The sequence below is a fragment of the Pelophylax lessonae genome (genome assembly GCF_965119305.1).
Source record: "Pelophylax lessonae genome assembly, chromosome: 3".
NCBI lineage: Eukaryota > Metazoa > Chordata > Amphibia > Anura > Ranidae > Pelophylax > Pelophylax lessonae.
The window spans coordinates 102,550,029-102,694,207 of NC_138770.1; the positions used below are offsets into that span (position 1 = coordinate 102,550,029).

At 43.2% G+C, this 144,179-nt stretch overlaps 2 protein-coding genes across 2 annotated transcripts in view; both read left to right on the forward strand.

The window, feature by feature from the left end:
• The window catches only part of SELENOI (selenoprotein I), a 78,703-nt gene extending 77,408 nt beyond the window's left edge, over positions 1-1,295 (forward strand). The window contains exon 10 of the mRNA XM_082252169.1: positions 1,009-1,295. Coding sequence (XP_082108295.1) covers positions 1,009-1,122 — 114 coding nt within the window. The 3' untranslated portion in view covers positions 1,123-1,295. The remainder of the gene's footprint in view (positions 1-1,008) is intronic.
• Positions 1,296-40,068: 38,773 nt separating this feature from the next.
• Positions 40,069-113,310, forward strand: DRC1 (dynein regulatory complex subunit 1). The gene is made up of 18 exons (XM_082249331.1): positions 40,069-40,133; positions 44,665-44,834; positions 54,192-54,279; positions 57,001-57,113; positions 60,871-61,054; positions 63,681-63,818; positions 65,801-65,887; positions 70,868-70,990; positions 73,531-73,670; positions 81,224-81,358; positions 84,152-84,390; positions 89,333-89,451; positions 91,605-91,694; positions 99,827-99,910; positions 100,817-100,926; positions 105,154-105,300; positions 110,164-110,266; positions 113,208-113,310. Exons 2-18 carry the CDS (start codon positions 44,701-44,703, stop codon positions 113,268-113,270), a joined length of 2,097 nt encoding a protein of 698 aa, XP_082105457.1. The 5' UTR covers positions 40,069-40,133; positions 44,665-44,700; the 3' UTR covers positions 113,271-113,310.
• Positions 113,311-144,179: the final 30,869 nt, after the last annotated feature.

Here is a 144,179-nt window from a genome sequence, read left to right on the forward strand (position 1 = left end):
GAACACTTACAAACACTACCTTCTACCTTACTCTTCTGTGTTGATGCTTTATAAGTCATGGCACAGATTTCCTGAATTGCACTTATTTCGGTCCATTTGCACAGAAGCTTATGGCTGAAAGACGGGTCGGCTGAAGCTACCTGTAAAAGGCACCTCACTCATATGCCCTTTGAAGGAGGAGGTCTCTTTGATAATACTTTATGAACTTGTCACAGGAGTAAAGGTCCTCCTTCCACAGCAGGAGGCTCAAAAACCCTCTTCAGGGGCATCTTCAAAGCAAAAATTCAACGACTTATGCACTTAGTATTTTTTACAAGTCACCAGGTATAGGCTCTACTCTAGCATGTTTTTTGTACTACCGTCAGCACAGGTTATTCAATGGAAGTAAATCAATTGTCTGTTGCTTCACTTTGTAAGGCCTCCACTTGGTTTTCAATTCATGCCTTCTCCAGGTTCTACCAGGTGGATGTCTGGTCTCTGCGGATGCAGCCTTCAGCACTGAGTTGGGTCCTTGACCCTTGTCTGTTTTTTTTTCTTTTTTTTTCGGCCCATTGGCTCAGTTTCGTTTGTCTTGTTGCTGCCCATCTCTCTAATTCATTGCTTGGGGATGTCCCAGGATCTATGCATCTATAGCCTGGGCCTTTTACTGTACAATTAAGATAAAGGGAATTTTAACTTGCATTTACGTTCCATGCTTTAGAGTACAGTTCAGGACACAGGCCACCCTCCCCTCTGTACTATGTTCTGCATTGCTTGTTAAAAAACTGAGATGTTAAAAAACTGAGATATCGCAGAGTAAGATTAGGGGTATGAAGGTACGCCCAAGAGGGCTTGTCCGAAAGCTTTGCCAGGATCAAATCAGCCTATAACCAAGGTTCTGTGAATATCCAGTCTGTGTTCTGGATACACACCAATGCAAAACTGAAATCCTGTAAATCTTTCTGATGGTTTTACAAGCTGTGACTGAATTTGCTCGTAGCTCACCAGTTTTTTTTCCTTCTCTTACAGGTTAACCAGCTAAGTAAACACTTCAACATCTTACCGTTTTCACTCAGAAAACCCAACACGGACTGACTAGAGGAGGAAGAGAAAATTGGCTTGCAGTCTACAGAAGTTGTGTAAGAAGCACCTTCTGGAACTTTGTCCATCACCACCCAGAACAGCATTGGCCCGCTGGGTCTCTAGAAACCAACAGTCCGCTTTTTTCTTCTCACGGGCCGCTGGAGAACACGACAGGACTGCTTTATTGTAAATATTAGACCAATTGAATGTTCCCGGACCAGCCTGCCCCTTTCCCTTCTTCTCCATTTTATGTTCAGATTAATTTTTATTTTATTTGTTTTACCTGCTCTTATGCACATGAGATGTGACTGGAGTCAGGCTGTGTCTAATATCCAGATGAAGGTCATGGCACAGGAGCCAAATGAGTGAGTTTTCAGCACATCGAAGCACATTGTGATATTTGTATCATGCTATAGTCAGGAAGTCTAGATTTTTTTGTTTTATTACTCAGGTTGCGCCCCCTAGGGGCAGAATGAAGGAGTGGTTCCCTTCTCTGCCACGTGATGGTATACAAGTGTCTATCTATACTATCAGAAACGAGATCTAGAAAAAGGGTGTGCTTTATGACCAAGAGTGACAGGACAGCAGTTTAAGTGATGCCTAAACAACCCCAACTATAGGAGTTATCTGCCGGAAGTCCAGCTTGTCTTTTAGGGCTTGTCCCCACTTCACTTATTTACATGAGCTCTTGTACCTTTGTAGTGATCTGCCTACCTGTACACTCGGAACGCTGAGAGTAGCTTATCAGGACTTGTTTTTAACAAACCTTACTGACTACAATATAATCAGGACATTTTCCCTTTCATCACAGTTCAGTTACTGCCAGACTTTTATATAGGATGATTTGTTTTGTCAATGGTTAAAGCAGAACTATTCTTTACAGTCAAGGAAGCTGCCATCTTAGGGATTGATCTGCAGTTTGCATGGGGCCATGCTGCACATGTGATCAGATAACAGAATTAACAGAAGACACAACCTTTTGATTTTTAAGAAGTATATTTGTCTGACCCCCTGTGCTTGTAAAATTCAACCACTACCTAGAAACAAGTTTTTTTTCAAATATTCACATATAATATTATTTACATCAAGCCAATCACAGTTGAAGACACAAGTGCAATCTTATAAGTTTCCTGTGGATATAGGCAGGTGCGATCATCTGAAAGTTCAAAAGAACCCCTTTCACTGTTGTGTGAACTTTGAGTGCATCACAAAGGTAGTTTGACACAAAAAGCCCAAAAGGGGGAGTCTGTGTAATTGTGGGGTAGGGGAAGTGGATAACTGGATACAGCAGGCTATATATGATACTGAGTGCTCTAGCCTGATCTGTTAGTGTATTGGCTACCCCTGCTGACAGGCAAAGTAAACTTTCATACCTGTCTGCTGTATTATAAAGGCCACCACATGCCTCAAATTTCTTTTCTAGCCAAAATGAGAAAAAAACAGTTGATTTCCCAATCCACAATAATAGCATAGATGGAAGAATCTCCGCTATTGGCTGTTGTGTTCGGGTGGTCTGAGCGTAGTAGCGTTGCTGTACAGTGACTGCATCTGGCAGGATTTAGTCCCTCTCTTGGCTGACCAGTTTCCACCTGGCTCAATCGAATTTTACATCTGTTTGTCAAGTTAATGCTTGCAGGACATCGTCAATTTGAATTTGATCCAATTCAGCAGGGGTTGGCTAAAATTCAACCCGTCAAGGGGGACCTTAAGTGGCAGAAAGATGTAAGATTACTTAGTTTTCTTGTCTGGCAGACGTGGCATTGAAGTAATCCACTTTTTAATACCACGTATTTTTTTTTCCATTCAAGTTCTTACGCAATTTGCATTCAGTGAGAAATAGAACTTCTCACCATAATGGTGGCACTATGCTCTACTTTGGTACATGTCTCCATGTTTGTGTTACCAAAAATCGAATTCTCGCTAGTGTTCAGGGCAAGCTATGAGCGTTGGCATGGAAGTCTGCTTGTTAGTCAGATATTTCCCACTATGCTGTTATGTGCGCCAGCCAAAACCAATGTTTTCTGGTTTTGGATGGAATGGTTCAGGATTCGAACTGGCGTCATGTTTTTTTCTGCTATCTGGAGCCCCGTTATAGAAGATTTCCCTTAATTCCTGTTCTGCTAATAATGGTTTATAGAAGTTCCCCCTCACTTCCTGTCCTGCTAATAATTGTTTATAGAAGTTTCCCCTCACTTCCTGCCCTGCAAATAATTGTTTATAGAAGTTTCCCCTCACTTCCTGCCCTGCTAATAATTGTTTATAGAAGTTTCCCCTCACTTCCTGCCCTGCAAATAATTGTTTATAGAAGTTTCCCCTCACTTCCTGCCCTGCTAATAATTGTTTATAGAAGTTTCCCCTCACTTCCTGCCCTGCTAATAATGGTTTTATCAGGCAGGAAGTGAAGCAAAATATAAAATCTGACTGAGGTTCTATCCTCATACTCATTATTTTATTTCTGCCTGTGTTGGAGATTTCCCCTCACTTCCGGTCTGGTAAAATGTTACCTGGGAAGTAAATCTATCTCAATGGACCCTGGATACTTGGATAGCAGTAAAAATTGACAGGGAATCAAATTTTTCCTCATTCTGTCCAAGACTGGACATAACTTTTCAAACAAGTGTGACCCCCCCCCCCCCCCCCCTGAGAATGAAAAGAAGAATTCTTTAGAGTCCTGGGACAGATTCAGCCACCTCCTTGACATACAGAGCTTTAATCTTGCAGCAGAAGTGACAAAATGCATGCCTATGTATGGCCAAAGGTATTCACATTGGTCCTTATAGTCGCTTAAAAGCGTATAATCAGTTTGTCAGAACAAATTTAGTAAAATAGGTCAAAAGGTTAGAAATCTAAAAAGGACCTTTGCGGGGGGTCTGTAGATAACTGTAGGAAGTTCTGAGATCAGTGAGCAGAAAAAGATTCAGAAAAATCACTTGACTATTTCACTGCATTATTTTATTATGTCAAACATGCCAGAAAAGTGGACAGACACTTTTAAGGCTGCAAAAAGCAGAACTAAACTGTGCATCTGATCACCACAAACTGAAAACACGGTTTAAAACTTCCCCATCCATGTCTCCATTCTTTATTTTGCTGGGAAATCACTTTGAATACACCCCTCTTGCATTCGTGGACGTGGCCATTTTGAGTAATGGCAGATAAACCTTGTAGCATTTACTTATGTGCTTAGCTGAGAGAGCCTCTCCTTCCAAAAAAAAAGTGTCCCTGAAGACTCCTGGTATGAATGACATGACATAATTTGGGCCTAGGCCAGAAACCAGGAAGCAACTGAAGAAATGTAAAAAACAAATGTTTAAAACAAGTAAATAGAATATATTGTCCTATCAATTTACTATTGCTAGCAGCATAAGGATTAAAAATAGTTCATGTTGATTGAGAGTTTAGTTCCGCTTTAACCAGCTGAGATGCCCTTTTTGTGTCCCTTTTTAGCCTAATGGTAACCAGTTACAAACATAAATTGGTTTTGGGTGGTGCATTAAAATTATAATTCAGTCTTCCCGTATCTGTACAAAGTAGGTTGCTTGTACCTGCGGAGTCAAGAGTGTACTGCACCTTCTAAAGCTAATTTCTGTAACCTACTAAGACAGCTTGGACTTCCTGATCTGCTGATCATGTGATGTCACCAATCCTTTGTCCTCTAAAGAAATGACCAGAAGCTGGGAGAGGAGTATGATTTGGGAATTCGTTTTCTATATGGGGCTCTATTGGTTTACATTTGTAATACAGGTTATTGCATGAAAAGCTAGATGCAAATAATGGTGTTATTGCATAATGCTATTCAAAGCCACCAGTACTCTGTGTACCATTGCCATTTGTGCCATGGTATGCCATTGTAAACCATGGCACAAATCTCAAGCTGAATTTTCCACACCATTTTGCATATATTTATGTGAATTGTGCCCAGGTCTTGCAGTGCAGCCTTAGACTACAAAACACTGGGGTAAATCCAGAATATCCTAGAACACAGCAAATGCAAGGCATGTGTTAGATAGCAACTTTATTATGTGAATAAGCAGTACCATTTTTTTAATGCTTAGTTTTATTTAAATCTGTGTTTGAAAACATGATTTCTTCTGTCAATCAGGGACACGCCTGTCCCCCCTCCTCCTCCCCTCCCCCCCGCTTTTTTTTCTCCAATATGTTCCCCCTTTTTGCCATTTTCTCTTTGTCTGGTGCTAATTTTTCTACTCTAAGTTGGTTCGCCCAGATTTGGTGGTGGGAAAGCGTAGCATGCCGGTTTTCTTTTTTCTTTTTTTTATTTGGTAGGTTATTCTTTATATTTAAAACCTTCTTCCCCGTGCTTGAATGAAGGGTGTATCTAAACCCATTGTTTTATTTTGGACAGGGTACACTTGGAGGTACCAAGTGCGGTCAAGTGGTATTATATGTAATTTAATAGTGTTGCTCAGTGTGGGATCCGCAGATACATTTTTCTTTTTCTTTTATGAACTGTGTCTGTGGGTGGATTCTGATATCAACCACGAGAAATAGTTGCCAATAACTTATTTTCTTTTTTTTTAAATATGTACATGTACAATATACCGTATGTTTCATGTTGTGACCGTCATTTTTATTTAATGTTTAACAATGAATACTTGAGTTTGGGTGAGGACATACTGGGGTTCCAGTGTAGCTAAAATATTAGAAAAGCAAATTTATAAATGGATGCCTTTTTTGTTTTTTTATTTATTTATGAAGAAAATGGTAAATGAACATTGTATCTTAAACCTGTTCTATTGCTGCATTATTTATAGATAAAGCGTATATATGTGCTAAGGCAGTGAGCAAAATAATAGCAAGAATCTTCTGAATGCTGTACTTTGTGATGACTCTTCTAACATTAGAGCGGAAGTCTGCTTGCCAAAAAAACAAGAAAATCCTTTAGAGCTCCATGTTGTGTAAAAATTCCATTTCTTCTCCCTGCCTATTGTAAGAATGAAAACCAAAGGAGCTCAAAGTCTAAAGCACTTTTTTTTCTTTGCTTTTGTTACTTGTTAGGATGGTTAAAGCTAAAAATCTGCTTATATTTTGCCTTCCCTGATTCCTCCCTCCCCCCATCACCCACAAAGTAATGACATTTTCAAATAAAATCTTACTGTTTTTTTTTAATCTTATTTTAGTCCCATTGATGCCATCACTGGGTCCTTGTGCTTCTCTTTGTAAAGCAGGCAGATCGTGGCTGGTGGGAGGGGCCTGCAGGGTTCTGTACATAGATTCCTGAAAATATCCAGGGGTTAAGTGTATCCCTAGGGGCGTGCTTCTAACTGTAAAGGGGCGTGGCTTTTGATGTAACCACAGAGACATACGATCCTACATAGCAGGATCGTATGATCTCTGCTGTTACACCAGGGAGAATGACAGGTGGCTTTGTTTACATTAGACGCCTGCCTTTCTCCCTCCACCGGGAGATCGCGAGTGACCGGCGGACATCGGAGCTGCCTGTCACTCGCGCGGGGATGGCAGTGAACGAGCAGGGGCGGGAGCGAGCCTCTGGCGGGGCGCGCTCGCTCCCTATTGGCTCGCAGGCGAGTGACGTACCTATACGGCACTTTGCCCGGGGGGGGGGGGCTGACCGCCGCAGTATATGTAAAGCAGAGGGAGAAAAGCAGGGCTTTTCACCCACAGAGGTAAGTACAGCGGGGACCAGGGGTGTGTACAGAGTTCACCTTTTTTAATTTTTTTCCAAAAGGTGAACTAACCCTTTAATGTGTAAAGGGAAGGTTTTCCTTAATCTAATGACTCCTAGGGGTTGATTTACTAAAACTGGAGAGTGCGAAATCTGCTGCAGCTGTGCATGGTACCCAATCTGCTTCCAACATTCAATTAAAGTGTTCCTAAACCCAGGAGCCTGCATTCACTATATCTGGTTTCCTACAGAACATGGGACTACAATCTTTTTAGTAAACATATTTCTAAATACCTTTTCTCATCAGCAGCACAGGTGGTCCCTGGGTTGCAAACAAGATGGGGTTTGTAGGTTTGTTCTTAACTTGAATTTGTTTGCAAGTCAGAACAGGTACATTTTTTTTTTTAAGTCTAGCTCCAGCCAAAAAATCATTTTTTACCTTTTTTTTTTTTTTTTGGATAGCATAGCGAAGGGTTAACACCCCTGTAACATTTGTGTTGCTGTCTGTACCCCTGTTCAGAAGATTTTACTTCACTTTCTGTCCCTATGAGAATTGGATTTTGAAAACGTTGGATTGTTGTGGAAACAAGGATTGGTGATAAAGCTTCAGTGACACCTTTTTCCCCATGATATAACTTTCAGGAGTGAATTTCCCTTCCTAGGGGGAAATTTCTCACTTCCTGTTGTCTCCCTCCGCTTGTAAGTCAGATGTTTGTAACCCGGGGACTGCCTGTATATAGCAGTCTTGTGACTTCTATCAGTGTCTGGTTAAAGCTTGTAGGAGGAGTTTTCATTCTGCTCTGACTGCCCTATGAGGCTGAATGACCCCTGACCCTGTGTCTGGACAGTGCTGACCGGGCCTGTGCTGATCACATGATACCTTCCCAAGAAAAGAAAAAAAACATACCAAACTGAGCATGTACAGAGTGACTCCAAAGGCTCTGTACCATCTAGATCAGGAGATGAATTGGGGAGAGTGGAAGAAGGGGAGGATCAGAGAAGACTGGATCAAACAGCCTTTTTACACAATGCAGAGGATTAACCCATTGGGTTCCACAGTGAGTATAACAAGCGTGCTTTACTGCAGTGGTCCTCAACCCTGGCCCACAGGGCCCACTAACAGGCCAGATTTGCAAGATAACTGAAATACATCCCAGGTGATATAATTTGCTGCTCAGTGTTCGCAGTATTCTAGTCTGCATCTCCCCAAGGTAATACTTAAAATCTGGCCTATTAGTGGGCCCTGAGGACCGGAGTTGAGGACCACTGCTTTACTGCAAATAAAGACTGATTTTACTGTTGCTTAAGTAACACTTTAAGCTTTGACAAAAAAAAAAATCTGGAAGCTGATCGGTTTCTATGGAGATCTGCACCAGGTTGTGCACTCAAAGTTTTAATAAATCAACCCCCTAATGTCTTTGAAGATGAGTGCTTAGGCTGAGTAAAACTCAAGGACAGCAATAGGATGGGATGAGGTGAAATGTTCATTTCCAACTCGCTTTTCCTGCAGGACAGCGTTGTGATTTGTGATCAGCTTTGGAATTTCATGACATGTAATCAATTAAAAATAAAAACCGCACACGGTACGCTAGTGTGTCCTCACCCCAACAATACTTTTTTTGTTTTAAAGGGAATCTGTCAGAATAGAAGTATGGGAGTGGGACTGCTCATCGCCTCTTATCCTTCAGTATGGAGTCTTTGACCTGGAACATGCATAGGCATATTGGGTGTCGTTCTGGGCTAGTGACTAAGTAAGAAAGTAAGGATAAGAGCAATGCCAAAAAAAATACATACATAGAATACCAAAAGAAGAGTCAATGGATTGTCCATTTAATTGATTAATGGGATATTTCCAATGCGTTTTGGTGGTCAGATGCCCCTTTCATCTGGGCTATAGTAAATCTCTACAAATGAGAGAATATAATAATAGTATCTATAACATCTGATAATGCATTAAAACGAAAATGTATTCAAAATATTGCTTAGGTATGAACCGAGAAGCCTTTACAAATACGTCCTAGGTGGCTATCCCTCTATTTTTGTTTTATCCTGACAGATTCCCAGCAACTACTGGTACATGTTGGCTTAGCCTTTCTATGACTGGAACCATATTGGGAATCCGCTCCCAGCTGTATGCTGACCTGTGAATACTATTGCTAGCTGCAGAAATGGACTCTGTTTAGTATTTTAGCTTTTTAAAGGAGAATGTTAAATGTGAACTTTCTATGTTTTTTTTTTTTTTTTTTTTAACCGAAGAAGCCAGTAACTCATCTGTGTAAATATATTTCTAGTACATATCTAAAACAAGACATATCTTTCCAGAGTTGTCAGTTTTTTTTTTTTCATTTTTAGTATGGCTTCAGCTTTTCTTTTATCCGACCAAAATCCTACTGAGCATTTTTAAAGTGCATATTCACCTCAAGGGTAAAAAAATTATGTTCAACTAATATGTTTGTTTTTTGACCCTTTTCCTGATTAATTTTTATTGCGGTTTCCGTCTGGCCCTGCCTACTTTTTCTGTTTTTTGGGGGATCCCATGTGCATACATGTCCAAGTGGCTTTTGGAATCACTACAACCTCTTTGTAGCTGCTACCCATGCACATTGCAATGTACATGAGAAGCAATGGAGTACACAAAGATATTATATATATATCAAATTTGCATAGCTATTCAGTAGGGTTGCACCAATACCGGCAAGTACGAGTACTGATATTTTAGGTAAAGTACTCCCTAATGGGGAGTAGCGATATCTATGCAGTGCAATTTGAGCTCATACAAAATGAATGGACTCAAATGGCACTGCAAAGAATTGCATGTGATGTAACAGGAATGCAGTGTGATTTCTGTGTGCATCGCATGTGGTTTCCCACCCAGCTCCTGTATAAACCCAGGCTAAAGTCACTGACAAGCCTGTGTTCACAGGAGTGGTGCGGGAAACAACACGTGATTTGGACAGGAATCACACTGAATTCCTGTTAAAGCACATGTGATTCTTTGCAGTGCAATTTGAGCCCATTCATTTTGTTTTAGGGATTGGTGAATGAGTAATTGTGCAAATGCTTTGTACTGGTGTCCGTACAACCCTACTATTCATCGCAAAACCGCTGGTACGTTTATTTTGTGCGAATGTTTCTTGAACAGAAAATACCACGATATAGCCACTAGATGGAGCTGAGGATTACTTTTTTTAATTCCTGTAATCCCCAACTCCATCTAGTGGCTGTAATATGGTATTTTCCCATATTTTTTATGAATTAATAAATTCAGCTTGTTCAGGAAATAGGACTCGATTTTGCCCTATTCGCACAGCAGTTTTTCTGGACACATAGCTATGCAATTGTTTTCTTTTATAAATACACCACAAAGCCTTGTCCCCTTTAAAAGCGATTTAAGGGCATTTGGGCAATTTTAAAGGGAAACTATGGTTTACTTGAAGTGAGCACATATGTTATTTTTGTACCATTTCCTTACTGTTTTTATATTTCTATTATTGTATAACATGTACATGTTTGTAAATTATTTGCAAGAGACAGGCAGCTCATGTATCCCAATACAGAGTTCATCTCTCCTCTTCCCCTGCAGCTCCATCTAGTGGTGGGGGAAGCAGCTACTGCAGGATGAGATGATTTAAACAAACTGCTTGCGGGTTTGAGGTCCCTAAGTGGCTGCTCTATAACGCAGCTGATGGTAAGATGAGATAGGGCTGCTCATTTTATCCCAGTACAAAGTGTACTTCTTTCTCTTTCCCTCCAGTTTGCAATAGTGGTGGAGGGAGCAGCTGCCGTAGGAAGAGAATACATAAAAAAAAACTGCTTCCAGGCTGGGGACCTGGTGGGGAATATTCCAGAACACCGCTACAGGGATCTGAAGCAAGAAGAGCGAGGCTGCTCCCAATACAAAGTGTATCTCTCATCTTCCTTTCTGTTTCCTCTAGTGGTGGATTAGATCAGTGGTTCTCAAATCCGGTCCTCGGGACCCACCAACAGGCCAGGTTTGCAAGATAACTAAATTACATCACAGGTGATCTCATTTGCTTCTCAGTGATTGCAGTATTCTAGTCTGCATCCCCCAAGGTAATACTTAAAATCTGGCCTGTTAGTGGGTCCCGAGGACCGGATTTGAGAACCACTGGATTAGATCAGTGTTGCTGTACACCATTGGAAGCATTTATGTGCAACTAATGCTATCTAGTAAGCACACCAAATGTGACAAAGTCAGAAAGTTAAATTTTCCATAATCTTAGCTATAAAGTATACAAACTGGTACTTTTACAGCAGGTGCGGTAGGACTGCGTTGGTTGACTATTCCAACGTCGTCCCATCGTAACACATCTGTTTCCTACCTCACCAGTACACAGCACGTAATGATGGAGTGCAGTAAAAAAGTATGGCAGGCTGTACTTTTTTCCAGCACAGTGCAGGGCAATCCACCACCGTCCACTGCGTTGTGGCCAATAAAGCCTAAAGAGGTTCTTTAGCCCCTCTCCAAAAAATAAAAAAAAAATAAAAGTCAGCAGCTAAAACTACTGTAGTTGCTGACTTTTAATAAAAGGACATTTACCTGTCAAGGGATCCAGGGATGTCCTCACCGACCCGATTCTACGCCATTCTTCAGTTCCCCAGCACCACCATGCTGACTGTGGGAAGCCGGCTGTGATTCTTTGTAGCTTCTCAGTCATTACACACTGCACATGCACAAGCCTCCTGGGATCTGTGATGTTTACGAAGAGGCTACAGGCCGAATCGCCTAGGTGAACTGGATGGAAGGCGGAGCTGGTACCTGTCAAAACCAGTTTCCTGCCCCCCCCCCCCCCCCCCCCACACCCAAAAAAAAAAATTGAATGTGGGTGAGAAGGCAGAAAAGTGGAATTTCTCTTTAGGGATGAATTTCTGCTATAATGAAATGTCACTGTTTGAACATTTCAATAAAGTTCATAAAAAAAATAACGAACTGTGTGATAAACATTGATTGGCGGATTGGAAGTGCTGCCATCCCACAGCATACCAGATGCTATGGTGAATGTCCCCGTATACATTGTAGTAGTGTGATCCTGGAACCTGTTCTGTAAAACCTCACATTCTACTTCCTGCTTCACCAATCACATTAAAACTTATCGGCACCTTCTGATTGGTGTCTGGTAACGGTGAAGAAACCTTTTAGTACTGGCAGAAGGTGTTCCATTGTTACTACCAGGTGTGTTCCAGGATCACTGGATTAGACGGGAGTGAGGTGTATTAGTGCAGTCTAGCAATGTGTGGAATGAAAATGTTACTGCTCAGGAGGATGGCTCTGCTTTCTCAATGTAGCATAAGGTTTAATCATTAATTTCTGCCTAATGTTGTATTTTTAATTTTAAGACCATAGTTTCCCTTTTTTTCCCCTCTATATCGGGGTGAACATGTACTTTATTCATGCGTGAAGTGATTTCTGTAAGGTATACGGGTAGTAATTAATTTATCCATCCACCCCGTGTGCTATACCGATTCAATGTATGTTGTGCCATGTACATGTATGTAGTGTAATTGTGTGAATAGAAGTATCATATTTTATCCTTTTCATATGAAGTCTTGTCTCTTACTTTTCATACCAAAGTCTGCCTTTAGTAGGTTGTGAAACACTTTCCTGGAGGATCCTCAAAACTGAAAGAATTCCAGACGGCATATAATTCAACAGGAAATATTTATACTTTAGGAATGTTACACCAACATTTCATATTCCTGATATGTGCCTGCTGTACTGTGTACTTGTATGAAGGAATATCCTGTTTTGTTTTGTTTTTTTAATTATTGCTTCCTTTCTGTAAAATCCCTGGTGTTGCTGCCAGTCCCTTTTGGTTTCCTATTAAAAACTGACCACACTGGGCACGAGAGCACAGTGCAGTCAGTTCTTTTAGCTGTGCTGGGAACTCAGCCTGCTCTCCTCCAATGATCAGAATTGTCCTGACATGCCATTTACTGGGATGACGATTGTGCTGCTGTTTCTCCTCCCGCCGCTCTTTATGCAGCTGAGAACAGAGGGTATATGATCACCTAAAAAAAAAAAAGGGGGGGGGGGGACAAAACGGTATGTATAATGTATATACAAAAGTTTTCAGTCTTTTTATTTCAGTTTGATACTGAATGGGTTATTTTACAAAGTGATGGTTGCCATATACCTTAAAGATGGCCATAGGTGGAATTTCAAAATTCTTAGGAAAAGAAGGTTCTAAGAAAGTTTGTTAATTTTTCTAATCATTAGTGAGTCAAATCGACATTTGTGACAAGAAAATTTGAAGAAGCTGGACAGAAACTAACACATTTCTAACAGTGTATGTGGTTTTCATTTCGTACAGTCCATTCATTGCAAAATCAAATGTTAAAAGCACACTAAATCGTTCGAACAACAAATGAATGTTCTGATAGTTTTCATACAAATTTTCCTAAACTTTTCCTAAGGATTTTTATGCAGATTCTATCTATGATATTTCTATCTTTAGAAATAGGTTCATGACCCTTTACAGCTTGTTCCCACAAGCAACTGTGCAGATCACATGGCCCCTTATGTGTACTGAGAGGAAACTGTGCTGAAACCACGCATTGCATCCTATTTTTTTCTTAAGAACGTCATTAACCACTTCAGCCCCGGAAGGATTTGCCCCCTTTCTGACCAGGCCCTATTTTGCAATTCGCCACTGCGTTACTTTAGTGGACAATTGCGTGGTCGTGTGACGCTGTACCAAAATGAAATTGACGTCCTTTTTTTTCCCCCACAAATAGAGCTTTCTTTTGGTGGTATTTAATCACCTTTGAAAAAAGAAAAACAATATTTCTCACATTCTGCTGTATGACATTCTCAGAAAAAATATATATTTTTTAACATTTTAGGCCAATTTGTTTTCTGCTACATATTTTTGGTAAAAAAAAATCGCAATAAGCGTATTTTGATTGGTTTACGCAAAAGTTATCGCGTTTATACTAACTACGGTAAAGATTTGTCATTTCTATTTTTACTAGTAATGGCGGCGATCTGCAATTTTTTTGCGGGACCCCGACATTGCGGCGGACAGATTGGACCCCTAACTGACATTTTTGACACTTGGGGGGGGGGGGGGGGGGGACCAGTGACATTGCTACAGTAATCAGTGCTAAAAATATGCACTGTTACTGTACTAATGACACTGGCAGGGAAGGGGTTAACATTGTGGGTGATCAAGGGGTTAAAAATATGCCTAATGCTTACTGACGTGTGTGTGTGGGGGGGGGGGGGGGGGGTTGGTTCTGTGACAGCTATGCTGAATCTGCTGATCTCTGTCTGAGAAGATCCGCCTGCTTTGTTTACATAAGCAGGCGGGTCTTCTCACAATTTCCCTGACGATCGGGGGAGGAAGGCGGCAATCGCCGCCTCTCCTCCCCCGGCCCGACTCACGCTGTGTATAAACACAGCAGGAGCGCTCCGCCCAAACCACTTCCTCTCCAGTAACGTAGATCTACGTAGCTGGACCCAGGGGAGCCGCAGTGATATTACTGTGGGCAGTCGGCAAGTGGTTAAAATGTCACAAGTGAGACTTCTTTAACCACTTGCCGACCAGCCGCGGCAGGTCGGCTCTATTACGCGAAACAATGTATCTGTACGTCACTTCTTTAACAGATAGTGGGGGGGGGGGGGGGGGGGCACGCACACCCGCTGATTGGCCATGTTTTATAGCAGAAAGTAAAAAATATTGATTTTTTTTTTTTATTTATTTATAGCGCAAAAAATAAAAACAGCAGAGGTGATCAAACACCACCAAAAGAAAGCTCTAGTTGTGGGGGAAAAAAAGGACATCAATTTTATTTGGGTACAGTGTGGCACTACAGTGCAATTGTCAGTTAAAATAACGCAGTGCCGTATCGCAAAAAATGGCCTGGTCATTAGGGGGGGTGGGGGGGGTAAAACCTTCCGCTCCTTAAGTGGTTAAGCATGAGTCACCCAGCGACATTATAATGGGGTTGTTTGTCACAACCTGTTGCACTGTACTGCGCAGGAAACAAGGCAAAATGTCTTATCTTTGTGTTGAGACTGCGCTAAGCAAAGCTGTCTGGCCTAGCCCAATGCAAATGATGTGAAAAAGTCTGTGGCGGAACTACTAGGGTCGCAGCACATTTGCGACTGGGCCCTGGAGTTCTGCCACTGTGGGGGGTGCGCCCACCCGTTTTATCACTGCGAGGGGAGGGGGCCAACGCCTGTCTGTTTCAGTGGTTTAGAGCCTGCACTGATGGTCCCTCCTCCCTCGGACAGATAGAAGACAGCTGTTCTGCTCCCGCCCCTCTCCTGTGTGCACTGCGGGAAGTGTGAATGATCAAATTCAGCTGCTTACCTTCACCCTTCCCGCTGTGCACACAGGAGAGGGGTGGGAGGAGGAGGAGTATATCGGCTGTCTTCTATCTGTGCAAGGGAGGAGGCACTGTTGGTACAGGCTTTGAGTCTGAGCTGTATGAGAGCGAGACACTCAGCTCAGAGTACTGCTGATGGGCACTGATAGGCAGCATTGATGAGCACTGATAGGTTGCATTCATGAGCACTGATGGGCAGCACTAATGGGGCTGCACTAATAATCAGGACACTGTAGATCAGAGCCCTGGTTATCAGTGTAAATAATGTACTGACAGTGTTGCTGGTTAATGGCTCTCCCTTCCTTACACAGAGACAACGTGGGAAGAAAGGAGTGCTGATAATTGACAAGTCTGTTTGCATGTGATCAGCTGATTGCATGGTAAAGGGCCACTGATTGTCCGAAGGACACAGCAGTCAGAGCATGCTGGATGCGCGCCCCGGGGGGCAAGTGGGAGGCAGGATTTTGGATGCCCTCCCAGAAATAGAAGCCTGGAGCTCGGATGGAAAGGGGGGGGGGGGCACTTCATGGTTTCTTGCATTGGGGCTCTGAAGATTCTAGTTATGCTGCTGGAAAAAGTCTAGGTATTCAACAACTCCTAAAGCCAGCAGCTATAAAGGTTCTGCACTTTGACCACAGTTGAATTTTCTGATTCAATGGTGGACAGTCACTGACTTGGAGCTGAATTTTAAAATTTCCATATGGAGGTGTTTTGTGGTGTTGAAGCACATTTCGTGTATTGGCACTGCATAAGGCCTCCTTCACACGGACATACTTAAAGAGGAGCTCCAGGCTCTCCCCAAAAATTAAAAATCAGCTACAAATACTGTAGCTGCTGACTTTTAGTATAAGAACACGTATCTGTTCAGGGATCAAGCAATGTCCTCGCCCGAAATGATCTTCAATCAGCTTTGGGAGCAGGCGCCGGCATCTCAAATAAGGGAAACAGGAAGTGAAGCCTTGCAGCTTCACAGCTGGTTTCCTACCTGCGCCTTGTGTATTGTCCTGTAGTCTTCTGGGACCTGTGATGTGTCCCAGAAAACTGTGGAGGAAGGAGGGGGGCTGAAAGTCTGGTTCCGATCGCAGTGATGATCTAAGCTGAAAGTGGGGAGCAGGTACCTATCAAAATCAGATTACCCCCCCCAAAAAAAAAGTGCCACAGTGCATGTGGAAGGGTGCAAACAAGTGGAACTTTATTGAACTTAAAAGCAAACATTTGTTATATTTTAGCTTAACAATTGTTAGATGTGATGGCTACATTAGTTTTCTTTTTAAGGATTTCCTTTCTTTGTCATCTGGTGATCTAGCCAGCAAGTCTGTTGGTTTTCAAAAGAACAAGCTCTCTTGCAGATAGAGGGCAGAGGCAAACCGATGAACTCTGATAGGGGTGCCATCAAAGATCAGCTTTCATTTATTGATGTAAAACCTTTATCCCAAAAGAAAAAAAGCTGCTTCTAAAGTTAGTTTAGTGTATCTAAATCTGTTAGTAATCTAACACTCCCCTCCCTGCCCCCCGACTGACAGTGCTGCTGTTTGCTGTGCCCCCTGTGCTCCTTTATCCACAGTGGACAAACTCAAATACAGGAGGTGTGTTACAGGCCAGATCACGAAGTGAAATAGAGGGAATAAGGCTGAAAAAAAAAAAAGAAAACAAATGCAGCCACCACCTCTGGTTTAGGGTATGATAGGGTTTTAAATGTACACCCTTGTGAGGCCTGTGTTTTGCCTGCATGAGTTTCACAGATGTTCCATGAATTCACGTGTATGCAGCCCAGGACCCGGTGCCTGCATAGACACAGCCGTTGCTCCCAATTTGACATCCTTGTCTCAATAATGAGCACTAAATGTAATTTATGTCCGCTGCTTTATTCCTTGATCAAGTTTCCCTGGCACAAAGAGAAAAAACTGGATTTTTGACTTACCGTAAAATCCTTTTCTCTGCAGTTCATTAACAGACGCAACTCCATATTCTTCTTTACCGTTGGGTTATGCTGCCCCCTACAAGAGTAGGACACTAGGCAGGAAAAAACTTTATCACGCCTATGGGGCAGTCCCTGCAGACATACACCCACACACTCTGCTTTAGGCTTCAGTTTTGTTGCAAGCAATGTTTAGAAGAAAAAAACCCCCATCCCACGTATAATTAGAGGGGCAGGTGCTGTGTCTGTCAATGAACTTCAGAGAAAAGGATTTTACGGTAAGTCAAAAATACAGTTTTCGCTATCGTTCATTGACAGACACAGCTCCATATTCTTCTTGACCATTGGGACGTCCCAAAGCAGTATTTGCATGAGGGGAGGGAAAAACAACGCAGACAATAACGTAATTCCCCAAAAGGCTAAACCTAGCCAACCAGGTAACACGGAGCTCAACCGAGAACAACTGGAGCCCATCTAGAAACATAAACCCTCAAAGAGAAAAAAATGCTCTTTTATCCACCTGCCATCTGCTTACGTTGACACTACTGCGGCAAAGTGGTCTGTTATCGTCTGAAGACGTAAACCTACGTCGTCAGACACTCCCCTTTCTCGGCGGCACGCGCGCGCCGCTGGAGGCTCGCTCCTGCTGTATTCAGTCACAGCGGGAGTCGGGCCAGGGGAGGAGCAGCGGCGATCGCCGCTGCTCTTCCCCGATCGTCGGGGATCTAGTGTGGAGATCCGCCTGCTAGTGTAAACACAAGCGGGCGGATCTCCTAAGTGACAGGCAGGGTTCAGCATAGCTGAAGCCTGGATCTGTCCTTGTGTCACACAGTCACCTCCCCCCACACACGTCAGTAAGCACCAGGCATACATTAACCCCTCCCTCTCCAATAAAATTAACCCCTTCCCTGCCAGTGTCATTTTTACAGTAACAGTGCATATATATTGCACTGATTACTGCAGTAATGTCACTGGTACCCTCAAAAGTGTCAAAAATGTCAGTCAAGGGTCCGATCTGTCCGCCGCAATGTCGCAGTCCCGCAAAAAAAATCGCAGATCGCCGCCATTACTCGTTAAAAAAAAAAAACACCAAAAATGACAGAAATCTTTCCCTTAGTTAGTAAACGCAATAACTTTTGCGCAAACCAATCAAAATACGCTTATTGTGATTTTTTTTTTTACCAAACCTAGGTAGCAGAAAACAAATTGGCCAAAAATTTTAAAATATTTAGATTTTTACATTTTCATATAAAAAATGTGAAAAATATTGTTGTTTTTTCAAAATTTACGCTTTTTTGTTTTATAGCGCAAAAAGTTTGTTTGTTTGGGTATGGCGTCGCATGACCGCGCAATTGTCAGTTAAATTTGCACAGCGCCAAATCGCAAAAAGTGGCCCAGACGTAAGAAAGCAAAATCCTCTAGTGGTAAAGTGGTTAAACAGCAGCCTGCAAAACCTTGCGGCCAAAAGAAGCATCTGAGGATGACAACACATCTACTTTGTAGAATTTTGTGAACGAGTGCACAGGCGACCAGTTACCGCCTTGCAAACTTGCATTACTGACGCCTGAGGGCAAAAAGCCCAAGAGGCACTCAGCGCCCTAGTAGAATGTGCCTTCACAGGTAAAGGAGGGAACCTAACCTTTCTGTGAATAAGCCTGTACCACCGTCTGCCTGATACATCTGCATATGGTTGCAGCAGATACAGCCAATCCCTTTCAAGGTCCTTCTATGAGGACAAAGAGAGTCTGATTTCCTGAAGGTAAACTCTAATTGCACGAACCATATCCAAAGAATGCAAAGCAATTTCCTTGGGATGCTTGGGCTTAGTACAGAGGGAAGGCAGCACAATGTCTTCATTCAGATGGAAACCAGAAACCACCTTCGGAAGAAACCACTGGTTAGGTCTAAGTACCACTTTATCTCCGGGGACTATCAGATAAGATGAAAGGCAGGACAGTGCCGCCAATTCAGATACTCTGCGGGCAGAAGTAATAGCCACCAAAAAGGCAACCTTCTGAGACAGTGTAAGCAGAGAATTCTCCCTAATCTTCTCGAAAGGAGGTTTTTGAAAAACAGACTATACCAAATAAGGATCCCATGGAGGTAGCAGGGATCGCCTCGCAGGAGCCATATGGTGAACCCCTTGAATAAAAGTGTGAATCAAGGCATGTGTAGCTAAAGGACGTTGTAAAAACAGCCAAAGCCGAAACTTGGTCTTAGATAGTGCCCAAAGCCAACCGCTGTTGAACCCCTTTTTGAAGAAAGGTCAAAATCCTAGCCACCGAGAAAAGGCGAGGATACCCCTTCAGTGATTCACACCATGAGATGTACTATTTCCACATACGATGATAGATCTTCCTAGAAGTAGACTTTCTGGCCTTCAACAGTGCTGGAATTACTGAATCAGAAAGGCCTCTATCCTTCAATACCTGGCTTTCAACAGCCACGCTGTTAAAGCCAGCGACTGTAAAGCAGGATGGAAGATCGGCCCTTGAGACCGCAGATCCTTCCTGAGAGGAAGTCTTTATCGCTCTGAGTTCCAGAATATTGATCGGAAGTTTGGGCTCATCTACTGTCCAGGACCCCTGGACACACAGCTTCCCCAGCACCCCCCCCCCCCCCAGCCAGACAGGCTGGCGTCTGTGGTTACCACAGTCCAATATAAGGGGAGGATGGACTTGCCCTGGCAGTAGTGCTAACGAGCAAATCCACCATAAAAGAGCAGTCTTTGTGTTGTGACTCAACCGAATCATAGTGTCCAAGGACTTTGGATCTTTGTTCCATTTGACAAGAATTTCCCTTTTGTAAGAGTCTCGTGTGCAACTGAGCAAATGGAACCACCTCAAAGGTTGACACCATCAGACCCAAGGCTCGCATGCAAGTCCGCAGAGAGGACAGATTGCTGGATAGCAGCAAACTAATTGTCTCCTGCAACTTTTGCAGCTTGTCCGGGGGAAAGAAAACCCTTGCCGAAGCGGAGTCCAGAGTAAGGCATGGATAATCCAGTTTTAAGGATGGTACCAGGGTAGATTTTTTTAAAATTGATGTTTCAACTGAACTCTTGCAGTGTCCGTACAGTGATTGTCAAGTTGCTCAACAGGGCTGAATGTGAGTCTTAAGAGGAGATCATCCAGGTACCGCAGTCTCCCCTTGTTGCAGTAATGCCAATACCGGAGCCAACACTTTGGTGAAGACTGGGCGCGGAGGCGAGACCAAAAGGTAACGCCACAAATTGATAATGCTCCTCTCCTACAGCGAAGCGAAGGAAACCCTGGTGTCCAGAGTAAAAAGGGATGTGTAGATATGCGTCCTTGATATTGATGGAGGCCAAAAAGTCTCCTTGGTGTAGAGACGCCACTACCGTGCGAATGGACTCCATTCGAAACTTCTGTACCCGCACAAAGCGGTTCAGAGCCTTGAGGTCCATGATTGGACGTACTTTGTCTTCTTTCCTGGACACAGTAAACAGGTTAGAAAAGAACCCCTGAAAGCGTTCTCGAGAAGTAACAGGCACAATCGCCCCTTGCGACAAGCAGATCTTGTACCACCTTAATAACAGATACCTTAACCAGTCTGGAGAAAAGCGTAGATTGGGCGGGAAGAACCTGTCTGACGGTCGAGACCGGAATTCGATCTTGTAACCCGATCGGATGAATTCGTGGACCCATTTGTCCTGAATCAAGGAAGTCCATGGTTCCAGAAGGAAGCGAAGACCTCCCCCCAGACCCCAGATATGGGTGAGCGAGTCCCTTCACGCTGACGGGGATTTGTCTGCAGGTCTGGATTGGCCTGTTCTCAGCTTAGCCGACCATGTCTCCTTGGAACCCCCAGAAGACCTAAATAACTTAGATCCTTTCTCCTGTGTGCCAGAGGCATGAAAGGGCCACCTGTGGGCTGTGAAATAAGGCCCCTGTCTATAATGCAGTGGCTTGCCTTTGGCGGATTGCGGAAGAAGAATACTCTTACCGCCTGTGAGTCCTTTGATTAACTCATCCAATGAGGAACCAAACGGTCTTCCAAAAAGGGGAGATCTGATAAAGACTTTTTTGAGGCCTGATCCGCAGACCAGCTTTTTAGCCACACCATGCGTCTAATAGCTACCCCCACCGCGGCCACTCTGGCTACAAGGGGGGCCGCATCTAGCGACGCATCACATGGACCATCTGGTCGATTAGCTCAGTCAGGCCTGGAGAGAGCTGTTCCTTTTCTAAGTCACTTTTTAGTAACTTTGCCCATTCTATTTATGGTCTTGGACACCAGAGTGGTCACGAAGATCGGTTTAGGTATTGAGCCCGCTATCACGTGCAAATGGCGAGACAGAGACTCACTCCGTCTATCCGCAGGGTCTGTAAAGACTGGGGACTCCTCGACCAGGGCCACAGTAGATTTGTTCAGTCTGGAAACTGGATGGTCAACCTTCGGTGGTATGGTCCATCTTGCGGACACTGCGTCCGCGAATGGGTAGCACCTTTTAAAACGCTTTGGTACCACTAACATCTGTTTGATGTGCCACCACTGTTCGTTGACAATTTTGTCAAAAATTTTCGGACAAGGGAAAACCTTGCCCGACTTCTGGGATTTGCGGGTACCAAAAGACACCTGCGTCCTTGATGCTGCAGAATCATCTGTCATTCTTGGGGCTCTTTCACACGGGCGTTCCTTTTTTTTGCCCGATCAGGTCCTTTTTTTTTTTCTTGTAACGGACACGGATGACACTTGTGTCATCCGGTCCGTATGTCCGTTTTTCATCCCATCCGTTTGCGGATGAAAAACTGACATAATGCATGTCTATGTAAATACGGATGTCTGCGGATGACACCACTGACATCCGTTTTTGCTTCAGTTCCGTTTTTTGAAAGGAAGAAAAAATAGGGTTCTCCTCCGTTCAAAAAAACTGAACTGAACTGAACTGACAAAAAACGGATGTCAGAGGATGATCATCCGATGATATCCGTATTTACATAGAGATACATTATGTCCGTTTTTCATCCGCAAACGGATGGGATGAAAAACGGACATACGGAACGCCCGTGTGAAAGAGCCCTTAGAGTTTCCGCACTGACACTAGAAGGGCCTTCACCAGCGCGTTTTCCCGCATGGTTGCAGACGAGGATATATCATCCTCGCCATCCCAGTGCGATGACACAGAACCCTCAGGGTAACCTGCGTCCGCGGCAGCCATATCTACCTCAGAATCTGAGGAAGCAGGGGAGGGCATAGGGCGCTTTTTACTAGTGGTATTTTTGATAACCATATCCACTTTGACACCAGGTTTTTCAAAACTGCCATTAAGGCAGACAGGGGTTGTGACCCGGAGGTCCCCGCAACGGCAAGGAGAGGATCAGTAGGTGAAATTTGTTCCTGAGACTCCATTATGAATCCTGGAAAAACACAGTGTCACTTTAAGAAAACTGCAAAAGAATGGGCTGCACCAGCAGTACTACATGTCCAAGCCTCTAGCGCTGCCGATTAGCAGGGTGAGCGAGGAAGACCTACAGGGACCCTAATGTACATACCATCAATCGATAGGAGAACATGATCGTTCTGCTATGTAGAAAAAATGATCTTCACAGGAAGAGGAAATACCTGGGTTATTCACTAGAGTAAAGGCCTAGCTGCTCCCTGCTGTCCAGCAATCGCGGACTCCAAGAAAATGGCCGCCCAATGCATTCCTAGGGGGAAATCACAAAAACATGGCTGCCAATGCATTCCAATGGGGAAGTCTGCAAAATGATGCTGAACAATTCTACAGCATTTGGTGACCTCCCCCCTCCCCCCCCACGGCATGCCATGCGGTCTCCAGGACCCCCTATGGAGTCCCAAAAGATAAGTGACATTGAGGGTCCCCGGCAGGGACTCCCACCAGGATTAAACCCCCCCAGAGGATTCGCTATAGCTGCCTCGGTGCGTCCACCCCCCCGAGGACCCCATCGCTGACTGAGATAGGAACCTCCATGACTGGTAGGGGAGGAGGCCTTGGGGGAGCCTGGTACCTACAGAGAGGCCAGGGAAAATGAGGGGTACCCGAGGGTCCAACTTTCCCAGGGAGGGGCCCATGTCCACCCCGAGACCGCCAGAGTTATGGAGCAACACTTACTCACCATACCAATGATATTGGGTCTGTACCACTCCAGACAGACTGCCTCTCCACTCGGAGTGGGGGTGCTGATGGCCAAGGGGTACACTGCGACTCAGTCCAAACCAGGTCGTGTACGTCCCGGCGAGGGGTTTCACTCGTGGGCCAGCCCCCGTTCATTGGGGCTCTGTCGTGGCGAGGCCTAGCACTGGGCTATAACCTGCACACGCTCGCTGACTGGGCTGGGAGACCTTAAGGATCTAGAATATCCAGTCCGAAAACCCAGTCCGGCTGTTGATTGCAGTTCTCTCAGGAACCTAACTAGCTAAAAAATTAAAATTTTTAACAAAGGTTCCCTTGAAAATAAAAAAGCAAGCTAAGACCGAAGTCCCAGCCAGGAACTAGGTCCTACAACTAAACTAGGCAGAACAAAAACAAACTGAAGCCTATAGAAGAGTGTGTGAGTGTATGTCTGCAGGGACTGCCCCATAGGCGTGGTAACGTTTTTTTCCTGCCTAGCGTCCTACTCCTGTAGGGGGCAGCATAACCCAATGGTCAAGAAGAATAAGGAGCTGCGTCTGTCAATACAAAGAGAAAAAGGGGACAGAGGCGGGAGCTACAGCCCACAGCCTGTGACTGACAGCCTCAGCACTGTTCCTGTGTGTCTCTTCCCTCCCCTCCAATCAGCTCTCAGAACTCTCCTCCCTGAGCTCTGCGGTGTGTAACTTAAGTCCTCTGCCCCTTGTTTTCTGAAAGCTCAGACAAGCTTTATAAATTCTGGACTTTGAAGAGATATAGAGAAGAAGACTGCTGATGAACAGGTACAACTTATGTAGGGGGGATTTGATTTATCCCTGTGTATAACCTCTGAGGCCAGTCACTTCAATGTAAACTTCAGCATAAACAAGGCCTAAAAATGCAAGATACCTGCAATTTTCCTCAAGGTTATTTATTTATTTATTTTTTTACATTTATTACATTAGATATTTATAGAATGCCATCATTCCATCACTTACTGTACATTCACATTAGTTTCTGCCCTCAAAGAGCTTACAATCTAATGTCCCTATCCTGCATAACACACAAACCCATGCTGGTATTTGATCCCCTGCTGATTTTGTACATTTGCCTATTGACAAATGATCAGTCTATAGGTTTTTTTATTTTAACAGAGTGAGGCAGTATAACTAAAAAAAATCCAGAAAAATGCATTTCAAATAAGTTCTAAATTGATTTGCATTTTAATGAATGACTTAGTACTTCTTGGCAAAACCCTTGTTGGCAATTGCAGAGGTCAGACGTTTCATGTAGTTGGCCACCAGGTTTGCACACATCTTAGAAAGGATTTTGTCCCACTACTCTTTGCAGATCCTCTCCGAGTCATTAAGGTTTTGAGGCCGATGTTTGATAACTCGAACCTTCAGCTCCTGCCACATGTTTTCTATGGGATTAAGGGCTGGAGACTGGCTAGGCCACTCCAGGACCTTAATGTGCTTCTTTTTGAGCCACTCCTTTGTTGCCTTGGCCCTGTGTTTTGGGTCATTGTCATGCTGGAATACCCATCCACGACCCATTTTCAATACCCTGGCTGAGGGAAGATTTGACGGTACATGGACCCCGTCTATCGTCCTTTTGGTGTGGTGAAGTTGTCCTGTCCCCATTAGCAGAAAAACACCCCCAAAGCATAATGTTTCCACCTCCATGTTTGTCAGTGGGGACGGTGTTATTGGGGTCATAGGCAGCATTCCTCCTCCTCCATACGCAGTGAGTTGAGTTGATGCCAAAGAGCTCGATTTTGGTCTCATCTGACCACAGCACTTTCACCCAGGTTCTCCTCTGAATCATTCAGATCTTCATTAGCAAACTTCAGATGGATCTGTACATGCGCTTTCTTGAACAGGAGGACCTTGCAAGCGCTGCAGGATTTCAGTCCTTCATGTTACCAATTGTTTTCTTGGTGACTATGCTCCCAGCTGCCTTGAGATCATTGACAAAATGTTCCCGTGTATTTCTCAGCTGATTCCTCATAGTTCTCATGATCAATGAAACTCCACAGGGTGAGATCTTGCATGGAGCCCAAGACCAAGGGAAATTGACAGTTATTTGTAGAGCTGCATGATTCTGGATAAAATGAGAATCACTATTTTTTTGCTTTGAGTAAAGATCACGATTCTCGGCATAACATCTTTTACCTTATACAAAAAAATGTACTGTTTCGTTTTTTTAAAATTCATTAAAAGTGTATGTTTTCCTAAAAAGAAAAAAAAAATGCGTTTGAAAGAATTTGGCGCAAATATAGTGAGACATAAATGTTGCAACGATCGCCATTTTATTGCCTAGGGTCTCTGCTAAAAATATATATATATATATATATATATATATATATATATATATATATATGTTTGGTGCTTCTAAGTAATTTTTTAGCAAAAAATACTGCTTTTAAAGCAGTGTTCCAACCTTTTTTGTGTTTATTAAAAGTCAGCAGGCACAAAAAGTGTAACTGCTGACACATACTTACCCGTTCCATGATCCAGCAATGCGGTCCTATCTCTCTCTTGTCTTGGCGTTGCCGGCATCACTAGTGTGGGCATTCGGCTGTGACAGCCTGCAGCTTCACAGCCGGGGGCGCACCTTGATTGGCCGGCAATCTTCTGGGACCTCTAACGTGTCCCAGAAGATTGAAGGAAGGGAGGGGGAGAGGAGAACTTCCACTCGGGGCACCGCGGTGCTCCGGGCAGGAGTGGGAGCTGGGTAACTGTCAAAACTAGATACCTTCTCCCCCTCCCCCCCCCCCCCCACAAAAAAAATTACATGCCAAATGTGACATGTCAGGGGAGTTAGGACTACTTAAAGCGGAAGTTCCACCTGTGGGAGTCAGAAAAAGACTTTATCTTTAAGGGCCGGTTCACATTAGTGCGATCACTAATGTGATGCAGGAGCGCACTACTCCTAAATTACATGCGATCTCTGTGCGGTGCAAATTTCAGCCATACAGTTTGTATGGCTAAATTTGCACCGCAATCGCACTAAACACGCACATGACCCTTTTTTTTTTATCCGCAGCAGAATCGGATCGCATGGTGGTTCACACTAGTGCGATCCCATTCTGTGCGAACTGGCAAATCGCACTGCGATATGCGATCTCAACTGGGGGTGTTGTTAACTTTTAATTGACACCCCCTGCGTATCGCATATCGCAGTGTGAACTGCCAGGGGTGTGGATCCGATGCGGGAACACGCTGCATATTCGCAGCATTCCCACATCGCAGAAGTGTGAACCGGGACTAACTGCCCTCCATTACAGACTTCATTCCTTTGATCTAAAAGAAAAAAAATGATACATTGTCAAACATTGTGTTTATGGTTATCTAGCAGCCTTAACAATGTTGATAAACATTTACCGGAGGCTTTTTTTTTTTGACAGCTGTGAGTGAGCAGAGAACAGTAGTGATGGACAAACATCGGCCGAGGCGGTTTGCGAACATCAGCCGCATATTTTCTCAAATGTCCGCAAGTTTGCGACGGGCCCCATTGACTTTAATGGGAGGCGAACTTTAAAAACCTTTAGGTCATATTTGCAGCCACAAAAGACTTACTAGCTATGCACAAATAGTCCCAGCACATGGACAATGTCATAACAGAGGTATTGCAATTGGAAAAGTTGCCCTAAACATTTTTTTTTTTCCTAAATCGGCCAGAACTGAGCGCAGCCGGTAAATACATGTCAAATACATATAGGGTCCATTCACACATCTGTAAAATGGGTCCGCATCCATTCCACAATTTGGCGGAACATTTACAGACCCATTGATTTTCAATTCCAGTCTGAAAAATTAGGCATTCACAGGATAAAGAAGTAAGTGTCGGCCATTGCAGGCCCCAAAAATTAGCCCAAATGCGTTTGTTTACCTGACAGCTAAGAACGTTGTATTCTGTGGCTGAATATACATTAGGCATTCACAGGATACAGAAGTCTCGCTCGGCCATTACAGGTCCCCAAAATTAGCCCACATGTGTTCACCTGACAGGTATGCTGCTGTATTTACCGAAGGACCATGAATTGTTGTGGGTGGATGGCGGTCTGGCGGATATTTGTGGCCTGTCATGAGGAATTTAAATGAAACCTGGTCTACTGGTCACATGTGTTGAATTCCTCAGAGATCCATGCCTCATTCATTTTTATAAATGTGAGGTAGTCAACACTGTCATAAGCTAGGCGAGTGCTCATATCGGTCACTATCCCCCCTGCTGCGCTGAACGTCCTTTCGGACAGGACACTGTCAAGCCAACAGTTCCATTGCAAACTGTGCAAGCTCTGGCCAGAGGTCAAGCCTGCCCACCGCTAGTCCAGGGGTTCATCACTCCTCAGAGCGTCCATATCGGCCCTTAACCCGATGTAGTTGGACACCTTTCGGTCTAGGCATTCCCTGATGCTGGATCCGGAGTACAGCTGTCGATGGGTCAGCTGAAAGAAGGATCTCATAACTGAAGTGACCAACACATCTTCAAACTGCCCTCTTCTTCCAGGCGCTGTTGGATTGCTACCCACAACTGTTTCTCTGTGAGTGGAAATTCCTCTGCCAGCGCACGCAAAAGCAGCATGCAGCATTTCTCGCAGAAAGGCCTGGAAGTGCTGCATTCTGACCGCCCTCTGTGATGGTGGTAACATTTCCGCCATTTTTTGTTTGTACGGTGGGGGTCTAAGTACATTGCCACCCAGTACTAGTCCTTGCCCTTAATGCTTTTTATACGGGGGTCCCCCTTAAAACATTGGAGCATGAAGGCCCCCATTCGCACTAAACTGGATGCGGTGTAGTGGCCTGGCTCCAGCTCATCATCCAAGATAATGTCATCCTCGTTCTCCTCCCCCCATCCACGGACAACACCAGGGATCCCAGACAGGTTTAAAGCATGCTCTTCTTGCTCCTCCTCATCTGCCCGGGCACCATCCTCCGGCTTGATCAATGACACAACGCAATGCACGCTCCAAAAAGAAGGCGTAAGGTACGATGTCACTGATGGCGCCCTGGCCGTGATTGACCAGTTAGGTGATCTCATCAAATGGCTGAAGAAGTCTGCATGCGTCGTGCATGAGCAGCCACTGGCGAGTTGAAAAAAACCCAAGCTCCCCAGAACCTATCAAGCATATGCAACGTTGAGTTCCATCGCGTCGGGCAGTCACAAATAAGACGCCTGATGGGCAGGTTGTGTCACTGCGGAATGTCAGCAAGGCAAGCCATGGCTGTGTAAGATCTTCTGAAATGGCCCAAGATTTTCCTGGCCTGCTGCAAGATGTCCTGGACCCCAGGGTATTTGGCAACGAATCGCTGCATGACCAAGTTCAGGACGTGTGCCATGCATGGCACGTGTGTAATTTTGCCCTGTTTCAGCGCGCTCAGCAGATTGGTGCCGTTGTCGCACACCACTTTACCAACTGTCAAATTGAGCGATGTCTGCCTGTGAACGCAAAGCTGAAAGGAGTGCAGGACCAGTGTGGCTCTTGGCTTCCAGGCACAACAGACGCAGCACAGCATGGCAACGTCTCACCTGGCATGTGGAATAGGTTCTGGGCATCTTGGGCGACGCAGCAGAAGAGACGGTAGCAGCAGAAAAGGAGGAGTCAGCTGAGGAGGAGAGGGAGGATGGAGTAGTAGGAGGAGGAGAAGAAGAGGCAGGCCTGCATGCAATCCGTGGCGGTAAAACCAAATCTACACGGGTGCCACGGTTTACATGCTTGACGGCCGTCAGAAGGTTCACCCAGTGGGCAGTAAAAGTTTAATACCTTCCCTGCCTGTGTTTGCTAGACCATGTGTCTGTGGTCAGATGTATCTTGGCACCGACACTGTGTGCCAGAGATACATTCACTTGCTGCTGAACATGGCCATACAGCTCTGGAATGCCCTTCTGCAAGAAATATTTGCTGCCTAGAACCTTCAATTGTGGTGTTCCATTGGCCACAAATTTCTGAAAGGCCTCCGAGTCCACCAGTTGATATGGCAGTAGTTGGCGGGCTATCAGTTCTGACAAGCCAGCAGTCAAACGTTGGGCAAGAGGGTTAACTGGCGTCATCATTTTTTTAGGCTCCAACATTTGGGCCACGGAAGCCTGCCTTTTTCCAGAACAATGTGAGGATGGCATGATGGAAGGTGGAGTGGAGGACAATTGTGAGGAGAAGGAGAAGAGGCTGGACGGTGAGAGCCTGGAGTGTGGCTTTGTGGGTTCTGACAGTGTTGCTCCCACTGGGGTCGGTGATGGGAGTCCAGGTGCCTTCTTAAGGCGGTCATCCCTAAGTGAGTGTTGGGCTTACAGCGACTTATGCGTTGACTGCAAAGGCTGCAGATGGCAACACTGTTGTCAGCAGCCGAGACACATTAAAAAAAGCCCACACTGCAGAGCCATGTGCCGGTGTCCTGTGAGCGCCAGATGTGATTGTACATGGTTGATGGCTCGCTCCTGATACATTTGCAGTCTGCTTTCTCCCTCCTGTGCAATGCAAGTTCCGCCTGCTTCTCCTCCCTATCTGCTGGTCCATCTCTCCCTCTGAACTCCCCTCCTTTTCCTCTCTTGTGGCCACCCATGTGACGTCCATAGACACGTCATCATCCACGTCACCTTCCCCACCACTAACATTCGAGATCTCGAAGTAGGCAGCAACAGCGGGGACCAACCTCCTTGAACTGATCTGGGTACTGTCGTCAGACTGCTGAGTGGCGGCTGTTGCTACCTCCTCTTCCTGATCCGATGACAACAATGGCTGCGCATCGCAAATGTCTTGTGATGGATCGGAAAATAATTCCAGTGACTCAAGCGGAGGATATATGGTGGTGGTGTTTGTGGTGGTATCTTTGGGGGTGCACACAGCAGAGAGTGAAGAGGGTGCAGATAGAGAGGATGAGGAGGGTGCAGAAGAGGAAGGCTGAGTGAGCCACTCAACCAAGTCTGGTGCGTCCTTTGACGTAATCGAACGCACCTTCTGAAACTTCACACTTTGGCTCTGGCCTACTGCTCCTGCCCTACCCCTACCACCCCTGCGTAAGGGCCTGCCTCTTCCTCTGCCTGTCATTTTTTAAATTACCCTGTGACAAAAGTCTCTAGAGAAGCGCAGTATATGTGGAACAAGGTATATAACACCCCGCTTCAATCTGTGGTATTGGGGGGGCCACTGGTTTATCACACCAGTTCTACAAAAAATTGGCCAGTAACTGTTGTCACTGTGTGTAGCACAGTTAACGCAGCAAAAGAGGCCACATTTTTGCAGGACTAAAATACATGGTTATAAAAGTATACTGTTAAATAACACCCCGCTTCAATATGTGGTATTGGGGGGCCACTGGTCTATCACACCAGTTGTACAAAAAATTGGCCAGCAAGTTTGGTACTGTGTGTAGCAGAGTTAATGCAGCAAAAGAGGCAATATTGTTGCAGGACACAAATACACTTATAAAAGTATACTCAGATAACACCCCACTTCAATATGTGATATTGGGGGGGGGGGGGGGGGGCACTGGTCTATCACACCAGTTATAATACTTTTTTAAAAGTGCTTTTGTCACTGTTTGTAGTATTGCTGCAGAAACGCTCAACACACAGTGCACAATACAAATCCACTATAATATGCTTTCTATAATAGAAAGTATAAGTGTATTACACCCCTAAATAGTGCACTGCACACCAAAGAATAGTACACCTATACCAAATACCAGTCCTTAAAAGGACTTTTGTGGATCTTAACAGAGCGATCTGTGTCACTGACGATCTGTCCCTGGTGCACACAGCAAACCTCTCCCTACACTGACAAAAAGCAGAATGTGAAATGGCCGCCAGGTCAGGTCTATTTATAAGGTAGGGGGTATGTCCATGTGCTGAAATGTCTCAATTGGCTGTCCCGTTCCACCTGATGGCTGTGTCATGGGTCAAAGTTCTCCCCAATGTAAACTAATATGGCCGCCGCGAACAACGCCATATGTTCGCAAAATCGGCGGGCTGCAAACAAGCAAAGTTCGCAGCGAACTGACCACCGGGCGAACTGCAAGGCCATCTCTAGAGAACAGCCCTGCTCTGTATGAATTGAGGAAATGCCATTTTAACCACATAATGACCGCCCACCGCAGTTTTACTGCGGCAGGCAGCCGCTCCTGGGCAAAGCACTGTTATACTACGTCACTAACTCAGGAGACTCTAGGGGGCAAACACGTTCCCGCCCTGCTCGTTAGCTGAGGAGCCAGTGCCTGTGACCGGCGGCTCCGATGGCCGCCAGCCACTCGCGATTTCCCGCAGCTGAGAGAGAACAGATGGCTGATGTAAACACAGCCGTCTGTCATTCTCCCTGAAGTGATCACAGAGGCTATGTGATCCTGCTATATAGAATCGCATGTCTCTGTGATTATTTCACTAGCCACGCCCCCAAAAATTAGAATCACGCCCCTAGGGACACATTTAACCCCTTGATCACACATACTGTTAACCCCTTCCCTGCCAGTGTCATTTTTACAGTAACAGTGCATATTTTTAGCACTGATTACTGTAGTAATGTCACTGGTACCCCCAAAAGTGTCAAAAATGCCAGTTAGGGGTCTGATCTATCCGCCGCAATGTCGCAGTCCCGCAAAAAGAAATTGCGGATCGCCGCCATTACTAGTAAAAAAAAAAAACATAAAAATTACATAAATCTTTCCTGTAGTTAGTAAATGCAATAACTTTTGCGCAAACCAATAAAAATACGCTTATTACGATTTTTTTTTACCAAAAATATGTAGCAGAAAACAAATTGGCCTAAAATGTTAAAAAAATTCGATTTTTACAATTTTTTTTTTTTTTTTTATATGAAAGAATGTGAAAAATATTGTAATTTTTTCAAAATTGTCGCTCTTTTTTTGTTTCTAGCGCAAAAAATAAAAATCGCACAGGTGATCAAATACCGCCAAAAGAAAGCTCTATTTGTGGGAAAAAAAGGACATCAATTTTATTTAGGCACAGCGTCACATACCTGCGCAATTGTCTGTTAAAAGTAAGGCAGTGCCGAATCGCAAAATAGGGCCTGGTCATTGAGCAGTCAAATCCTCCAGGGCTAATGTGGTTAACCGATTCCGGACCACCCACCGCTGATTTACTGCGGCATGGTGGCCCTCCTCCGCGAAATGACGTAGACCTACATTGGTCGTGTGCCTCCTGCAGCTAGGGGGCGAGCGTTCGCCGCCAGTGGCAAACTCCCGCCCCCCACTCGGGACTCCAATGCACCGGGCAGGCGGCTTCAATTGCCACCCACGATCGCTCCCCGCTGAGAGAGAAGGACAGTCAGGTATTGTAAACACAGCAGACCGTTCTTCTCCCTGGAATGATCACAGAGCGCCTGTGATCCTTCTATATAGGATCACAGGTCTCTCTGATCATTTCACAAGCCCCTCCCCCACAGTTAGAGACACTCCCCTAGGCTCACATTTAACCCCTTGATCACCCACAGTGTTAACCCCTTTCCTGCCAGTGTCATTATTACAGTAACAGTGCATATTTTTAGCACTGATTATTGTAGTAATATCACTTGTCCTCCGAAAAGTGTCACAAATGTCAGTTAGGGGTCCGATCTGTCCGATGCAATGTCGCAGTCCCGCTAAAAATTGTAGATTGCCGCCATTACTAGTAAAAAAAAAAAAAAAAACAATAAAAATGACAAATCTTTCCTGTAGTTTGTAGACGCGATAACTTTTGTGCAAACCAATCAAAATATGTTTATTGCGATTTTTTTTTTTTACACAAATATGTAGCAGAAAACAAATTGGCCTAAAATGTTTTTTTTTTTTTTTTGGAATATTATATAGCAGAAAGTGAAAAATATTGTTTTGTTTTTTTTTTTGAATTTTTGCTATTTTTTTGTTTATAGCGCAAAAAAACGGAAAATTGTATCATACTTACCGTAATTTTCCTTTCCTGGTGCCTATCCATGGCAGCATACTAGTGATAGAGCTCCGCCTCGACTCCACCTACAGGATCAGTGAATAGCATAAATTAAAAGGTATAGCCCCCCCCATCATTCTCCGTAAATAGGAAAACCGAGGGAGGGATAGTATGCTGCCATGGATAGGCACCAGGAAAGGAAAATTACGGTAAGTATGATACAATTTTCCGTTTTCCTGGTGCCTCCATGGCAGCATACTAGTGATAAATAACTAGCTTACACGGGTGGGATAATGCTTAATCAAAAAATAAAGTTTAATTAGACAAAGACATTGCTGCTTGAACAACTCGTCTTCCAAATTCAACCGTCGTTAGGGCCCCTGGATCAACTCTATAGTGTCTGAGAAACGTGTGCTGTGACGACCAAGATGCCGCCCTGCATATTGTCTCCAATGAGACGTTTGCTCTCGTTGCCCATGAAGTTGACACTGCCCTTGTTGAGTGTGCGTTCACTCTGGAAGGAACATCCATGTTTTGTGCAGTATAGGCCTTTTGAATGGTCTTGACTACCCAGGATGCCAAGGTCCTTTTTGAGGCTTCCTTTCCTCTGTTTTTACCCCAAGGAATCACGAAAAGCTTTTCCGAGTTCCTGAAGGCTGCTGTCATTTCCAGATAGGCTTTTAATATCTTGGGAACATCTAGTTCCTGACACGAATCTGAGAAGACTGGTAATGCCCATGGTTCACTTAAGTTGTCTGGTGTAGTCACTTTCGGAGTAAAACCTCGAAGAGGCCGTAGCTCCACTCTGTCAGGAAAAAACGATATATGCTCCTCCCCTATTCCTAGGGAGTGCAAGTCTGAAATTCTTTTGCCGGAAGTGATCGCCACTAGAAAAACTGTCTTCAAAGTCAGGTTCCATAGCGAAATTTGCTCCACCGGCACAAAAGGGTGTTTGGACAGCATCTCCAGAATCAGAGGAAGGTCCCACTGAGGAAAGGGACTTCTACTTGGAGGACGAATCTTAAGAACTCCTCTGAGAAAGGTGATTACCAGCGGATTATCTGCCCATCTGATGCTGGTTGCCGCTGAAATCGCTGACACCTGAACTTTAAGTGTACTCAAGCCGAGACCCCTGTCTAGGCCAGACTGAAGGAAGGCCAATACATTTGAAACAGAAGGCGTGATGGGATCAAATTCTTCTGTTTCCGCGTAGGACACAAACCTATTCCAGATCTTAGCATATACGGAATTGGTTGCTGGCTTTCTGGCTTTGAGGAGAGTATTGATGACTTGCTGGGAGCATCCTAAGGATTCAAACCGCCTCCTCTCAACAGCCATATTCGAAGGTTCAGAGTCTGTGGTCTTGGATGGAACCTCCCCCCCTGTGATAGTAGGTGAGGAAAGGGGGGAATCTTGATCGGGGAGCATACGCTCATGCGTAGGGCCAATGGAAACCAAGGCCTCTTCGGCCAATACGGAAGGATTGCCAGTATCTGTACTGGTTCCCTCGTCAATCTCAGTAAGAACCTGTGAATTAGGGGACGTGGTGGAAAGGCGTAGCCTGTCGTGAACCGCCATGGGCAGGACAGAGCATCCACTTCCTCCGCTTGCGGGTAAGGGAGACGTGAGAAGAAACTCGGGAGCTTGGAGTTCTCTGGAGTTGCAAATAGATCCACTTGTGGGAGATCCCATAGGCTGAGGATCTGCTGAAAAATGTGCGGATGTATTGCCCATTCGTTGGTGTCCTCGAAGTCTCTTGATAAATGATCCGCCACTGTGTTCAATCTGCCTGGTAGATAGGCTGCTCTGAGGGCCACCAGATTCCTTTCTGCCCAGATCATAATGGGCTCTACTTCCCTCAGGAGGGTCCTGCTGCGGGTTCCTCCCTGCTTCTGGATGTATGAAACCGCTGCCCTGTTGTCTAGGCGTAGTAGGACCCTCTGCGCCCTCACCTGAGGAGCTAGTGAGGTTAGTGCCATGAACGCCGCCCTCAGCTCCAGAATGTTGGAAACCAAGCCTTTCACCGGAAAGGACCATCTCCCCTGAATCTGTATTGTTTTGCAATGCGCTCCCCATCCCTGGCTGCTCGCATCCGATGTGATCATGGTCCAGGAATGAGAACCCAGATGGTGAGGTTTGGCGAGATTCTCCGGATCTGTCCACCAATGAAGGCCTCTGCGCATTATCGATGTTATCTGGATCGTTTGCGAGAGTTGACGTGTGCGCCACTGGGACAGGAATCCCGACTGAAAGAACCTCAGGTGCCAATGTGACCATGGCACTAGAGGGATGCAGGAAGACATTGAGCCGATCAGACTCATACATTGTGAAGCTGACATGTAGTCCCTTCCTATGGCATGAAGTGTCTTTTAAATTATTGCTGTTGCCTTCATTTGGGGTAGAGAGACCGTGCCTCTGGCCGTGTTGAATTCTGCCCCTAAGTATACCATCACCTGGGTTGGAGATAGTTGACTCTTCTGCCGATTTACTAACCACCCTAGATCCTTCAGGGTTTGTAGTAGAATGTCCCTGTGGAGAATCAATTTCCGTGGACAGTCGGCTAGGAGGAGGATATCGTCCAGGTAATGATATACTCTTAATCCTTTCTCCCTTAGGGGGGCAAGGGCCGATATCAAGACCTTTGTGAAGACTCTTGGGGATGTGCACAGGCCGAAAGGCAGAGCTTGAAATTGTAGGTGGACATGACCTACTGCGAACCTTAGATATTTTTGGAAGGCGGGAAGTATAGGAATGTGTAGGTAGGCATCTTGCAGATCCACAGATATCAACCAATCCATAGGCTGTACTGTTTGGATTATTGTCTGTAAAGACTCCATCTTGAATCTTTCCAGATGAATATAGCGGTTTAGACCTTTCAAATCTATAACCGGCCTCCAACCCCCTGTCTTCTTCTCCACCAGGAACAGGGTTGAATAGAAACCTGTGAAGCGTTCCCCATAGGGTACCGGTACCGCCGCTTGTTGAAGTTGAAGTGAAACTAGAAAGTCCTTTAAGGCCTGTGCCTTCTGTGGGGATGATGGTAGTGTCGTCTTTTTGTAAGTCGCCCGAGGTGGTTGCTGTTGGAATGTCCAGAAGTGACCGTAACGGATGGTAGAAAGGACCCAAGGGTCCTGGCATTTTGTCATCCAATTTGGTAAGAAGTGGCGAAGTCGGGCTCCCACTGGATCGGTCACTTCTTTTCTGGCGTCAAAAGGACTTTGTCTCCCCTTGTGGGGTAGTGAGATTTTTATTTTTTCTGGATGCAAGAAAGGAAGACTGGGTACCTTTCCAGGGCCTCTTATTGTCCCTGAATGGACGGGTCTGTCTGTAGCCTCTAGAATTTGACTGGCGGAACCTTGAGAGGAAACCCCTTGTTCTGCGTTCCTTCCTATCTTGTGGAAGAATACCAGTCTTTCCTCCAGTGACCCTGGAAATGGCCTTCTCCAATCTTTCACCAAATAGCGATTTACCATCAAAAGGTATTTTGCACCAGCTCTGCTTTGATGCCAAGTCAGCCGTCCAAGGCCTCAACCATAGTGCCCTCTTAGCCATCACTGAGTGGAGCATTGAACGAGAGGCGCACCTAATTGTGTCAATGGCGGCTTCTCCCACGAAGTCTGCCGCTAACTTCAATTCCTCAAGTGACTTGATAATATCCTCTTTAGGGACATCCTGTCGCAGAGCTGTCTCAACGTTGTCAGTCCAGGAATGAATGGCACTTGAGACTGAAGTCAGCGCAATAGCGGGCTTACAAGCTGCCCCTGCGGCCAGATAGCCTCTTTTTAGGTCAAGATCAATGCGCCTATCCAATGGATCTTTAAATGAAGTTGAATCTTCCATTGGAAGGGTCATGTTCTTCGCTAGACGCACCACCGCTGCATCCACTACTGGCATGGAGGATAAGGCTTGTATTCCTTCTTCCGGCAACGGATAAAATTTATTCACTCTGTTGAAGGAGAATTTTTTATCTGTCTTACTCCATTCATTCTCAATCACTTCCCTTATTTCTCCCATTAAAGGGAAAGCGACTTGTTTCCTCTTGAGGAAAGGGAAATATGACTTTGACTTAGGCCGGGGTTCCGCTGGTTCATCCCAGGCGATGGCCTGCTTAACCGCCTGAATAAACGGCTGAACTAAAGCAAAGTTGAAACCTGAAGGCTCTTCTTCATCTGAAGATTTGTCCGAATGTTCCTCCGAGGAAGGATCTCTAGTGGCTGGAACTGCGCTAACAGTGATAGCGGAAGGACCTGCGATCACCGGATCCGATTCCTGTGGCTGAGAAGCCTGTGGTATAGGACGAGCTGGGATGGTGGACATCAGCTCTGAAATTGAGTCCTTCATTGTTTGTTTAAGTAGATCAACTACTTGGCGGCTCTCCGTGTCACAACTGGCCGCATAATCCCTGAGACAGTCTTTACAGACCAGCTTTCTCGGGAGGGGTTCCGCGCCACAAGACCAGCACTTTTTTCTCGAAGAATAATGTGGTGAAGGAGAGCGATAACGGCTTCTGGATCTTGATCTCTCTGGGTATCTTGAGGAATGTGACCTGCGATCAGGACTGTGGTCATCCCGTCTTCCCGATGACTTTTGAGATCTCTTCGATGGTACTGGACTATGACAAACCAAAAATAATGGATGTCAATGGCGCACTCTTTTTTTTTTTTTTTTTAATACTCACGAAAAGTTGGTCCCATACCTATTACGGTCAGGTGGATCTTGGTTTCGTGAGGAATGACTCATGGTAAGGGCAAAAGGATCAGCTGAAAAAGGAAAAATTATAAAAGAAAAACATGTATACAAATATATATATACATATATATATAAAGGAAAGGTAAGAACGACAGCCTGAAATTACCTACCGAGCGAGAGCAAACAAAAGAGGTCTGCAGGGCAAGGCTAGCTGAAACCGAAGACACTACCACTCTAAACTTCCTGCCTTAAATACCTCAAGCTCCACCTCCACCTGAACCAAGGTACCAATAGGATACAGGAAAGCCTTTAATCGGATCCCCCCCTTTTCTTTTTTTTTTTTTTTTTTAGTACCGCCTCTTTAAGGGAACAGCCAAGTATGCTGTCCCTAATCCATTGCCAAATTTAACCTCCCCAGTCTGTTTCCTGATATAATCATTTGTAAAAATGTACTTGTTTTAAATTATCATTAATCTATATTTTATTTGTCCTTTTCCCCTTTTTTTTTTTTTTTTTCAAGACCACGGCAAAATGGCCGCCGTGATCTCTACCGCGCATGCGCCGCCGCGAAGTTACTGCGCATGCGCAGCCGCCGCCGCAACCCGACGTGTCGCCGCACCGCTGCTCCCACCGAAAAAATGGCCGCATCGGGAGTCAGTGCGCATGCGCCGACCGTCGCGTCATCACAGCGCGACCGGCGCGAACGAGACACGAGGACGCCACGGCCCCAGGACCTGACATGGAAACCCTCGGCAGAAAGGAAAATAAATGCTAACAAAGGATACAAGGCACAAACCCCAGGTACAGCTTAAATAAAAGCAGGCATATTAAAATGAATAAATAGTGGGAAAATTCTACCTAAAGGGGAGCCAGTACAGGAAACAAACACACCATAGTAGACAAAACAGAAAAGCCAGGACAGACTGCTGATCCTTCTGCCACCATAACTTCCACCTCATATGTAATGATTTCTATATACATACGTATCAACACAAATGTATTTATATATGCATATAAATATATCTTTAGAAAAGACGGCATATTTGTTCCACGTTAGGAAACGCCGTTACTCACAGACCCCGGAAGATCCACAGAAGGGGTTCCCAGTCTTATTAGCGCGTTTAGCGGCCCAAGAACAGGGACTGCACACGGGAGAGGCTGAACCCGGTGGAAGCTGCCTGTTTTCACAGGCAGAGGTAGGGACATACTGCTGCCATCTTCACTGCTCAAGAGGTATGAGGAAAAAAAGGAGAATGATGGGGGGGGCTATACCTTTTAATTTATGCTATTCACTGATCCTGAAGGTGGAGTCGAGGCGGAGCTCTATCACTAGTATGCTGCCATGGAGGCACCAGGAAATAAAAATCTCAGAGGTGAGCAAATACCACCAAAAGAAAGCTCTATTTGTGGGAAAAAAAGGACATCAATTCAATTTGGGTACAGCGTTGCATGACCGTGCAATTGTCCGTAAAATAACGCAGTGCCGAATCGCAAAATATGGCCTGGTCATTAAGGGGGAAAATATTCCGGTCCAGAAGTGGTTACGATCGTTGGGGGGGTGAATGGAAATCAAGATTTATTTATTTTTTTTAATGATTAATCGTGTAAATTTACTGACAGTTGGCAACCCTGCTGGGTACCATGTATCGGTGTTCATAGTTGCCAACATTTGAAAAGAATTTCCAGGGACACTTTACAGCACAACTATCAATTACTTACCACACCCACTTCCCTGAAGTTCCGCCCACTCCACATAACTAAACTCTCAATATAGAGAGAGTTACAGGAAATTATTAAGGGAATTTCAAATTTAAGGCCACAGTAGCAGAGTTGGAATAATTCTCCCATTCAGCTGCACTACTTCTGCGTAACATTTACAGGCAGCCCGATTAACGGGCGCTTCCAGGGACAATATAAATTACCAGGGACAGGCTCCTATTTGCTAGGACTGTCCCAGGAAAAAAGGGACAGTTGGTAAATATGGGTGTTCTCTGTCCCTGAAGCCCCCTGTATTCCTTGTGCCAATATGGTGCAGCATATACATCTACCATTGTCATGTCTATATTCTGCAGCTCCTCAAACACACATGTAGGAGAGGAGGGAGGGAGGGGGGGGGGGGAGGCGCTGATTGGATGTACAAGAAATAGAGAGGGACACATAGGACAGGGAGGGAGGAAGCATTGGGCTCCATACTCGGTGCATGCTGTCAGACTTACACCGTGCGGTGGATGCGCGCTGCTGGGACTTGTAGTTCTGCAATATCGCCCCTCCTGGTGACTGTACGGGAAAACCCAGCCTGAGTCTGTCCCGGAACTACAACTCCCATAATCCTCCGGAGTATCCTCCATACACATCACCACCGGGCACAGCGCCTATCGGAGCAGGCACAGAATGATGGGGGCGGGCACTGGGAGGTGCGGAAGAAGAGCAACAAGGTGATTGGTTGGATACTGGGCCGAGTATCCTAGCAACAGAAGGTAACAGCGCAGAGAGAGCAGGTGAGAGGAGAGCTGAGATATTTTATATATATATACCGACCTTCATTATTAGACTGTGTGTGTGCACCCCTTAACTGTGCCCCCCCCACTACATACATGACCGATACCTGACCCTGATACATACTGTGTGCACCCCTAAACTGTGCCCCCCACTACATACCTGACCCTTATATACTGTGTGCACCCCTAAACTGGGCCCCCCACTACATACTTGACCGATACCTGACCCTGATACATACTGTGTGCACCCCTAAACTGTGCCCCCCATTACATACATGACCCATACCTGACCCTTATATACTGTGTGCACCCCTAAACTGTGCCCCCCACTACATATGTGACCGATACCTGACCCTGATACATACTGTGTGCACCCCTAAACTGTACCCCCATTACATACATGACCGATACCTGACCCTGATACATACTGTGTGCACCCCTAAACTGTACCCCCATTACATACATGACCGATACCTGACCCTGATACATACTGTGTGCACCCCTAAACTGTGTCCCCCACTACATACTTGACCGATACCTGACCCTTATATACTGTGTGCACCTCTAAACTGTGCCCCCCACTACATACATGACCGATACCTGACCCTGATATATACTGTGTGCACCCCTAATCTGTGCCCCCCACTACATACATGACCCATTCCTGACCCTGATATATAATGTGTGCACCCCTACCTAAATTTCCCCCCACTACATATGTAACCGATACCTGACCCTTATATACTATGTACCCCCACTACATAACCAATACCCGACCCTGATATACTGTGTGCACCCTTAAACTGTGCCCCCCACTACATGACCAATACCTGACCCCGATTTACTGTGCGATTCCTAAATTGTGTCCCCCACTACATGACCGATACCTGACCCTGATATACTGTGTGCACCCTTAAACTGTGCCCCCAATTACATGACCTATACCTGACCCTAATTTACTGTGTGCCCCCTAAACTGTGCCCCCAATACATTCATGACCTATAGCTGACCTTGATATACTGTGTGCACCCCCAAAAGGCCCCAACTAGATTCATGACCCATACCTGACCCTGATATATTGAGTGCACTCCTAAACTGCGCTCCCCACTACATTACCAATACTGTGTGCATCCCCACACCACTGCTGTCTTCTACTACCCACAATTTGACTGTTCTCTATTGCTTCTCTATAACCCCCCCCCCCCTCTCCAGTATTTACTGTATATCCCATTATTACTCCACCACTACCCCATGCTATTGCTGTCCTTCCCATTAATACTCCCCCAATATTACTGTCCTTCCCATTATTACTCCCCAGTACCCCTATCATTACCATCTTTCCCATTATTACTCCCCAGTACCCCTATCATTACCGTCTTTCCCATTATTACTCCCCAGTACCCCTATCATTACCGTCTTTCCCATTATTACTCCCTTAGTACCCCTAGTTTTACTGTCCTTCCCATTTTTATTTTCTCAGTACTCCCAGTCTATCCCATTGTTGCTCCCCTGTTAACTCCCAATATTATAGTTTGCCCCATTTTTACTACCTCAGTATTCCCAGTATTGCTGTCCCTGCTAATAGTTCTCCCCCAGTACCCCCATTATGACTGTCCATTCCATTATTACTTCCAATATTATGTCCTTTACCATTATTATTCTCCAGCACTGCTAGTATTACTCATAAGTAGCCCCTACTATAACTATTCTTATCATTATAACTTCCCAAGTACTCCTAATAATACTGTCCTTTCTTAATTGCCCCCTGGTACCCCCAGCAATACCATCCTTCCTGTTACTGTCCTTCCTGTTATTACTCCCCACTACTCTCAATATTACTACCCTTACCACCGTTGCCCCACACTACTCCCACTGTTACTGTCCTTACCATAGTTACATCCTAGTACCTACAATGTTACTCTCCTGCCTATTATTGCTCCCAAGTACCCCCAGTGTTACTCCCCTGCCTATTATTGCTCCCAAGTACCCCCAGTGTTATTCTCCTGCCTATTATTACTCCCAAGTACCCCCAGTGTTATTCTCCTGCCTATTATTGCTCCCATGTATCCCCAGTGTTACTCCCCTGCCTATTATTGCTCCCAAGTATCCCCAGTGTTACTCCCCTGCCTATTATTGCTCCCAAGTATCCCCAGTGTTACTCCCCTGCCTATTATTGCTCCCAAGTACCCCCAGTGTTACTCCCCTGCCTATTATTGCTCCCAAGTACCCCCAGTGTTACTCCACTGCCTATTATTGCTCCCAAGTACCCCCAGTGTTATTCTCCTGCCTATTATTGCTCCCAAGTACCCCCAGTGTTACTCCACTGCCTATTATTGCTCCCAAGTACCCCCAGTGTTACTCCCCTGCCTATTTTTGCTCTCAAATAACCCCAGTGTTACTCCCCTGCCTATTATTGCTCCCAAGTACTCCCAGTGATACTGTCATTACCTTTCTTCCCGGCAACCCCCAATGTTACCTTCTTTGCTACTATTACTCTCCAGTACTCCCATTATTACTGTCATTACTCTCAATATTGGTGTCTTTGCCATTATTACTCTCAATATTATGGTCCTTGTTATTATTACTCTCCAGCACTAATATTACTATCCTCATAATTATCCTCATAATGCTGCTTGCTATGGGGGTATTCGTGCATGCTCCCTCCTGAGCCCCGCCCCTGCTCCCTCGCCACTGGCTGTGATTGACAGCAGCAGGAACCATTAACTCCCACTGCTTGTTTGTTTGCCATATTTTTCAAAAACGCACCTTTCATTGTAAGTCAATAGGAACGCCTCAGAAGCACATTACATCTGTGTTTTTGGTGCATTTTTTTGAGTCATGTGTCCATGTTTCCCAGATGCAGGCTGGGAGTCAGGAAACCAGAAAGAACAGCAAAAACACGTTACAAGTGCTCAACAAGAAAAGACAGCCAAACACTCCTAGCGCTCAGTGGTCCTCATCAGAGGGATGGTCAAACCAGTGTTACATCACATACAGGGTCCCATGCCCGGTGGATGCAGCCCTCCTTGGATAGGGGTATCCAGTGTGGAACTACAAAAACAAAAAAGGGAAGGTGCAAACCCCTGGTGCATTACCCGAGTAAAAAAATGGTGTTTAGTAAAATGAAAAACAACCAATAAAATGCATATTCACAGAAGTACAGAGGTGTATAGCATATACATGGAAGGATACCTTGAGGTAGAAATTTCAAGTGCTTCTAAAACCTCACAAAAGCATGCTGACGTGTTACGGGAGGGGGGGGGGGTGATTTACTAAAACTGGAGAGTGCAAAATCTGGTGCAGCTGTGCATGGTTGCCAAATAGCTTCCAGGATAGCACATGTGGAGGAAGAGGAGGGACAAAGAAGTTATAGGGAGGGTGAGGGCGGAAGGGAAATAAGGGATAAAACCAAATATAGCCCAAAGGAAAAAATAATTTACTAACAGTATAAAAGAACATGGAAATATACTAATCAGGGCATTGCATCTTGTCCAGGGGGGAAAGCATCTCCCCCCCATAGAGCCCCAAACATCTATCAAGCCCGACCAGATTTTATCAAATTTTTTCAGACAGTTTAGGTTAAGACAAGTAATCTTATACAGAGATTGAACTGAGTTCAAAACAGTGCGCCAAGTGGATACTGTAGGTGGAGCAGCGCCCTTCCAACAAAGAAATAACTCCCTCTCCATGTAAAAGGTGGCATAACATACGAATAACATAGTATATCGACCCATACACTGATCATCAAAGACATTTAACAACAGTAACTTGGGATCTGACTCAAGGGTTAGATTGGCAGCTCGATTACAAATCAGTTTTTGGCATCCTCAGCAACATACATTTAATGTTTGGTGAGATACTTCAAAGGGGTTAATCACATCTAAAGAGATGCAGACACTGTCAATTTCCTTATTAGATCTCTACAGGTGCATCAGCTAATTAATACTGAAAAATTCACTCGCACAGATTGTTGGCCATAAATTGTTGGCCAACGTCCGATCTGCCGATTGTCGGCTTGTTAGTATGATGCTTCTGACAACCAACTGCGAATTTTCGGCCGAAAAAAATCTGGTGTGCATGCTATAAAATTTTTGTTGGCCAACAAAAAACGGCCGATTGTTCCTCAGTCAGTACAGATTTCGGCAGACAAAAATCAGATGAGCAAGACTGGGCATGCTCAGAGAGGAAAAAAAACACTGAAAGTCAACCATCACATGACATCACTTCTGAAGTTGTTTTTTGTTGGCCAACAAAAGTCCAGTGCAAGTCTAGAGCACATTTCAACCAACAAACAACACTGGACAAAAGACGGCCGATCGGTTGGCCAACAATCTGTGTGTGTGTACGGGGCTTAACTCAGATTCACTCTGCAGACAACAAACTGCTTTTTCTTCAGGGCAGAAATGGGTAGGAATCTGTAGCAAAATTTGTTAAAATCCTTGTAATGTACATAGATCATCCAGAGGGTATAGCTTTTTCTTTTCTTAAAGATGGAGTTTCTCTTTAAGTATTAATGACTCTCCATCTTCAGAATTTCTGCAATCGCTGTCACTGTCACATACACATCATGAGCTGGGACTCTGGAGCTGTGGACAGCGAGGAAATGGCAAACAGCGGTCCCTCCCTGGACTCCGAAGACCAGCAGGAGAGGATCCAGGCAAGAAGGCTGCGCATCAATGCCAGGATCGAAGCCAAGAGACGGTGAGACACTACACACATCCAGATATCATAGACACATTCCCAGGTGATATTTATGATTGGCACAAAATCTTCACTGCAGTTTGAGATGCCCCACATACTGTCAGTACCTTACCATTCAATTTGTCCTCTTCCTGCACTGTGGTGGAGGTAGGGGAGGACTGGAGCCTTTTGGGAGGCAAACACAACCAACCAGTCCTTTAACGGTGGGGACAGATTCCAGTGGGCTGCACCGCTGTGATGTGTGATCGTAATTTTATTGTAACATGTTTTCACATATATGCTAAACAGAGGGATTGTTAGGGATGGATTGTAAATGATAAAGTATGTTATGAGCTGAATAAGAACGCGGCTGAAAACTATATAGACTTACATTACCTGCTTCCAGCCCCGTCCCTTTAAAGTAAAACTAAAAGCAAAACTTTTCTCTTTTTTTTGTTAGAGTAAGGGAGGTTTCATCTGCATCCCATTGGGGAGATTTCCCTTTACTTCTTGTCCCATAGCCACCATGGGAAGTGAGAAAAAATCCCTCCAAAGTGAGGCAATCCCTGGTTGCCACCAGAACTAGTGTCCCATTGGAAGACTTTTTCTCTATTCCTGTTCTGGTGACAACCCTAGATTTAATATTTTCTTTTACTTTTATTGATAATGGTAAAGGGGACAAATAGAGATGGAAAATCTCTCTAACGGGAGGGCACAGACAGCTATAAAACCTGACCGGGGTTCTAATCTCTCTCCAGGCTATCCAAAACATACAAAAAAAATTGCCTAAGTGATATTAAAGGCTATAATTTTTAAAAATGAAAATACAAAAGATGTTATACCTACCGGCTTTTTGCAATGATATTGCACAGAGTGGTCCTTTACTTTCTGTTTAGTGCTATCCACTCCTTCTTTCTCCGAGTGCCTTCTTAGCAAGTCATGTACTTTGAGGTACCCATGTGGACGTGCTTCAGAACCGGGCTGCGTGCTTCCATAGATACACACAGCATCAGTAAGCCATGCCCCTGCACCCTCCTCACAGGAGTTTGACTGAGAGTAGTGGGAGTTTATGGCCCCTGCTGCTCTCAGTGTCTCCTGTGAGACCAGGAAGTGAGTAGAGCGGTGCTGCAGCAAGGACAGCAGTGGATCGGTGACAGGAGCCAGATAAATGCCTATGGGGGGGGGGGGGGTGTAGAATAGGTAGTGGGGAGTTTTTTTTTTTTTTTACCTTACTGCAGGGAATGCCTTTTGAGTTTACAACAGCTTTAGGTGGCTCTTTATGCTCTGGTTGCGGGGCAGATTTCCCAAACACGTGACACAGTGATTGGCTGTCACAATAGTCATATGATCAAGAGCCTATCCCACCAGCTTGCGAGCATAACTAGAGATCGAGATCAGTTTATGACAGCTTGGTCACTATACTGGGAGCGTGCAGTAAGTATTCCCTCTAACACAGAGACCTTGGCCGTCCATGGAAGCATATGTGTGGCGTGTTGGCGTTGAGGCCCACTCTTTTTGCTGCACACACATGCACTATATTGTCAAAAGCAGGGCTTGACAAATTTGCTTGAAATCTAGGAGCTAGCTAAAAAAGTTAGGAGCCAGTTTTTTTTTAACTAACAACAAAGTTTTATTTTCAACAACAATCTCTCTGCTGATCCCCGCTGAGCAGGCAGATGACAGGTCTGTGTCTGCTCCTCTATGCAGAGGGAACACGGACACAGTCCCACTCTCCTCTATGGGGCAATCGGAGGGAAAATAGGACCACCATCCATATGTTTTTAGCAGACAGGATCAGATCAGATTGCGGCGGGTGTCAGCGTACATGTGCCCGCTGACATTCGCCGCTCCACAGAGAAGACTGGAGGGTCCAATCAGGTTCCCCTGAAAAACTGACAGGTGAACCTGATGGGAAGACCCTTTTGAAAGTGGCCTTCAGCTGTATGGCTGTGGCATGACAAGGAGAGAGTGCAAAACTGAAGAGAATGAAAAAAGAATAAAAATTTATTTTAATGAAAAAAAAAAATTAATTAATAGAAAACTGTTTCCATCTTTGTGGGGGTGTAAATGGAACTGAGGACATTCCAACCAGCTGCCATGCACTCCCTGTCCACTCATAGTTAAGCAGAGGGTGCCAGATCAAGCCCGAAACACCTCCAACCTTTTCCCTCCTGGGAAGGAGATGTCAGAGGTGGGCGGGCAGTGAGAGCAAGCAGGAGAAGCCCTCAGCACTGTCAGTGACTGCTTGTCCCAGCACCGGCTACCAGAAGAGGGCGCCAGTTCCCCAGCTAATGTAAGAATCCATCAGGCCGCAAAGCCGCGGCCTCAATTACCGGCCGGCGCAGCATCTTAGTCCACTCACCTGCGGGGGGGGGTCGACATGGGGACAAGACACTTGCCGCAGTGTAGCCCAAACGTCAGGCCGCTAATTCTAATGCGACCTGACGTCTGGGGTTTGTCGAGCCTTGTTTAAAAGTACAGTAGTTTCATACATCAAAGTTGCAGTCTTTTGGACAACGATCGCTATTTCTATCCCCTGCCAGATCACACCAGTCAGCGCTCTCAGCCATTAGCTGAGAGTGCTGATCAGGTGCCGATCGGCAGACTTTTTTTGCTCATGCCCCTTCGTAAGAGGCAGGCCAATGCCGCCTGATTTTCAGCCCATCTGTACGGCCTTTTAGAGAGGGACCCGCAGTCAGTGACAGCTTCTGAGTGTTCTCGTCAGGCGTCGTGATTAGTGATGGATTTATATTGAGGGACACTATTGTTTTTTTTTCTTTTTAATAAAGGACTTGTCAAAAACTGTCTTATGTGGTTTTTCCTTTTTTACATTTTTATGGTTAATGGGTAGGGGTACGATGTACCCGATACCCATTCACATGGGGGGGGCCTGGGATAAGACGGCTTCCAGATTCCGATAAGCCCCTTACCCGCAGACCCCCACAACCACAACCCAGGGTTGTCGGGAAGAGGGGGACAAGGTGCAGCCTGGTATGGTTCAGGAGGGGGGGGGGGGTGCTCGCTTGGTCCCCCCATCCTTGCCTGCCAGGATTCATGCTCAGATAAGGGTCTGGTATGGATTTTGGGGGGGGGACCCCACACTGTTTTTTTTTTTTTTAATTTTGGTGTGGAGTTCCCCTTAAAATCTGTACCAGACCCTAAGGGCCTAATAAGGATTTTATTTGGGGGGGGGGGGACGCCATTTTTTTAAAAAATGTTGGCGTGGAGTTCCCCTTAAAATCTGGTATAGATTTTGGGGGGACCCCATGCCATTTCTTTTTTTTTTTTAAATTCTATCATAGGGTTCGCCTTAATCACTTAAATACAGGGTACTTTCACCCCCTTCCTGCCTAGACCAACTTTCAGCTTTCAGTAATCATTGGCATCTATGGGAAATATTGGTCAGCTTGGCATGACACTGCTCCTTGTCTTTAACATTGGCGTCTATGAGAAATCTTGGTCAGCTTGGCATGGCACTGCTCACGAACTATAAGTGACAGGGACACAAAACTTGAGGAGCACCGAGAGGGCACCCAGGACTACAACATATCTATACATTTTAAAAGTATGCCTGTACACTACACTGACTGCACTAAACTAACTCAACACACTATCCACTAACTACCTGCCTAATCTCTATTGTCACACACTATACCCGGCTGCCGTGTAAGCAGCAGCCTTATATAGTGTGGGGCTCCCTGCCTTTGGCCAATCATGGTTCTGACAGGACATTGTGCTGTGATTGGCCAAAGCATACAGGTCAGGTGCATGCTTTGGCTAATCACAAGCACTTAATGCACTGCAATTGCGCAGGGCGTTATGGGGCGCTCATCGGCGGGTGAACTTGCTGCCGAGCACCCCGGGTGTTCGACTCGTTTGACCCGAACATCAAGCCCATCTCTACCGCCCACATAAACTATATTGTCAAAAGTGTTGGGACACCTGCCTTTACATGTACATGAACTTTAACGGTATTCCAGTCTTAGTCTGTATGGTTCAATATTGAGTTGTCCCACCCTTTGCAGCTATACCAGCTTTAACTCTTCTGGGAAGGCTGCGCACAAGGTTTAGGAGAGTGTCTATGGGATCCTTCCTAAATCACATAGCGTCTCAGAGCTGCAAAGGAATGGGAATATTGGAAGATCACAAGTCCGATAAGGGAGCAGGTAGATATAAAACACTCAGCAGCTGTCACTGACTGCGGGTCCCATTCTAAAGGGCCGTACACACGGGCCGAATTTCTGTCGAAGGGGCATTGCCAAAAAAGGTCTGCTGATCGGTACCTAATCAGCACTCAGCCAATGGCTGAGAACGGTGACTGGTGTGTTCTGGTGGGGATGCCCCCCTGTCAGAGCGCAAAAGCTCAACAGGGGAGTTTGCTGCACTAAGATCGGATTGTTAGTACAGTGGCTTCTCCTGAGCCCTGCGGGCTGAATGAAAAAAAGCTACTGGTGTGTACCAGGCTTTATTGAGGTCTTAATAATAACACAATGTGTAGCGCTAACATCAGCACTGATCATTCAAATTGAAAATATTTGTGAACATAGATGTGATCAAAATATTCATATAAATGGAAAATCATATCAGGGAAATGTCCATATCCAAAAAAAGGTGAAGATAAATAGTAAAAATAAAGTTCATAGAAAAATAAAGCTTGTGCAATGAAAAAAATGTGGACAACAAGTCCCAGCATAGGTGATGGTAGATAGGAGACCTTGATCCCAAAGAAGATGTAAGCCAGAGATGCACCCATGGGAGGTATATAAAAAATGGCTGCTTACCAGAAACAGAGGCCCCCAAATGAATGGATAGGCCACATGCGCTTAGGGTATAAGAGTGGAAAAACTGCAGTAGTTTGTCTTCCCCTCGGGTGTCAATGGATCATATGGTGGTATGGAAGGTATGGATACAATGGTGTATCAAAGATGATATCTCATAACCAAATCCAGGGATAACAGTTGGCAGATGTGCAGCAGAGAAATAAGAGAGCACATAGTGTAATCCTGCAAGATATAATTAAAAAGAACTTTAATAATTGCACTTACAAAACATCCGAAGTAGATAGGCAGAGAATGTATGCAAGCAAGCAAGCAGTAAAACCGCAGCATCCCGCGTTCACAATCAAAGCTGGCGTCTCAGGGGGCGTGGTTGCATCACGTCTGGTACCACCCGACCGGTTTCGTCATAGGTTGAGGTCTTAATGGGGGTGTATGTCTGCTCGGGTCCCACAGCCCAATATATACTGTATATTATTTGTATTGACCCAGGGTAAAAATGCTTTCCTAGCCAAGTCCTTCCCTGGTGGAGGTCCATTTCTGTCATTGTTATATTTGGGTAGGATAGAAGGAGCGTTCGGTGTCCAAAAGACTGCAACTTTGATCTATGAAACAACCTTACTTTTAAACAAGGCTCGACAAACCCCAGACACCAGGTCACACTAGCATTAGCGGCCTGACGCCTGGGCTACACTGCCGCAGGTTAGTACCTTGAGCCTCTAAGAGGGTCCACCACCACCATTCACTGTTGGGCATGAGCAACTGGAAGGGATTTCTTCCTCTTTGCCAGCAAATTTACCCACCCACGACCATCAACTGATCCAGTCAGTCCAGCGTGGTCACCAGCACACACCCAGCCATTGGTATATAGTCTGGTGACAGTGTAGAAAAATGTACATATACAATAAATAGTGCAGGGCTCATACTAATACTAATGATATAAAATGAATGAATGAATTGAAAGTCCCAATGTGAATTGATTGTGGTCATGCACGAGACAGACAAGGATGTGCTCCGCTTAGTGAATCCTCCACCCGGTCACACTATCTCCTCACCTCAACTTCAGCCCCTGTGTCACCAGACGGGCTAATAGAGCTGGATGCTGTCTCCAAAATCAGCATGGTTCTGATCCCAAGGACCCAACACAAATGACTGCAAATCCTCCAACAGAGCACTTTCCAGACTGTACCAGACTTAGTATTGGTAAGCACTCTCCCATCCAAGGAACTCCGCTCAGCCAAACATAACAAAAAGTCCGAACATAGTGCTTTATCCCTTAAAACTTTATTTATTAAGATATGTGCATAAAATTACCTCAAAAGGCACTGTGAACTTTTAGCAGCTTTGGATTTTAGGGGTCAGGTGCGCTGATTTATCCATTTTTGTATTTCTAGTGTAGAAAAATGGCAGCCAAATTCCTCCTTCTGGTGTCACCATAAGGAAGAGCAAACTCTGAAGACTCCTGAACTGACTGTATATGAATATTGAACCACTCTCCCTGCAGATGGAATTATATATTATGCAGTTATAGAAATATGTACAGTATAAAAACTGCAAGGTGCAGAATTAAAGCAGACCTAGTATCAGATACATTTTTTTTACATGCAATGCAATGTGGAACACCAACATATATGCATTACCTTTCAAAGAGATCATTACTAGATTGAGATACCCAGAGTTTTCCTAGATGTCACAGTCATGTAAATAAGGCAATATACAGTATCTCACAAAAGTGAGTACACCCCTCACATTTTTGCAAATATTTTATTTTATCTTTTAATGTGACAACACTGAAGGAATTACACTACAATGTGAAGTGGTGAAGTAGTGAGTGTACAGCTTGTATAACAGTGTTAATTTGCTGTCCCATAAAAATAATTCAACGCACAACCATTAATGTCTAAACCACTGGCAACAAAAGTGAGTACATCCCTAAGTGAACATCTCCAAATTGGGCCCAATTAGCCATTTTCCTTCCCCCGTGTCATGTGACTCATTAGTGTTACAAGGTCTCATGTGTGAATGGGGAGCAGGTGTGTTAAATTTGGTGTTATCACTCTCATACTGGTCACTGGAAGTTCAACATGACACCTCATGGCAAAGAACTCTCTGAGGATCTGAAAAAAATACATAAGGATGGACTAAGCTGTAAGAAGATTGGCAAGACCTGAAACTGAGCTGCAGCACGGTGGCCAAGACCATACAGAGGTTTAACAGAACAGGTTCCACTCAAAATAGGCCTTGCCATGGTCGACCAAAGAAGTTGAGTGCACGTGCTCAGCGTCATATCCAGAGGTTGTCTTTGGGAAATGGACATATGAGTGCTGCCAGCATTGCTACAGAGGTTGAAGGGGTGGGGGGGTCAGCCTGTCAGTGCATAGACCATATGCCACACACTGCATCAAATTGGTCTGCATTGCTGTCGCCCAAGTAGGAAGCCTCTTCTAAAGATGCACAAGAAAGCCTGTAAACAATTTGCTGAAGACAAGCAGACTAAGGACATGGATTACTGGAACCATGTCCTGAGGTCTGATGAGACCAAGATAAACCTTTTTGGTTCAGTTAGTGTCAAGCGTGTGTGGGGCAGCAACTAGGTGAGCAGTACTAAGACAAGTGTGTCTTACCTACTGTTAAGCATGGTGGTGGGAGTGTCATGGTCTGGGGCTGCATGAGTACTGCCTGCACTGGGGAGCTACAGTTCATTGAGGGAACCATGAACACCTACATGTACTGTGACATACTGAAGCAGAGCATGATCCCCCTCCCTTCAGAGACTGGGCCGCAGGGCAGTATTCCAACATAATGACCCCAAACACACCTCCAAGACGACCACTGCCTTGCTAAAGAAGCTGAGGGTAAAGGTGATGAGCTGGCCAAGCATGTCTCCAGACCTAAACCCTATTGAGCATCTGTGGGGCATCCTCCAACGGAAGTTGGAGGAGTGCAAGGTCTCCAACATCCACCAGCTCTGTGATGTCATCATGGAGGAGTGGAAGAGGACTCCAGTGGAAATCTGTGAAGCTCTGGTGAACTCCATCCCCAAGAGGGTTAAGGCAGTGCTAGAAAATAGTGGTGGCCACACAAAATTTTTAAACTTTGGGCCCAATTTGGACATTGTCACTTAGGGGTGTACTCACTTGTTGCCAGCAGTTTAGACATTATTGGCTGTGTGTTGAGTTATTTTGAGGAGACAGCAAATTTACACCTTTATACAAGCTGTACACTCACTACTTTACATAGCAGCAAAGTGTCTTTTCTTCAGTGTTGACATGAAAAGATTTAATAAAATATTTACAAAAATTTGAGGGGTGTACTCACTTTTGTGAGATACTGTAAATATTAAGTGCAGTGCTTATTTTGCTTATGCAAAATAAACTGCAGAAACAATTTTAACCCCCAACACAAGTGTGGTGGCAAAAAGGGTGGGCTTTACTGCACACATGCCGCACATATGCATCACTGGGCAGGCGATGTTTATGTGCTGAGTGCACCCTCACTGCACGCTTCAAGCACAAAGTTAGCTCTCGCCTTAAACAAAAGATCAGTATCTGGTGGGACTGGCTTCTGATCATGTGACCACAGTTACAACCATGCCTGCACCACTCTGCGTAAAGCGAACCAGTGCCACATAGCGTTGCATGTGTAAACGAGTCCTTGGATACGATCACTCAATAGAGCAGAACGTAAAGCAATAGAATATGCTTTCCGTGTCACTAACTTTATTAAAACTTAAAAAAATGTTAAAAACGTATAAAAAGTGTTCTTGCACTACATCCATGCACTGGAACTCTCTGTTAATTGGTAATAGGAACTGTTCCTGAAACGTCACCGCTTCCAGTCCTCTGGCGTGCGTACTTACCAACTTGTGGCTGTGAGATAGACTTTATGTTGTGGGCTGTGTATAAACAGGATTTGTTTCCCAAAGCTGGCCATAGATGGATCGAAACTCTGAGAGATCTTCCCAATTTGAATCCATCTGTGGCCATTCCCACCTAATAGAAGTTGATCTAATGATTGACTTTTGTCGAAAGGGATGTTGGAAAAACTTAATTTGATCAGCGACTGCAGGGCTTTTTAGTGTATTCTGACAGTGGAGGAATCCTTGCTGTCAGAATACAATAATGCAATGAGGAGTATTCCTCCGCTCACGTTTGCGTGGATGAGGGAATCCGTCTTTTTTGCCTATCCCGCGGACTGATCGACAAAAGACGATCTTTCTATGGCCAGCTTTAGATCAGCCTGGATTGCACCCTCTCATCTTTTGACTTACTACAAAGTTATTGTAATGACCAGGAGAGCAGACCAGGGAAATGCTTCCTCTTGGCTGCAGCAAACCAATGACATCATTCTCCCAGACTGCATTTCTAAGCCTCAGTTATCTGATTGGACTACTTTTTAATGATAAAAGGTGGAGTTTTGTTTTTAAAATGCCAATGTTGCTGTATGTTGTATAGTGTTATGCCAGAATGTATCAATGCAGACCTGTTGCTTGCTGATTTGTCCGCTTTAAAAGCATCCCCTTTGTCCTCAGCCATTTTAAAATCTGCTTGTTTACAGTCAGTGTAAGTAGCCATTCAATTCTCTTTTCTCTTCTGGCATTCAGGGAGGCACTTGGCGAGGACCCGGCTTCCATATTGGATCAGCATGAAGAACAACGCAAGAGCTACAAGCAGATTGAGGACAGCAGACAGGTCAGAGTCTGCTAAAAGAAGGAAATGTTCACATAGGTTGCATGTCTAAGGATTTATCTATACTGATAATCAAGCATTCCATACATTTCTACAACTGGAGTAGCCTGTTAGTGGCCCCTTCAGTCTAATATAGGCCGCTCTCAGACATTCCTCACACACCTTCTTTGTATGTTTTTAGGCTGAGTTTCTTTTTTATGATGGAAGAAATTCACAGTTATGGCAGTTCTTAAAGTGACACTAAACAATACTCCTAGGCTCGGTTCACACTACAGCAATGCCATTTTGACCCAATTTGCAGTGTGATCACCTAGTGTGACTTTGATTGTGTTTTGGATGTGGTTTGCATATTCTATGGGGCAAAACTGTGCTGCAAGTCACACCAAAGTAGCTCAGGCCCCTTTACCAAATCACATTACAGCTGTGCTGCGTTGATGTATACGATGAAAAAATGAATGTAAAGTGAACCTTTTGCAGAAAAAGATCAGGTCTCCTCCTTTTCAGTTGCATTAATCATCATCACCAAAGAGTTTCAGGTCTGACCACTTCCCAGTGATTGGCCGCTTTCCATTCTGGTGACAGAATAGTCAAGTTGAAGCAGATGTATTCTTGATAGAGTCCCCCGAAGACATATTGTACCATTGGGTGACAGCCCACCTTGCTCCAGTTATAACTCAAATATAACTATCGTGAACATAAATTGTTCCCAAACTCAAAAACTAAATCTTTTCTAGAAATGTTCCTTATGCCTAAGTAGTGCCCTGAAAGCTTTATCTTTTGCCTCCTGGAAGATAGCACTGCAATTTCTGTGTCTAGGCACTCCTGTGTTTTCAACCTCATCGCTTTAAATTCGCAGTGTGCTATCATCTAAGGCACCACTGCCTCGGACTGCTAGTCTCAGGATATTTGGAGTGAGATTTGGTAATAAAACTTCTGTGCTGCTTAATGTTCTCCTTGCTGGATTGGAAGCTGTACTTAAACACTTGTAGTGCAAGGAATGCAGTTCATTCTGCAGTTTTTAGCTCAGCCTGTCCAGGCTTGTAAAAGATCCTCACTTAAGGCTACGTTCACATGTGGGCGCAGCGGATCGCGGGCAGAATCGCCGCGATTCTGCCCGCGATCCGGAATCATTGCAAATCGCGGGACGCCTGTGCGATGCCCGTGATTTGCAATGGCACCCCAAACGCTATGCGATGTTGCCGCGATTTCTGCCTGCCGAATCGCGGTAACATCGCGCAAACAGAATTGCGGGACGCCTGACGCCCAAAAGAAGCTCTTGTACCTTTTTTGGGGCGACAGGCGTCTCGCGATTCTGTTTGCGTGATGTTACCGCGATTTGGCAGGCGGAAATCGCGGGAACATCGCACAGCGTTTGGGGTGCCATTGCAAATCATGGGCATCGCACAGGCGTCCCGAGATTTGCAATGATTCCGGATCGCGGGCAAAATCGCGGTGATTCTGCCCGTGATCCGCTATGCCCACATGTGAACGTAGCCTTACAGTCAGGATCCACCCAGAAGCCTGGACCAGCAGCTGGCTCAGCCTCCCAGTGAGCCGCTGGAAAACTGGGCCAGCCGCTCCCACCCCCTCCATAGCCCAGCGCTCCAGTGAGCACTGGAGGGGCAGAGCAGAGTGTCTGGGACTGACAGTCACCACTCTCTGCTCAGAGTAGAGGAGAACTGTCGTTTGATCACTCATTTCCTGGGATAGACCCAGCAGGGGGCAGCTACAGCTAGGTTTGGTTCTGCAGCCATCTAGTTCAGTATGATTTTTTATCTTTCTGTAATCCCACACGTCTTTTAATTCAGTAGTTTGTGCTTTTTCCACTTCTCCTGCTCCTTCCTGATCAATACCCCTCCAGCCAGCCAGATCTCCAGTCATGGGAGTGAGCAGCTCTGACATTAGGAAACAAGGACTTGCCTCCACCAAAACGAATACCTCCACAGAGATCTAAAGTGCAAAACAAGTAAAGGGTGGTATAACTTGGTAATGGGGAAAAATCATCTGCAGATAGCTAACAGAAAGTACTGGTGGCTAGTCTTTTGTCCCCTGCTTGTCTTTTTTGGGCCCAGTTCAAATATTTCTTATAATTGTATTTTAAGTACTACTCTTGGCTACCCTACCTGTACAGCAACCAGTGGTGGAATCAAAGAGTAAGGAATCTCACTGTCAAGTTAAAGGGATTTTAAAGTCAGAAGGTTTTTTATCTTAATACATTCTATACATTAAGATAAAAAGCCTTCTGTGTGCAGCAGCCCCCTTCAGCCTCCCTAATACTTACCTGAGCCCCTTCACTATCCAGCGATGTCCAGGAGTGCATCCAGTGATGTCCAGGAGTGCCTCAGCCTTCTCTCTCTTGATTGGCTGAGACAAAGCAGTGGCGCCATTGGCTCCCACTGCTGTTAATTAAACTCAGCCAATCAGGAGATCGAGGGAGCGGGGCCGAATGGCAGCTTTGTGTCTGGATACACAGAGCTGCAGCTTGGCTCGGGGTGCAGGTTGCATGCTGCTTGCTGTGGGGGCACTCAATGGGAGGGAGGAGCCGGTGGTGCCGAAGAGGGACCTGAGAAGAGGGGGATCTGGGCTGCTCTGTGCAAAACCATTACACAGAGCAGGTAAGTATTGTTATTTATTATTGTTATTGTTATGTGTTATTTTAATAGAAAAAAAAAACTAGACTTCACAATCACTTTAAAAGCTATGCTAATTATCTTTTTACCACAGAGGCTCAGTAAACTGGTGAGCGATGGCACACAGCTGGTGACAAATATACAGATTGCTGCAGATGCCAGAGAAACCCAGCGGCGGGCCACAGAGGAAGAGCTGAAGAGGTTGAGGTATAGGATGAGCTCATTTCTGCATGTTACGTTTTTTAATCCTCTGATACTAGCCAATTTTGTTGTGATTTTACCCACCTTCAACCAGCCCATATACAAAGATTGCCTAGTATGTGGGCAGCAGAACTGTGTTTGAAATTAAAGTGGTTTTAAACCCTTACTTATACTCAGTGAAGGGACTATCCTCAGATGATACACAGAGATGAAACCTATCCTGTTATTGCAGACTGTCTATCTGTAGTCTCCTTTTCTACATCAGTTCAAAGTGCAGAATTTATAAAGCTTGTCTGAGAGTTCAGAAAAAGGGGATGGAGAGCTGAAGTTACACTCTGCAGAGCTCAGTAAAGTGGGGTACACACTAGTAGAAAATCTGCCAAAAATTCCCGTCCGAGGTAAAATCGTATGATTTTCGGCTAGTGTATACACAACTTTCAGCAGCCGATGCCGACATTTTCAATGAAAAAAAAACAGAGGGACAAACACCGAAATTTTTATCGTCCGTCCCCAGACGACCAATTTTCGTTTAATGTGTATGCAGTACGTCCGTGAAAAATCGGATACGAAAGACCGTACATGATCTGAAGTTGCTGACAACCTGGAAGTCTGGGAACAAATGTCCCAAAAAAAAAAAAAAAAATCAGACGAGAAATTTCGTGAACATTTATGCACTGTCAACTAAAAACGGTAATGAACGCTGAGCAAGAGAGAGAAAAATCGGAGGATATTTTGTCCTAATTCCGTCAAGTGTGTACGGGCCTTAAGGAGAGGTCTGAGAGCTGATTGGAGGGAAGAGACACATCTCCCTCCACACAGCTCACAGGAACAGAGCAGAGGCTGTCAACCACAAGCTGCGTGCCGGAGTTCCCTCCCCCTGTCATTTCTTTTGGTGTAGGGAAAACTTGTCAGAAGTGATTAATGCGTATAGCAGAGGAATGAAGCAGCAGACAGAAATTACACGTTGTGTCTTTAATTGAGACAAGTACACACTGTAGAAGGATATATGTTGTTCATATTTCATGTGCGAGGTTTACAACAATTTAAATGGAGATAGGTAGCAAATATCAGTCAAACATATGCGTTTATCCTATGTCTTGTGGACGCACACAGCATACGTTATTCAACTTATGTAAATATTTTTAGGCAATGTCTTTATATTGACTTTTTGCTATATGCATGTAACCTCATTTTTGTTTTGTATATCAGTCTGTTCAGATAGAGAATACCGAATACTTTATTATTCCCAAAGGGAAATTGTTGCAACACAGACGCACTTAACAAAGATCACAACAATAAACTGAACAAGATACAAAAACACATCAAAATTACCAAAGCAGCCAGTAGCCCGAAACAAAACAAATTAAAACTACACTACAAATAAACATCCATACAATTAAAATACAAAGTAGAATAAATAAGGGCTCTTTCACACGGAGCGGACCGTATTGCGATCCGCTCCGGCACTTTTTTTTTTCACGGACACGGATGACATTTGTGTCATCCGCTCCGTATGTCCGCATATCATCCCATCCGTTTGCGGATGATATACAGACATAATGTAGGTCTATGGGATTGCGGATGTCAGCGGATGACACTGCTGACATCCGATTTTGCATCCGTTCCGTTTTTTAAAAATAGGGTTCTGTTCCGTTCCAAAAAATGGAACAGAACTGAAAGGACGAAAATCGGATGTCAGCGGATGGTCATTCGCTGACATCCGCAATCCCATAGACATTCATTATGTCCGTATATCACCCGCAAACGGATGGGGTGATTTACGGACATACGGAACGTCCGTGTGAAAGAGCCCTAACACAGATTAAATAACCAGACAATCAAACTACCAAATGTAAAGATATACAGTATGTATATGTATGTGTTTATCTGATAATATAAAGCCAAACAGGCCAATAACAACAAGATATAGCAACTTTACAGGAAGACCTACTTAAAACAGAGAAGTGGGCAGCTATATGGCAAATGAGGTTTAATATTGAAAAATGTAAAGTTATGCACTTGGGAGCTAAAATATGAATGTAAGTTACATGCTAGGGGGAGAATCTCTGGGGAATTTGAGGATGGAAAAAAATCTGGGGGTCCTAGTAGATGACAGATGCAATGCCAAGCTGCAGCAGGCTATTATGCATTAACAAGGGTTTTTACTCAAGACGTAAAACTATAATTCTATCGCTTTACAAAACTCTGGTTTTGCCACATCTTGAGTATGTCATCCAGTTTTGGTTACCGTTCCCCAGGAAGGATGTGCTGGAACTTGAGCGAGGCCAGAAAAGAGCCACAAAGCTAATAAGGGGGTTGGAGGACCTCAGTTATGAGGAATGACTGCATAAATTAAACCTATTTTCTCTAAAAAACATACACTTTATAGGGAATATGTTTGCAATATACAGATCTCTAAATGGTGACTCTAGCACTAGGAGGAAACTATTTACAGGCATACCCCACGTTTAAGTACACAATGGGACCAGAGCATGTATGTAAAATGAAAATGTACTTAAAGTGAAGCAATACCTTTTTTCATTTCTCAATGCATGAAAATACACTAGCTCCATAGGAAATCTTGGTCAGCTTGACATGGCATTGCTCCCAAACCATGTGACAAGGACACCAAGGTTCGGGAGCATGTTAAGGGGATCCAGGACTATGACATAGTAGATTTCCTAGGCAAGCTGGCCAGCCACAAAAAGGATATGTTGTAGTCCTGGGTCCCCTCTCGGTGCTCCCTAAGTTTGGTATCCCTGTCACTTATGGTTTGGGAGCAGTGCCATGTCAAGCTGACCAAGATTTCCTATAGACGCCAATGTTAAAAACCGGGAGTAGTGTCATGCCAAGCTGAACAAGCTGTGTCCTTACTCGCGAGTGTACGTAAAGTGAGTGTACTTAAAGCGGGGTATGCCTGTAATCCATGGTCTCTAAAGAAGACACATGGCTATACAATGACGTTGGATGAGAAGTGGTTCAATCTTAAACTGTGTAAGTGGTTCTTTACTGTATGAGTGGTAAGGATGCGTAACTCCCTTCCACAGTTGGTGGTGCCAGTGGAGAGTGTAAGTAAATTATTAAAAAACTTTTAGCCATATTCCTAAGCAAACAGAATGTACAAGGATATCGAAATTGGTAATGCCATAAACACTCACACACAGGTTAAACTGGATGAATTGGTGTCTTTATTCAACCTTACCCACTATGTATCATCAGATAAAGAAAGGAAAACCGCTCACTGACCCAGTGCATGAGTATGTGAATGAGTGTGGCCTCAACCAGTGCCGCTCCAGCCACGCCCTCTGACATGTTTCGGCCTGCACACCAGGGATTGTGACTAAGCCCATGTGCGGGGTGAAACATGTCAGAGGGCCTGGTTGAAGCAGCACTGGCTGAGGCCACACTCATTCACATATTTATGCACTGGGTCAGAGGGCGGTGCTCTTTATTTTCTCTGATGATGCTTCAACACCCCTAAATGTGGATAGGCGCCTGCCCCCTTCACTGCAACCAACATGGTGGTCTTTGTCTCAGCTTAGATTGGCACTGCAAGTTATACCTTACCAACTATGTAACTTTGTATACTGGCAGTGCAGAGTTTGATTTTCTAAATGTCAGTGTGAATGATTTGAAGGTAGATAGTCCTCTGTTATTACAATGATAACCCAGACGTTTTCTGTAGATTCAAGTGCGGGCTTCTGTGGCTTTCAACTGGATTGTGGGCTTGATGTGTCCTGTGTCCTCTGTGTTCCTCCTCCAGGGTTGAGAAGATAGACAATGAAGCCAAGAGCAGTTATGAGAAGTTTCAGACGATCACCAAGAAGTGGCTGCTGAGCCGGGAGAAGCAGATTCCCCAGGATCTCTGGGCTCTACTGAACTCTCAGCAAAAACAATGTGCACAACTGATTGAGGTCAAGAACAAGCTGATCGGGGAGCTGCAGCAGGTGGGCACAACTGACATTGGAATTAGGTTTTCTACACAATTACCAGACCATGCTCTGCAATAGTTTATACAATTTCTTTGAAAGAAAGGTTTGTCTCTTTATAATAAATATCACAAAATCTACCCTTCTCCCTCCATCCCTTTCTTGCCAGCTGCCTATTGAAAGGCAGTGCCAGCTGTCAATCAGGCACCAGGGTTGATCCTGGCAATATTGTCAGAATATTTCTTGAGCTTGGAGCAGCTCTGCCCTACCAGCTAATAGTGGGCAATAGCCCGCTATAAACTGACTCTGGGTCACAGGAGAACAAAAGTAATTGTACTACTGTGACCCACAAACGAAGTATGGCCGTACTTCTCATTTTTTTTTTTTCTTTTTTTTTTTATATATTCAGAGAAACTAATAAACATTGCAGATATGCCATTCACTATATTACCAAAAATATTGGGACGCCTGCCTTTACATGCACATGAATTTTAATGGCATCCCAGTCTTAGTCCGAATTTGAGTTGGCTCACCCTTTGCAGCTATAACAGCTTAAACTGTTCTGGGAAGGCTGTCCACAAGGTTTAGGAGTGTGTCTATGGGAATATTTGAGCATTCTTCCAGAAGTGTATTTGGGAAGTCAGGCACTGATGTGGACAAGAAGGCCTGGCTCACAGTCTCTGCTCTAATTCATCCCAAAGGTGTTCTATGGGGTTGAGGTCAGGACTCTGTGCAGGCCAGACAGGTTCCCCCACCCCAAACTCGCTTATCCGTGTCTTTATGGACCTTGCTTTGTGCACTGGTGCGCAGTCATGTTGGAACAGGAAGGGGCCATCCCCAAACTGTTCCCACAAAGTTGGGAGAAGGAAATTGTCGAAAATGTCTTGGTATGCTGACTCCTTAGGAGTTCCCTTCACTTAAACTAAGGGGCCAAGCCCAACCCTAGAAAAACAACCCCACACCATAATCCTCCCTCCACCAAATGATTTGGACCAATGCACTTAGCAAGGTTCATAAAGACATGGATGAGCGAGTTTAGGGTGGAGGAACTTGACTGGCCTGCACAGAATCCTGACTTCAACCCGATAGAACACCTTTGGGATGAATTAGAGCAGAGACTGCGAGCCAGGCCTTCCTGTCCACATCACATCAGTGCCTGACTTCACAAATGCGCTTCTGGAAGAAGACACGCAGAGTGGGGCTTGGGAGCGAGCACACACTGATGCCCCCAGAGGAAGTGGCTTGCTATGGGGGTCCCTGGAATGGGGGAGGAGCTCCAGCAGGGGACCCCAGAAGAGAAGAATCAAGAATCAGGGCTGCTTTGTGCCAAACCATTGCAAAGAGCAGGTAAGTATTATGTGTTTTTTATTCTTACAAAAGTAATTTGCGTATAGAAAAACTTTAAAGCGGTGTTTCAGTCTCCAGCCCCCCCACTCCAAAAATTAAAAGTCAGCAGCTACACATACTGTAGCTTCTAACTTTTAATATTAGGACACTTACCTGTCCTGGAGTCCAGCGATGTCGGCACCGCAGCCGATGTTTACATTGGCTGTCGGGTGCTTCTGCCGCCATTGCCGGTCAGGCAACCTGGCAGTGAAGCCTTGCGGCTTCATGGGCGTGTCCCTACTGCGCATGTGCGAAGCGCGCTGCGCATTTGGATCTGCTCGGCGGAGGAGGAGCTGTCAAAAACAGGGACCCGTTACCCCCTCCCCCTTGAAAGGTGCCAAATGTGGCACCGGGGGGGGGGGGGACAAATGAGCGGAGGTTCCACATTTGGGTGGAACTCTGCTTTAAGTTGGTACAGTTGATTTATTATAGAGTAGAAGCTGTTCACTTAGCAAAGTGTATGATAACTTAGTAAAAGTAAATAAGTTGAAAATAAATAAGTGTGATTCTCTTTTTTAATTTTCTACACACATGATTGGGTGTTCAAGGTGAACACAGGTTCACCATATGTATTAACATTCACCTTGCAATGTATAAATTCACTTTGGTAGGTGAACAGCCTCTACTCATTTAATAAACCAACTCCAATGTCTTCAATGCCAACAGCCATTAAAGATGATTAATCTACCGTAGTGCGCTGATGCAATCATTGGAGAAACAGAGCACAAACTGAATAAGGCAGGCAGTCCCTGCATAGGTGTCGCTAAGCACTGCCCATCCCCAAATGCATGTGAGTCCAGTCAAGCAATGTGCAAAGCAGAATGCACATCTAGAGGATCTCTGATACTGTTTTGTTTTTGATCCTGGTTTGGAAACATATATTCATCTTACTGATATGGGCTTGTGATTATAGCTCTCAGAGTGCTGGGAAATAAAAGTCAGACCTTCTATTTGCAGAGTTTTTTTGTTGCCCCTGGATGTACTAAAAGAGCAGTTTTACGTTTATTGATATTCATTTGTCCAGGGCAATGTTCGAATTTTAGAAAAACGTAGGAAAACGAGGTATGAACAAGCTAAAGAGCACTAATACAAAAATAATGTGTCAGTCATAAATAAGCCTCTAAGATGGAAGGGTTGTAAGAGAAAATCACTTCAGACTACTTTACACGACTGAGGTGAGGATTCTGATGATATCTTTGTGCAGCGGTTGGATCCAAGAGGTTCAAATATTAGTATATGGACTCCTGAACTTTTCTAGGAGCTGAAGAGGAAAGATGACCAGTATGTGAAAGATCTCAAGAAACAGGGCGAAGACATTGACCTGCAGATCGAGAGGATGGAGGACCAGGTGAAGAGCCTCATCAAGACCTATCGGGAAGAACTCCTGCTCATCGAGGTACAGCCTACCTTGTCCTTATCTTTATTAGTAATACTTACTTCATTTGCTGCTGCTTGTACCAGACTTAAGGATAAGTTCACCTTTTGGAGCATGTTACACATTACACGCTTATCTAGGACATAACCTCTAACTTGCTCCAGCCGCAGCCACCGATTGCCTCCCCTGTTACAGCAGGCTTGGTTCTTCTCCTCCCACCCTCTGTCACGTTTTAACCACTTGCCGTCTGCTCACTAGAGCTGTACTGCGGCAAAGTGGCTCTTGTAGGTCTGACGACGTAGTACTACGTCGGCAGACACTCCCCCTTCTAGGAGGCTCGCTCCCGCTGTATTCAGTCACAGCGGGAGACGGGCCAGGGGAGGAGCGGGCGGATCTCCTAAGTGACAGGCAGGGTCAGATTGCAGATAGCATAGCTGAACCCTCGATCTGTCCTTGTGTCACACAGTCACCTCCCCCCACACACGTCAGTAAGCACCAGGCATACATTAACCCCTCCCTCTCCAATAAAATTAACCCCTTCCCTGCCAGTGTCATTTTTACAGTAACAGTGCATATTTATAGCACTGATTACTGCAGTAATGTCACTGGTACCCCCAAAAGTGTCAAAAATGTCAGTCAAGGGTCCGATCTGTCCGCCGCAATGTCGCAGTCCCGCAAAAAAAATCGCAGATTGCCGCCATTACTCGTTAAAAAAAAACACCAAAAATGACATAAATCTTTCCCTTAGTTAGTAAACGCAATAACTTTTGCACAAACCAATCAAAATACGCTTATTGCGATTTTTTTTTACCAAACATGGGTAGCAGAAAACAAATTGGCGAAAAAATTAAAAAAATTTTTGATTTTTACATTTTTTTGGGGGGGAATTTCATATAAAAAAATGTGAAAAATATTGTTGTTTTTTCAAGATTTACGCTATTTTTTTGTTTATAGCGCAAAAAGTAAAAATCGCACAGGTGATCAAATACCACCAAAAAAAAAGCTCTGTTTGTGGGAAAAAAGGACGTAAATTTCGTTTGGATACGGTGTCGCACGACCGCACAATTGTCAGTTAAAGTCGCACAGTGCCGAATCGCAAAAAGTGGCCCAGACGTAAGACAGCAAAATCCTCCGGTGGTAAAGTGGTTAAAAACAGCACGGCTGTGTGGGGCTCTGCCTGCACAGCTACGCCATTGATTCACAGTAATCTGTAAAATTATGAACTACAAGTACTGTCTTCCACTGCAACAGGTGACTTGTAGTTCTCAATGGTCTGTGAGGGTGCTAATGAGCATTCTTGTAGTTCATTGACAATTCCTCTAGCTTTGAAACAGCCTGTACACAGGTACCGGCAGAAAGCTGCAGGTAGTGTCTGCAGAAGCTTGACATTGCACCTGTGATCTGCTCATCCCAGGCACAGTGCTCTACAGGCTTCTGAGAAAGCAAATCATAATTGCACATATTATACCTGCAAAAACATGTGCATGTATTATTTTTAGATGAAAGGTTAACTTAGCCTTTAACTTGGTCGTACACTATTAGATCTTAATTTGAAATTTTTTGTTTTGAGAAGGGTTCATTCAATTGTTCAATTTTTACTTGGGTCAAACCGATTTTCATTTTCAAACATAGTAAGGAGGAAGCAGGATGGAAGATTTTTTATGAAATTAATGAATTTCTAACTGGGTATGTGGCTTTTGTCCAGGAAATTGCATTTGTTCCAAATGTGAATGTTAAAAGCAAAAACAACATTTTGAGAATTTGCACTGAGAATTTTCATACAAACCTTTGTACTAAAATCTACTAGTATTTGCCCAGTTTTAGACAACCTGAATGATTTGAGCATTCATGTGGTGTAACTCTTGAAATATCATTTTAGGGTGAACTCTTAAATAACTACAAGCCACTGCTCATTGGCATTGTACCACTTTGATATATAACCCCCAACTGTTTCATTTCCCGTCCTAACCTGTACACTAAACCTCAGTTCCCATGTCTTGTAGAAATCATTTGAACAGGAACGCAGAGAGTTGTTAGACAAGAATCGAAAGAAGTGGGAGCAGGGCATGCAGAGTCGCCAGGACAAGGAGGTAATGGCTGCATTTCTATATTTCTGAGTAAGCATTTAAAAATATATAGTGTTATTAAATCCTCTTGATAAAAAAAATAAATAGGGCTGCAGACTAGGGATGAGCTCAGATGTGTTCAGATCGTAGTCTTAACCCACCTGACCAAGCCCTTATGGAAGCTGTTACACTACTGGGTCAATTATAAGTGCATGAGGCATTCCCTACCATGCAGTCACATGTATACACATTACTTGTGTACAACGCCCAGAAATGCCCAGGCTGGAGATGATTGGCACAGTACAGATGACAGCTTCTTGGCAAGCTCACTCATGTAGGATTGGACTAGGATCCAAATACACCTGAGCTAATCCTTACTGAACACAATTTTCCATGTGTTCTGTGTGCTTTCCTGACAGGAACTACCATGTATGCTTGTTCCTGACAAGGAACTATATCCCAACCTCTAAATTCTGCATGTACTGACATGCACAGACAAACCCAAAGCCCATGACATCAAGGCTCTATTCTGTGCCCCCCCCCCCCCCAGGCAGTTGTTGGAGTGGCTCCTGAGACTCTACAAGTCTGTAAAAGGACAGGGCGCTCATGCTCTTTGTCTAGATGGCTCTAGGGACGATGTGACATGGTCCCGATAAGGTCATGTGACATTTCTGTGAGGCTTTTTTGTGCTCACTCCCCAACCAGAAATTTAGGGAAGTGACCCTGAGCAATCCAGGACTAGTGCCTTTTTAAATAGTATAAAATATAAGTGCTAGGCCATATATTAAAGCTGAACTAAAGTCATGCTGTTAAAAACTATAAGCAGGCAGGCTTTTATTGCAGAAGCAACATGCACTGTCTCTTCTTCAATAAAATGCCCGAACCTGCCTGCTCGCCATCTCTTCCAGCACTGTAAACTGAGCTACACATGCTTCAGCACTGGTCTTCAGGCCTCTTTATTGGTCGACGGGGGATGAAGGCACTCCTGCGCATGCATTCAGAGACTGGCCCGGCACTGTAAGCTGAGCTACGCATGTGTATCTCAGTTTACAATGCTGTAAATATAAAATGCAGTTTTTAAATGATGAGTTTATTTATTAAGGGAAAAAGTCTGTCCAAACCTGCCTGGCCCTATGTGAAAAAGTAATTGCACCCTAAGCCTAATAATTGGTTGTGCCACCCTTGGTGGCAACAACTGCAATTAAATTTTTGCGATAACTGGCAATGAATCTTTAACATCGCTGTGGAAGAATTTTGGCCCACTCTTCTTTGCAGAATTGTTTTCATTCAGCCACATTGGAGGGTTTTCCAGCATGAACAGCCTGTTTAAAGTCATGGCACAGCATCTCAATCGGATTTACTGTGCCTTGAAAAAGTATTTATACCCCTTGAAATATTCGACATTTTGTCATGTTACAACCAAAAACATAAATGTATTATATTGGGATTTTATGTGATAGACCAACATAAAGTGGCACATAATTGTGAAGTGGAAGGAAAATGATAAATGGTTTTCAAAATGTTTTACAAATAAATATGTGAAAAGTGTGGCGTGCATTTGTATTCAGCCCCCCTGAGTCAATACTTTATAAAACCACCTTTCCCTGTAATTACAGCTGCAAGTCTTTTTGGTTATATCTTTACCAGCTTTACACATCCAGAGAGTGACATTTTTGCCCATTCTCTGCAAAATAGCTCAAGCTCTGTCAGATTGGATGGAAAGCGTATGTGAAGAGCAATTTTCAAGTCTTGCCACAGATTCTCAATCGGATTTAGTCTGGACTTTGACTCGGCCATTCTAACACATGAATGTCCTTTATTCTAAACCATTCCATTGCAGTTCTGGCTGTATGGTTTATGGTCGTTGTCCTAGTAAAATGCAAACTTTCGCCCCAGTCTCAAGTCTTGTAGACTCTTACAGGTTTTCTTCTAAGATTGCCCTATATTTGGCTCCATCCATCTTTCCATCAACTCTGACCAGCTTTCCTGTGCCTGCTGAAGAAAAGCATCCCCACAACATGATGCTGCCACCACCATGTTTCACGGTGGGGATGGTGTGTTAAGGGTGATGTGCAGTGTTAGTTTTCTGCCACACATAGTGTTTTGTTTTTAGGCCAAAAATTTCAATTATGGTCTCATTTGACCAGAGCACCTTCTTCCATGTGTCCCCCTCAAGGCTTCTTGCAAACAGGACTTCTGGCTTTTTTTCAACATTGGCTTTCTTCTTGCCACTCTTCTGTAAAAGCCAGATTGGTGGCGTGCCTGACTAATACAGTAGTTGTCCTGTGGACAGATTCTCCCACCTGAGCTTTGGATCTCTGCAACTCTTCCAGAGTTACCATGGGCCTAGTGGCTGCTTCTCTGATTAATGCTCTCCTTGCCCGGCCTGTCAGTTTAGGTGGACGGCCATGTCTTGGTAGGTTTGCAGTTGTGCCATACTCTTTCCATTATTTGGATGATGGATTGAACAGTGCTCCATGAGATGTTCAAAGCTTGGGATATTTTTTTTAACCTAACCTGTCTGGTGTGTTCCTTGGCCTTCATGTTTGTTCACTAAAATCTTCTAACAAACCTCTAAGGGCTTCACGGAACTGCTGTATACTGAGATTAAATTACACACAGGTGGACTCTATTTACTAGCTAGGTGACTTCTGAAAGCAACTTTTTCCACTAGATTTAAGTTAGGGGAATCAGAGGTGGTTCTACAAAGTATTGACTCAGGGGGTCTGAATACAAATGCACACCACAGTTTTCAGATATTTATTTTTAAAACAAAATTGAAAACCATTTATAATTTTCCTTCCACTTCACAATTATGTGCCTCTTTGTGTCTGACTATCACTTAAAATCCCAATAAAATACATTTACATTTTTGGTTGTAACATGAAAATGTGGAAAATCTCAAGGGGTATGAATACTTTTTCAAAGTACTGTAAGTCAAAACTTTGACTTGGCCACTCCAAAACCCTAATTTTGTTTTTTGTTTTTTTTGAGCCATTCAGAGGTTTACTTGCTGGTGTGTTTCGGATCATTGTCCTGTTGCATAATCCAAGTGTGCTTGAGCTTGAGATCACAAACACGAATATTCTCCTTCAGGATTTTCTGGTAGAGCGCAGAATTCATGGTTCCATCAATTATGGCGAGTTGTCCAGGTCCTGAAGCTAAGCCAAAGCAGCCTCAGACCATCACACTACCACCACCATGTTTGACTGTTGCTATGATGTTCTTTTCATGAAATGCTGTGTTAGTTTTACACCAGATGTAACGGGATGCACACCTTCCAAAAAGTTCAGTCCACAGAATATTTGCCTAAAAGTCTTGGGGATAATCAGGATTTTTTGGCAAATTTGAGACTAGCCTTTGTGTTCTTTTTGGTCAGCAGGGGCTTTCGCCTTGGAACTCCCCATGGATGCCATTTTTGCCCAGTCTCTTTCTTACTATTAAACTATGAACCTTAACTGAGGCAAGTGAGGTCTGCAGTTCTTTAGATGTTGTTCTGAGTTTTTTATGACTTCCTGGATGAGTCGTTGTTGTGCTCTTGGAGTAATTTTGGTAGGCCGGTGTTCTGTCAGAATACCATACCCTATCAGAATTCCATACCTACGTCATTTCCGGTTGCGGATCAGGTGTGGCTTCGTCATGAATCAGCTGTAGCCACGTCACAAGTCATACTGCGCATGCGCAGAATAGGTAGAGCATTTTGATAACATCGTAAGCGTCAGGCAAAAGTCCTAGTGTGCATGCGCCGGCGCATGCGCACCAACGGGTCAGGCAGCGGGATCTCTGATAAGAAACATCCATCCGATCTCCATGGCCAACACTGCGCCGAGCCAACACTGTAGCGACCCGACAATCCGATCTCCATGCCCCACACTGCGCCGACCCGACAATTAGACAGTGGGCGTGCGCGTGTGGGTAGGGAAAAGGATTGTCCCATTGTCGGCTCGGCGCAGTGTATGCCATGGAGATCGGATAGATGTTTGTTATAAGAGATGCCACTACCCGATCCGTTGGTGCGCATGCGCCCACTCATGCGCAGAAGAACTTTTGCCTCACCCCCTTACGATGTTATCAAAATTCCCTACCTATTCCGCGCATGCGCAGTAGAACGTGTGACGCGGCTACAGCTGGTGCATGACGAGCCTGCACCGGAAATGACGTAGGTAGGGAAATCTGATGGGGTAGGGTTTTCTGATAGAATACCAGCCACTCCAGGGAAGGTTCACCACTTTTCTTTGTTTTCTCCATTTGTGGATAATGGCTCTCACCATGGCTCGCTGGAGTCCCAAAGCCTTAGAAATGGCTTTGTAACCCTTTCCATGTCAGTCACCTTGTTTCTCATCTGTTCTTGAATTTCTTTAGATTTAGATGATGTGTTGCTTTTTGAGATATTTTAGCCTGCTTCACTGGGTTTTTAAAGTGTATCCAAATCTTTTTTTTTTTTTTTTTTCATTTTTTGTTTTGGATATATGTGATAATGTGGATTAGAACTACCGTCCACTGGGGAAATTCAGCATCCTATATTTGTCCTGGTGCTCATTGTCAGCTGGACAGAAAGTGATGAAAAACCCAGAATTTAGGGTTGTCACCAGAACACGAATAGAGAGGAAAACTTTTGTTAGGGACAGCTGTTGAAGATTTTCATTCACTTTCCAGAGATTTCATCTAACTTTCGTTTTAACTTTTGTTTCCAGCACAGAAAAAAAATATAAATGTCCCCAATGGGACATGAAAAAAAAATTTGACAGCGGTTCTAACCATTCTGTACTCAATTCAAATCTAAATAAAATGTTTTTGCCTTTTAATATATTTTAGGAGAGAACATATAGAATACAAATATAGAATATAGACTAAGTTGGGTTTGTGTTATTTAAAACATAACAATTTGAAATCCAGAGACCCACATGACTAATACAAATGTACAGCAGTGTGTTAATCAGATTGGTGATTATATTACTGTAAATGAATAAGGTGCCCTCTAATTGGATGTATTGTATATGGCAGCTGGAGAATCTATTAACTCGTATGAAAAAGGTGGAGGAGTATCAGAAACAGCTAAACCAGCTCCGGGTGCAGGATGGTGAGGAATACAACATTATCAAGATCAAACTGGAGAACGATGTGCAGGTCAGTGTTACATTTTCTGTTCATGTTCACACGATACCCACATGCAGAATTGTTTATTGCTGTAACAAGTTTAAAAATTGAGAACGTTAAAAAAGCATATTCATTTTTACCTATAGGTCCCATAAATCACTAATATTATCTAATTCCAATATAGATGTTTAATACTAGTTCCTGTGCCTGAGGTCAGTGTGCCCCCCTTTTTTAAAGGAACAAAGATTTTTTTTGTAGAAGTGTTTAATGGCATACCCCCAATCTTCCTAGGTCCATTATTAATTTAACAAAGTAGAATCTAAGACTAACAAGGTACAAGACTATTACTGCTATAACATAACAACGAAAGAGGCTTAGTGGTTCCAGAGAACATACTTGATCATAGGATTTACAATTCATGGGACCCAGTATTCCTCCTGTAACAGCTGGATAAGTATCCCCCTTTTTCTGCGCTATATGGCCAAAAGTTTGTGGAAATCGGACTGTCACACTTTCTGGCCAAAAATATGTAGAAGCCCCTCCAAATTATTGAGGTCAGATGTTTCCAGTGAAGGGTTCTGTTAACCCTACACTACACAAAGACATTTTAGACAAATGGCCAGTTCCAACCTTGTGGGAACACTTTGGGGGAAGGTTCTTTTCTGTTTCAGCATGACTGTGCCCCTGTAGACAAAGCCAGCTCTCTAAAGTCATGGTTTGATGCATTTGGTGTAGAGGAAGTCAAATGGCCTCTACAGAGTCCTGATCTCAACTCGACTGATCACCTTTGGCATGAATTGGAACACTGATTGTGAGCCAGGTTTTCTCAACTAACTCAGCACCAGACTATGCTGATGGTCTTTTTCCTAAATGGGCACAAATTCCCACGGACCCACTTCAAAATATTGTAGCAAGGCTTCCCATAAGAGTGTAGCCTGGTTATATCCATAAAGGCGGGTCAACCTAATATTAATGCCCATAGTTTTGGAGGGTCCAACAAGCTCATATACTGTAGGTGCGATTGTCAGGTGAGTGTTCCCAGTGAAAAATTCCTTAACTTTCCACCTGCTACCATCAGGGAGTCCTAATTACAACCGGCTTGGTAAATTTTTGTAAAAACAGTTGCATATGTTTGTCAAAGTGCCTATGGAAAGTGTGGTTCCATTCTAATGTTAAAGTGCCTATAGAAAGTATTATCCCACTTATAATGTAAAAGTACCTGTATAAAGTGCAGTTCCCAATCATAATTGAGGTATCTATGTAAAGTATAGTCCCACTCCAATGTCAAAGTGCCTGTATAAAGTGTGGTCCTATTCTAATGTCAAAGTGCCTGTATAAAGTGTGGTCCTATTCTAATGTCAAAGTGCCTGTATAAAGTGTGGTCCTATTCTAATGTCAAAGTGCCTGTATAAAGTGTGGTCCTATTCTAATGTCAAAGTGCCTGTATAAAGTGCAGTTCCCAATCATAATTGAGGTATCTATGTAAAGTATAGTCCCACTCCAATGTCAAAGTGCCTGTATAAAGTGTAGTCCTATTCTAATGTAAAAGTACCTGTATAAAGTGCAGTTCCCAATCATAATTGAGGTATCTATGTAAAGTATAGTCCCACTCCAATGTCAAAGTGCCTGTATAAAGTGTGGTCCTATTCTAATGTCAAAGTGCCTGTATAAAGAGTGGTCATATTCTAATGTCAAAGTGCCTGTATAAAGTGCAGTTCCCAATCATAATTGAGGTATCTATGTAAAGTATAGTCCCACTCCAATGTCAAAGTGCCTGTATAAAGTGTGGTCCTATTCTAATCTCAAAGTGCCTGTATTAAGTGTGGTCCTATTCTAATGTCAAAGTGCCTGTATAAAGTGCAGTTCCCAATCATAATTGAGGTATCTATGTAAAGTATAGTCCCACTCCAATGTCAAAGTGCCTGTATAAAGTGTGGTCCTATTCTAATGTCAAAGTGCCTGTATAAAGTGTGGTCCTATTCTAATGTCAAAGTGCCTGTATAAAGTGTGGTCCTATTCTAATGTCAAAGTGCCTGTATAAAGTGCAGTTCCCAATCATAATTGAGGTATCTATGTAAAGTATAGTCCCACTCCAATGTCAAAGTGCCTGTATAAAGTGTGGTCCTATTCTAATGTCAAAGTGCCTATATACTGCACAGTCCCACTATATTGTTGAGAGCAAAGATAGTAGGAAACACTCAGTTTATAACATTTGTATCATGTGTTCTTTCTGGATTTTTGGTTGATATTCTGTCTGTATGATTTTAAATACACCTTTGATAAAAATTATAGACCCCTCTTATTCATTGTAAGGGTACAAACTTACAAAATCTGCAGGCAATCAAATAACTATTTTCCCCACTGTATATAAAGTGTGGTCGTACTATATTGTTGAAGTGCCTATAGAAAGTGTGTCCCTCTTTAAAGTCTAAGTGTCTATATAAATTGTGGTCCCACTTTAATCTACGGGAGAGCCGTCACAGGTGCAGGAATACCAATAAGTAAATTGAGGTCTGGAGGTCCCACTCAGATACCATATCTAACCATTTTCCTCTCTCTGATGGGCACAGATCCTGCAACAGCAGCTTCAGTACATAAAAGCCACCTTTCAACTGAATCAAGAAAAATTGGAGTACAACTTCCAAGTGCTGAGGAAGAGGGATGAGGAGAACACTATCACTAAATCCCAGCAGAAGAGAAAGATCACAAGGTAACTTCACCAACCTCCACTCCTAGGGGAAGGGAAAAGAGCAATCCAACACATCCAAAGGAACCTCATTAACCCTGTTCAGGTCTGCCCTATAGCAGTTTTACTTCTACAGGGTGCACCTGTGCACTGGATCACATATATACAGCGGGGAAAAATAAGTATTGAACACGTCACCATTTTTCTAGGTAAATATATTTCTGAAGGTGCTATTGACATGACATTTTCTCCACATGTCGGTAACAACCCATGCAATCCATACATTCAAATAAACCAAAAAAAAAAATAAGTTCAGCGAGTAAGTTATGAATAATATAATGGAATGACACAGGAAAAAAGTATTGAACACGTTAACTGAAATGTATTTAATACTCTGCACAAAATCCTTTTCTGGTAATGACAGCTTTAACCACTTACCGCAAAGTGACGTATGGGTACGTCGGCAGACTTTGCGGTGTTATACCAGGTTGATGCCTCTAGCTAGAGGCATCACCCCGATACCATTGTTTAGAGCCGGCGGTCGGCTTTCCGGCGGTAATGACCGATGCGGCTCGGGAGCCGCTCGGTCATTACCCCGGCGAGCGGGAGGGGACGCCCCCCCTCCCGCGGCTTTGTCCGGGTCTCCCGTCCCACCGGGAGACCCGAGCACCCAGCCGGCACGTCTGCCGGCTGGATGGAGTCCCGATAAAAGCCAGAAACGGCTTCGATCGGATCTCCGATGACATAACCCGGAGGCGGCGTCCATGACGTCACGTCCGGGTTACTCTGCTGCTAAAGGCGGCAAATTCAAAAAACTAGTGTATTCAAAAATGCCGTTTGCGGCGTTTTGAATACATGGAAGTGTAGTGGACGGGGTCTAGGGTCTTTTAGACCCTCGATCCCTCCATAAAGAGTACCTGTCACTGCCTATTACTGTCACAAGGGATGTTTACATTGCTTGTGACAGCAATAAAAGTGATCAGATTTTTATTTATTTTTTTTAAAAACCTGTGATAAATTAAAAAATAAAATAAATAGGAAAAAAAATTTTTAGCCGCCCCCGTCACCTCGCGCACAAAAGAAAACGCATATGGAAGTCGAGCCACAAATGAAATTACTGTTCAAACCACACATGTGAGGTATCGCCGCGATCGCCAGAGTGTGAGCAATAATTAAAAAACAAAGAGCTACACTCTAACTCTAAACTGGTAACCGTTAAAAATTTTTAAAGCGTCGCCTATTGAGATTTTTATTGACCGTAGTTTGTCGCCATTCCACGGGTGTGCGCAATTTTAAACCGTAACATGTTGGGTATCTATTTACTCGGTGTAACATCATTTTTCACAATATACAAAAAAAATGGGCTAACTTTACTGTTTAGTTTTTTAAATGCAGTGAAATGTGATTTTTTTATAATGTTTCCAAAAAAATGGCGTTTTAAAGACCGCTGCCCAAATACCGCGTGACAAAAAATATTGCAATGGCCGCCATTTTATTCTCCAGAGTCTTTGCTAAAAAAATATATATAATGTTTGGGGGTTCTAAGTAGTTTTCTAGAAAAAAATACTGATTTTAACTTGTAAACAAAAAGTGTCAGAAATAGGCCTGGGGCTTAAGTGGTTAAGACACCTCCTGAATGGAGAAACCAGTTGCATGCATTGATCAGGTGTGATTTTAGCCCATTCTTCAAAACAAGCAGTCTTCAAATCTTGAACGTTCCGTTGGCCTCTTCTAACAACTCTGATATTTATTTATTTTCATAGATTTTCTGTTGGATTCAAGTCAGGTGATTGACTGAGCCATTCTAGCAGCTTTATTTTCTTACTTTGAAACCAATTGAGAGTTTCCTTGGCTTCGTGTTTGGGATCATTGTCTTGCTGAAATGTCCATCCTCATTTCATCTTCATTATCCTAGTAGATGGTAGCAGATTTTTTATCAAGGCAGGATTGCTTTCTAATTACTAATAGATTTTAGCTAGTGTCTTTTTTTTCCTTGCCATTTTGCACCTCCCTTTCTTCATGTGTCCAATACTTTTTGCCTGTGTCCTTCCATTTTATTACACACTACTAAATCCCTGAACTTATTTGTTTTGGTTTCTGTGTATGTATGAATTGCATGGGTTGTTACCGACATGTGGTAAATATTTCATGTCAATAGCACCTTTAGAAATATATTTACCTAGAAAAATGGTGATGTGTTTAATACTTATTTTATCTGCTGTATACATGATCTGGCTTTTCTGGGTAGGGAGCGCGCATGTGCGCCGCCGGCAGGTCGCTCTAGCTGTGGTCACACACGGGGAGCCTAGGGGCAGGTACCACGGACTCAATGTCCTGTCAATGATCGGGAAGAGAGGCAGAACAATGGTCTGCCTATGTAAGCAAAGCAGATCACCGTCCTGTCAGTAGGGAAGGCATCGATCTTGTGTTCCTGCAAAGCAGGAACATGGATCAATGCCTTCCCTTAGTAAAAGCACCTCCCCGACAGTACACAAACACAGGCTAGGCACACATTTTGACAACCCTCTGATATTAACCCCTTCCCAGCCAGTGTAATTAGTACAGTTACAGTGCATATTTTTTAGCACTGATCACAGTACTAATGTCACTGGTCCCCAAAAAGGGTCAAAAGTGTCAGTTAGTGTCCAAATTGCCTGCTGCAATTTCACAGGTCCGCTATAAGTCGCTGATCGCTGCCATAAATAAAAATATCCCATAGTTTGTAGACGCTATAATTTTTGCGCAAACCAATCAATATACGCTTATTGGGATTTTTTTTTTTACCAAAAATGTGTAGCAGAGAACAAATCGGCCTAAATTTATGAAGAAATTTGATTTTTTTATATTTTTTAATTGAACCTTTTTTATGGCAGAAAGTAAAACATTTTCTTTTTGTTTGTTTTTTTCAAAATTGTCAGTCTTTGGTGGTGTCTACCACCAAAAGAAAGTTCTATTTATGAGAAAAAAAGGGGCATCAATTTTGATTGGGTACAACGTTGCACGATCGTGCAATTGTCAGTTAAAGTAGCGCATTGCCGTACCGGAAAAAATGGCCTGGTCGTAAAAGGGGGTAAATCTAGTAAATCAAGTGTTTAAAGAAACATGGAGGCTGCCAAAGTTTAAATTCTTCTGAAAATGTTTACTGTCTGCTTTCATACTGGCAATCAACTGACTTGGAGTATGCAGAGAAGGACTTGATTTGCATATTTATTTCAAATCAGTTACAAAGAGAGAATTGAAGCCAGGCAATTAGCTTTTTTAGAAGAAGGTGATAGTATTTCTGTTGTGTTCTTTTTTCTTTTTGTGTATGTTTTTTATTTGAGAAGGTTTCCCTTTATGCCCTGTCATGAGAACACAACAGGGGATTAGAAGACCTAGATTTATTCTCCCTGGAGAAGAGATGCCTAAGAGGGGACATGATAGCGATTTACAAATACCTCAACGCTGATCTGAGCATAGAAAAAAAACGATTCAATCGCAAGGAATGCGTGAGGACACAAGGTCATACAATGCGATTAGAGGAGAAGAGATTTAACCTCAGGCTACGCAGGGGGTTCTTTACTGTAAGGGCCTCAAGACTGTGGAATTCCCTGCCACAAATGGTAGTAACTGCGGAGAGTATGGCTACTTTTAAAAGACTCTTGGACGTACATCTCAAGGATCTAAACATTCAGGGGTATGAGAAATGAATAGGTCCACACACACCTACACAGGTTGAACTGGTTGGACAATTGTTTTTATTCAACCTCACCTACTATGTAACTATGTATGTAAATGTTTCCAAAGTGAGGGAAATCTCTTCCTAGACAGTTGTCACCAGTACAGGTGTCCCTGTCCCTGCTTGTTCTGGTGACAGCTGTAAACATTTGGACCTGATTCAATTTTGGTGACAAAGGTTTTTGCATTTAAGGAGGGTTAATGTCCCCAGCAAAAATGCTTATCTATTAGCTAAAAAATGTTTTTCTGTACACTCAACTTTACGTCTTCCAAAATTTTGTACTATGAGGACCTACCTAAACTATCCAATTAATGTGTATTCAATCAGGCAGGTCCTTGCACTACATTCTTGTTGGTAGGCCTAATGGAGATTAGACAATTCGATTCTAACATGTGTAATGAGTTTACTTAAAGCGGGGTTCCACTCATTTTTGTGTTTATTAAAAGTCAGCAGCTACAAAAAGTGTAGCTGCTGACTTTTAACCACTTGCCGACTGCCTAACGACGATTTACATCGGCAGTCAGCCCCTCACAGGCAAAGTGACGTAGGTCTACGTCGCTAGCCTGTGAGGCTCTAGGGAGCGAGCGCGCGCCCGCTCGCTCACAGACCCCCTCCCCCCCCCCCCCGCAAGTGACCAGCGAACCCGATGTCCGCCGGTCACTGGCGATCGCCGCTTACACCGGGAGAAAGGCAGGCAGCTAATGTAAACAAAGCCGCCTGTCATTCTCCCCTGTGTAACAGCACAGATCATACAGTGCTGCTATGTAGGACCGTAGATCTCTGCTGTTACACACACAGCCACATCCAATCACAGTTAGAATCACGCCCCTAGGGACACACTTAACCCCTCTCTCTCTCAAATAAAGTTAACCCCTTCCCTGCCAGTGTCATTTTTACAGTAACAGTGGATATGCATAGCACTGATTACTGTAGTAATGTCACTGGTACCCCCAAAAGTGTCAAAAATGTCAGTCAAGGGTCCGATCTGTCCGCCGCAATTTCGCTGTCCCGCAAAAAAAAATTGCAGATCGCCGCCATTACTCGTTAAAAAAAAAAAAAAAACAATAAAAATGACATAAATCTTTCCCTTAGTTAGTAAACGCAATAACTTTTGCGCAAACCAATCAAAATACGCTTTTTGCGATTTTTTTTTTTTTACCAAACATATGTAGCAGAAAACAAATTGACCTAAAATGTTAAAAAAATTTTGATTTTTACATTTTTTGGGGGGAATTTCATATAAAAAAATGTGAAAAATATTGTTATTTTTGCAAAATTGTCGCTCTTTTTCTGTTTATAGCGCATGATCAAAAAATCGCACAGGTGATCAAATACCACCAAAAGAAAGCTCTGTTTGTGGGAAAAAAAGGACGTCAATTTTATTTGGGTACAGTGTCGCACGACCGCGCAATTGTCCGTTAAAATCATGCAGTGTCTAATCGCAAAATAGGCCCTGGTCAGGAAGGGGGTAAAATCTTCCGAGGCTTAAGTGGTTAATAAACACACTCACCTGTCCCAGGATCCAGCGATGCGGCTGCCCGAAACCTCTTTTTTCAAATGCAATCACTGTAAGTACCTGAATTTGACTTGGTATCATACACTTATGCTTGGCAGAAACTGGTCAGTTTGGCGGGAATCGGCCGACTTTTGGTCCATGGGTACAGCTCCCTGTCCAACAGAAACTGGCTTCTGTTGAACGGGCATGCTGGAAAACCAGCATTCGATCAGCAATGGCAGAAATGGCTGTGAGTGCTGACCAACCAGTGTGTGTTCTGGTGAGGGGGGGGGGGGTAGTAGTCCCCCTGTCAGAACACAAAAGCACAGCAGGGGATGTCGATGGGTTAAACGGAAAAAAAAACGTATAGTGTGTACCAGGCTTTACAGTCTACTGTATAGAAGAACTTGGACTGGGAAATGAGGAAGGACCATCACAATAAGCCAATCGGGTGCACTGCAATTAGGTGATATGAAAAGGTGAATCAGCGCTAATCAAAAAAAAACAGCAGCTAGCAAAGAAAGTGTAAAGTATACATACACAAGAATATAACCATAAAGAATAATGCAGCGCTGAAAATATATCAACAGATGAAAAAGGTGTTCTCAAATAAATGGTATGAATAATATGACATTTCTTGTAACAAAAGTTCATATAAATGATGTGTCAATATTCATTGGGTATGATCCAGTGAACCAATAGAATCAAACGATGAGAAGGAAAAAGATAATTTCCAACATCAAAAACGAATGAAGTGCCAACTCACCAGAACCAAATGCTGTCTAGGTTATAGGACAGCAAACGAGTGTTGTGCGACCAGTCACAGGCTTTCCAGGACATCAATACAGTCAGCAACCTGCGGCCTCATGGATGACCTCCAGTGTGATGATAAACTCAGCACATCATGCAAGGGTTAAATTTGCAAAAAAATGGAAGAGACTCATGGTGCAGTTTGAAATAAAATCAATTTAATAAAAAAATCTATATATAGTGTATCACTGGTACAAATTGCAGTGTACATATGATATAAAACAAATAACGGTAAAAATGAACTCACATATAGAGCCACCACTAGAAGGAAAAGTGATGGCTAGGGACCTTAAGTGTTTGAGATAATAAGCTGGTGCACTGCAATGATCACGTACTGACATGGAGCATTCTAATAGCAGGAGAGATCAAAGTGACAAAGAGATGAGCTCATAAGTTTGCTGATTCTCCTTTCACTGTCCAGTCACAGGCTGGTGGAGGAACAAGACGTCTGAGTGAAAATAAAACCGCAGCAGATAAAAATCAGGTCTCCTGGTCTGCCAGACAGAGCTGCGTAAATCTCAGGACTGGATGGACAGAAATATAATTTGTTTTGTGGGTAAAACAGCTTCCGTGTATGTATTTAATCTGTACTTCACTGTTTGTCTGGAGTTCAGTTTTCACCATCAGTTTACTTTTAACAATCCCTGTTTCCAGGGGCGTAACTACAGGGGTTGCGAGGGTTGCAATTGCAACCGGGCCCCATGGTCAGGGGGCCTGTGCGGCTCCCCTGTACACCTGGATAGGAGGGGCGGCGGGGGCAGCATGTAGAGAAATCACTGTCCTCCTTTTTCCTCCTGTAGCTGCATGGAAAATGTAGGAGATTGGTTCCTCTGCATGCTGCCCCCACCACTACCACTCCTCCTATCCAGTTCACTTGTGTTCTGCTGTCTCTGGGCCCCTGTGTGCTCCCCCGCCCCCCCCACTGTGCCCCCTCCCCTCTCCTGCCAGCTGCTGCAGGGGATGTGTCACAATAGAGAAACAGGAAGGGGTCAGTAAATATGTAATTTACCAGCTCCTTCCTTTTCTGAATGGACAGAGTCATAGTCAGTGACATTGTAAAAAAAATAAAATAAAATAATAAAATACAATTAAAATACCAAAAATAAAAACTACTGACTCCAGTGGGTGAACTTCCAGGATCGCAAAGGTCACACTTGCGACCGGGCCCTGGCATTCCACCACTGTGGGGAGGCCCCAAGATGGTAGGAAGGGGGCCCATTGCAGAACTTGTAAAAGAGTCCCGCTTCGGGACCATAATAAAGGGCCCCACAATGAGATTAAACGGCCCCAGGATCAGTGGGAAGAGCACCAGGCTTGAAGAGAAGGGCCCTGGCCAGGGGTCCAAGGGGCCCTTCATGGTTTCTTGCACTGGGGCCCTGAAGGTTCTAGTTACGCCTCTGCCTGTTTCCAATGTGATAAGTTTATATTTTAGGTGTAACAGTTGTGTAACACATATGGAAAAACCTGTACTAAACATCTGTGGGACAAAAACAACCAAGTCAATTATCAGAAACCGATAACAAGCGTATGCACAATCTCACTTACCTTCGCCAGGTTGCACGATGTTTTGAACAATCTGAGAATAAAACTGGACAAACAGATCAAGCAATACAAGGAGGAAAACCAGTCGTTGACTGATGACTTTAAGAGGATTGTGGAGCAATACAAGGAACTGCAGAAGAAGATGAGGTCAGTTATTTTCTATTAATTGAATGCTGGAATACTTTCCATTAAGCCAATGCTGAGAGAGAGGTCTTGGCTGCATTTAGCTAGTTTCGGGTGAGTGTTGAGATATCTTCTAAAATATAACTGACAAACCCAGGGCTGGAACAAGGGGTGGGCAGGAGGGGAACCTGCCCTGGGTGCAGTGAAGCAAAGGGGCAAAAAGTAGACACAGGGCGGTACACCTATTCTACAACATGTATTAACAGTGGGGGAGGGGGACACAATTCTGGATCCTTGTCCTGGGCACTGGATGAGCCTGTCCCAGTACTGGACAAACCCCATAAAGACACCAATATCACTCAGACTGACATCTTATTTCATGTCGCATAAATTCTCAGAGTGTCTTCCATCATCACGCCCCCCCCCCCCCCCCCCCCCCATTAGCATATCCAGCTAATGCAATTGAGCAAATGCTAGATGCCTGTTCAGTGAGTGTTGTATGCTTTATGCCGGTCATAGACAGATCAAAATTCATCCGGTTCAGCAGGACCTAGCCAAAGTTTGATCCAATTTCCGGCACAAGCTAGTTGTACTGATGTAGAATCTCCCCTGTGGGCTGGGGCAAAACGCATCATTAGGTGTAGGAAGTGAAGCAACACTGGCTGAGGATGTCATATACACTCTACATGGATCAGGCTGGGTGAGCGGCATCTTCTAACTGGCACCTCAGGATGTGTGAGATTTGACACCAGCACCCCTATTCCTGAGCACCAGCAGGGAAGAAAACTGCACTCTTGCTGGGAGCGGCACTTCAAGGTCTGACCAGTCTTAGTTTAACACACTTTTTGCTTCTTGCCTGCATTTTCAATGTCCAGAAATGTAGATATGTGTAACCATAGAGAGAAAATAATCTCTATCCTTTCCACCAGGGTAGGTATAGGCCCTTCCTCCTTGCCATAGCATGTGCAGCAAAACTTTGGGCCTAATATAAAGTCCATATTTTGTAAAATTCACAACTTGCTTTTGTTTTCACTATATGGTCAAAAGTATTAAAGGGACCCCTTGAAAAAAAATTTCCAGTAAAGGGTACTGTTTCCCTATTAAGGATAGAGCATACAAAGACTTTGTAGACAATTGTGCCCTCTCAGACCATTGGTAATCATGACTGGGCAGCTCCGTAAAGACATGGTTTGATGAGTTTGGTGTGGAGGACTTGAGTGACTCAAGCCCTGACCTCTTCCCTTACTGAAGACAGATGAGCGTGGTGTGGAAGAACGTGAGTGGTCTGCACAGGGTCCTGATCTCAACCCTACTTAACTCCTTTGGGAACTCCTTTAGGATTAGGGAATTGGAATTTCGATTGTGCAAGCCAATTCTGCTCATCCAACATCAGTACCTGACCACACAAAGGCTCTTTTGAGCAAAAGGCACACTCCAAAATCTTGTGGAAAGCCTTCCCAGAATAGTGAAGGCTGTTATATCCACAAATAAGGGAAATTCTATATTGATACCTATGGTTTTGGAATGGATGAATGAATCCAGCAAGCCCATATACTGTAGAATAGTCATCTGAAGAGGACTTTTTCTTTTGCATGGACCCTCCTTTTTATAAAAAACAGTTTCCTGCCCAGAATCACTTAAAGTAAACTTGTGATGAAAAGGAAATGATTTGTTTGAGGGTGCAGGAACCCAGCAATAATTGGAGACACCTTAGCTCACTTCTCTGAAACGTCAAACCCTTATACACAGTGCATGTAGTTTTTATTACTTGAGAATGCGGTGTTCTGCCAAAAACTCCAAGTTGCCGAGATCTCCGACTAAGTTATTTCCGGTGACTGTACATTTTGGCCACTTGGTGTTTTCACACCACACCGGCAGCCTTTACAGTCCTGTAGATGCTATAATTTGTGCAGATTGTTAGTCTGCCTGCTAGTTGTCTCCGCCTTGGAGGCGGCCATGTTTTTGGTCACTAGCGGGCGGACTAACAATCTGAACTAGTTATAACATCTACCGGAGTGTAAAGGCTGCCGGTGTTCTGTGAAAACACCAAATGGTTGAAATCTCCAATTAGTCCTGGTGTACACTCACCGGAAATATCGTCATTGGAGATCTCGGCAAGTTGGAGTTTTCGGCAGAATATCGGCTCTTTTTTCTGGCCATTATACATACCAACAGAGCTTTATTGACCTCCTTGAAGCAGACCTATACCTATGAATTTCTGGAATGAGTAAATAAAGATTGACAACAGAACTGAACTGAAAAGTACTTACCTGGTGAAAACACTGATCCAAGATCCCGTTAGTACTGGTCACATGTATGCAAAACGTTTCACCCCTAGTTGCCCCCAGGAAAATGTACCTGTCTCCTCTCACAACCCAGTGCTGTCCCGGCTGCAGCTCTTCTTCCCACTCTTCCTACTCTCATAGGAGACTCTGAGAGCAGTGGGAGCCATTTTCTCCTGCTGCTGTCAGTCAAATCTTGTAAGGAGGGAGCAGGGGCGAAGCTGAGCTGCACTGTGTGCGTCTATTGACACACACAGCCCAGCTTGGGAGTGCGCCCGCATGGGTAACCCTTCAGCACTTGGCTTGCTGACGGGGCACCCAGAGAAGAGCGAACAGTGCCAATGGGGGATTCCAGAAAAGGAGGTAAGAGACCACTCTGTGCAATACTATTCCACAGAGGAAATAGGTATACCCTTTTTTTTTTTTTTTTTAAGTAAAAAAAAAAAAAATAGGCTTAAAAATCACTTAAACACTGTTACTATATCTAAGGTTGCAGATAGTGGGCAGTGTACTGAACATGTATCTTTCTTGGTAGACATTTTGCCTCTGTGGATGCTAAGAAGTTCCATGACATCTGGGTAATGAATGAGGAGGAGATCAAACAGCTGGTGCACCGCGCACTAGAGGCCGATCGAATCATCCAAGAGCAGCAGCTTGGCCTGCCATGGATTGCTCCAGATCTCCAGTTTATGGACAATGTCGGGCCTCTGGTACCTCAACCCAAGCAGCAAAAGACTGCCAGCAAGCTGGCACAGGAAGTCATGGCTACTGCAGGTGAGAGTTGTGTCTTTTATTAGATTACCCGACCACACTGATATTGTGGGAAACACAAATATGGAGCTACATGAAGTTTTCCTGAAAGGTCAGGTTTCTTAATCAAACAATTGTACTGTGATATTTAAAGTAAATGTGTAATAAAAAGTACTTATTGATTTTACTTTAATTATTGATATCAGAGATTCTGAAATAACTGTAGAAAATCCCCCTCACTCCTGGAGGACTCACAAACCCTGATACCCAGTGTATGTATTTGGAGTTATATTATGGGGGTTATACTATGTGGCCATTATACATACAAACGGTACTTAGTTGTGTTCCTTAAAGGCGAACTCCACTTTTACGACAATGTTACACCCATATTTAGGTTGTAGCTTAATACGGTGCCAAGCAGATCTGTGAATGAATAAACTACTAGTCCTGTCTTCAACCACAGGTGAAGAACTTGTAGTTTTCAATAGATAACTGTATCGGTATTACCATAAAGCTGAAGGAAGCGTGCAGGAGTCTGGCTTTGCACCCGCCATCCACTGATCACAGTTGCAATGCTTTGCAGGCACATTTGCAAAACAAACTAATAAATGCACATTTTTATTTCTGCTCATATACACTATATTGTCAAAAGTATAGGGACGCCTGCCTTTACACGCACATGAACTTTAACGGCATCCCAGTCTTAGTCCGTAGGGTTCATTATTGAGTTCGCCCACTCTTTGCAGCTATAACAGCTTCAACTCTTCTGGGAAGGCTGTCCACAAGGTTTAGACGTGTGTCTATGGGAATTTTTGACCATTCTTCCAGAAGTGCATTTGTGAGTGTTATACCTGAAGGGTTTCACATGTACTGTTTCTTTAAGGCTAGACTCACTATTTAGTCCCATGACAAACTTATCCCTCAGTGCAGTCGGTAAGTACTCCCCAAAAGAACAGGTTGAGGCTAGTCTGCGAAGGGCGAGCTCATAAGCCTTAATATCTCTACCCGGCTGCTGCTGCTGCCGCTGATAGAACCGGAATCTTTCTGCAATCTCTAGAGGTTTAGGCTGGAAGTGATTCCCTAACAGTGTCAGGAGCTCTGCCAAAGTCTTAGTTGCTGGTTTTTCAGGGAAAAGGAGATCCTTAAGAGTGTCATATGTCCTAGCACCAACCACTGTCAGAAATACTGCTACTTGCCTGCCGCCTGGGATGGCATTTGCACAGAAATACTTTTCCAGTCTCTCAATCCAGGAACTCCAAGTTGTCTGTTCACCATCAAATTCACTTAATGTCCAATATAACAGGGAGGTCAGGCACTGATGTGGACAAGAAGGCCTGGCTCGCAGTCTCCGTTCTAAATCATCCCCAAGGTGTTTTATCGAGTTGCAGTCAGGATTCTGTGCAGGCCAGTCAAGTTCCTCCACCCCAAACTCGCTCATTCATGTCTTTATGGAACTTGCTTTGTGCACTTGTGCGCAGTCATGTTGGAACAGGAAGGGGCCAACCCCAAACTGTTCCCACTAAGTTGGGAGCATAAAATAGTCCAAAATGCCTTGGTATGCTGACACCTTAAGAGTTCCTTTCACTGGAACTAAGGGGCCAAGCCCAACCCCTGAAAAACAACCCCATACCACAATCCCGCCTCCACCGAATGATTTGGACCATTGCACAAATCAAGGGTTATAAAGATATGGATGAGCGAGTTTAGGGTGGAGGAACTTGACTGGCCTGCACAGAGTCCTAAACTCAACCCCATAAAACACCTTTGGGGTGAATTAGAGTGGAGACTGCGAGAGAGGACTTCTAGCCCAACATCCGTGCCTGACCTCACAAATGCACTTCTGGAAGAATGGTCAAACATTCCCATAGACACACTCCTAAACCTTGTGGACAGTCTTCCCAGAAGAGTTGAAGCTGTTATAGCTGCAGGGGTGGGCCAACTCAATATTGAATCCTAGGGACTAAGACTGGGATGCCATTAAAGTTCATGTGCAAGTAAAGGCACATGTCCCAATACTTTTGACAATATAGTGTATGTGCATTTACTACTTTTTTGCAAAAGATGGATTTAGCAAAATATATGCTAATATGTTAAGGAGGAACTTCGCCCTCTAAATGAAATATACTATATTCTCCCTCTTACCTTTGCTGCTTCTCTTTTTGTGCTGTAATCTCATATTTATAAGCACAGTGGATCCAGCGTTGTCCTCTTCTCTCACCCAGATGTCCTGCTACAAGTCCTGTCCTATGCCCATCATCTTTCTTTTTATGTCATGCAGAGTCCCCTATCTTCCTGCTTTCCCCAGTGACGCAGCACCGGATCTTGAGAATGGAGTATATGCCTTCTGGAACATCTCATATCCCAGGAAAACATTCCTTTCCTCCATTCATAAAACAGTATGTAAACAGACACTGTGCTACATCTCTGTCTTTGCATGCATGAGATCTGGCACTGCCTCTGTTTACTTAATAAGAGAGTGAAACATCATTCTTACCTAAGGCCCCTTTCACACGGAGGGACCGGTCAGGTTCGCCTGTTAGTTTTTTAGGTGGACTCCATTGGACCATCCATTGCCCACTATGGAGCAACAGATGTCAACGGACATATGTCTGCTGACACCTGCCAACATCCAATCCGATTCTGTCCACTAAAAAAAGATAGATGGGGATCCGTTCCCTATCTGTGTGGCGGATTGGATTGGATGACAGTCGGATGGAAATGGACAGGCAGTCTGTTTCCATCCGACAGCCCATAGAGGACAGTGGGCTGTGTCCATGTCTGCTCTGGATCAGAAGAGTGGACACAGACCTGTCATCTGTCTGCTCAGTGGGGATCAGCGGAGAGATTCACTGCTGAGCTGGTGAATCGGCTGGTGAACTTCGCCAGTGTGAAAGGGGCCTTAGTGAGAATAAAGGCAGGGGGAGAAGCAAACCAAAAAAAAATTTAAAATTTAAAAGTAAGGAAAATTACAGAAAGGGCTACTAATTTAAGGTGCAGGGTGAGACCATATAGATTGGTGAAAACTTTCACTAAAGACAATTTGCTTTATGTACCACTATCCAAGAGTATTGAGAATTAAGGAATAAAAAACATACCTGGGGAAACATCTCTGGGCTTGCTTTAAAATAAAAAGAATCAAATCAGCGCTAAAGCAAAAAACAACATATATAAAATGAGCATAAAAATGCATACATGCGCTCAAATCTAAAAATGTACAAAAAATATCGATGTGCAAAATATGCTTATATAAACACAAATGAATAATATAGACCCACAGAGGGGTAGTGCAATGAAATTAAAAGAAATATTTAGAATGTGTAAACAATGAAAAGTCCATAACTTCATGGGACCAGTGAAGCAAAAATATTAAAAGTCCATAAGTATAAAGTTATAAAATTGCAGCAATAACAGTGACTTCCGTGCAGAATCCCAAAAGTGAATCAGCACCAATCCAAACCAGTGAGTGCAGTGGCCGTTCACCTCAATATAAGATGTTAATCGCGTTCAAAAGACACTCCTATGGTAAAGATTCTTCCACAGTAGCGAAGGGTCCGCTCATGAAAAATAAATTAGTACCTCCATGGTGTAGTATATATAACGGCAATATTTATTAATAAAGTCATAAACTTACAAATCAATACTCAATAACAAGTGTAGTGGACGGGGCTGCAGAGTCCCCGAATCGTGCAGCATAGATGAATGTAGACTTCTGGTCTCAGGTCGAAAACCGGAAGTGACGTCGCCCGTCTCCTTCCGACGCGTTGCGTCACAAAATACGTGACTTTCTCAACCCTTGAGAATCTTTTTCTTCACTGGTCCCATAAAGTTGTGGACTTTTCATTGTTTACACATTATAAATATTTCTTTTCACTTTCATTGCACTACCCCTCTGTGGGTTTATACTATTTATTTGTGTTTATATAAGGATGTTTTACACATCAATATTTTTTGGACATTTCTAGATTTGAGCACATGTATGCATTTTTATGCTCATTTTATATATGTTGTTTTTTGCTTTAGCGCTGATTTGATTTCTTTTATCAGTTTTATTGTGTGTGGGGACACTACAGAAATTGGCTGCTATTGCTATTGACATTAATTATTCAGGCATACTTTCCTCATTTTATTATTGGTAGCACATTGGTTCATTGACTTTAATGTTACCATTAACACTTATATCCAATTTTAGAGTAGAACATAAGAAAAACTTTTTTTTTAGCTTTGGGTGGTATGAAGAGGAATTACAATACCTGTCAGGTTTTTATTGTTGTTTGTGCTGCTTATTATCTAGGCTTGCTCTTACTAATTGACCTGGTGATTATTATCGCCGAAAGTGAAAGAAAATCCCAAATTTTGAGTTGTCACCACCAGAACAGGAATAGAAGAGAAACATCTCAATGAGGACAGTACCTCTGGTGACAATCAGGGATTTCCCTCACTTTGGAGGGATTTCCTCTCACTTCCTGCTGTGGCTATGGGACAGGAAGTGAAGGGAAATCTTCCCAATAGGACACATATGGCAAAAAATAGAAAAATGGACAGGGGTTCTAACCTTCCCTTATTTTTATCTAAAATGAAAAGTTTAGCAGCACCAGTCGCTTTTCTTATTTTGTGCTACAGCTGGGCAGTTTATTTCCAATCCTGGATTTCTGATTTATGTATAGGTCTTTTTTTTGTTTCCAATAACTTTTATTAAGTATTGTACAGAAGCCAACTTGAAAAGGTGTGTAGGCCTATTTAATGTATAAATGAGACAGAAAGTACAGAAATCTTGGCGAAATAAAGGTTCCTGTTGATTCCATGGGTGAGATATGCATGTTATATATAATACACAGAGGATATTGCCCTTCGAGGCCGAGCAACACAATCTTCTACTTATATTGGGATCACCAACGCTATGTCAATTTTCTTTTTTCTTCACAAGTTTAGTTTAGGGCTAATGTCTCTATTTCTTTTTTTGTGTCAGCTGCTGATGGACAGAGAGATCCGGTAACATCTGCCGATGAGGAAAGCTCAAGTGCTGCATCACAGCCATTCTCCCCGCAGACTGTGAAACAGATCCTGGAACTGCTGTGTGATGAATCTGTAAGGGAGCAGGGGAGGGAAGGGGTATTTGAACTGCAAGTGGAGTCTTGTAGGCTTGTTCTATTTCTTAGGGACTCCAGATTGGAGGTCTCCCAGTCTCCCAACCATAGTTCTTGACTGTTCCTGCCCACTTTGGACTTTTGGGAGTTTACTTCAACTGAACTGTGTTCCCACTTACATAGTTACATAGTTAGTGAGGTTGAAAAAAGACATCAGTCCATCCAGTTCAACCTATGATGTGTGTGTGTGTTTGCTGTTACCGTACATTGTATACCCCTGTATGTTGTGGTCTTTAAGGTGCCCATCTAATAGTTTTTTGAAACTATTGATGCTCCCTGCTGATACGACTGTTTTCAGAAAAGAATTCCACATCCTTACTGCTCTTACAGTGAAGAACCCCTATGTATTTTAAGGTTAAACCGCCTTTCCTCTAGTTTTAGTGAGTGGCCACGTGTCTTATTGTATCTCCTTTCTCTGAATAGTTTGTTCCTTATGCTAGGGTCGCCAGTACAGTATTTGTACATTGATATCATATCCTCCCCTCAATCGTCTCTTCTCCAGAGAGAATAAGTTTAGTGCTTGTAGTCTTTCCTCATAGCTGATGTCCTCCATTCCCCTAATTATTTTTGTTGCCCTTCTCTGGACTTTCTCCAGTTCCAGCACATCCTTCCTGAGGACCGGGGCCCAGAACTGGACAGCATACTCCAGATGTGGCCGGACCAGAGTCTTGTAGAGTGGGAGAATAATCTCTTTATTTCTGGAGTGAATCCCCTTTTTTATACATCCCAGTATTCTGTTGGCTTTGCTTGCAGCTGCTTGGCATTGCATGCCACTGCCAAGCCTGTTGTCTACCAGTACCCCCACTTTACATTTTTCAACATTAAATCTCATCTGCCATGTAGTTGCCCACCCCATTATTTTGTTCTCTTCACTTCTCTTGCATTCTCAAAAATATGAGTAATTTAATTATGAACTATGCTTTCTGTTTGCAAAGTGAATTTTCTTCCTTACCCGCTTGCTGACCACCCTATAGGGAAAACAGAGAGGCCAATTCGCTGCTCCAGGTAAGAGGTGTAATCCTGAGGACAGGTGGGACTGGGTGCTATCCCGGCTCGCATCCATGTATACAAAGTGAGAAGGAAATTTGCTGCACACCTCCTCTGGTCCAATAGATTTTTTGGAACATGTAAAAAACTGCCACCAGGACAAAGACACAGACCATGGAAAGGTTGACGTGTTTCACACTAACAACGTGCTTCTTCAAAACTATGGTTTCCATGGTCTGTGTCCTTGTCCTGGTGGCAGTTTTATACATTTCAATAAATCTATAGGACCGGTGGAGGTGTGCAGACAATTTCTTTCCCAAGTTGTATACACAACCGCCCTATAGCAGATTTACTATATATACGTGATTCTGCACTTCAGGGTTGGGGGCGCGCCGCTTCTGCTGTGATTAGTCACAGCAGAAGCCAATAGGTGCCAGCCAATGGATGCCCACCTGCACCTGCTGATCAGTGAGGAGAGAGGCTGGACAGGGCTCTGCATATGTAAACAATGCAGAGCACCATCCTGTTAGGAGAGATGTGCTGGATTTTGTTTCCCTGAAAAGCAGGAAATAAAATCCAGCACATCCCTTAGTAAAAGCAGCACACAGTACACACATAAGTCATGACATCACTTCCGGGTACTCGGCGCCAGATTCAAAAAATGACCGCATTCAAAACACCCAAACTTAGCGTTTTGAATGCTTTTAAGTGCAGAGGAGGGGTTTGGGGTCTTTTAGACCCCCAGATCCCTCCACAAGAGTACCTGTAAAAAAAAAAATATACATATATATTTTTTTAATGTACGAAAATATCGGCCAATACCGATATGCAATGACCAAAATATCGGTATCAGTATCGGCAATAAAAAAAAAATATCGGACGATCACTACCATGGAACTATAGACAAAGCAGGTCAAGTGCCGACTTTTATGGCAAACAATGCTTTTTCTATTTCAATACAGCTGCATGTTTTTGAATAGAAAAAACTGCGTTTGACTAGAACTTCTGTCCACATGAACCGTTAAGCTGGTGTTGAAGCTTGGAAAATTGAGCTAATTGTATGCCTTTGTAATTTCCATCACCAATAAGACTCTTTCATTTTTTTAGGGCTTTCTTATAGAGAGTAAACTGCTGCAGCTCCTGTCTCCTCTGGAGAAAGACGATCGCTCTCTGATGAAGCTGGACTCCATATTTGGGGTATGTAGAAATTCAGATAACAATAATGCTTAGGATTAAAACATTTCTTACTTTAAAAGTTTTTAACAAAAATACAATACTCTAACTCAGGGTCAACGGCCTTGAAAAATTACATTTGTATGTTTAGCTTAAAGCGGTATTAAACACAAAACCAAAAATGTAATATATTGCAGCTTACCAGTCATTAGATGTGGTGGTTGCATTAGTCTTCCCTCTGTTTTCACCTGGTGATCTGGCCAGTAACACACCTTCTGTATTAGAGTGCCCCATCTCTGAATGAAGGAGCCCAGGGGCACCTTTGGACCGCAGCATTGTTAACCACTTCCCCCCTGGCCTATTACAAAATGACGGCCGGGTGGGACTTTAGTCATTCTGGGTGCACGTCATATGATGCGCCGTCCCTGCAGGCGCGATCTGTCACCCACTGTGTCTGCCGAACACAGTCGATGATAGATTACTGTACCGGCTCGCTGCCGTTATCATGTGATCGATGCGACCAATCACATCAGATAACATGACAATTGTACACAACGGATGGCTTCCTTTCATGCCATCCATTGTGTACAGTTGTGTTGCTAGCAGTGATTGGTCACAGTGATCACATGGCACACAGGGCCAATCACAGCCCATCTGTACCATGTGATTAGCTGTGGCTAATCACAACAATACTCACTAAATGAGTATTCCCTCAGTAAAAATGGTTGCTTATACCAATGAAATGTATTGGACTGCCTACTTTCCAAAAAGGAATCATTTGGGGGTATTTGTACTGTCCTGGCATTTTCAGGTCTCAAGAAATGAGAGCCGTCAGTACACCATGATTGATTCATGTTCAAATATATACCATAGTTTGTATAACTTTCATACAGACTAAATAATAAACACTTATTTGGGTTATTTTCACCAACGAAATGGAGCAGAATGTAGTTTGGCCTAAATTTATAAAGAACAAATTTATTTGCAAAATGTTATAACAGAAATGTAAAGGAACCGCGACCCACACTGTGTTTGTGGCCTTCCGTCAGTATACGGCTTTCTCCAGTCTTGAAAATAGATATCAGATATTCTAGCTGCCCCCCCCCCATACAAAGCTAGATGGAACTTAGCATCATGACAGGAATGCTTGTGTTTTATAGTCATTACAGCAAATCATCAGAAGAAAAAAATTCTTGAAACATTTTGCACGAGCTACTTAGTCCTAAAGCCATTCTATCCCAGGGTCATCTAAATTATAAAAATGAAACGAAGTATAGATTCACATGTAATGTCAAATCGTAATTGTCAGTTCCGTTACATGCTAGGAGAAGCCTTATTTACACAGAATAAAGCCTAAGAAAGTGTGCATATTTTATATGAACTTAATAGTGTGTGTATATATTGTAAGGGATTAGCTCGGTGGTAGGCGTGGATGACCCCTTTGGGGGTGCGTTTTCACAGAGAGATAGCCGATTAGAGGTTGAAAAACAATAGTTTGGTTTATTAGGTCAATTTTCTTCATACCAGTGCATGCAGCAAAAACATCAAAATAAAATAAAACACAAAATAAATCCTGCCTCTGTGGGCGGCTACCTTCTCACAGCTGGAACCTACCTAAGAAGTCTTTCCAACCTACTGTTGGGCCGACACTGCTGATCCTACAGCAGACACTCAAATGTCCATTTGTTTGCTTTTCACACAGCACAAACATTGTCCATTGAACATGTCCCTTTGTTTTCTTTCACACAGCACATGTTCATTTATAACAGGATCCTTTACTCTTCAGATTCTTCACATTGAACACAGTTCATTTAACAGGTCCCTTTACTCTTCACACTCTTCACATGGAACACTTCTCTTCACACTCTTCACATGGAACACTTTGTCTTCTCACCTTTGAGACGTCTTCACTCGTGGTTACCCTCCTTAGCTTCACATCGCTGTAGGGGGTCTTCTCCCATGCTCACCAGCTTGTCGGGAGGCACACATCCGACTGTCCCCCTCTCCCAGCCCACACGGCGACAGGAGGCAGCAGTCCTTCTCCCATGCCCACACGGCGTCGGGAGGTACACGTATGTCTGCCTTCCTCTCCCAGCCCACACGGCGACAGGAGGCAGCAGTCCTTCTCCCATGCCCACACGGCGTCGGGAGGTACACGTATGTCTGCCTTCCTCTCCCAGCCCACACGGCGACAGGAGGCAGCACTCAATAGATTTTCTCTGGACAAATTATAGAGACCTTGATCTCCTCATTCTGAACAGCTGAATGGTTTTCACTTCCTGCTGGCTCTCTCTGCAGCCAACACCCTATAGTATCAGTGAACTTTCAAAGCAGGTGGGAATGTGTCTCCTCTCAGTGACTACATTCCCAGATTTACCTGACTTCCTGTCACATACCCCCCCCTCTTGTTTCAACCCTAGGGTTGGGACACATATTTCCAGGCACGCATGTGTCAGGCACTGCTGACTCACTGATAAGCCTCCTAATATCCTCAAGCTTCCGGATGAAACTGTTTTGTCATCTTCATTGACAGATTTCTCATAAATGCCACACAGTTTGTCTCTCATCTCATATACACATTCTTCAACTGCATTTTTGGCATAATTTTGCTCCTTCTCGTTTCTGTCATCTTCATTGACAGCTTTCTCATAAATGTCAGACAGCTTGTCCCTCATAACCGTCTGTCCAATCCACCATGGAGGTCCGTGATCCATAGGCAACTCAATTTTGCTAGTCTTAAAGTCTTCAACATTCTTAAGACGCCTCTCTCTGCAATCAACAAATGATTTCCACAACACTTTGAGAACCTCTGCTTCACTTAGCTTTGTTCCAGGAAACGTCTGTACTTTATCAACTTTCCTTCCATCATCATATGGGTCAAAGGCAACAACACAGTTGAACCCAGCGATCTGGGTGGTATCCATTATAGACCTCCTCTCTGCATCAGTGAAGAAGCATGGAACTGCAACACATTCTTTTACCAGTTCCATTTTGGAAACACTCCCTGAAAGGCACTTATTCATTTGCTTCACGTTTTCACCAACAGCCTTAGTTTTCCCCACTAGGTTTTCAGCCTGAACTGAGAAATCATCACATTTCTTACTCAGCTCCTTTGTTTGCTGAAGTTCTAATGATACATTTTCCAATGCTTGAAGTTTTTGAAGGAACGGTTTATTCCAAAGGGGTGATTCAAGCCACATGTCATCACATTTCTGAGGCTCACTCAGGACAGACCCCAAAACACTGATCCTTTTAAAAACTGCATCAGGCACACTATCCCCTCTTTGGGACAGATCCTCTGTTGCCTGGAATTCCTCTTCCCGTTCCTGCAACGGAATCTTCATCTCTTCTACTTGCTGTTCTAAGGCTCGCTTAGACTTTTCTAGCTCCTGAACTCTTTTCACAACATCATCCTTGGAGCTGACCAATTCTTCCATTTCTGTACGCAGCTGTTTGTCAACACTTTCTAGTTCAGCCTTACACTCTAGAGCTTCCTCCAAAGAGCGAGCCAAGAACAGGGCTTTGCTCTCGTTATCACGCACCTCCGTTTCTGCACGGGCGCGTTCTTCAGCATATTTTGCAGACACAGGCTTCTCTTCACCAAGCATCTGATCAAACTTCTTTTTCACATCTTCAACACACTGTAATGAACCAACGCTTTCTTCCATGCGTTTTTTCATATCCGCTATCTGAGCTTGCAATGTTGCGACTTGCTCTGATAGGTTTTTCTTTGCTTCCGCCTCCTCTTTTAATTGTTCCAGGAAGCCATTTTTCTCATCTTCCATTTGTTTGAGCTTTGTGCTAAAACTCAGCCTTTGACACCTCTCCTCCTGTAAGAGTTCCTGCGTGTCTTGCAGCTGCGATTCCAAGATAGAAAAATCTTCCGCAATTTCTCTAGATTTGCTGTCTGCTTGAGAAAGCTGATTTGTAACATTGTCCAGCTCAACCTGCAGTCGGTTTGCCTTCTCTGACAGCTTAGCACACAATCGGTCACCTTCTGACACCTTCACTTGCGATTCCAGAAGCTGTGCCTCTACTTTTTCCCTCTTATGTTCACAATCTCCTTTTCCCTGCATAAGAGCCTTCACCTCATTGGCTAGCATCTGGGAATAAGAATGTAATTCTGCCACACAGGCTTCTTTCTCCTTTAACTGCTGCTGGACACGTTGGGCTTCCCCTTTCCAACTTTCACAGTCCGCACGCCATTCATTTACCACATTGCTCAAAGTAGTGAGCTCATACACAGTACTCAGTAATTTAGCCTCTCTTTCACTTTTCTCGTTGTCGCTGAGAGACAATGTCGTTTTCAGAGCGACATTCTGTTCCTGCGACTCCTGCAGGTCTATTTTTGTAGCTCCCAAAGACTGAAGACTTTTTTCCAGCTGATTACGCAACTCCAACATATCAGCCATACTTTGCTTCTGCAAAGTCTGAATTTCACTTTCCTTTTCCATGAGGATGGTATCTTTCTCCATTATAGTCTCTCTGCGTTTTTGCAACTCGACCAAAAGAAGAGCAGTGGATTCTTTCCACTGTAACACATGAGACTTGAGTAGTTCATTCATTTCCTGCAAGTTTCTATGCTCCATTTTAAGCAATTCCAAGGCTTGTTCCTTTTCTTCCATTTTCCGTTGCAAGGCATCCAACTCAGCCCTGCACACATACTCGGTTTCCTCCAAACCGATGGCCTCCATTGGCTGCTGGCGTCTCTGTTTCCAGCCTGCCATGCTCTCTTGATGAGCCTTTTGTTGAGCTGCAAAGCTCTGCTGAAAATCCGCATTTGCCTGCTGTTGAGCTGCATTTGCTTGCTGTTGAGCTGCATTTGATATAATCAGATGTTTCAACATCTCCTCCATTTTGAGTTTACTTTTCATCTGAGCACACTGCGTCTCCATAGCGGTTTCATCAGTGTTGCTAGGGACAACAACCTTCCTCTTTAGTAGACCCTCTTTAGGCATGGATGGGGCTGGTTCAGACGGCAACATCCCCTCCATCCATAGAATCCGGTCTCTCATTTCATCTATCTTTGTATTCTTCAGGCGTTTTGAACGCCCCATCTTCAATAACTCCACAAATTTTTCACAGTCCAGCAAAAAAAATTTTCAGACCACTGTCTCTTTAACACATGTAGTTTTTCTCTCTCTTGCGGGATCTCTTTTCCTGCACACACAGTTTGTGCAGTCACTTGCACCAGACACAACAAAGTTCATCAAATAATTTTGAGACCGCTGTCTCTTTAAAACACTTTTTTTTTTTCTGTCAGGATCTTCTCTCCTGCACACATAGATTGTGCAATCTCATGCACCAGACAAAGTTCATCAAACATTTGCACTTCCTTGCAGGGATCTCTGCTTATGCCCACTGCATACCTCCACCATATGTGAGGGATTAGCTCGGTGGTAGGCGTGGATGACCCCTTTGGGGGTGCGTTTTCACAGAGAGATAGCCGATTAGAGGTTGAAAACAAGACTGATTTATTCATGCAATTTTCTTCATACCAGTGCATGCAGCAAAAACATCAAAATAAAATAAAACACAAAATAAATCCTGCCTCTGTGGGCGGCTACCTTCTCACAGCTGGAACCTACCTAAGAAGTCTTTCCAACCTACTGTTGGGCCGACACTGCTGATCCTACAGCAGACACTCAAATGTCCATTTGTTTGCTTTTCACACAGCACAAACATTGTCCATTGAACATGTCCCTTTGTTTTCTTTCACACAGCACATGTTCATTTATAACAGGATCCTTTACTCTTCAGATTCTTCACATTGAACACAGTTCATTTAACAGGTCCCTTTACTCTTCACACTCTTCACATGGAACACTTCTCTTCACACTCTTCACATGGAACACTTTGTCTTCTCACCTTTGAGACGTCTTCACTCGTGGTTACCCTCCTTAGCTTCACATCGCTGTAGGGGGTCTTCTCCCATGCTCACCAGCTTGTCGGGAGGCACACATCCGACTGTCCCCCTCTCCCAGCCCACACGGCGACAGGAGGCAGCAGTCCTTCTCCCATGCCCACACGGCGTCGGGAGGTACACGTATGTCTGCCTTCCTCTCCCAGCCCACACGGCGACAGGAGGCAGCAGTCCTTCTCCCATGCCCACACGGCGTCGGGAGGTACACGTATGTCTGCCTTCCTCTCCCAGCCCACACGGCGACAGGAGGCAGCACTCAATAGATTTTCTCTGGACAAATTATAGAGACCTTGATCTCCTCATTCTGAACAGCTGAATGGTTTTCACTTCCTGCTGGCTCTCTCTGCAGCCAACACCCTATAGTATCAGTGAACTTTCAAAGCAGGTGGGAATGTGTCTCCTCTCAGTGACTACATTCCCAGATTTACCTGACTTCCTGTCACAATATATATATATATATATATATATATATATATATATATATATATACACCGTTTATGTGTGTGTATGTTCACATATATATATATATATATATATTCATAACTTCCATTTAAACTGTGTATAGCACACTTACTCATGACATCTAGTGGTAGAAATTAAAAATTAAATTTTTTTTTTTTCAGTGATCTAGTGGGAAAAGGTTGTAAAAAGTAATAATAATAATTGAGGGCCAGTTTCCCCAGAGACACAGACAGCTGTAAAAACCTGACAGGGTTCAATTCTCTCCCTATTTTGTCTGAAATGTTGCTTTCTGTTTTATAATTTCTTCATCATTGCATAAGTCAGCAAAAGCTGGAACATTACTTTCTACAACTTTATTTGATGTCCCTGATAAATAATAAAAAGAACGCGGCATAGCAGACTAAGGTTTAATAAACATGTAAGAAAAGTACAGGGCACTCTAATACATACCACTTTTCAGCTTCTGTTTAAATCCCTGGTGCCCGTCCTGAGGCCTGGGAGCAACATGCTACCCCAGGGGTGGGTAACTGCGGCCCTTCAGATGTTGCAAAATGATAAGTCCCGTCATGCCTCTGCCTCTGGGAGTCAAACTTGTAGCTGTCAGTCTTCTAATGTCTCATGGGACATGTAGTTCCACAAACGCTGGAGGGCTTTCCCAACCCTGTGCTACCCTGTTGACACGGTCTTACTTTTTTCAGTGCTATCCATCCCTTTTTTTTTTTTTATCTTTTTTACCTCTGTTTTTTATTTTTTATTTTAGCTCTTGGGATTACACAAGTGAAAGCATTTGTAAAGGGGTTGTAATAACAGTGACCTCTAGCAGTCTCTTGTAATGTGTCTTCAGTCTATAACTGTCTTCTGAAGCATACCCCCGGTCTCCAACAACTCCCTTAGAACGTTTGCAGTTTCTTACAATATCCGGTAGTATTTTTGCAGTATGCCTGTAGACTTTGACCATCTCCTGTTACAAGTCTGCAGTCTCTGACAGCTCCTTTACCTTTCATTAAGTGACTATTACAGTGCCTTGCGAAAGTATTCGGCCCCTGAATTACACACAGGTGTATTCTATTTATCATCATTAGTCATTTAGGTCAACATTGGATCATTCAGAGATCCTCACTGAACTTCTGGAGAGAGTTTGCTGCACTGAAAGTAAAGGGGCTGAATAATTTTGCACGCCCAATTTTTCAGTTTTTTATTTGTTAAAAAAGTTAGAAATATCCAATAAATTTCATTCCACTTCATGATTGTGTCCCACTTGTTGTTGATTCTTCACAAAAAATTACAGTTTTATATCTTTATGTTTGAAGCCTTAAATGTGGCAAAAGGTTGAAAAGTTCAAGGGGGCCGAATACTTTCACAAAGCACTGTATATGTGGTCCATAGGTGATGTCAAGGGTTGCACTTCAGAAAAGCATATTCTACTTTATTAAAACAGATGGTATGTACATGTTGCAAGTTATGTTGCAAGGTTTCTGGCTCCTTCTTTCAGCTTTATCATAAGCTTACTAGCAGTCCCATATGCCCCCCCCCCCCCCTTTCAGCCCCAATTCAAAGACTCTTGTTTTTTTAGAACTTGCTGATTAGAGCCAAAATGTCGGAAGGATCGGTGTGCAGTTCTAGATATTACACAGCTGACTCGCATGACTTCACTCAAGAAAAACCCCCTCATTTTTCTAATTTGCAGTGGAATAGATGGCACATAACTATTTTCAGTTGTAAGGCGTCATATAGTACATTCGATGACATGTGAGATATGTGTGTTTTCTAGGCCCTCCGGATAGAGGTGGAGGAAGATGTGTACAAACTGGTGGAATTTTTCTTGAAGTACAAACAACGCCATGAGTCTCTGCAGGTAAAACCTTTATCCCAAACACTGACATTTAAAGCAATTCAATCACATACAGTTTATATATCCTTTCCCTCTGATATTAAGTGTTGTCTACATGAAGACTGTATGAATTTCCTTCAGGATCATCTGTTATTGCCCACAACCCTGAAATGTACAAAAGGATTAATTGGAAGTGCAACAAATTGGTGTTGTGATACGGACATTGGATTGTCCAATTAAGGGTCCTCTGGGGTATAGGGAATGACATGATTTGTTCTATAAAAACTATGATGTAAATTCAGACTACTAATGGAATACAACTAAATCCAGGGCCATCTTACTGATTGGGCATGCTGGGCAGTTGCCCGGGGGCCCCACCTGCCCAGCGACCCAGGCCCAGCCAAGCATTAGTTCTGATTCCCGTGTTTTCCAACGCCAAACTTAGCAGGTGGCAAGCGTCTGTCGGCTCTGCACTGCTGTCAGGCCACTTGGACCATGGAGGGGGAGCCCACAACTGCAGGAATGCCTGTCCGCCTCCACGAGAACAGGCACACACAGGACAGTCGAGTCTGACTCCCGTCTATGTGTGTGTTCACCGACCCAGCAGCACAATTTAGAGGCTGTCATTAGCCTTGCAGTGCTGTAACAGTAAATATCGCCTTATCGATAATTTACATTTTTATTCTCGTGGGTGATTGTGTAGGCAGAGCCCCAGTGCATTGCCCGGGGCCCTTTAATGCTCTTAAGATGGCACTGACTAAATCGTGTGTACATGGAATTGAGTATATGAACACATTCTTGTTAGAATTGTTTTAGTTTCTATAAAAGCATTGTTGAAAAGGTGTATCTTTATATATTTCTCTTATGCCTTCAGTTCCTGTTCCTGTCTCTTCTGATGGTCTTTGTTTTTGATGGTCTTTGTTTTTTCAGGAAGAAGCAAGTGTCCAACATCCTCCTGCATCAACCCCCAGTGATCTTATTTGTCCCAATGATGTCCTTCAAGCCTTGAGAGACTTCACCATGGAGTTCCACCATTCTAGGTTCGGTCAAATCATAAGATTTGTCAAACAGTCAAGTTTCCCAGATTCAAAATAAAATAATTCAACAAATTATGTAACAGAAAAGGGAAATTTTGATGAGTTTGGTTCCTATTTTTATGTTTATAAGTTTCTAAATAAGTTATATTTATTTATAGGTTTTTAAATGTTTTTTTTTTTTTTTTTTAGTTCTAGGTCTTTATTTTAAAAGTAAAAATGTATGACATGGTGTATACATACCATTAAAATGATTATAAAGGAAAAAAAAGAACAAACATCTCTATACTTACCTGCTCTGTGCAATGGAATTGCACAGAGTGGCTCCAATCCTCCTCCTGTCATGTCCCCCGTGTGGTCTCATGGCTCCTCCTCTCTGTCCATTGCCCCATGGAAAGAAGTTTCCCATGGGGGAACTTGTTTGTGCTCGCTTCTGAGCCCCGCTGCTGTGTCCATTGACACAGACAGCGGAACTCGGCCCGCTCCCTGCTCCCTCGTCACTGGCTTTGATTGATAGCAGCCAAAGGTGCCCCAGCAAAGCCAGCAGGACCAGGAAGAGGGGGGAGAAAAGAGCTGCAGACGTGCACAGCGCTGCATCAAATGTGGGCTCAGGTAAGTAAGGGGGGGGGGGCAAAATTGGTGCCTAAACATTTTTTACCTTAATGCAAGGAATGCATTAGAGTGGTTGTAAAGCCTAAACATTTTTTACCTTAATGCATTCATTGCATTAAGGTAAAAATGTTTAGGTGACAACATCCCCCCTCACCCTCCCCCCCCTTTTACTTACCTGAGCCCTCATTCTATCCAGTGCCTTGCACGTTTGCAGCTCTTCTCTCCCCTCACTTCAGGGTCTTGCTGGCTTTGCTGGGGCACCGGAAGCCATTGCCTCCCAGTGCTGTCAATCAAAGCCAGTGACGAGGGAGCGAAGGGGTCGGGCCAAGTCCTGCTGTCTGTGTCAATGGATGCAGCAGTGGGGCTAAAGTACGGGTGCCCCAATAGGAAGCGGCTTCCGATGGCGGCACTGAACAGAGGGGAGGGGCCAGGACCCAAAAAAAAAAAGTGTTTTTTTATTTACCTACAATCACATTAGGGTAAAACACGTTTAGGCTTTAGAACCACTTTAAGTTTGGAAAGCATATTTTTTTGTATGGGTGTCTAAGGAGAAAGCCCAGCACTACCTTTATCCTTTCTGTATTAATGCACTAGAACAGTGATGGTGAACCTTGGCACCGCAGATGTTTTGGAACTACCTTTCCCATTAAGCTCATGCACCCTGCAGTGTAGTGGAGCATCATTGGAAATGTAGTTCCAAAACATCTGGGGTGCCAAGGTTTGCCATCACTACTCTAGGATGTTGTCATCTGCACGAGCAGATCATTCAGGTCTGTATAACAAAACAACTGTTATATGAGACTCCAGTTGCTTAGAGCTTTATCTGCTGGTTTAAAATATTAAAAATATATCCACATGTAATGTGTGTGATTTATCTACAATATGGCATAGCTCATAATAGTCACATTCAGTTGGACTTGTTCTGTAATGTTTAGGAAGTTTCACAAGTCCAGTTATATGTCATTATCTACTATGAACTATTCACAATTGTAACATTTTATATTTATCGGATTCAAAATATGATGCTTTATTTGTATATTGTAGTCCTCCAGCCACGGGCCGTGTAGAAAGTGTAAAGCCAAGCTACACTATGTAAAACCTGAGTCCATCCTCTTTGCCCGGGTGACAGCACTAATATTTGGCAATTATCTACGGAGGCACCCAGTTCTGAAATATGGAAGGCAATAAGGGTGTTTGAATGTTTTCCCCGTACCCAACTGTAGGATGACTTAGCCTTAATTCATGTTTTTCCTCTTGGAAAGAAAATATAATTTTACCCATTTACGACAAATGGAGGTTGTCTTTAGAACCCCCAACCCACTGATACTTACCTTTCCAGCACTTCCTCACTGCTTCTCTCTCCATTGCAGCTGGCAGAGCCTAGCCATGTGCTCTGTCCTGGTAAATGAGAAATGTAATTGTATCCCTCTAATTAGTTTAAAGGGTGAGAGAAGGATTGTTTGAGTACAAGCAACAACGAGGAAAGAGTGGGAGCAACTGAACACCATTGTTAGCATTGAGTTCTTTTTTTTTTTTTAAGCACCTCATCATTTAAAGCCCAACTCCTGGCAAAATGCATTATTTTCATTTTGGCTACAGTTGGGGGGCGGGAAAGGTTATACCCCTGTCAGGGTTTCTTTGCCGTCTGTGTCCCTGTTTTTAAAGTGTCGCTAAAGACAAAACTTTTTTATGTTGGATAGAGTGGAGATGGATTAGAGCCCCTGTCAGTTTTTATTACTCTCTGTTAGTGATTGGCCGATACCGATACCAATATTTTGGTCAATGCATATCGGTATCGGCCGATATGGGCTGATATTTTTGTACATTTAAAAAAAAAATTATTTTTTTACTTCACAGGTACTCTTGTGGAGGGATCTGGGGGGTCTAAAAGACCCCAAACCCCCTTCTCTGCACTTAAAAGCATTCAAAATACCAAGTTTGGCTGTTTTGAATGCTGTAATTTTTTTTAATCTGGCGCCGTGTACCCGGAAGTGATGTCACTCATGACATCACTTCCAGGTTTTTCCATGGAGACCCGATCAGAGCTGAATGCAGCTTTGATCGGATCTTCAGCAGCCATGCAAGCTGGTTGCCTGGGTCTCCCGGTGAGACAGGAGACCCGGGCGAGCCACAAAAGGCGACGGGGCGTCCCCTCCCGCTCCTTGTAATCACAGCCAATCGACTTCTCAGCCACATCGGTTGTCATTACAAGACAGCCGACCGTTGGCTATGGACGCCGGTAGCGGGGTGATGCCTCTAGCTGCAGGCATCATTCCGGTGCAGCACTTTCCCAAAATATTTATTATTTCAGGTAGGTACTTATATAGCGCTGTCAATTTACGCAGCGCTTTACATATATACAATGCACATTCACATCAGTCCCTGCCCTCAAGGAGCTTACAATCTAAGGTTCCTAACTCACATACATACATACACAGTAGGGCCAATTTTATACAGGATCCAATTAACCTACCAGCATGTCTTTGGAGTGTGGGAAGAAACCGGAGTACCCGAAGGAAACCCATGCAGGCACAGGGAGAACATGCAAACTCCAGGCAGGTAGTGTCGTGGTTGGGATTCGAACCAGCAACCCTCTTGCTGCTAGGTGAAAGTGCTAACCATTACACCACTGTATCGGCAATATCGGTAACCTCAGGGGCCGATTCCGATATATCGGGGAAAGTTCATGTCGGCCCTCGATATATCGGCTTTGCCGACAATCGGTCAATCTCTACGTCTCTGTGTCCCTGTTAGGGAGATTCACCCTTTCGATTTGTCCTGTTTACCATTATCATCAAGAGTGAAAGTAATTGAAAATCCCAAATTTTGGTTTAGAATAGGAAATCTTCCAATGGGGACACTAGTTCTGGTGACAACAAGGGATTCCCTCAATTTGGAGGGATTTCCTCCCACTTCCTGTTTGGCTATGGAACAGGAAGTGAAGGGAAATCTCCGCAATGGGATACAGATGGGGGAAAAAAAAAAAACTTGACAAGTGTTTGACCCTCCCTTTCTCTATCCAAAATAAAAAGTTTTGCCTTTAGTGACACTTTAAATTTAGTCCTGTGACCAAATGGTAAGTGAGGGGATCTTCCTATCAGAGAGGTAACTTTGTGTTAATTAAAAAATATTTTATCACTGTTTGTCTACTATTTGGAGATATTTAACCGAACTGCTTGTCTCAGTGACTGGCCAGCCTTATGGGTGGAATCGTGATTTAAAGAAGAACTCCAGACAAAACATTTTTTTGTTTTAGTTGTGTGGAGAAGGCGTGGAGCCTCTGTCAGATTTTTATTGATAACTGTATTCTGGATGGAGCAATATACAGATTTCACAGTTATATAAATGTGTAATAATAATAATAACATTAGAGTGTAAGCTCCTCTGGTACAGAGACTGAAGTGACTGGCTTGGTTTTCTCTGTACAGCACTGCAGTATATGTCAGTGCTATATAAATGTATAATAATAGTGTGTGACTATGGTGGGACATTAGGGTGTAAGCTCTTCTGGTCCAGAGACTGATGTAAATGATTCTGTGTGCAGTTCTATGTTCTGTGTAAAGTATTATGGAGCTGTATAAATGGGTGAATTAACTAAAAATATTATAAATTGCATTACAGAGAAAAGCTCCCCCATATGAGACAAGACAGGTCAGAAGACAGAGACAGCAGTGAGGATGCTGCCTACTGGGAATCAATTGCACACGTCATCCCTGAGCCCCGACTCAAAGTGTGGGATGCCCTGGTGTCCTCCATGGAGAAATACCAGTAAGACCAGTGACTAGTAACTGGTAGTAATTGGGTTGCAGTCCTGTCACTGACTTTGCATCAGTTTTTAATGCAAGTGTTTTATATTACCAGATTTATTTAAGAAGGCAACCAATCATCTTCTTTGTCAAACTTCCATTGTATTGACTGGTAAAAGATTAAAGGATACGTTCACGTTTTCAAAAAAAATAATAATAAATGCAAATTTTTTTTGCAGGTAAAAAAATATGCATTTATTATATTTTTTGTAATGGACCTGTAAAGCACTGCAACGGCGATCAGTAGATTGTGGGTGTAATGCCATGGTCTTGCAGTCTGCCTGTGTATCTGTCTGGCCATACCTCCGATATGCATGGGAAGTTACGCTGAGACAGGAAGACCTAATGAACTACCACAGTGCTCAACGGCACCCTGGCAGTACCTTGAGAACTACAAACCGACAGCTGCAAAGGCAGTCGGACCTTGTAGTTTTCCCATTCACAGAACACTGTGAATGGATGAAGGGGCCGGGCGGAGCCCCACATGGCCATGTTTTTGCAGATTGTGACAGCTAGCTGGGGATATCCCCCACTAGCTGTCAGAACAGGGGAGCGGGGGCTGGTGCATCTGTAACATTGATGTTATAGCCTGAATATGTAATAAATATGTAGCATGTTACAAAAGGTGAACTTCTCCTTTAAATCGCCAGTCCCCTCACATTTAATATTTCAGTTTTTAGTGGATGCTGAATAGTTTAAAGTAGAATTCCATGTTTAATTTGACATTAAATAGTTTGTTTGGGTCAAGCTGGCCCAAACAAACTATTGCCATTACATAGACACGTGGCTTGTGCGCTGTAATGTACAAGAGTAGCATTTGCTACATACAGTAAGTGACGAAGTAACAAAAAAATAAGGGGGAAAAAAAGGAACAATAGCCCCCAAGGATAGTAGGACTTTATAGGCAACCACCGATTAATCGCACAAAAAACGTACAATCTTAGATGGTGTAAATACATACAAAGTTTATTAGTATAAAATTACATAAAAACCATCACAAATTATGAAAAAACAGCAGTGCGACAACATACTCCTAAACCAAAAGAACCCATGTGTGGTCCATCAATACACAGGGTCTGTGTCTAGGGACCAAAAATATGGTCGACCTCCTGTGCCTGGAGCAACAGGATTCTAATGCGCAACTAAATGAGGAGGGAGGTTTGGGACTTTAAATGAAGCACACAGCTATAAAGTGATGAAAAATCAATGTAAAATATGTTTATTTGTACACATACACATATTGAGTCGTTTCAAAATACAATGAATAAATAGTATTGCTCATTAATAGCACACATATATATATATATATATATATATATATACACACTAAGACATATCGCCACACCACCGTGGTGTGGGTGGTTTTATAAGTTGACCTAGACTTCTTTATCAAGATGCATTGATAGATATTGGTTGTATGAACAAGTAAAACATCAGAAGTTAGTCATTGCGTAGCATCAAAAAAGGCTCTACGCGTTTCGTGGGTTCTTTCCACTCATTAGGAGCCGATGCAGGGTAAATATGCTTGTATCTGCAATAAAGAATATTTGTAGTCTAGTATTAAATACAAAAAGAGGGATAAAGAAGTGAAAAGGGGGAGAGGAACCTCCCCTGGTTACTCACAGGTCAGCTAAAGTTTTTCAAATGAGGTGCTGGAAGCCGAAGACATAGTGGGGGACTCATATCCAGGAGCAATGGTGGATGGACTACCATGGGAGTGGGATCCCCATTAAAAATCAAAAATGGTGCTATTAATGAGCAATACTATTTATTCATTGTATTTTGAAATGACTCAATATGTGTATGTGTACAAATAAACATATTTTACATTGATTTTTCATCACTTTTATAGCTTCATTTAAAGTCCCAGACCTCCCTCCTCATTTATCTGTACCAGGGATGGAGGCATATGACCCTACCCAGTCATTGCCTCATCTAAAGTCCCACATATCCTCACTTTTTTTGAACTAATGCGTAAGTCTACCCAAGGAATTGCTACATGTTTCGCTATGCAGCTTCTTCAGGGGATTCCATTGGAGCTAGGAGACATAGCATAATACGTATACAAGGATATTCATCAAAAAAACAAAAAGTGGCAAAGTAGTCCAGTAGCAGTATGGGTGCCTTCCTGTCTGCTGCCAGAATAAAAATAGCATTGGTGTGAGTGCTTCTCAGCCACTGGTGGTGTAAATTGTGATATTGTCAACCCTCCTCTCTACCTTGGCCATTCAAAGGAAGCTTTGTACAATATTCATTGATAAACATACAAGGCTTCTCTAGATGGCAAAAAAGTTCTCAGCTCAACTTTATTTAATTCTGGAAGCAAATGGAAAGTCGTTGTTACTGCTGCAGGACACAGCGGTGCTTATTGTATGTAGGTAATGCCACTACAGTCCATTACAGCACACACAGCAATAGCCTAGTTATGTAAAGGAAAAAGTTTGTTTGGGCTAGTTTTGCCCAAACGCACCATTTAAAGTTTAATTAAACCCTTAGTTCTACATTAACCACCAGGGAATGGATTCTGTTTTTTGTGGACTATTGGTGAGATCTCTATACTGAATTCTGACTCTGCTGTATCCGTTATGAGGGGCTTCCACCTTACCTGCCGGATTGTTATTTATTTTATAATATGGAGAATATAACAGTAGGAACACACAAAAGTGGACAAGAACATGCAAAAGTGAATTATGATATAAAAAAGGTTGGTAATTGTGCTACCCATAAGAATAGAGAGGCATTGTGTGTATAAAATACCACATTTTATATATAAAACAAAGTGCCTCTCTATTCTTATGGGTAGCGCCATTACCAACCTTTTTTATATCATAATTCACTTTTAACCCTTGTACCCCAGGGGTTGGTTGGTGGCAGCTTACACCCTTTTTAGTTCTATATTTATATACTCCATAGCGCTGGTCATCCCTGTTTTAACAAGAACATCCAAAACTCCCACATGGACAGGAACAGAGTCATGGATTGCGGCAGGGAGATCTCACTGTTGGAGCATCTAAGACATATCCGACACGTGAGACTCAGCCAGCCTGTGTGTAACATTCAACTATCACTGGCCCTTAAATTGTGATTGGTTGCCATAACCTTATTTACATGTAATATGCTGGATACAGGTGCCCACTGTAGGGAACATTTACACATCTGTAGATTAAATACAGCAAAATATTGAACACATTTCCTTTTTTGAGTATTTTATATTTAGCACTTAGGGTATTTCCGTACAGTTCTGTGGAAATTAATTTGTTATTCTTCTATTTGGGTCTTTTCACAACTCACGCACTGCTGAATGAATCCAAGCAGAATCACACCCTCCATCCTGTCTTTACTAGAAAGCCCTGCATCCAATGCAAATACAGTATGTGCTAATAAATTGTATTAATGAACTGAATTCTATCCTGTCTTTACTAGAAAGCCCGGCATCCAATGCAAATACAGTATGTGCTAATAAATTGTATTAATGAAATGAATACTATATATATATATATATATATATATATATATATACACTGCCTGGCCAAAAAAAAATTGCCACCTGGAATTAACTAAGAAACTAACTAAACTAAGCATGTAGTAAATATCCTATTGGATAGTTACTGCATGTGCCCAAAGAATGAGGTCAGCTGACTACCTGAATATACTGAATGACCAGGTTATTCCATCAGTGGGTTTTTCCTTCCCTGATGGCACGGGCATATTCCAAGATGACAATGCCAGGATTCATCGGCTCAAATTGTGAAATAGTGGTTCAGGGAGCATGAGACATCATTTTCACACATGGATTGGCCACCACAGAGTCCAGAACTTTACCCCATTGAGAATCTTTGGGATGTGCTGGAGAAGGGCTTGCGCAGTGGTCCGACTCTCCAATCATCAATATAAGATCTTGGTGAAAAATTAACGCAACAGTGGTTGGAAATAAATCTTGTGACATTGCAGAAGCTTATAGAAGCAATGCCACAGCGAATGCATGCCGTAATCAAAGCTAAAGATGGTCCAACATGTGTGAACCCTTTTTTTGGTGGCGACTTTTTTTTTGGCCAGGCAGTATATACTGTGTGTATATATATATATATATATATATATATACACACACGCACACACACTATATTGTCATAAGTATTGGGACGCCTGCCTTTACACGCACATGACCTTTCATGGCATCCCAGTCTTAGTCCGTAGGGTTCAATGTTGAGTTGGCCCATCCTTTGCAGCTATAACAGCTTCAAAGGCTGTCCCCAAGGTTTAGGAGTGTGTCTATGGGAATGTTTGACCATTCTTCCAGAAGCGCATTTGTGAGGTCAGGCACTGATGTTGGACGAGAAGGGCCAGCTTGCAGTCTCCGCTCTAATTCATCCCAAAGGTGTTCTATCAGGTTGAGGTCAGGACTCTGTGCAGGCCAGTCAAGTTTCTCCACCCCAAACTCACTCATCCATGTCTTTATGGACCTTGCTTTGTGCACTGGTGTACAGTCATGTTGGAACAGGAAGGGGCCATCCCCAAACTGTTCCCACAAAGCTGGGAGCATGAAATTGTCCAAAATGTCTTGGTATGCTGACGCCTTAAGAGATCCCTTCATTGGAACTAAGGGGCCAAGCCCAACCCCATATTTTTATCTTTTAACACTTGGAGAAAGTATTGTAAATGAAGTTCAATGCTTGTAATACCAAGGACAAACAAAAAAAAGATTTAAAAAAAATGTAAACGCAAAACTGACCCTGGAACATTTATTGTTTCTTTTTACAATGTATCTTTCCTCCATGAATCCCACTTTTGGGAATAGATTTGATCTGTCATTCACTCTGTGTTTTAGTGATGTCCTGACGAATCGATCGCAGCTTATCTCTGAAACTTCAGCACTGAGACAGCAGAATGGAGAGCTGAGGATGTTGTTACATCAGTACCTCAACTCTAAGGTAAGAAATGTTACTTTGATTGGATTAAATTCTCCATCACACCTTCTTATTGTTGCATTAGCCAAGTACAATTTTCTGTTGAGTAAATATATATTTGAGGATTCTATTTTATACCATATACAGTGAGGGAAAAAGTATTTAATCCCCTGCTGATTCTGTATGTTTGCCCCCTAATAAAGAAATGATCAGTCTATATTTTACTGGTAGGTTTATTTTAATAGTGAGAGACAGAATAACAACAAAAAAATCCAGAAAAACGCATTTCAAAAAAGTTTTAAATTGATTTGCATTTTAATGAGTGAAATAAGTATTTGACCCCTTCGCAAAACATGACTTAGTACTTGGTGGCAAAACCCTTGTTGGCAATCACAGAGGTCAAACGTTTCTTGTAGTTGGCCACCAGGTTTGCACACATCTCAGGAGGGATTTTGTCCCACTCCTCTTTGCAGATCCTCTCTAAGTCATTAAGGTTTTGAGGCTGACCTTTGGTAACTCGAACCTTCAGCTCCCTCCACATATTTTCTATGGGATTTAGTTCTGGAGTCACTTCTTTGTTGCTTTGGTCGTGTGTTGTGGGTCCTTGTTATGCTGGAATACCCATCCACGACCCAATTTTAATGCCCTGGCTGAGAAAAGGAGGTTCTCATCCAAGATTTGAAGGTACATGGCCCCATTCATCCTCCTTTTTATGTGGTGAAGTTGTCCTGTCCCCTTAGCAGAAAAATACCCCAAAGCATAATGTTTCCACCTCCATGTTTGACGGTGGGGATGGTGTTCTTAGGGTCATAGGCAGCATTTCTCCTCCTTCAAACACGGCGAGTTGAGTTCATGCCAAAGAGCTCGATTTTGGTCTCATCTGACCACAACACTTTCACCCAGTTCTCCTCTGAATCATTCAGATATTCACTAGCAACCTTCAGATGGACTTGTGCATGTGCTTTCTTGAGCAGGGGGACCTTGCGGGCACTGCAGGATTTCAGTCCTTCATGACGTAGTGTGTTACCAATTGTTTTCTTGGTGACTATGCTCCCAGCTGCCTTGAGATCATTGACAAGATTCTCCCTTGTAGTTCTAGGCTGATTCCTCACCGTTCTCAGGATCATTGAAACTCCACGAGAGATCTTGCATGGAGCCCCCAGACTGAGGGAGATTGACAGTTATTTTGTGTTTCTTCTATTTGCGAATAATCACACTGACTGTTGTCACCCTGTCACCAAGATGCTTGGCGAGGGTCTTTGTAGCCCATTCCAGCCTTGTGTAGGTCTACAGCAGGGATCCTCAAACTACGGCCCTCCAGCTGTTGCGGAACTACACATCCCATGAGGCATTTTAAAACTCTGACATTCACAGACATGACTAGGCATGATGGGAATTGTAGTTCCTGAACAGCTGGAGGGCCATAGTTTGAAGACCCCTGGTCTACAGTCTTGTCCCTGACATCCTTGGACAGCTATTTGGTTTTGGCCATGTTGGAGAGATTCAAATCTGATTTATTGGCTGCTTCTCTGGACAGGTGTCTTTTATACAGGTAACAAGCTGAGATTATAAGCACTCCCTTTTTCCAGAACTTAGCGATTGTGATGAGGATTCATTTAGTAAAAAATACACAATCAGGTGCAAGGAAAATAAAAAAAAAATGCATTTTTGCTTGCACATGATTGGACGATGGACTACTGCAACTCCCTCCTCACTGTCTTACCTTTACATAGGCCAGTGATGGTTAACCACTTCCGAACTGCTCACTAGAGCTGTACTGCGGCAAAGTGGCTCGATAACGTCTGGCGACGTAGACCTGTATTCAGACACAGCGGGAGTCGGGCCAGGGGAGGAGCAGCGGAGATCGCTGCTGCTCTTTCCCGATCGTCGGGGGATCGAGTGTGGAGATCCGCCCGCTTGTGTAAACAAAGAGGGCGGTTCTCCTAAGTGACAGACAGGGTCAGATTGCAGGGTTCAGCATAGCTGAACATGCGATCTGTCCCTGTGTCACTCAGTCACCTCCCCCCACACATGTTGACGAGCCCTGCATTAACCCCTCCCTCTCCAATAAAATTAACCCCCTTCCCTGCCAGTGTCATTTTTACAGTAACAGTGCATATTTATAGCTCTGATTACTATTGTAATGTCACTGGTACCCCCAAAAGTGTCAAAAATGTCAGTCAAGGGTCCAATCTGTCCACCGCAATGTCGCAGTCCCACAAAAAAAATCGCAGATCGCCGCCATTACTTGTTAAAAAAAACACACCAAAAACGACAGAAATCTTTCCCTTAGTTAGTAAACGCAATAACTTTTGCGCAAACCAATCAAAATACGCTTATAGCGATTTTTTTTACCAAAAATATGTAGCAGAAAACAAATTGGCCTAAAATGATAAAAAAATTGTGATTTGGGGGAATTTCATATAAAAAAATGTGAAAAATATTCTTATTTTTTTCAAAATTGTCGCTCTTTTTTTGTTTATATCGCAAAAAGTAAAAATCGCACAGGTGATCAAATACCACCAAAAGAAAGCTCTATTTGTGGGGAAAAAAGGACGTAAATTTCGTTTGGGTACAGGGTTGCATGACAGCGCAATTGTCAGTTAAAGTTGCACAGTCCAGAGTCGCAAATAGTGGCCCAGACGTAAGACAGCAAAATCCTCCGGTGGTAAAGTGGTTAAGTTCTGGAAAACAAGTGCAACTGCCCCTGCAGAGTACACAGCCAATTTGCCTTTAGTAAATCAGCCCCAATGTGTATTTTAGAAGGGAACTGAAGAAACCTTTTTCATCCTTGTTTGTATTGCAGAGGCAGGTTACTGTTTACTATGGCTGTATAGAATTATTTGTGGCTCTCCTTTGTGACTGCATTCAATTGTTTGTACTCCTTGTGGCCAGAGTGACGTGAACCTCATGTTAAACCTTCTGACTTTATCACTCATATTGTCCTTTTTGTTTCAATTTAAAGATCAACACAGAGCTGGAGATCCCTCCGACACAGATAATGAAGGTCGATTTCGCTCAGAGTTGATTCACCAGGAAGAAAATGTATCATTGGTGTAAAAGAAAAACGACAATAAACTCAGAGTCTTCTGTTTGTGTCATCCCTAGAACATGGTCGGGCCATTGAAATAGCTGTCATCCAAAAGAGAACGCCATTTTACCTTCCTGACCCCAGCATTAATAGAATGTGGTCTTACAGTCAGTCCTATGTTATTAGAGTGTTTTTAGAGTAACTTTTGCAATATCAGACCCCGTTCACACAGGGGCGACACCACTTGATGGGGCAACCTGTGATGTCGCGGTGCACAGCGTGCACCGTGACCTCGGCGTGACTTGCATGGACTTCATATCATTGAAGTCAATGCAAGTCGCCTCCAGGTCGCCCCAAAGTAGTACAGGACCCTTTTTCTAAGTCGGAGCGACTTGTGTCGCTCCTATTAGAACGGGTCCTGTGCTAATCAATGGCGAGCGACCCACCGCGACTTAGTCGCGCTAGTGTGAATGGGGTCTTAGAGTCAGTATTGTGAGGAAAATGTTGATATTATGATACTGTGGTAGATAGTGTGATCTCACAAGTCATATTGTGAGGACTCTTTCACTTTTTGGGGTAGCAGACAATAATTTCATGTCTTGTGACTTTGTGTGTGTCCTGTTGCACAGCAAGCATCATCAAACTTTTTTAAATACTCAGTGAAAGCCACTTTTCCTCCCAGAAAAGCACTGATTGAACTTTACTTACTTCCACCATTCTCTGTAAAGACTAGAGATGGTTGTGCTTGAAAATCCCAGTAGATCAGCAGTTTTTGAAATACTCAGACCAGCCCGTCTGGCACCAACAACCATGCCACGTTCAAAGTCACTTAAATCCCCTTTCTTCCCCATTCTGATGCTCGGTTTGAACTTCAGCAAGTCGTCTTCACCATATCTGGATGCCTAAATGCATTGAGTTGCTGCCATGTGATTGATTAGCAATTTGTGTTACCAAGCAATTGAACTTGTGTACCTAATAAAGTGGCCGGTGAGTGTATATATACACTATATTTCCAAAAGTATTGGGACACCTGCCTTTACACACACATGAACTTTAATGGCATTCCAGTCTTAGTCTGTAGGGTTCAATATTGAGTTGGTCCACCCTTTGCAGCTATAACAGCTTCAACTCTTCTGGGAAGGCTATCCACAAGGTTTAGGAGTGTCTATGGGAATTTTTGACCATTCTTCCTGAAGCGCATTTGTGAGGTCAGGCACTGATGGGGATGAGAAGGCCTGGCTCGCAGTCTCTGCTCTAATTCATCCCAAAGGTGTTCTATCAGGTTGAGCTCAGGATCCTGTGCAGACCTGTTAAGTTCTTCCACTCCAATCTCGCCCATCCATTTCTTTATGGACCTTGCTTTGTGCACTGGTCCAAATAGCTGAAGGCCGCTATCAAAGAATCCTGGTCTTCCATAATACCTCAGCAGTGGCACAGGGTGATCACCTCCATGCCACGCCACATTGATGCAGTAATTCATGCAAAAGGAACCCCCGACCAAGTATTGAGTGCATACTATACTGTACATGGACATACTTTTCAGTAAGCCAACATTTCTGTATTAAAAATCCTTTTTTTTTCATTGGTCTTATGTAATATTCAAATTTTCTGAGATACCTACTTTTGGGTTTTCGCAAGCTGTAAGCCATAATCATCAAAATTAAAAGAAAGAAATGCTTGAAATATATCACTCTGTGTGTAACACATCTATATAAAATATATGTTTTACTTTTTGAAATAAATTACTGAAATAAATAAACTTTTTGATGATGTTCTAATTTGATGAGGTGCGCCTGTACTTTATTTTACCGTCTGCTGTGGCGTTCTAGGCTACTGTTTGTCTTAAATTGTACAGTAAATTGTACAGTTTGTCTTCAATTGTACAGCATACCAATATACTTTTATGAAACAGCTATGGGTACATAAAACTACACTTGCCGTTACAGAAAAAAATCAATACATTACAGAGCAATACAAATACATATACTGTGCAAAAGTCTTAGGCAGGTGTAAAAAAGATGCTGTATATTAAGAATTCTTTCAGAAATAGAAGTGTGTTTAACCTCCCTGGAATTCTGTACCAAAAGCGGTACAATTCTTTTTATGGAAATTTGGCGTTATGTATTATAGGCCTACAATTCTTAGTAATTACTGACTTAAACCTGACCAAAACAAGACTCTAGTAGACATCCCAGATGTGATAAATTTGAAACACAAACGCATGAATTATAATCTAATCAATAATATAATTTTATTATATAATATATATATTAAAATTATATTATTGATTAGATTATAATTCATGCGTTATATATTATATATATATATATGTGTGTGTGTGTGTGTATGTATATATATATATATATATATATATATATATATATATATATACAGTGGGTATGGAAAGTATTCCGAGCCCCTTAAATTTTTCACTCTTTGTTATATTGCAGCCATTTGCTAAAATCATTTAGGTTCATTCTTCTTCCTCATGAATGTACACATAGCACCCCATACTGACAGAAAAACACAGAATTGTTGACATTGTTGCAGATTTATTAAAAAAGAAAAACTGAAATATCACATGGTCCTAAGTATTCAGACCCTTTGCTCAGTATTTAGTAGAAGCCCCCTTTTGATCTAATACAGCCAGGAGTCTTTTTGGGAAAGATACAACAAGTCTTTCATACCTGGATTTGGGGATCCTCTGCCATTCCTCCTTGCAGATCCTCTCCAGTTCTGTCAGGTTGGATGGTAAATGTTGGTGGACAGCCATTTTTTGGTCTCTCCAGAGATGCTCAATTGGGTTTAAGTCAGGGCTCTGGCTGGGCCATTCAAGAACAGTCACGGAGTTGTTGTGAAGCCACTCCTTCGTTATTTTAGCTGTGTGCTTAGGGTCATTGTCTTGTTGGAAGGTAAACCTTTGGCCCAGTCTGAGGTCCAGAGCACTCTGGAGAAGGTTTTTGTCCAGGATATCCCTGTACTTGGCCGCATTCATCTTTCCCTCGATTGCAACCAGTCGTCCTGTCCCTGCAGCTGAAAAACACCCCCACAGCATGATGCTGCCACCACCATGCTTCACTGTTGGGACTGTATTGGACAGGTGATGAGCAGTGCCTGGTTTTCTCCACACATACCGCTTAGAATTAAGGCCAAAAAGTTCTATTTTGGTCTCATCAGACCAGAGAATCTTATTTCTCACCATCTTGGAGTCCTTCAGGTGTTTTTTAGCAAACTCCATGCGGGCTTTCATGTGTCTTACACTGAGGAGAGGCTTCCGTCGGGCCACTCTGCCATAAAGCCCCGACTGGTGGAGGGCTGCAGTGATGGTTGACTTTCTACAACTTTCTCCCATCTCCTGACTGCATCTCTGGAGCTCAGCCACAGTGATCTTTGGGTTCTTCTTTACCTCTCTCACCAAGGCTCTTCTCCCCCGATAGCTCAGTTTGGCCGGACGGCCAGCTCTAGGAAGGGTTCTGGTCGTCCCAAACGTCTTCCATTTGAGGATTATGGAGGCCACTGTGCTCTTAGGAACCTTAAGTGCAGCAGAAATCTTTTTGTAACCTTGGCCAGATCTGTGCCTTGCCACAATTCTGTCTCTGAGCTCTTCAGGCAGTTCCTCTGACCTCATGATTCTCATTTGCTCTGACATGCATTGTGATCTGGAAGGTCTTATATAGACAGGTGTGTGGCTTTCCTAATCAAGTCCAATCAGTATAATCAAACACAGCTGGACTCAAATGAAAGTGTAGAACCATCTCAAGGATGATCAGAAGAAATGGAAAGCACCTGAGTTAAATATATGAGTGTCACAGCAAAGGGTCTGAATACTTAGGACCATGTGATATTTCAGTTTTTCTTTTTTAATAAATCTGCAACAATGTCAACAATTCTGTGTTTTTCTGTCAGTATGGGGTGCTATGTGTACATTCATGAGGAAGAAGAATGAACTTAAATGATTTTAGCAAATGGCTGCAATATAACAAAGAGTGAAAAATTTAAGGGGGTCTGAATACTTTCCGTACCCACTGTATATATGCATATATATATATATATATATATATATATATATATATATATATATATATATACATATAAAATGTGTTATGTGTTTTGTGCAACGTTTTTTTTTTTTTTTTTTTGAATTTCCCTCCCTAGTTCCGCTCCCATGCAGCATTGCTGCTGCAGGGAACAGAACTAGGAAGTCATCGGACCGACAGACGAGCGGCGGGGATCTTGACTGGCGGTCACAGCAATGAGAGATCATCGCTGGATCGCCAGGAGAAGGTAAGAGAACACCGCTGCGCTCTCTGCACATCTACCCCGAGCGTGACTCGGGGTTACCGATCCTGCACTGAAAAATCCACCCCGAGTCACGCTCTGGGTTACCGCCAGGGAGGTTAATAGTTTATTTTTATCAGTTAACAAAATAGAAAGCAAACAGAAGAGGAATCCAAATCAAATGAATATTTGGTGTGACCACCCTTTGCCTTCAAAACAGCATCAATTCTTCTAGGTACACTTCTGTACAGTTTTTGAAGGAACTCGGCAGGAAGGTTGTTCCAACCATCTTGGAGAACTAACCACATATATTCTGTGGATGGAGGGTGCCTCAAACCTTTCTGTCTCTTCATTTAATCCCAGAGAGACTCTAAGATGTTGTGATCAGGGCTCTGTGGGGGTCAATCAATTCTAAGACTCCTTGTTCTTCTTAATGCTGAAGATAGTTCTTAATGACATGGGCTGCATGTTTGGGGTTGCTGTCCTGCTGCAGAATACATTTGGGGTCAATCACACTCCTCCCTGATAGTATGGCATGATGGATAAGTATCTTCCTGTATTTCTCAGCATTGAGGACACCATTGATCCTGACCAAATCTCCAACTCTGTTTGTGGAAATGCGTCCCAAAACTTGCAAGGAACCTCCACCATCCTTCACTGTTGTCTGCAGATACTCATTATTGTACTGCTCTCTCTCCAGCCCTTCCCAAACAAACTGCCTTTTGCTACAGCCAAATATTTCACATTTTGACTCATCACTCCAGAGCACCTGCTGCCATTTTTCTGCACCCCAGTTCCTATGTTTTCATGCATAGGACATGGAAACAAAGCTAAGCGACCCATCTATGAGCAGTAAACATTTGACTCAAATGGCTTTCTATTCCTAGACCTTAGCCACAACTATTTACAGCTGCTGCAAGACAGTAGGTCAGTCAATATATGTTGGTCTGTGGTTTCCTTTCAAAAAATCTTCAATTAGAAATGTTGTTGTAAGTAAATTTTAGATTGCATCCAACCTGACCACTGGCTGCCCTCCACCATTTGGTCTAAGCCAGTTCCTGTGTTTTTTTCTCGGGCATCAAATACCACTAACTAGCACACCTGTGGCTGACAGTTGGTTTGTAAGAGATGTGAACATAGCCATCTCTTTCAAACTGCAAAAACCAAGCCAATAAAGTGGTTGGGGTTTCAAAAAAACAGCCATCGTCCACAGAAAATGAGCTTATAGCAACTTTAAACCAGTCATTTGACAACAATTTACACCCTGCATCTTCCAGGCTGGACCACCCCTTAGGTAACTTCCTCCCACTAATACCAACAATGGGGCACTATTCCTCTAACACCACCAATGAAGCACTATTTATTCCACTGACACCAATGAAGAGACACTATGGGGTTGATTTACTAAAACTGGAGAGTGCAAAATCGGGTGCAGCTCTGCAAAGAAACCAATCAGGCTTCAGGATTTTCTGTCAAAGCTTAACTTAAGCAGAAGTTAGAGCTGATTGGCTACTATGCACAGCTGCACCACATTTTGCCCTCTCCAGGTTCTAGTAAATACCCTTTATTTGTCTCACTGACCTCAATGATGAAGCACTAATAACCACTTCAGCCCTGGAAGGTTTTACCCCCTTAATAACCAGGCCATTTTTTGCGATTCGGCACTGCGTTACTTTAACAGGTAATTGCGCGGTCGTGCGACGCTGTACCCAAATAAAATGGATGTCCTTTTTTCCCCACAAATAGAGCTTTCTTTTGGTAGTAATTGATCACCTCTGCAATTTTTATTTTTTGCACTATAAACAAAAAAATAGCGACAATTCTGAGAAAAAAAAAAACAATATTTTTCACATTCTGCTATATAACATTCCCAATAAAAAAAGAAAGTAAAAAATCTAATTTTTTCATCATTTTAGGCCAATTTATATTCTGCTACATATTTGTGGTAAAAAAAAATCCCAATAAGCATATTTTGATTGGTTTGCACAAAAGTTATCGAGTCTACAAACAAGGGGAAAGATTTGTCATTTTTATTAAAAATTAAAAAAAAATTAACTAACTTTGCTGTTTTCTTATTTTTTAGGTCAAAAAAGTGTATTTTTTCCCCCAAAAATGTAATTTGTAAGATGGATGCGCAAATACAATGTGATAAAAAATATTGCAACGATCTCCATTTTATTTTCTAGGGTCTCTGCTAAAATATATATATATATATATATATATACAGTAGTGACCATACAGCAACAATACAATTCAGTAGAAGAGGGTTAGGAGGGCCCTGCTCCTGTGAGCTTACAATCTAATAGACATGCACTCCTCTTTTCCTTCTCTTCAGGGTCTTGTACTCTGCAGTTCAGCCAGTTGTACTGCTTAGTTCAGTGGCAGCTTTGGCTTAGCAATAACACACTGTCTCCCCTAGTGCATAGTTGATTTATTTTTCATAATAATAATGTATGTGTATGGCGCCATCATCTGCCATGCCAAATTACAGTGATAGATCTTACAAGGAAGAGTGGACAAGTATAATACAATACAGAAAATATTCCATAGAGTCGTACCTAGAGCGGTTTTGCAAAATAAAGCAATAACAAGTGCAACATAACTGCGACAAAGGGTGGTATACAGAGCAGCATGCTGTATTTTCAGTTCATACTTTGGTTTATTCTTGCATTGTTTACAGTCCAATACAATTTTTTTTACGCTACTTTCACATTTTTAACCGCTTGCCGACCGCCGCAAGTAGATTTACTGCGGCGGTCAGCCCCTGCCAGGCAGAGTGACGTTAATTAACGTCACTAGCCTGGGAGGGTCTGGGGAGCGAGCGCGCGCCCGCGGAGGCACGCTCCCGCGCGGTCACGGACCCCCCCGCGCGTGTGACCAGCGGACCCGATGTCCGCCGGTCACTCGGCGATCGGCGGGGGAGAGGGAGAATGTCAGGCAGCTTGTGTAAACAAGCCACCTGTCATTCTCCTCGCTGTAAAGACACTGATCACACGGATCTACTATGTAGATCCATTGATCAGTGTCCTTACAGCTCAAGCCACAGCCAATCACAGTAGAAAGCATGCCCCTAGGGACACACACAGCCCCTCCCTCCCAAATAAAGTTAACCCCTTCACTACCAGTGTATTTTTACAGTAACAGTGCATATGTATAGCACTGATTACTGTAGAAATGTCACTGGTAACCCCAAAAGTGTCACAAATGTCAGTCAAGGGTTCGATCTGTCCGCCACAATGTCGCAGTACCGCAAAAAAAATCGCAGATTGCCGCCATTACGCGTTAAAAAACAAAACAACAAAAATGACAAAAATCTTTCCCTTTGTTAGTAAACGCGATAACTTTTGCGCAAACCAATAAAAATACGCTTTTTGCGATTTTTTTTACCAAACATAGTAGGATAAAACAAATTGGCCGATTTTTACATTTTTTTGGGGGGAATTTCATATAAAAAATGTGAAAAATATTGCTATTTTTGCAAAATTGTCGCTCTTTTTTTGTTTATAGCGCGTGATCAAAAAAATTGCACAGGTGATCAAATACCACCAAAAGAAAGCTCTGTTTGTGGGAAAAAAAGGACGCCAAATTCGTTTAGGTACAGCGTCGCACGACCGCGCAATTGTCCGTTAAAGTCACGCAGTGCCAAATCGCAAAATACCCCCTGGTCTTTTAGCAGGAAAATCCTCCGGGGCTTAAGTGGTTAAATGCGTGTCATTCTCTCTTTTTGATATTGCATTGATTAAATAGATAATTGTTGATCAGCCACTAGAGGGAGCAAACGCTCCATTTTGCATTCACCCACTTCAGCTTTCCTCCCATTACCGCTGGGATGAGATGAATATGGCTGAATCCGTGTATATAAAGCGGGTGTGGGAAAACGCAATGCCAGTATTATTTCACAAGATGCCCCTAATAAAGATGTCTTCTGGTTCCACAGGTCCCTCCAATATCACAGTATTCCTCAGCGCCATGCAAGAATTTGCGACTCTCACCTGCGTTCGCTTCATCCTACGCACCACGGAATCAGACTATATACTATGGATGGCGGCGGGTATGTGAAAAATTCTTCTCCAGCCCCTCTTTCCTTTCTTTTTTTCAGATTTGATGTGAATGTGGAGCCAGTACTCGTTTTTTATGCAGCTGCCAAAAAAATGTAAATGCACCTTTCTTGCAACCATCACAGCCGTATTTAGTTGCGATGTCCTGGAATTGGCATTGCTCTGCTCTTCCAGTTGTATCGCTGTTCTCTTCAAAGTCTTACCAGAGCTTGAGGACAAGTTGCAGACAGCCTCTGGCACAGAAAATGGCCTTTTTCATAGTGACCTTTAGGCAAACTCTTGCACCAAGAGTTTAATTTCTGGCGAGATCCTTCTCTAAGGGACCATTCACATGTGTGGCTTTTGTTAGGCATTTGACAGGTGGTGATGCCTGCTGCCTGTGTTATCACTCAAAATGCCACCCCACCGTGCCACAACCATATGCACTGCATGCGGTTGCAGGGCAGTTGGGGCGTGGCCCTCTTGAATAAGTTCGGCGCCGATACCACCTTTTGAATGCGACACGACTTTTAACTGCTTACCTTACCTGGGCAGATTTAAAAAATTATCACATACATGTTAAAATCTGCATTTTTTTTTTTTTTTTAAGAAAATGACTTGGAACCCCGAAGCATTTTCTGAAAGCGGATGCCCTGGAGAATAAAATGGTAGTTGTTGCAATTTTTTATGATGGTTACTAGGGATGCGCCGATACCGATATCACTGCCTATACCAAGCATTTCAGCAAGTATCGGTACTCCCCTAGATGCTCAAAAAGCTCAGGTCCATAAAGACATGGATGAGAGAATTTGGGGTGGAGGAACTTGACTGGTCTGCACAGTCCTGACCTCAACCCCATAGAACACCTTTGGGATGAATTAGAGCAGAGACTGTGAGCCAGGCCTTCTCTCCAACATCAGTGCCTGACCTCACAAATGCACTTCAGGAAGAATAGTCAAACATTCCCATAGACACACTCCTAAACCTTGTGGACAACCTTCCCAGAAGAGTTGAAGCTGTGGGCTAACTCAATACTGAACCCTACGGACTAAGACTGGGATGCCATTGAAGTTCATGTGTGTTTAAAGGCAGGCGTCCCAATACTTTTGGTAATATAGTGTATACTGTATAGATTATTTTGCATGTGGTCAGATATGTACTGTGAGTGCTAGTATTTTCTAAATTGCCCACTAGATGGCGATTTAATCCCTATTTACACACACAGGAGCAGTGGGAGAAATCGCATACGATTCTTTGCAGTATGATTTGCACCAATTTATTTTATTGATGCAAATCGCACAGCAAAGTATTGGTACTTGGTATCGGTGAGTACTTGACCGAAAGTATCAGTACTCGTACTCACCAATAAAAAAGCGGTATCGGTCCAACCCTAATAGTTACCACTGTTTCATTTTTATGAAAAAGATGCACTTCAATGCATTTTAGTGTACTCAAACACAACATAATACCCACTTTTTCGTAAAATATAAAATTTGATGTTGCGCCAAGTAAATATATCCCAAACACGGCAAGATTTAAAATTTCACATTGCTTGTGAATTGGCGCCAAACTACGGCACTTAAAATTGTCCACAAGTGATGATTTAAAATGATTCTAAAGTGTTTTTTTTTTTTTTTAAATAATAAACATGGAATACTTACCTGCTCTGTGTAATGGTTTTGCACAGAGCAGCCCCTCTTCTTGTTGGGTCCCCTGCTGGCGGTCCTGGCTCCTCCTTCCTCTTGCTATGGAGGCGCTTGAGCATGCTCGCTACCGAGTCGCACTCTTGTGAGAGGACATTGCAAAGTGCCAAGTGGCCCCCCGCGCTCTCCTTTTTGGCTCAAAAGCAAGAGCCAATGGTTCCCGCTGCTGTGTGAACCAATGAGGGAAGAGAGACACGGTAGAGCTATTGCTCTTGTGCACATCGCTGGATCAAGAACGGGCTCAGGTAAATATAAGGGGGGCTGAGGGGGAGCTGCACTCCCAGTATATACTCCCTGCGTAGGTAAAATGCATTAAAGTAGAACTATAAGTAAAACACTGTTTTTATTTTTTCCATTTTGGATAGAGCAAGGGAGGGTTATAACCTCTGTCAGATTTTTTTTTCTGTCTCCCATTGCGGAGATTTTCCTTCACTTCCTGTCTGATAGCCAAACAGGAAGTGAGAGGAAATCCCTGTAAATTAAGAGAATTCCTTGGAGACCCCCAGGTCACTCAAACTAGTGTCCCTATTTGAAGATTTCCCCTCTATTACTTTTCTGAGGACAACCAAAATTTGGGATTTTATTTCACTTTCAATGATAATGGTAAACAGGACAAATAGAGATGGTGAATCTTCCAAACCGGGGCAAAGACAGCAATATAAACTGACAGATGTTCTAATCCTTCTCCACGCTATCCAAAACTAAAAAACAAAATAGTTTTGCCTTTAGTTAAACTTTAAGGATAAAAAAAAAAAACCTTCAAAGAACCACTTTAAAAGCATTTACAGGTTATTTTCTTATTTTTTCTTTATTTTATATAAATTTGTTTTACACATTTTTATTTATTTTTCATTTAACTTTATTGCTATTACCAGGGGTGAACAAGCACCCTGCGATAGCTTTGGGCAGACAGTTACTTTTTATGGAGACATCAGGGGCCTATTAGACCCCTGATGTCTCCGCTGCCTTTTTAAGCATCTGATTGGGCACAGATTGTGTTTGATCAGCTGCTGCCAGACCAAGGCAGTATTGAAACCGGAAGTGACAAAATCTGTCGCTTCCCGCTTCATTGTCACAGAGGAAATGGGGGATCATGGCTGCAGCAGCCTTGATATACACTGTTCAATACACTTTAATGTGATTGGTTACTGAATGCAGCACTTGGCACATCACCCTTTGTGATGCCATAATAAAATGGTTATCTTTCGTTCCCCACAGATGTTGCTCATATGTTGGTAAGCAAGGAGGAAGTCGAGCAGCTGTATGGTACACAGCTATATCCAGCACGAGCTGAACCACGCTCTGGGATTCTTCCATGAGCAGAGTAGAAGCAACCGCGATGACTACATCAATATCTCTTCAGGCTTGAAACCCACTAAGATCACAGTAGTTATAGATTTCCACCACAGGGCCCTCTTTCCTAAATAAGAATGTCCACACAGAAGGCTGTTTCAATGTAGAACAATAACAAACAAAAACAATAACTTGGCACAACAGCTTCTCAATCTCACATCTTCATATCTTCACAAATACAGTGCAGAACACTTCAGTGCCACAACCCGAAATCCAAAAGACCAGCCATCGTCCCAATGCTTTTTTTATGAGTCTCCCAGCAGTACATCTTCACATGGAGTCTCTTCCTGGACCTAAACCCTGTAGGCCTACTACTCTTCCAGGCTACAGACCTGCATGCAGTAAGTCAGGGGTAGTCAATTCTCATCTTTCTTCTTCCAAGGGCCCCACTCACTCCAGATTATAAAGGGAACAGTACTCCACCCACTAACATCATTAGGGGAGTGGTCTCTTTAAAAGGGGTACTACCACCTGCCTACAGGTAGATCTGTGATGGTTTGACTTGCGGGTGGCCTTAAGATCAAGTGCGTGAAGATTGCAGATGTAGGTGAGGTTCACTTTGCATGAATAGAAAACCCTGGAAACTCCAGCCAGTTGAAGAACAATGATCATGTTACTGCTTTATGAAAACATAGCTCATGCATTTTGGGGATTGTTGGCTTCCTCTTTGTCAGGGGTTTTGTAGTGTTAAATATTTTGGTCAGGATGACTATGGTCTGTGTCCAAATATGATATTGGTGTTCCAGAGGTTTTTTTGCACTTGAAGTGGGAACACGTGTCCGTCTAATTGCTATGGTGACCTCCACACGTGTGTAGCCAAGCACCAAATTTCTTGGTTCCAGTGATTTAGGCTAGTGCATACCAAATCCCAGGTTGGATATTTTAATTTGCTTATCACTTTTAATAAATAAAAGTTTTTCCAGAAACATTTGTAACAATCCACAGTCCAGCAATACAAGCATGTAGTCTTTTATTCTTACCAGGCTTATATGTCCATTTCTGGAACTGCATACCAAACAGTAGGCTTACAATGTACATTATATGAGGGGTATAGCATTCACTCCAGACTGATGACCCACTAGATTAGTAGGGTGTACTTAACACAAAAGATAAGGAAGGCTATAGTGGACAGAGGTAGAAGTGGGGGGTCATAGATTCAAACTTTATGTGACTTTGAATTGTATTATCGGTAAAAGAAATACATTTGGTTTAAAAAATGCTAATGTCATTCTGTCTAGGTGTACACTGTGATTGACTGATCCCCTCTGAAGATTTAACTGAAAAGATGAAGAGGTGCCCGGAAAGAGCCATTAGTCCTGGTAAACACGTGGCTGAAAATACCAATCTTTATAGGAAATAACACATGTGCCTTACCTTTTTGAACTGAGATTAGAATCTCTCAGGAAAATATACCTATTCTCTTTAAACTCAATGTTACCTTCAGTAAAATTGAGCTGGCCACCCAGTCAGTAAAAAGTGGACATGTTGCCAATGTTGTTAATAGGAAGAAAGCCATAAGGCCTGTAATATTTTACGAAACAGGGGAGAAACCTTATGCCTAATGTATACTACAGCTCCTAAAGGGGCTTTTGGCACTTTTTCGCCAAAGCTCCTAAACTCAACTCCATAAAAGCCTATGTTTCAATGTACACATAGGCTTTTACCAGAGTTTAGGAGCTGCTGTGGTTAGGGGAACTTCATCCTCCCTCTCCTGAAGGCGGAAGACTCGTGTTCAGGATAGAAAGGTTTTGTCCATCAGCCGTGGTAAAACACAAAATGTAGCGCTTGGTTTTCCTGCTGCCGGCGGCCAAAATAGGCAGTGTGTACATGAAGTCTAAGGTAAAAGAGACATAGTTGTTACAAATCATTCAAATAGACCAGCATTGGCAAATCATTAATTCTTTCACTGCCAGAGCCGTTTTTTTGCACACATTTAAAATGTTTGTTTGAGGCCTGATGATTATGTAAAACCCACAAACATTATATATTTTCTGAAAACAGACACCCTAGAGAATAATATCATGGTAAATCCAATTTTATATGTCACACAATATTAACGCAACTGTTTATAAAACATTACATTTTTGTAAAAATTACACTAAAGGTAATTCTAGGGCAATAAATTACCCAATTTTGGGGTAAAAAAAATAAAAGATGAGTATGCACTGAGTAAATAGATACCCAAAATGTCAAACTTTCAAATAGTGTGCACTCGTGAAACGGCAAAAAGGTTCAGTACCCTATATCTTCCATAGGCTATGCTAAATGCCCCTACAGATCATCAGTTATGAGCCCATTCACACTAGCGCGACTTGTGAGGCCACTTGTGTGCCCTCAAGTTGCCCCAAGTCGCTTGACATAACAAAAGCAATGTTAATCAATCAGTGCCATCTTAATTGGCACTACTGAAGTCGCTCCGACTTCAGAAAAGGGTCCTGTACTACTTTGAGGCGACTTGTGATCCGACTTGTCCCATATACTTCAATGGGAGTTGCCTCCTTATCTTAATTGAAGCGACTTGTGATCCAACTTGTGATCCGACTTTCCATAAAAATGGTCCTGAACAAGAAAAAAAGAGCATTTTTCTTATAATTTTTATGAGAACATGAATATGGCTTCTCTACACCTAGCCGTTTTTCTTGCAGGCATTTATCGGGCATTTTTGGAGGCAGGCATGTCTTTTTTTGGATTTAGTGTCTGGGGGGGGGGGGGGGGGTCTAAAAAGTGTACCTGTGAATTTTCAGCTCTGTAGCATGTCCAGAACCAGAAAAAAAGAGCATTTTTCTTATAATTTTTATTAGAACAGGAATATGGCTTCTCTACACCTGGCCGTTTTTCTTGCAGGCATTTATCGGGCATTTTTGGAGGCAGGCATGACTTTTTTTGGATTTAGTGTCTGGGGGGTCCAAAAAGTGTACCTGTGAAATTTCATCTTTGTAGCATGTCCAGAACCAGAAAAAAAAGACACTAAAGACATGCCTGCCTCCAAAGACGCCCAAAAAATGTCCGATAAATGCCAGCAAAAAAAAAAAACAGGAAAGGGAAATTAGGTCACAAAACATCATCATATTCTGATTGGCCAAATACAACGTCCTACAAAGTCATCTCGCGTAAAATAATATACAAGTCGCGCTAAGTCGCGTCAAAGTCGCGCTGAAGTCGCGCCGAAGTCGCGCTAAAAGTCGTGCTAGAAGTCGCCCCTTATGAGGCGACTTTAGTGGTCGCGGCAGTGTGAACCGGCTCTTAGCGTTAATCGTGAATAATGGGCCTAGAACTATTGCTCTCACTAGCAACGATGTGCAACGTGTATCGCAAGTGACATTTTCTTGCATAGGCACCCCGGACGCATGCATTTACTTTATTCTTGTATTATTTTACATATGTTCAATTGAGCTTATTGTCTGTAATTCTTAGGTATATGGTAAAAAATATAACACTATGCATAATAAACAATGCCTAGAATTCATAATTCCATATAAAAATGAATACATGTATAAATTAACATGTATTTTTTTTGTACATTTGCTGCTTCTGAGATCAAAACTGCATGATTTATTTTATTTCAAAAATGTATACGGTATTTATCGATAAGTAAATGGGTGGTCCATGATGCCAATGATGCAAACAGAGCATCATGTTTGAACAAGGACTTCTTTTTTGGCAAGATCATTATGGCACCTACGTTGTGTACGCCAGAATTACTTCTTTATCTATTGGCTTTGTATGATTATGTATATTTGATGTCTGAGTACACTAAATTTAAATGATATTAAATAAAGCTTAAAACTGGCTGTAGATGGATCAAAATGTAGCAAGTTTAGCAGGAACCAGACAAATTTTCATCCATCTATGAGCGGGCTGGTTGTACTAAAATTGATCTTCAGTACAACCAGTCTGTCAGGTTGTTTTTTGCATTTGATCACTGCCGGTGGCTATAGCCATTGGCAGTGATCATTGTATTCTGATAGTGGGGAAACCTCCCACTGTATGAATAAAAAAAGCTTAGAGTGTTGATGGGGGAATCAAGCAATTTTATTTCCTTTAACCGTGGTTGAAGGAAAGAAAATTGCTTAAATCAAAACTCCGGGCAAATATATATTAATTTTTTCCATGTAGTCCGACTGTGCCTCCACTGCATAAGTCAACTGCTCATTTTTGTCTAGGGGTTCAGAAAGATGAGGTATACTCACCTAATCCTCCAATCCTTCTAGCGCAAAACTGGTTCTGTCAACTCCTGACCCCCCGCCCCCACCCCCAGCCGAGGTCCAGCAGTCTTGTTAGGTGGACTGTTCCTTAAGTCATCACACCTATTTACCGGCTCTGAAAATGAAGACGTCAGGAACAGTCCACCTCTGGATATGGGGAAGCGCTGTTTTCCAAAGGATTGAAGGATTGGGTGTGTATAGGCTCTATGTTCACCCCAAGACATAAATGAGCAGTTAACCCATGCAGTGTGGGCAGAGCCCCACTGCGTGGGAAAAATAATTGGCCAGAGTTGCGCTTTAAGGTATGGCAAGCCTAGAGTTAAAAAGGACAAACAAACCGGAAGAAAGAGATATTCATGACTGATTTCCAGGCATATGTTCAATTCTCAGTCCTTTAGATGTAATTTTTGTATATTTCCCTAGAGGACATCAGGAGATTCTGCTGTCAGCTGTCTACATATCCTGATTCATCACTGAGGATGATATACGAGTATTACAGAGATGATCTGATCTACATTCTGGAGAACTTGAACCCTCATTCTGTCCTTAGTGAACTAAAATCTCAGAATGTCCTAAATGTAGAGGTAAGATTACAATATTTCCAAAATGATCCACACCGCATGTCAGCAAAAGGTAACAATATGAATAGAGGTAATCACACGTACCTAATGTTCTCAATTCTCAAACTGCTGTTTGAAGATCCTGGTCAAAGTGATTTCTGGGACATAAAATTTGGTTAAAAGTCTTTGAAAGCCTTGGGCTAGGTTCATACCTAGGGTCTCCTAAATGCACGTTTTTTATGGATTTTATAAGCTGCATGAATAGGGCAGCCCATGCATTTCAATAACGCACAAAAAATGCGCTTCTGCTTGTCACGTTTAGGATCCATTAACAATGAATGACACTGCAAGTGCAACATTGTTTTTTTGCTCATTCCGTGAGTGACGGAAAAACATGCACTTTTGCACGCATTCAAAGAATGCTTAGGTGAGAATGGAGCATTTGTGTTGGACTCAAAATGTCTATGGGAAAACCTCTGTCCAGTTAAGCTTTTGGGAAACCAACATCTGGTCCCAGACATTGACTTAGCCAGCTGCCTTTTGCAGGGGAGAAGCTAGTCTTCATCAAGCATTAATACAGGTTACTTAGTGCATTCTGTCATGATTTTACTAACATTAACTGCTCAAGCCCAGAAAAAGAGGGAAGATTTTCCCCCTGGAACGTGTTGGCTGTATTTGGTTATATTACCCAATAAATGTTTCTAAAAGTACATCAAGTGTGATAAACTTTTGTACCAGGTGCTCCTCTGTTCAAATCCAAACTATTTTTCAGGCGGAATTTCTCTACAAGACTCTGGTCTGGCCGCATCTCAGGTATGCCGTCCAGTTCTGGGCACTGGTCCTCAGGAAGGATGTGCTGGAACTGGAGAGAGTCCAGAGAAGGGCAACAAAGCTAATAAAGGGAATGGAGGTTTGAGGAATGACTACAAGCATTGAACTTATTCTCTCTGGAGAGGAGATGCTTGAGAGGGAATATGATATCAATGTACAAATACTGTACTGGCAACCCTAGCATCGGGAACATACCTTTCAGCGAAAGGGAATATAAAAGGACTCGCAGCCATTCACTAAAATTAGAAGAGAAGCCATTTAACCTTAAACTGCATAAGGGGTTCTATACCCTCAGAGCGGTAAGGATGTGGAATTCTCTTCCACAAGCAGTGGTATCAGCAGGAAGCATTGATAGATTCAAAAAACTATTAGATGAGCACCTTAACGACCACAACATACAGGGGTATACAATGTACTATTGATATAAACACTTATACACATACTCATCATAGGTTGAACTGGTGTCTTATTTCAAACTCACTAACTATGTAACTAATTCCAGATTAAAAATTAATTTTTTATAGTATTGTGATTTAAAGCACAATTAACATTTGTAGATGTTCTCTAAAAAATAGCAAATCTTCATTTTTTGTGAAGTGTGTTCAATCTTAAACTTATTGAAGGATTTTCAATTGTAAATGAGCAAGCAAAAATGTTTTATTTATGATAATAATTATTATCATTATTTTCATTATTTAAGAAATAAAGTGAATGCATTTGTTTTTGCAGAAATACATGCCAATTATACAAGATGCCAGTACCTTTTCCAGCATCTTGTTACAAGATACTCTGGTACAGGGAAGAGAAGCTGTGATCGGACTCTGGAAATGTCTCTGTACACTGTTAAAAGATCATCCCCATCCTAATTTATTGTCAATTCTGGATGAAATTCACCAAAAAGGTAACAGTAGCTTGTTTTTATAATCACATTTGTTATGTTATTGTAGCACTGCCCCTTGGGGACTGCTGAATTCTTCACCTTTTGGGGGTCCTCTGGGTTACTGTTACTGCATGCACAAACTTAACACTGTACTTTCCGGCTCAGTCAATGATCGGTCTAGAGGTTGTGGTTGTTTTTGTTGTTTTATTTTAAATAGGGATGGGAGAAGGGATAGATTGGGATACTCCAGAATTTGGCTATTCACAGTTGATGAGGACTCCTGTCTGAAGATGCAGCAAAGCTGCAGAGTCACCTTGCCACTAGATGAATTTAAGGTAAAGTCTCTGTCATGAAACTTGATTGAGCAACAATCTTCAGGTATCTATCTTTCATTCCACCAGCTGACACCGTCCTCTGACTACTCTACTCCGGGGTGGCCCCCTCACAGGTCAGGCCCTCAGAAATGATCCACTGTACTCACGATACTGTTTTTCCAGGTTCTCCAGTGTCTCAACCCCTCTACTCAGCTCTCCTGGACCTCTGAGTCCAGCTCCTTCCTTCTGGTTCACCAGGCCGACTGCCTGTGACCACATGCCACCAATGCAGAGGAGGAGACAGCCATCACCCCCCTCTGGGACTCTGCTCACCAGCCTAAGACAGGAAGCAATATAGATTTGCCTGCTGCTCCTCGGATAGGTAGACAGAGCCAAAACTATACTCACTCACTAGCACCTACCTAGGAGGGTGCTACACTATAATCATCATTAGCACAAATAACATTAGACTCAATACATTAGACCATAACAATTGCTACTGAAAGCTGATGGTGAGGCATGGCTGCCTCTGCCTAAGAACAAGATTAAATACAGAACAAGCCTTAGGCTGGGTTCACACTTATGTGTATTGGATGCGGGTTTCCCAGCATCCAATTCGCATGACAGGAGACTGTGACCGGCCGGTTCACACATCTCCGGTGCAGCTGCGGAGTGCACTTCAGAAGGGTCTTGCGTGTCTTTGGCTCAGTTTCAGGTCCAAATTCAAGCAAAAGTTCAGATCTGATTCGCCCCTGAATCGGTGAACAGCAATGCACCAGGCCTTTGCTGCAAGCCACTCCACAAACAGTGTGAACCCAGCCTCACAGAGCTACTTCCCCACTCCTTCCTTCTTTGTAACCGGTGCCTAAATTATTGGGATTGCTTGGGTCTAGCAGTTACCTGTAGCGATACCACAGGACAGCAGGTCACATGCTCCTCTGTCTTCTGTAGTGTTGTCATCAGCTGAGGAGGAGATCATTTTTTGAGACAGAAAGACAAGTATCACTCCTAGCTATTTCCTACTACCCCAGCTGACATATCATTCCATGGTCACTATCCATCCTCAACATCCCCTGAATCTCCGGCAGCCATGGTATGTCTTTTAGTATATATAAACCTTTGTAAATACCTTATCTGTGAATGAATTTAATTACCAGTCATAGCCTGGGAATTTCAAGGACTCTATAGAGAGCTTGCATGCAGGTGCACTTTAGCCTCCCTGCAAGAGAGGGTGGTGCTGGTCGGCGGCTGCCATGCAGAGAGGGCAGAGGAAAAGGGGGAACCAGGTTCCTCTGAGTCCTCCATATGTCTCATCAGGGAAGCAGCTGTCCGATTGGATACTGCTGCCCTAGTTGACCTGGCGACCATCTTTGATGTGTGAAGTGCTTATAAAAAGCACTGTCCTCTTCCAGTTGGTGAGCATTTAGGGTAGTGGGTAGTACAGGGACAGATCTTGTGATGGCTAAGGACAGTGGGATTAGCAGTCAGGGTCCGGTTCCTGTGAAGGAGGGACAAAGCAGGCACTGCTACTGTGTACCATCAGTAGCCTTCCTGTTTTAGGGCCCGGTTTCCAGCCTGCTTTCCAGTTGCCTCCCCTGTTGTACGCTGTCAAATGTGTCTCAAGTGTATGTCATACTTCCTGTCTGATTCATTGTAATTGTTCAGGTCCGGTGTGGCCATGTCTGCAGAATTTGCTGTTCTCTCTTAACATCACTACATCAATTTACTTTGCTGCATTAATCAGTCTCCAGATGAGCTCTATTTCCCTTCGGGCAGCAAGCCTGGGTCAGACCAACGCTTAGTGTAAGTCAGTAGGATATGCCCCACTCAGAAACTGGCACGGATGGTAGTACTATGGTCACTATGGTACCACTGGGGGCAGCCTTAGCTCTGGTACCCACATTCAGCGGGTCCAATATCTCACTGACAGGGGAAGAAAGATTGAAGAGTGCCTCTATCAGGTGCCTGCCAGATTGATCACAGAACTAGCGATTAACTCACCAGAGGATGAAGCTCACCAAGCAGTGATGGTACTTCAAGAGGGTGAGCGTGTCAGCCTTGAGCAAATCATGGAAAGCCCAAAACATAGCCGAATACACATTCCTAGAAGTTTTAACACACTTCCCCTCCAAACAGATGAAAGCAGAAGACATAGGCTCTCAGACTGCCCGTCTCCATTTTCAACACACCTTATTATAACTGTCAATACACATCCCCACAGTAGACGTCATTAGCATCTCTTTAGTCTCTCAATGTGTGGAGAAGTCCTCTGCTGCAACAGGCAGCTTTAGGCCTGTAACATTGATCCCAGTCTGAGTCTGTATCTTGAGGTGACATGGACCCGAGTCCAAAGCAACACCACTCCCATGGTCCTTCAGGATATACCCCCACACAGAGGTGCACTCCCCTACAAGCCAGGGCCGTAGTCCATGGGCAGGAGGCTGGCCTCCACACTCCTCCAGTAGCCCGTGGCGAACGTCCCAACAAATGGGCGTTCGTCACACATACAATTGTTGTTTAGAGCAGTGAATTTCACTATGGCATGAAAGGAAGCCATTCATTGTTTACAACTGTCATGTGATCTGCTGTGATTGGTCGCAGCGATCACATGGTAACAGCATTGGGCCAGTACACTGACCAGTCATCTGCTGTGAGTAGTGGATACAGTGGGTGCTAGATCGAGTCAGAGCACAGCTCGGAGGGGCCGTACTAGACGCGTTCTTGGGAGGACATCATATGACATCCTCCCAGAACAATAGAGTTCCTGTCTGAACGTCATTTTACAATGGCGCAGGTAGGAAGTAGTTAGGGGGGCACACTGGGGAACCTTACAAAAGGAAATATGCCAGTTTTGAGCTGTAAATATTGGCGCAGTTTTTGTACTCCAATTTACAATGGTATGAGACAAGTTCTATGTGATGCTGCACCAGGCACGCAAAATCACACTAAAAGAGATATACAGAAGTGTCCTGTGTGCCAAAATAAGCATGCTTGAATCTGGTGCACCAACACCACCATGAGACAAATCAATGCACTGGCATAGACCACGTTTATTCATTTGTCACAGGAAGTGCTAATTGAACAGGCATTTAGAAACTGGTGCATATCAATTGTAATGTGATTTGGTGCATCTGTCGCAACGACACATAGAACATGCGTAATGGCATTGGTGATTTGGCACATGGAAAATGTGCCGATATTTACACTAAAAATTATGCATTTCCCTTTTTAAATTGCTTGATATCTTAGAATTTTGGCATACTGGGGAAATGATTTTGTCTGTACTGGAGTGCAGCCATTTTCCATTTAAATTTCCATTTTCTAAGCTGTGAGGAAAAAAGAAAACTACAAACTGATTGGTTGCTATGGGCAATGGTACCAGTTGGGATGAAACTTGTCTCAGATACGTTCTATTCATTTTTCTCTATTCAAATTCTGGAGGGTACTCCAAATTTTGTTCTTTCTCTGTCATTGTCTTTTTACATTTATTATCAAGACAATAAAAGTAAATAAATCTTCCTAATGGGGATAAAGGCAGCAAAAAAAAAAAAAAGCATGACAGTTCTTCTAACCCCTCACCACCCTATCCAAATGTTAACAAAAAAAAATATGTTTTGGGAACACTTTAAACACCCACCAGATGAATGGCTGAATGTGGCTCTAACCAGTCACAATGATCCCTTGTGGGGATCACTGATAGTGATAGCATAGAGATTACAAATGAGCCCATATTCCACTTGCCAACCGCCTAACTGTAAATATACAGTGCATCCGGAAAGTATTCACAGTGCTTCACTTTTCCCACATTTTTTTATGTTACAGCCTTATTCCGAAATGCAATAAATTCATTACTTTCCTCAAAATTCTACAAACAATACCCCATAATGACAACCTGAAATAAGATTGTTTGAAATCTTTGCATATTTATAAAAAATAAAAACCAAAAAAAAAAATCACATGTACAGAAGTATTCACAGCCTTTGCCATGACACTCAAAATGGAGCTCAGGTGCAATCTGTTTCTACTGTTCATCCTTGAGATATTTCTACAGCCTAATTGGAGTCCACCTGTGGTAAATTAAGTTGATTGGACATGATTTGGAAAGATACGCACATATATGTATAAGGTCCGACAGTTAACAGTGCATGTCAGAGCAGAAACCAAGCCATGAAGACCAAGGAATTGTCTGTAGACCTCCAAGACAGGATTGTATTGAGGCACAGATCTGGGGAAGGGTACAGAAAAATGTCTGCAGCATTGAAGGTCCCAATGAGCACAGTGGCCTCCATCATCTGTACATGAAAGAAGTTTGAAACCACCAGGATTCTTCCTAGAGCAGGCCCGCCTGGCCAAACTGAGCAATCGATGGGGAAGGGTCTTAGTCAGGGAGGTGACCAAGAACCCGATAGTCACTCTGACAGAGCTCCATGGTTTCTCTGTGGAAAGAGGAGAACCTTCCGGAAGAACAGCAATCTTTGCAGCACTCCACCAATCAGGCCTGTATGGTAGAGGGGCCAGACAGAAGCCACTCCTCAGTAAAAGGCACATGACAGCCCGCCTGGAGTTTGCAAAAAGCTACCCGAAGGACTCTCAGACCATGAGAAACAAAATTCTCTGGTCTGATGAAAGAAAAATGTAACTCTTTAGCCTGAATGGCAAGCGTCATGTCTAGAGGAAACTAGGCACCATTCATCACCTGGCCAATAACATCCCTACAGTGAAGCATGGTGGTGGCAGCATCATGCTGTGGGGATGTTTTTCAGCCACAGGAACTGGGAGACCTTTCAGGATCGAAGGAAAGATGAATGCAGCTGTAGGGAGGTGTTCTTTTTGTACATTGTCTGCAGGTTGTTTACATTCATGTCTGGTAACTATCATAGCGTTCTTGTTACAAACAGATTCTTCCTGTAGAGAGTGCTTCCTGTCCCTGCTAAAAGGTCAGGAAACCCCCCAAGGATATATATAGGATGTCTTACAGGAGGTTGAGAGGAGAGTGTGGCCAGCCTCATGCTGTGCAGGATAGAGGTGCTGCATTTTGTGCTGTATCCATCCAGATTGAAAAGAGACAAGTGTTACTGCACTGTGTAGCTCACTGTTTGTTATATTACTCTCACTTCCAGGTGAGCACTCCTGTGTGGGAATCAGAGATATCTGATAGAGGCTTCTCTGATTCATTGAAACTGTCTGCTTGCATAATGCAATATATTTTGGCTATTCTCAAGTGTATGAGATCAAAGCTCAACTTTATTATAACCTATAAAGCGACTGGTTTGTGTTGAATTTTATATCTACCACTTTAACCACTTAAGCCCCGGAGGATTTGGCTGCTAAACGACCAGGGGGTATTTTGCGATTCGGCACTGCGTGACTTTAACGGGCAATTGCGCGGTCGTGCGACGCTGTACCTAAACGAATTTGACGTCCTTTTTTTCCCACAAACAGAGCTTTCTTTTGGTGGTATTTGATCACCTGTGCGATTTTTTGATCATGCGCTATAAACAAAAAAAAGAGCGTAAATTTTGCAAAAATAACAATATTTTTCACATTTTTTTATATGAAATTCCCCCCAAAAAAAATGTAAAAATCAAAATTTTCTAACATTTTCGGCCAATTTGTTTTATGCTACATATGTTTGGTAAAAAAATTGCAAAAAGCGTATTTTTATTGGATTGCGCAAAAGTTATTGCGTTTACTAACAAAGGGAAAGATTTTTGTCATTTTTGTTGTTTTTTTTATTAACGCGTAATGGTGGCGATTTTTTTTTGCGGTACTGCAACATTGCAGCGGACAGATCGGACCCTTGACTGACATTTTTGACACTTTTGGGGTTACCAGTGACATTTCTACAGTAATCAGTGCTATACATATGCACTGTTACTGTAAAAATACACTGGTAGTGAAGGGGTTAACTTTATTTGAGAGGGAGGGGCTGTGTGTGTCCCTAGGGGCGTGATTCTTACTGTGATTGGCTGTGGCTTGAGCTGTAGGGACACTGATCAACGGTCCTACATAGTAGAACCGTGTGATCAGTGTTTTTACACAGAGGAGAATGACAGGTGGCTCGTTTACACAAGCCGCCTGACTTTCTCCCTCTCCCCCGATGATCGCCGAGTGACCGGCGGACATCGGGTCCGCCAGTCACACGCGCGGGGGGTTCCGTGACCGCGCGGGGGCGCGCCTCCGCGGGCGGGTGCTCGCTCCCCAGAGCCTCACAGGCTAGCAACGTAGACCTACGTCGCTCTGCCTGTGAGGGGCTGACTGCCGCAGTAAATATACTGTGAGCAGTCGGCAAGCGGTTAATATTTAAAGCTACAATTTCCATTTTTGGTCTGGGGGTTCTTAGCTAATATTAGCCTAGTGAACAGTAAACAGCTCAGGGTAGCGACAGGATAGGTTTCCGATGGCCATTTAGATAGGTAGAGGCCCGGTAGCATTGATAGCCTATAGTCAGGTTAGGAACCAAGAGATAGGCTAGATAGGCCTGATTTGGCTCGCAGGTGGTACGTTCCAGACTTCTTCACCATCGGTGTGTAATAAGTTTGTACACGTGTCCCCAGGAAGCCATCGCTCCACAGATGCGTCAGCGTTTGTCCTCTCAAGCTGGATTGTGTTACGCCTTACAGGTCAGCTCATCAGGGGCCCCTGCAACTGAACTGTGCCACAGTGCTTAATTGGAGGTATTGGTGTTAAAGGCCTTTAGTTATATATCCGGATATATATAGATACATACTATATATACACCGTTTTTTTTTTTTTTACACCTATCTACATCCTTCCTGTTATTGCTTTGGTTGTATGTAATGCCATCACTTTATCATATATAAAGTTATACTAATCACCTGCTGGTATGTCTGCATATCTTTACTCATAGAAATCTATGCAGGGGGTATTAGTACTATGGCTGTCAGCTATTTTGGGTGAGTTACTACTTATTGTCCTAGAATGGGATCACCTCTACATACGCTGGAGCCCTGTTCTAGGTGGAGGCACTGCCAATCATATATTCATAGTCCACTCTTCCTTTAGCGAAGGCTATAGCTTCTTTGGTTACCTGCTGGTTAGCGCCATAGCCTGTGTGGAGAGGACAACTTCATTTGACCCCCCCTATAACAGGGCTACACAGCAATGTACAGAGACATCCTTGATGAAACCTGCAACAGCTTGCTGCCATAACCCCGGTATCTTTATTTACAGATTCGATATGGGATCACTTTTCTAGGCGGTGGGAGAGGTGCCACCCCTCGCTGTTTACCAGTCATTTTCCGGGAAAACAAAGAAGCAAAACTTGATCTGATCTAATCGATGGCTGGGCAGGAAGACAAGTGAGGGCAAGATTTTTCTTAACCACTTCTGGACCGGAAGATTTTTCCCCTTAACCATTTCCCGACCACCCGTCACCTTTTTACTGCGTTAGGGTGGCTTGGGGAATTCCAATGCGTGGGTCAGGCGGCTCCGATTGCCGCCTGACACCCATGATCGCTCCCCGCTGAGAGAGAAGGGCGGTCGGCTGTTGTAAACACATCTGACTGTCCTTCTTCCTGGGATGATCCCAGAGCTCATATGATCCTGCTATATAGAATCACATGTCTCTATGGTCATCTCAGAAGCCACACCCCACCCACAGTTAGAATCACTCCCCTAGGGTCACATTTAACCCCTTGATCACCTATACTGTTAACCCCTTCCCTGCCAGTGTCATTATTACAGTAACAGTGCATATTTTTAGTAATGTCACTGGTACCCCCAAAAGTGTCAAAAATGTCAGTTAGGGTTCCGATCTGTCCGCCGCAATGTCGCAGTCCCACAAAAAATCGCAGATCGCCACCACTAGTAAAAAAAAAAAACAATAAAAATGAAATAAATCTTTCCCATTGTTAGTAGATGTGATAACTTTTGCGCAAACCAATCAAAATACGCTGATTGCCATTTTTTTTTTTTTTTTTACCAAAAATATGTAACAGAAAACAAATTGGCCTAAAATGTTAAAAAATTTAGATTTTTAAATTTTTTTATGAGAATGTCATATAGCAGAATGTGAAAAATATTGTTTTTTTTTTTTTTCAAAATTGTCGCTATTTTTTGTTTATAGCGCAAAAAATAAAGATGTTCAAAAGGTGATCAAATACCACTAAAAGAAAGCTCTATTTGTGGGGAAAAAAAGGACGTCAATTTTATTTGGGTACAGCGTCGCACGTGCAATAGTCCATTAAAATAACACAGTGCCGAATCGCAAAATAGGGCCTGGTCATTAAGGGGGCAAATGCTTCCGGTCTTAACGTGGTTAATGACCAGGCTATTTTTTACGATTTGGCACTGCGTTATTTTAACTGACAATTGCGCAGTTGTGCGATGCTGTCCCCAAATAAAACTGATGTCCTTTTTTTTCCCCACAAATAGAGCTTTGTTTTGGTGGTATTTGATAACCTCGGCAATTTTTTAATTTTTGCTCTATAAACAAAAAAGCGACAATTCTGAAAAAAAAAAAACAATATTTTTCACTTGCGCTATATAACATTACCAATAAAATAAAAAAAAAACAAAAAAAAAACAATTTTTTTTCTTCCTTTTAGGCCAATTTGTATTCTGCTACATATTTTTGGTAAAAAAAAAATCCCAATAAGCATATTTTGATCAAAAGTTATCGCGTCTACAAACTAGGGGAAAGATTTATGTCATTTTTTTATATTTATTTTTTTTACTAGTAATGACTGTGATCAGCGATTTTTAGCAGAACTGCGACATTGCGACAGACAGATCAAACCCTTAACTAACATTTTTGACACTTTTGGGGGGACCAGTGACATTACTACAGTAATCAGTGCTAAAAATATGCACTGTTATTATATTAATGACACTGGCAGGGAAGGGGTTAACACAGGGGCGATCAAATGGGTAAATGTGAGCCTAGGGGGTGTTTTCTAACTGTGAGGGGGATAGTCTTATGGAATCAACAGAGACCTGTGTTCCTAAATAGGAGGAACACAGGAGCTCTGTATTGATTCCTGAGAGAACAACGGTCTGCTGTGCTTACAGCAGAAGACCGCCGTTCTCTCTCCACGGAGAGCGATCGTGAGTGCCCGGCGGCAATCGCGGCCGCCGGCCCTGTGAATCAGCTTCCCCGCTGGTGAATGGGGGCGTGCAGGCGCCCCCGGATCGCTCCCATGCACCCCGCACAGGTACGGCGATTCGAGGGAACCTGCCGACCTGCCGCCGTATATCGACGCTGGCTGGTTGGCAAGTGGTTAAAATTAAAATTACAATTTAATTTTTGCGATTAAAAGTAAATGAGATTTGAGGTCTTTTTGACCCTAGATCTCTCAAAAAACAGGACCTGTCATGCTTATTTCTATTACAAGGGATGTTTACCAGACCGCCTCTGTAACTCTAAACAGGTAACCTATAACATTTTTTAAAGCGTCGCCTATTGAGATTTTTAAGTACTGTAGTTTGTCACCATTCCACGAGCGTGCACAATGTTAAAGAGTGACATGTTATGTATCTATTTAGTCGGCATAACATCATCTTACACATTATACAAAAACATTACTTTACTGTTTTTTTTAAATTCATTAAAGTGTATTTTTTCAAAAAAATTGCGTTTGAAAGACCGTTGTGCAAATACAATAAAATATTGCATCGGCCGCCATTTTATTCTCCAGGGTATAATGTTTGGGGGGTTCTAGGTATTTTTTAGCACAAAATACTGATTTAAACTTGTAAACAACAAATGTCAGAAAAACCCAGGGTCAGCAAGTGGTTACAAAAAAAACCCCCAAAAATATTTACTGATTTATCTGTGTGTTTCAAGAAGCCCAACTGACATCTGTGTATTGGGTGCTCCACAGATCTATGTACTGGATTTTTATACATGCAGAGTGAAAATTAAGCTCTCTTTTTTAAAAAAGAATTGCTGTGGAATGTGGCAGTTGGAGTTGAAATTTGAATCTGATTGGCTGAGGGGGGCACTGACAGTTGGCATTCTTGTAAACATCACATGACTTGAGCTCTAGCTACCCTGCTGGTATCCTAGCAACGATGTCACAGCTCACAGCCAGCCTTTATAAGGAGCTCCCGCAGCTGAATCCGGCGGTTTGGTTTTGCTAGAGGTAGTGAACACATCGCTTTTCTAGTGCTCTGTGCGTTTTCATTGTAATTCATCAGAATGAAGATGAAAACGAGAAACCAAACTCTCAGATTTCACCCATATAAGATCAGGGATGAGATTACTTGGAAATTCATCCAAGAACATTCTGTGGATGATATGGATAAGCTCACTTTATTACATCATAGTGGGTTAAAGATGGAGACAACTCCACACCCCAAAAATGGGGAAAACAAACATGGGAACTCTGATGAGGGGAGGAATTCTGGAGAGAGAAAGAGTTCCATGGAGAAGAATGACAAGACCAGAGGAAAGAAGAGGAGAAGAGATGATGAATCCGACCAATCTTCTGATGAAGAAAGGATTGCAAAAAAGGGAAGATTTGATGCTGTACCGAGTTGGGCCAAAGTAATACTGGGCATGACATATACTGCCATATTGCCCAAGTGGAACAACAAGAGACCAGCATCTGATACGATTTTCCCTGCACCTCCGAATAAGAAACCGATGACCATCACAGATGAGACAAGTAAGAATGATGAGAACAATTGCATAAAATAGAACACAATTGTCACTGTTTAGATATTTTATCAGGGATAGGGACAATAGTTAGGCCAATGCAGAGGTGCATTGCTATATCAACTTTCTGTTGATAGAAAGCCCCTTAGAGCGTGTTTCTGTTAGAAAGCTAACACAGCCTGAGTAGACCTGCGCTTTAAATGTGAAGATTTGCTACATTCTAGGGAACATTTAGAAAAAGTAATTGCACCCAAGTAGTACCCAGAAAGATTTAGCTTTTAGATTTAGCGATTTGGCCTCTTTATAACCACCTCGATTTCTTCTACAATATGCAGCAAATCTGGCAGAATCATTTTATAACAAGTTTACAGCTTCTATTGCAGCCTTGAGTTTGATTTGAAAGATTTAGCCTTAATAATAAGGCCAGCTACAGCGCTTGCTGAATAAACCCTAGTGGTGAAATCCAGTAATGGTTCACTAAATTTGATAAGTTAAAAATTACAAATAATATATGACAAGTATTATATAACAGTGACTTTTACAAATAAAAGTAATCGGAATTAATCAATATAAAATAATAATAAACATATGGTGAATAATCAATTATGGGTGTATCAAGTCCATAGAAAATAGGTGACTGGTTGTACCCAAACAGTTCAAATGATGAAGTCCTTGAGTGATTGTGTTTATCCAATAGCTTCAAAAGTGCATAATTTCTGTGACATCGGTGAACTGTTTGGGCACAACCAGTCACCTATTTTCTATGGACTGGATACACCCATAATTGATTATTCACCATATGTTTATTATTATTTTATATTGATTAATTCCGATTACTTTTATTTGTAAAAGTCACTGTTATATAATACTTGTCCTATATTATTTGTAATTTTTAACTTATAACATTTAGTGAACCATTACTAGATTTCACCACTAGTGTTTATTTAGCAAGCGCTGTAGCTGGCCTTATTATTAACCACTTAAGCCCTGGAAGATTTTACCCCCTTCCTGACCAGGCCCTATTTTGCGATTCGGCACTGCGTGACTTTAACGGACAATTGCGCGGTCGTGCGACGCTGTACCTTAACGAAATTGAAGTCCTTTTTTTTCCACAAACAGAGCATTCTTTTGGTGGTATTTGATCACCTGTGCGATTTTTACTTTTTGCGCTATAAACAAAAAAATAGCGTAAATTTTGAAAAAATAACAATATTTTTCAAATTTTTTTATATGAAATTCCCCCAAAAAATGTAAAAATCAAAATTTTTTAACATTTTAGGCCAATTTGTTTTCTGCTACATATGTTTGGTAAAAAAAAAAAAAATCGCAATAAGCGTATTTTGATTGGTTTGCGCAAAAGTTATTGCGTTTACTAAGGGAAAGATTTTTGTCATTTTTGGTGGTTTTTTTTTTTAACGAGTAATGGCGGCGATCTGCGTTTTTTTTTGCGGGACTGCGACATTGCGGCGGACAGATCGGACCCTTGACTGACATTTTTGACACTTTTGGGGATACCAGTGACATTACTGCAGTAATCAGTGCTATACATATGCACTGTTACCGTAAAAATGACACTGGCAGGGAAGGGGTTAACTTTATTGGTGATGCAGGGGTTAAGTGTGTCCCTAGGGGCATGCTTCTAACTGTAAAGGGGTGTGGCTAGTGATGTATAAAACAGAGACATACGATCCTACATAGCAGGACCGTATGATCTCTGTTCTTACACAGGGAAGAATGACAGGCGGCTTTTTTTACATTAGCCGCCTGCCTTTCTCCCTCTCCACGGGGAGATCGCGAGTGACCGGCGGACATCGGGTCCGCCGGTCACACGCGCGGGGATGTTAGGGAGCGAGTGGGGGCGGGAGCGCACCCGCCCCCTAGAGCCTCACAGGCGAGCGACATAGTCCTACGTCACTTTGCCTGTGAGGGGCTGACCGCCACACGGTTTGGCAAGTGTTTAAGGCTAAATCTTTTATTTATCCCTTTACTCTATAGCAGCTGCTGCACCTTATACTATACATCAGAATTGCTAGATTATTCTTTGGCGCGTGGAATATACCTTGGTATATTTTGGTATAAACCTGGTTATATGTTTTCATACTTGAGTTTGTTTTGCCTCTTCGA

Excerpts from the sequence above, each read along its gene's own strand:
- DRC1 (XM_082249331.1), top strand. The coding sequence starts at position 44,701 with ATGAGCTGGGACTCTGGAGCTGTGGACAGCGAGGAAATGGCAAACAGC. Across the intron at positions 81,359-84,151 it reads GAACTGCAGAAGAAGATGAG|ACATTTTGCCTCTGTGGATG; the intron begins GTCAGTTATTTT and ends CTTTCTTGGTAG. Across the intron at positions 110,267-113,207 it reads ATCAGTACCTCAACTCTAAG|ATCAACACAGAGCTGGAGAT; the intron begins GTAAGAAATGTT and ends TTCAATTTAAAG.